Source organism: Coregonus lavaretus (genome assembly GCF_964263955.1).
Source record: "Coregonus lavaretus genome assembly, chromosome: 18".
NCBI classification, from domain to species: domain Eukaryota; kingdom Metazoa; phylum Chordata; class Actinopteri; order Salmoniformes; family Salmonidae; genus Coregonus; species Coregonus lavaretus.
This window is the reverse complement of record NC_140005.1, coordinates 15,156,964-15,277,401: the sequence shown is the minus strand read 5'-3', so window position 1 is coordinate 15,277,401 and position 120,438 is coordinate 15,156,964. Positions and strand designations below refer to the sequence as shown.

The 120,438-nt window shown below is 43.8% G+C and overlaps 3 protein-coding genes, 1 long non-coding RNA gene and 1 pseudogene across 5 annotated transcripts; 3 read left to right on the top strand and 2 right to left on the bottom strand.

Annotated features, from left to right (window-relative positions):
- Positions 1–35,727: 35,727 nt before the first annotated feature.
- Positions 35,728–57,003, bottom strand: LOC311145325 (RNA polymerase II-associated protein 1-like; annotated as a pseudogene). Its single transcript has 16 exons — positions 56,970–57,003; positions 56,584–56,698; positions 56,388–56,486; positions 56,233–56,334; positions 55,758–55,925; positions 55,492–55,644; positions 55,221–55,355; positions 54,933–55,094; positions 54,558–54,718; positions 52,851–53,940; positions 52,532–52,657; positions 49,832–49,899; positions 36,854–37,554; positions 36,453–36,662; positions 36,256–36,310; positions 35,728–35,877 (listed from the first exon to the last, which is right to left on the bottom strand). The product of its transcript is annotated as an RNA polymerase II-associated protein 1-like (transcript).
- An 8,114-nt stretch (positions 57,004–65,117) lies between these two features.
- LOC311145738 (transmembrane protein 151B-like) lies at positions 65,118–69,325 on the top strand (the record flags this gene model as incomplete). Its single annotated transcript, XM_084182025.1, has 2 exons — positions 65,118–65,222; positions 67,757–69,325. 2 exons carry the CDS (start codon positions 65,118–65,120, stop codon positions 69,323–69,325), a joined length of 1,674 nt encoding a protein of 557 aa, XP_084038151.1.
- A 2,468-nt stretch (positions 69,326–71,793) lies between these two features.
- heatr4 (HEAT repeat containing 4) lies at positions 71,794–76,259 on the top strand (the record flags this gene model as incomplete). The annotated part of the gene is given in 16 exon segments (XM_084181956.1): positions 71,794–71,932; positions 72,029–72,219; positions 72,221–72,238; positions 72,242–72,475; positions 72,661–72,802; positions 72,939–73,115; positions 73,361–73,530; positions 73,694–73,798; positions 73,934–74,052; positions 74,141–74,321; positions 74,500–74,569; positions 74,745–74,934; positions 75,182–75,260; positions 75,349–75,502; positions 75,684–75,745; positions 75,997–76,259. Coding segments are annotated over 16 exon segments (2,169 nt in total). The 3' UTR covers positions 76,135–76,259.
- Positions 76,260–78,401: 2,142 nt separating this feature from the next.
- Positions 78,402–80,774, top strand: LOC311145510 (uncharacterized protein). Its single transcript, XM_084181762.1, has 2 exons — positions 78,402–78,587; positions 79,477–80,774. The coding sequence occupies exons 1-2, from the start codon at positions 78,455–78,457 to the stop codon at positions 79,941–79,943; spliced, it is 600 nt and encodes a 199-aa protein (XP_084037888.1). The 5' UTR covers positions 78,402–78,454; the 3' UTR covers positions 79,944–80,774.
- A 12,681-nt stretch (positions 80,775–93,455) lies between these two features.
- On the bottom strand, positions 93,456–111,772 carry LOC311145381. Its single transcript, XR_014614584.1, has 4 exons — positions 111,694–111,772; positions 111,162–111,254; positions 105,912–106,089; positions 93,456–96,191 (listed from the first exon to the last, which is right to left on the bottom strand). It is a non-coding gene; the product is annotated as an uncharacterized lncRNA (long non-coding RNA).
- Positions 111,773–120,438: the final 8,666 nt, after the last annotated feature.

The following is a 120,438-nucleotide window of genomic DNA, read 5'->3' as shown; positions in this document are numbered from 1 at the left end:
GAGTGGAATTATGTTTTTCAACATTTTTACAAATTAATAAAAAATGAAAAGCTGAAATGTCTTGGGTCAATAAGTATTCAACACCAAGCATATATAAGTTCAGCAGTAATAAGTTACATGGACTCACTATGTGTGCAATAATAGTGTTTAACATGATTTTTGAATGACTACCACATCTCTGTACCACACACATACAATTATCTCTAAGGTCCCTCAGTCAAGCAGTGAATTTCAAACACAGATTCAACCACAAAGATCAGGGAGGTTTTCCAATGCCTCGCAAAGAAGGGCACCTATTGGTAGATGACAAATTGAATATCCCTTTGAGCATGGTGAAGTTATTGATTACACTTTGGATGGTGTATCATTACACCCAGTCACTACAAAGATACAGGCATCCTTCCTAACTCAGTTGCTGGAGAGGAAGGAAACCGCTCAGGGATTTCACCATGAGGCCAATGATGACTTTAAAACCGTTACAGAGTTTAATGGCTGTGATAGGAGAAAACTGAGGATGGATCAGCAACTTTGTAGCTACTCCACAATACTAACCTAATTGACAGAGTGAAAAGAAGGAAGACCATACAGAATGAAAATATTCCAAAACATGCATCCTGTTTGCAACACGGCACTACAGTAAGATTGCAAAAAGAAATTGGCAAAGCAATTAACTTTTTGTCCTGAATACAAAGTGTTTTGTTTGAGGCAAATCCAATAAAACACATTACTGAGTACCATTCTCCATATTTTCAAGCATAGTGGTGGCTGCATCATGTTATGGGTATGCTTATAATCGTTAAGGACTGGGGAGTTTTTCAAGATAAAAAAGAAACAGAATGGAGCTAAACACAGGCGAAATCCTAGAAGAAAACCTGCTTCAGTCTGCTTTCCACCAAACAGTGGGAGATGAATTCACTTTTCAGCAGGACAATAACCTAAAACATAAGTTTCTTACCAAGAAGACCGTGAATATCGTGAGTGGCCGAGTTACAGTTTTGACTTAAATCTACTTGAAAATCTATGGCAAGATCTGAAAATGGTTGTCTAGCAATGATCAACAACCAATTTGAAAGAGCTTGAAGAATTTTGAAAAGAATAACGGGCAGAAGTTGCACAATCCAGATGTGGAAAGGTCTTAGAGACTCAGAGCTGTAATCACTGTCTAAGGTGCCTCTACAAAGTATTGACTCAGGGGTGTGAATACTTTTGTAAATTAGATATTTCTGTATTTATTTTTCAATAAATGTTAAAACATGTTTTCACTTTGTCATTATGGGGTATTGTGTGTAGATGGGTGAGAATGATATATGTTTTTAATCCATTTTGAATTCAGGCTGTAACACAACAAAATGTGGAATAAGTCAAGGGGTATGAATACTGTCTGAAGGGATTTTAGCCTCATTGCTAAAATCCCAAAGTATCCCTTTAAGAGAAGAAATAGAATGAGGATCGGAACTGGAACAAATAGCTCCACCCTGTCACTTTGCATGTTTCGGGCAAGTCTATGGGCCAAATGTTGTGTTATGCCCCCTCAGAATTCCCTTACAGGACAGGAGACTAGGGGGCCAGGCTGGGGTCTCATCACAATGCTAGCATGAACTCCATATGACTGCAGCCATCTCTAAGGATGATCACATATTTAATCAATTGAATTAGCAGAACGTAATTACTTTAAATTGCTTGCAGAGATAATGCTTTGTCTTGGGGCTCATTAACAGACATTTCTCCTCTCGTAGAGATGGCCTCGTTTAAGACAGAAGGGGGAGAGCTCCCGCAAAATAAGGGGGCTTTGAATCCTCAAAACCACTAACCCACATCAGCCTATCTTAATTATTTAATTAAAGTGGCATGATATGTCTGACAGCTGTGGGCTATTTCATATTTTCCTCGTCCTCCAGCAGTTCTGCGCTCTGAGCGATTTATGGGGCACCTCTCAATATAATGCCTCACCATTTAAAGCTGTCCAATTCACTCAGTGCATTCCACACATTCCAATGCCTCTACTGAGCAGAGGCATTGGATGAAAACTGGCAAGAATTTCAAATGCACAGCATGTTTATTGTAAGACATATTGATCCCGGTAGACCAGCCATGGCCCATGTTACTGAGCAGGGTTTCCCAACCCTCTCCTCGGGCCCCCCCAGACATTTCATATTTTAGTTTTAACCCTAAACTGGCACACCTGATTAAATTAGTCAAGGGCTTGATGAGTAGTTGAGTAATTTAATCAGGTGTGCCAGTTTAGGGTTAAAACTAAAAAGTGTACTGATACGCAAAACGACACCGGATTCAAAAATTAGAATCTTTCAATTTAAATTATTATATAGAATTCTTGTTACCAATATAAAGTTATTTATATGGGGAATACAATCTTCCCAGCTCTGCAGATTTTGCTGCGAAGAGACAGAATCATTAGATCATTTGTTTTGGTACTGTCCATTTGTAGCTTGTTTTTGGACACAGGTCCAGGAATGGCTAAATGATTGCAATATTTACCTGGAGCTAACCCTGCAGATAGCACTACTGGGTGATCTGAAAAGTCATAGTCAATCGATCAATAATATAATAATACTTTTAGCAAAAATGTTTATTTTTAATTCACAATCTGTAGAAACAATGAGAATAGAAAGGTTCAGAATTTTTGTAAAACATCACAGAAATATATATGGCAAATAGAAATCCTATATGGATGGTGTTAAGAGATAGATGGGAGGTGTTGAATGGAGCTGAAGGATGGGACTAATGACAACTAACAACAAAATAATAACAAGATAACTAATAATGTAAGCATACTGTGTCCATAATAAGTATGTAGGTTGTATGTTGGGAGCTTTTGGGAAAGAGCACAGTTAGAAAGATATGGCATATAGAAGCAAACCGGATGGACATCATGAAAATGATCGGAGAGGTTGAGAGTAGAAGAAGTTCAGGAGAAAAAAACTAACAAAATATAATTACTGTAAAATTGACTGTGTCCATAAAATGTAGATAGTAAGTATAAGCTGGAAGTAGAGGCCTAAGCATTGTTGTTCACTAGTTTACCCCAAGTAGGGAAAGGGTGGCGGGGTTGGAAAGTAATAAAGGGGAATATATATATATATATATATATATATATATATATATGATGCAGACAATTACATTGATGGAAGTTACAATCTATCTGCAATATTAAGCTGATCTACGCCCCCGCCCCCCCCAAAAAAAAAAAAAAAAAAAGTGAACTGTCTGGGGGGGCCCGAGGATAGGGTTGGGAAACCCTAGTATAGATTCAAGGATAGAGGATATAACAAGTGAAGGTGTAAGACCCTTCACTTTCCCATATAGTATCTGTAAGGACCAGCTACATCGTTTAGCACCATCTGTGATTAGACAGCTCCCCTGTGTCTGAGCAGCAGCAGAGAGGTTAAGAGACTGACAGGTTGGCGGATTCAAATCACAGTGTTGACTACATCGACAACTGTCTCTTCCCCATTCATCACACAGCAGGAGGGATGCAGAGAGAGAAAGAGCCAGAGTGGCAGAACCAGTGTCCTCTCCATGATTGTACAGATGTACAAGCCAGTTTGCTACAGGAGGAAAATAATCCTGCAGCAACAGGAAATGTGAATGATTATGTGGATTATAATTCATCTATATTTTTGTAGGGGTTGATACATTTTTCATAAAGAGAAAATATCATTTTTATGTCTTTGCGTGAAGTTTGAAGGAAGTTGCTAACTAGCGCTAGCGTAATTGCTAACTAGCATTAGCACAATGACTGGAAGTCTATGGGTATCTGCTAGCATCATTGCCAAAATCCTGAAGTATCCCTTCAAAGACCTTGTTCACTACCAAAATGTAAAAATACTTACACAATCTGAAAAAAAGTGTCCATCAAGATGTGTTTTGCATGGCAGCCATGTGCAGTGATTGGCACATAGTGGATACCCCATTCTGGCACGAAACACGTTTAGCACATTGTTTAAAGATTCATATTTAATTTGGCTGGAGATAAATAAGATGATGCCTGGGGTTTCATTTAGTTTGATTTGAACCAAATTTCGCCCCATCCATCATTTCATGGGAAGTACCACTGAAGTTCCCTGATAGAGTAGTACAGTACATCTCCCTTCACAAAGATTGCTAATGCCGCTATCATACCCTGCCTACAGTTCAAATCATTTAGCTTTCTGTCAACAGTAGTAGATGACAGAGTCTGCTGTGACTAGACAGCGTATTAAGTCCACAAACCCAGCTGATTGTTTTCTTACTAAGAAATACATGCAGTTTTTCTGCATACAGTTTTTTATTTTTTATAAATTTGCAAACATTTCAAAAAATCTGTTTTTGCTTTGTCATTATGCGGTATTGTTTGTAGATTGATGAGGGGAAAAAACAATTTAATCAATTTTAGAATAAGGCTTCAACGTAACAAAATGTGAATGAAGGGGTCTGAATACTTTCCAAATGCAGTGTATTTCCCCTGTCACTAAGGTTGAACTCAACAGCCGATGTCTCAGTGTCCTCACAAGGCTTGGAAAACAACATATACCATTGAAGTTTCACATTGCCATACAACAAACCTAAATATCAACCGTAAAAATGACAGGTACGATGTAACAAACTTGCATAAACCACAAAATTGCCAGAAATAAGAGATTGGGGAGCTTGGTCAGTGCAACAATAGTGTATACAATTATTATTTGTATGTTTTATTGTCACATACACCGGATAGGTTAAGAGTGTTAGGCCAGTAACCGAAAGGTTGCTGGTTCGAATAACCGAGCCGACTAGGTGAAAAATCTGCCGATGTGCTCTTGAGCAAGGCACTTAACCCTAATTGCTCCTGTCAGTCACTCTGGACAAGAGTGTCTGCTAAATGACTAAAATGTAAATGTAAAATCAAAGAGGTTCAATATAAATAACACAATAATTATTTAATAATCAAAAACAAATTAATAGTCCTGTCAGAGCCAATTAGCAAATTATCAATGTAACTGAAAACCTTAGTCCTACCAGAACCTCTGGTTGAGTCTTTGAAAGGAAGTCCAAGTCCAAATAAATATTTGTAAACCAAGAAAATACTAAAAGTAGTCCCAATGCAACCCCAAGTATAAACTCCAACAGAAAATGTAAAGGTCCAATGGAAGTGTTGGCTCAGAACTATTCTAAGCATATTTTTCCACTAAAGTAATGTGGAATCTGGAGAAAAGGCTCTCCTAAATAAATGAGCCTGCGGTCTAATTCAAGATGCCACCTTTTGGTTGCCAATATAGTCATTTATTTTAGAGGCAAAGTTTATTTTTTTCGCTATGCTTTTATGATAAGATACATTACAACGATACAGTACTCAACATCTGTCACCGTTACAAGGCCTTATTGATATATACAGTGATTGCACAATGTATATGAAAACAACTCAGTTGATGCATAGGGAATACAAAGGACAGATGCTTTATTTGCTGGCTGGTCAATTCTCTCTCCCTGTGGGATGATGTGACTGAACAGCTTGTATTGTTGAATCTGTTCATGGGTCAGTGAATGCCAAAGAGATCAGGTTCCCCATCTTCACAGGGTGCATCTGAGCTGACTGCGTTTAGACTACAGTCGTGGTCAAAAGTTTTGCAGGATAACTTTCCACTTTGGAATTCCAGACTTGATTTTCCCTAACGAAAAATGTATAAATCCCTACAAAAATGTCCATGAATTATAATCCACATAATAATTCACATTTCCTGTTGCTGCAGGATTATTTTCCTGCTGTAGCAAACTGGCTCAAATTAAGATCCTACATCTGTAGCAGGCTTGGATAGAAGCCACAGCCACATTCAAATGATTTGTTCAAATTCAGAAGTTGGATTGTTTCAGAGAAATGGAAAAGCTGCACATTTCAATGGGTTGTTGGGATGATGATTTTGCTTCTACAATTGCTGCTGGTGCTCTTATATTTTTTACATGATTTGTTTGTAAATTGTTTGATAATATAGATACACAGAGATATATGAAAATAGTAAAAAATAGTTAAGGTCTCCGTGTGCCTTATTTCAAACAGCAAGAAATTAAGTTAAGATTAGGTTTATCAGAACAAGCTATTACCCCTCAATTATACCCCTCAAAAACCCTCAAGAAGGAAACGTTTTTGGACTTGAGATAGTGTTTTGGTTCTTGATGGGGCAAATACTCAGAAACAATCTGGCAAATGAAAATGACTGGATTTAATTTCCTTCTGGCTACACACAGTACTTGTTTTTGTTACAAGCTAACGTCTAACCTGAAGCAAATTCACAAAAATGTAGTACTAAATCCAAAAAAGCTGATCCTTATCTTATTAGATGGAAAGATTACTACAGAAAGATCTCCCCACTTATGTGGAGCCCTTGAACAAAGCACCAATGTAGGATATATTTTTCCACAAACCACGCCTCCAAACCAAAAGTAGTGTGATCATACAAGAGGGAGTAAGGAGGCCCAGCACTTAGGGCAGTTAGAGAGAAAGTTGTTTTGGAGGACAGAGAGTCTCTTGACAGTGATTGAAAGTACTGTGTCACTTATTTGGGCTTGCAGGGGTGCACAGTGCCTAAGGCAAGTCCATACAGCAGCCCCCCCACCCCGTCTCAAATTATCTTTGTTATTCAAGTCTGGTAGACTAGAGAGACAGACAGTAAGATAAAGGGTGGGTGAGTGTATATGTGCATGTGTGTTTGTGTGCAAAAACAGCCTTTGCTTGCATACAGACCAACAGAGCCAACCGATCATTCTGAATATTCCTTCTGGCCACAGCTTCCAGCAAGAGGGTAATATAACTGCTTGCTGTGAGGTGCAGATAAGATCTTGACACTGTAATGGAATATATATATATATATATATATATATATATATATATATATATATATATATATATATATATATATATATATATATATATATACATACACTACCAGTCAAAAGTTTGGACACACCTACTCATTCAAGGGTTTTTCTTTATTTTTACAATTTTTTACATTGTAGAATAACAGTGAATAAATTAATAAATAAATAAATAAATTAAACTATGAAATAACACACATGGAATCATGTAGTAAACAAAAAAGTGTTAAACAAATCAAAATATATTTTATAGATTCTTCAAGATTCTTCAAATAGCCACCCTTTGCCTTGATGACAGCTTTGCACACACTTGGCATTCTCTCAACCAGCTTCACCTGAAATGAGTAGGTGTGTCCAAACTTTTGACTGGTACTGTATATACAGTTGAAGTCGGAAGTTTACATACACTTAGGTTGGAGTCATTAAAACTCGTTTTTCAACCACTCCACAAATTTCTTGTTAACAAACTATAGTTTTGGCAAGTCGGTTAGGACATCTACTTTGTGCATGACACAAGTAATTTTTCCAACAATTGTTTACAGACAGATTATTTCACGTATAATTCACTGTAGCACAATTCCAGTGGGTCAGAAGTTTACATACGCTAAGTTGACTGTGCCTTTAAACAGCTTGGAAAATTCCAGGAAATGATGTCATAGCTTTAGAAGCTTCTGATAGGCTAATTGACATCATTTGAGTCAATTGGAGGTGTACCTGTGGATGTATTTCAAGGCCTACCTTCAAACTCAGTGCCTCTTTGCTTGACATCATGGGAAAATAAAAAGAAATCAGCCAAGACCTCAGAAAAAACATTGTAGACCTCCACAAGTCTGGTTCATCCTTGGGAGCAATTTCCAAACACCTGAAGGTGCCACGTTCATCTGTACAAACAATTGTACGCAAGTATAAACACCATGGGACCACGCAGCCGTCATACCGCTCAGGAAGGAGACGCGTTCTGTCTCCTAGAGATTAACGTACGTGCGAAAAGTGCAAATCAATCCCAGAACAACAGCAAAGGACCTTGTGAAGATGCTGGAGGAAACAGGTACAAAAGTATCTATATTCACAGTAAAACGAGTACTATATCGACATAACCTGAAAGGCCGCTCAGCAAGGAAGAAGCCACTGCTCCAAAACCGCCATAAAAAAGCCAGGCTACGGTTTGCAACTGCACATGGGGATAAGGATCGCACTTTTTGGAGAAATGTCCTCTGGTCTGATGAAACAAAAATATAACTGTTTGTCCATAATGACCATCGTTATGTTTGGAGGTAAAAGGGGGTTGCTTGCAAGCCGAAGAACACCATCCCAACTGTGAAGCACGGGGGTGGCAGCATCATGCTGTGGGGCTGCTTTGCTGCAGGAGGGACTGGTGCACTTCACAAAATAGATGGCATCATGAGGAAGGAGAATTATGTTATAAAAGGATTATATTGATGCATTGCATCCTAAATAATTCTATATCAAGAGTGATGCACTTGTATTCGCTTCTAGTACAGCAAAAATATGCAGTACTAAAGGAGCTGCCAAATGTTGATGTCACTTTATATCTCCATTTCCATAAAACACTGAGAGGGACAGCTTGGCAAAGCCATTCACAAAGACAGTAAAAAATAATCCATCAATGAGAAACAGGAGAGTGTTGGGTGAAAGGCCTGCATATTACCTGCTCTGGGCAGCGAGCCAGAAGGCTGAGAGGAGAGAGTATTTCATCCTTCTCATGCTGATGTCATCATGACAGTAGAAAGCCTACTCTGGTCAAATATCCCTGGGCCCACACACACAGGTTGGTATACACACGCGAGCACACACATATAGCACGCATATGCACACACACATAGCACACATTCACTTACACACACACACACACACACACACACACGTGGCCCACAGACAATTAATCACTTCCACTGTATGAGGAACACTCATCGAGATGTTGCTTTCCAGTGATATTATTATTGGAAAGCGCTACAGCACTTAAGGTACATCACACTGGAAAACATAGGCTCTTTGTGTCACTTTTGAAATATTGAAGAGATCTTGTTGAAGAAAAGCAGATTTCCCATACAAACACCAAGCCAACTTACCTGCAGTAGAGACATTCTGACCTTTGAGTGCTTCTATCAACTGTCAAAATCTATCAACTGTAATTCAAGTCAACAAGTAAGGTCATCAGATAGATAAGTCCATACTTAATCACCAAAGAAAATAGGTAGTCAATGTAAAAGACACTGTAAAGGCAATTGAATGGTTCTGGGTCTTACTCTATTATATGATATGGACATAATGCACGAGAGAGACTATATTAATATATTAATAAACAGTCCTGTCCTTGAGCATGAGCAGTAATAGATCATTATATAGATAATTATGAACATTGAAGGTTAATGTACGTATACATTAACTATAGCTTCCTCAGTAAGAAATCTAAAAACACTATAGAATAGGTAACATAAATGCAAACCATGAGAAACCACAACAGCCATACGGTATCAATTATATCAATAACAACAGTCCTGAAAGACATCATTGGAACAAAATGTTCTACTGTCTAAAAAAGGACAAAGATTTGCTCATGCCTCTTTTCCCTTCCCCATTAAAGTAATGTTCCCACTCCACCATAGACTTACTGTTCCCACTCCACCATAGACTTACTGCTCCCACTCCACCATAGACTTACTGCTCCCACTCCACCATATACTTGCTGCTCCCACTCCACCATATACTTGCTGCTCCCACTCCACCATAGACTTACTGCTCCCACTCCACCATAGACTTACTGCTCCCACTCCACCATAGACTTCTTGCTCCCACTCAGCCATATACTTGCTGTTCCCACTCCACCATAGACTTCTTGCTCCCACTCAGCCATATACTTGCTGTTCCCACTCCACCATAGACTTCTTGCTCCCACTCAGCCATATACTTGCTGCTCCCACTCCACCATAGACTTGCTGCTCCCACTCCACCATAGACTTGCTGCTCCCACTCAGCCATAGACTTGCTGTTCCTACTCCACCATAGACTTAGTGGACCATCATCCATAAAACATGATGGGTCCCCCTGCGCTGCTAGAGCAGTCTGAATCCTATCCAAAGGCTTGGGAAATGGACCAGAAGTGGGCGAAGATGCATGGGCATTACAAAGTGATGTTTTGGACAATTACTACCAAATGCCCACATTTCTGATTGGTACAAATAGAGAGGACTAGAGAGGGGAGTTTTTGTCATACTGTACATTGTGGTGGTAACCAACGTGGTCTCAGGGCAATTCGTATTATTCGGTATGTAAATCTGTGACACTGATATGTTAGGTTACATTATGAATGGAATAGCAGTCATACAATATCATATGAATTAGAGGACGTATAGTTTCATATGTCGTACAATAGCATGCGAATTGGATGATGTAAGAAAACTGAAAATGTCCCAGTTCTTCCATGGCCTGCATACTCAACAGACATGTCACCCATTGAGCATGTTTGGGATGCTCTGGATTGACGTGTACGACAGCATGTTCCAGTTCCCGCCAATATCCAGCAACTTCGCACAGCTATTGAAGAGGAGTGGGAGAACATTCACAGGCCACAATCAAACTTGATCAACTCTATGCGAAGGAGATGTCACGCTGCACGAGGCAAATAGTGGTCTCACCAGATACTGACTGATTTTCGGATCCACGCCGCTACTTTTATTTAAAGGTATTTGTGACTAACAGTTGCATAGCTGTATTTCCAGTAATGTAAAATCCATCGATTAGGGCCTAATGAATTTATTTCAATTGACTGATTTAACAGGTCACAAAGTGGAAAAAAAGCTTTTCTAGAGAGAGGGAGAGACAGCGAGAGAGAGAGAGAGAATATCTTACAAGGGGATATGAGACTTGTCGAAGGAGACTTCGATAGAGGAAGAATAGAGTCCAGTTAGTCAGTTGTTTTCTCATTTTTGACCATGGTATTCATGAACGGGATGGTCCTTACTTCCGGGTAAAATTTTAGTTTATAGTTAGATTTCCCAAAGAAGCATTGCAGCGGGCTGCATGGATAGTAAGGTGAGCAGCAGCAGGAGGTGGTGGCGCCAGGATGATGTGTAGCACACGGGTAAGTTGTTTATCAAGTTAATATCAGAAAACCGCTCGGCCACACAACGCCATCTACCCAGTACAACTGAAACCGGGATTCATCCGTGAAGACCACACTTCTCCAGCGTGCCAGTGGCCATCGAAGGTGAGCATTTGCCCACTGAAGTTGGTTACGACGCCGAACTGCAGTCAGGTCAAGACCCTGGTGAGGACGACGAGCATGCAGATGAGCTTCCTTGAGACAGTTTCTGACAGTTTGTGCAGAAATTCTTTGGTTGTGTAAACCCACAGTTTCATCAGTTGTCCGGGTGGCTGGTCTCAGATGTTAACATTCAATTATCTGGCGACAGCTTTGGTGGACATTCCTGCAGTCAGCATGCCAATTGCACGCTCCCTCAAAACTTGAGACATCTGTGGTATTGTGTTGTGTGACAAAACTGCACATTTTAAAGTGGCCTTTTATTGTCCCTTCTTGATATGCCACACCTGACAGGCGGATGGATTATCTTGGCAAAGGAGAAATGCTCACTAACAGGGATGTAAACAAATTTATGCACAAAATTTGAGAGAAATAAGCTTTTCTTCTACACTACACTGGTCATGTAAATCCATCAGAAAGCCACTGACAGGTCTCTAAATCATTTCATGGGGACAAACAGATGGAAATGATTTGTTTATTTCTCTTACAGCAATTACATCTGTCAGTGGAGCTCTTACATTTGATGTGGTCTGTTTATGTTATTGCAATGGAATGAATGAAATCAGAGATTTCTGTACAGCATAGACATTGTTTTGAGGAGTTCCCTTTGTTTTATGAAATTCTCAACAATCACACCATTGACAACTGGACAAATCCCAAGGATGTTGGAGCCATACAAGGTGTAGCCTTTATATGAAGTAAAATAAACAAACAAAAAAGTAGGATACTATGTTTTCCAAAAGGAAGAAGCTTGACATCACAAAATAAGGATTTTAGATGTAAAGATTAGAACTTTGATTAGAACTTTGATTGACAGTTTAGTTGTTTGGCATGGTAATTGCCTTTTCCAGTTTATCATATTCATAATAATACTTTCTTAGCTAGAGCCCTTTGCAACAATATTTACATTTCAAAGCTGCATAAAGTGTGAGATCTTCCGTCACTGCTTTACATATCATCCATCAAACATTCATGAGGTGGTTTTGTCACGGTTTCGGCCGAGGCTGCTCCTCCTCCTTGCTCGGGCAGGCTTCAGCGGTCGTCGTCCCCGGAGTACTAGCTGCCACCGTTGTATGTTTCATGTTCGTTTGGTTTTGTCTTGATATTGTACACCTGTTTCCAGTTAGTGTTCATTAGTGTCCTATTTAGTTCTCGTTGTGTGTGTCAGGTGTTGCGTGTGATTGCGCTTCTGTTTGGTGTTCTGTGCTACGTGTTTCCCTCCGTTGTTTTGGAGAGGGTTTTTCGCACATGTTAGTGCGCCTTTTGTTTGACGCCTGTGTGCGCCTTTATTTCGCCTCCGGGCTTGTTGAGCTCGTGTACTAAGTGAATATTTCACTAAAGTCTTTTGGACTTAGTTTCTGCGTCCTGCGCTTGATTCCTGCACCACACCCACCTACAGCACCCGTGACAGAATCACACACCTTATACATGGAATCAGCAGGAGCAACAGCCGCACCTGAGTCGCTGGAGGAGCATGTCCGCGGCCAGGATGACCAGATCAGACAACTGGGGACCGCTCTACAGGATGTCATCAACACCCTGCACCGATGGGAGTCCAGAGGGGTACCCACACCTCCACCTACCTTGCCACCACCATCGGTCGGTCCACCAGTCCCAGGTCCGGAACCCAGTGGGATTCGGCTCTCGCTCCCGAGGGCGTATGACGGCACAGCTGCCGGGTGTCAGGGGTTCCTCCTGCAGGTGGAGCTCTACCTGGCCACTGTACACCCGGTGCCCTCGGGACACGAGAGCGTTTCCGCCCTCATCTCCTGTCTCACGGGCAAGGCGTTGGAATGGGCCAACGCCGAGTGGAGGAGGATAGACGCCACCACCATCTCCTACGCGGAGTTCTCCCGTCGCTTCAAGGCCGTGTTCGACCATCCACCTGAGGGCAAAGCGGCGGGGGAGCGTCTATTCTACCTTAGACAGGGGAGGAGGAGCGCACAGGCATTCGCACTGGAGTTCCGGACTCTAGCGGCAGACGCAGGGTGGAATGAACGGGCCCTCATCGATCATTTTCGATATAGCCTACGGGAGGACGTTCAACGTGAGTTGGCCTGCAGGGACACCAATTTCACCTTCGACCAGTTGGTCGACATGTCCATCCGTCTGGACACCCTGCTGGCCACCCGTGGACGTCCCGAGTGGGGTCCGTCCATTCCATCCTCCAGCACCTCCGAGCCGAGCCCTAAGGAGCTCGGGGGTGCTGGCGCTAGAGAAAGGAGGAGAAGGAGCCCGAGGGGGCCTGTCCCCTGCACCAATTGCGGTCGTGGAGGGCACACTGCGGCCAGGTGCTGGGGAGGGTCTCCAGGAGGAGGAGACAACAGGCCACGCACTGGGGAGCATTCCCAGGTGAGTAGACGCCCCACTTACCCAGAGCTCTCTGTTGTGCACTTTTGTATACGTGTTCGTTTTCCACAGGTTGCACCTCATTCCCAGCATAGTAGATTCAGGCGCAGCTGGGAATTTTGTTGATCGGAAGTTTTGTTTAGATTTAGGGATTCCCCTCCTGCCTGTTGACAAGCCTTTTCCCATTCATGCTTTAGATAGCCGCCCGTTGGGGTCGGGTTGATTAGGGAAATCACAGCGCCACTTAGGATGTGTGCGCAGGGGGGTCATGAGGAGACTATACAGCTATATCTGATCGACTCTCCTGCGTACCCGGTGGTGCTGGGAATTCCCTGGTTAAGTACCCATAACCCTGCCATTTCGTGGCAACAGAGAGCTCTCAATGGGTGGTCTGCTCAGTGTGAGGGGCGATGTCTGGGTGTTTCCGTGGGGGCGACTTCGGTGGAAAGTCTAAACCAAGTGCCCGCATTGCACATTCCGCCTGAATATGGGGATTTGGCTATTGTGTTTAGTAAAGCTAGGGCGACGCAGTTGCCTCCTCACAGACAGGGGGATTGTGCGATAGACCTCCAGGCAGGAGCAGCGCTCCCACGGAGCCACGTGTATCCTTTGTCTCAAGAGGAGAGAAAAGCTATGGAGACTTACATAGCCGAATCTTTGAGACAGGGATACATACGGCCCTCCACTTCTCCTGCGTCCTCGAGCTTCTTTTTTGTGAAGAAAAAAGATGGAGGGTTGCGCCCGTGCATTGATTACCGTGGTCTCAATCAGATTACTGTGAAATACAGTTATCCACTCCCTCTGATTGCGACCATGACGGAGTCATTGCACGGAGCGCGGTTTTTCACAAAACTGGATCTCAGTAGCGCGTATAACTTGGTGCGCATTAGGGAGGGCGACGAATGGAAAACAGCGTTTAGTACCACCTCGGGTCATTACGAGTATCTCGTCATGCCATACGGGTTGATGAATGCTCCGTCAGTCTTCCAATCCTTCGTGGATGAGATTTTCTGGGATATGCAGGGGCAAGGGGTGGTCGTGTACATTGATGACATTCTAGTGTACTCGTCTACCCGAGCCGAGCATGTAGCCCTGGTGCGTCGTGTATTGAGGAGGCTGTTGGAGCACGACCTGTATGTCAAGGCAGAGAAATGTCTGTTTTTCCAGGAGTCGGTCTCCTTTTTGGGTTATCGGTTGTCCGCGTCAGGGGTGAGAATGGAGGTGGACCGTGTGTCAGCCGTGCGTAATTGGCAAACCCCAACCACTGTCAAAGAGGTGCAGCAGTTCTTGGGCTTTGCGAATTACTACCGGAGGTTTATCCGGGGTTTTGGACAGGTGGCAGCTCCCATCACGTCCCTTCTGAAAGGGGGTCCGGTGCACCTGCAGTGGTCAGCTGAGGCGGACAGGGCTTTTGGGAGACTGAAGGACCTGTTTGCGTCGGCTCCGGTGCTGGCGCATCCGGATCCCGCCTTACCCTTTCAGGTCGAGGTGGACGCGTCTGAGGCCGGTATAGGGGCCGTACTCTCTCAACGGTCCGGCACGCCACCTAAACTCCGCCCCTGTGCTTTTTACTCTAAAAAGCTCAGCCCGGCGGAGCGAAATTATGACGTCGGGGACAGGGAGCTGTTAGCTGTAGTTCAGGCCCTTAAGGTGTGGAGGCATTGGCTTGAGGGGGCTCAACACGCTTTCCTCATTTTGACTGACCATCGGAACCTGGAGTACATCCGGGCAGCGAGGAGACTGAACCCTCGCCAGGCTCGATGGAGTATGTTTCTCGCCAGGTTCGTATTTAAAATCACGTACATCCCTGGGTCCCAGAACGGTAAGGCAGATGCTCTGTCCCGGCGGTATGACACGGAGGAGAGGTCCGTTGAGCCTACTCCCATACTACCGGCGTCTTGTCTAGTGGCACCGGTTGTGTGGGAGGTCGATGCTGAAATCGAGCGGGCGTTGCGTGCCGACCCTAGCCCTCCACAGTGTCCTGTGGGTCGGAAGTACGTTCCGCTCGAGGTTCGGGATCGACTCATTTACTGGGCTCACACGTCACCCTCCTCTGGACATCCGGGTATTGGCCGGACAGTGCATTGTCTTAGCACTAAGTCCTGGTGGCCCACGTTAGCCAGGGATGTGAGGGTTTATGTCTCCTCCTGCTCGGTGTGCGCCCAGTGTAAGGCGCCCAGACACTTGCCCAGGGGTAAGTTACAACCCCTGCCCGTTCCACAACGACCCTGGTCCCACCTCTCAGTGGATTTTGTGACAGACCTTCCCCCCTCGCAGGGGAATACCACCATCCTGGTCGTTGTGGACCGGTTCTCTAAGGCCTGTCGTCTTCTCCCTATGTCGGGTCTTCCTACTGCCCTACAGACCGCAGAGGCACTATTTACCCACGTCTTCCGGCATTACGGGGTACCCGAGGATATAGTGTCTGATCGAGGCCCCCAGTTTACCTCCCGAGTCTGGAGAGCGTTCATGGAGCGTTTGGGGGTCTCGGTGAGCCTTACCTCGGGGTACCACCCGGAGAGCAATGGGCAGGTAGAACGAGTCAACCAGGATGTGGGTAGGTTTCTGAGGTCGTATTGCCAGGACCGGCCGGAGGAGTGGGCTCGGTATATTCCCTGGGCGGAGATGGCCCAAAACTCTCTCCGCCACTCCTCTACCAACCTAACCCCCTTCCAATGTGTGTTAGGTTACCAGCCGGTTCTGGCACCTTGGCAGCAGAGCCAGATCGAGGCCCCTGCGGTGGATGATTGGGTGAGGCGCTCGGAGGAGACGTGGAACGCTGCACACGTCCATCTGCAGCGGGCCATCCGTCGACACAAGGCGAGCGCCGATCTCCACCGCAGTGAGGGGCCGGTGTACGCACCTGGAGATCGAGTCTGGCTCTCGACCAGAAACCTGCCCCTCCGCCTGCCCTGCCGGAAGCTGGGTCGGCGGTTTGTGGGGCCTTTTAAAGTCCTGAGAAGACTGAACGAGGTGTGTTATAGGTTACATTTGCCTATTGAATATAAGAATATTAACCCCTCGTTCCATGTGTCTCTTCTCAGGCCGGTGGTAGCTGGTCCACTCCAGGAAGGTGAGATAGGAGAGACTCCTCCGCCCCCACTGGACATCGAGGGGGCTCCGGCGTACACCGTTCGGTCCATCTTGGACTCGAGACGTCGGATGGGGGGTCTCCAGTATCTCGTGGAGTGGGAGGGGTACGGCCCGGAGGAACGGTGCTGGGTGCCGCGGAGGGACATCCTAGACCCGTCTCTCCTGTCGGAGTTCCACCGGGGGCATCCCGCGCGCCCTGCTCCGCGTCCTCCTGGTCGTCCCCGAGGCCGGGGTCGGCGCACGGCTGGAGCCGCGCGTCAAGGGGGGGGTACTGTCACGGTTTCGGCCTCCTCCTTGCTCGGGCAGGCTTCGGCGGTCGTCGTCCCCGGAGTACTAGCTGCCACCGTTGTATGTTTCATGTTCATTTGGTTTTGTCTTGATGTTGTACACCTGTTTCCAGTTAGTGTTCATTAGTGTCCTATTTAGTTCTCGTTGTGTGTGTCAGGTGTTGTGTGTGATTGCGCTTCTGTTTGGTGTTCTGTGCTACGTGTTTCCCTCCGTTGTTTTGGAGAGGGTTTTTCGCACATGTTAGTGCGCCGTTTGTTTGACGCCTGTGTGCGCCTTTATTTCGCCTCCGGGCTTGTTGAGCTCGTGTACTAAGTGAATATTTCACTAAAGTATTTTGGACTTAGTTTCTGCGTCCTGCGCTTGATTCCTGCACCACACCCACCTACAGCACCCGTGACAGGTTTTCCCTGTTATCCTCTAACATCAGGAACATGCATGTAGGCAGAGCGTTCCATTGAAGTTTCACTTTGTTTTATAATTCCCCTTTTCTCAAAGATGCCAATGAGAGGGTTGAATCTACTTTTTCCACACAAATGTGGGGAAGAATGTACTAGTCTATCTTTGTCATTTTCCTCTAATACTGCAACAATAACTGAGGTAGCTAGGGAGGATCCGATAAGAGTTGGGACTTCCACAGAACCATCACATCTACCTTTCTCCATTACTTGTCTTCTGGATCAAGTTTCAGCTCTGAGCCACTAACTTTAGTTTTAATGGCTACTTTAAAAGTAGGGAAACATTTCCAGTGGAACCTAGTGAAATTTGACAATGAATTTATCAGCAATGGGAACCCAGGAGTTAATAACGGTGGAGGTACATTCCAAACCTCCCCATATGTGTTGTTGCAGGTTGGAATGTTTTAAACAGAACTCCAAGGCATATTAGTGCACTCCTGTGGTAACCCTCCTGGAGAAAAACAGGTGTTCGCAGTGATTTGATTGAGTGAAAAAATACATAACCTTGGCTTCCCACAGAATATGTGACAGACACCAACGTTACAGTCTGTGTAAAGTTATGGTTGTACATGTCTCTAATGTATTTATTAATGTCCAGGGAAGGTAGAAAATAAATGCATACAGAACATGACTTTCTCTGGAATAATGTAATACCCCCACTTCATTGTTCACTTTTGACAGTGCAATGTAAGAATGTGTAAGTCATGTAATGAAAAGTTTGGACCTCTCAGGAGTTGAAACCATGAAACAATGTATGCTATGTAGAATCTTTTTTTACTTTGACATTAATTGAATCTCTGGCCAAGGAGACAATATGTAAATCTTATCCTCTGACCTTGTCATTGGCTCACTGTGTGGAATCAAACTAGCTAGTTCATGAATATTATCATAGCATTCAAAATGTCCAAATCACTAACTTAAGTCCAATCTAAGCTATCATATTGGACATTTGACAAGAGTACGCAGGGGATAGCATAGAAAACGAGAGATCATACAAAATACCACATTGTATTGCATGTGCTGCACAGCCTTCCCAATTAACAATGCACTGGCACCTCAAACCCTATAATCAATAAATTATACCCACAATTTGCCCAACACATTTTATCTCTGTCCCTAAAATCCCCTACTGTACAATTAAAACAATGGACATTTCCTGGTGGAAATCAGAGTGAAATCAATAATTAATTGTGAATGTAAAGAATCACAGTTCCCATGGGATGGTGTACAGATGGAATTTCAAATGGTGCAGACATAAATAACCGGAAACAATGTGCCTTGAGCCGGCACCTAGGGAGAGGCTGCTGCTGATCTCCCAGCGTGGTTCTGCCAGGAAGCACACAGTGCTCCATTCTGTCATGTAAGTGTGCACTGCTCTCTCCCAGCTCAGCTTGCCGCTCAGAACTACAGTGGCTTGCGAAAGCATTCACACCCCTTGGCATTTTTCCTATTTTGTTGCCTTATAACCTGGAATTAAAATTGAATTTTGGGGGATTTGTATCATTTGATTTACACAACATGCCTACCACTTTGAAGATGCAAAATATTTTTCATTGTGAAACAAACAGGAAATAAGACCAAAAAAACATTAAACTTGAGCGTGCATAACTATTCACCTGTCTCATCTGACCAGAGTACCTTCTTCCATATGTTTCGGGAGTCTCCCACATGCCTTTTGGCGAACACCAGATTTGTGGAATGTACGGCTTAAAATGGTCCTATGGACAGATACTCCGATCTCCACTGTGGAGCTTTGAAGCTCCTTCAGGGTTGTCTTTGGTCTCTTTGTTGCCTCTGATTAATGCCCTCCTTGCCTGGTCCGTGAGTTTTGGTGGGCGGCCCTCTCTTGGCAGGTTTGTTGTGGTGCCATATTCTTTCCATTTTTTAATAATGGATTTAATAGTGCTCCGTGGGATGTTCAAGGTTTTGGATATTTTTTTATAACCCAACCCTGATCTGTACTTCTCCACAACTTTGTCCCTGACGTGTTTGGAGAGCGCCTTGGTCTTCATGGTGCCGCCCCTTGCTTAGTGGTGTTGCAGACTCTGGGGCCTTTCAGAACAGGTGAATATATATACTGAGATCATGTGACGCTTAGATTGCACACAGGTGGACCATATTTAACTAATTATGTGACTTCTGAAGGTAATTGGTTGCACCAGATCTTATTTAGGGGCTTCATAGCAAAGGGGGTGAATACATTTGCACGCACCACTTTTCCGTAATTAATTTTTTTGAATTTTTTGAAACAAGTTATTTTTTTCATTTCACTTCACCAATTTGGACCATTTTGTGTATGTCCATTACATAAAATCCAAATAAAAATCAATTTAAATTACAGGTTGTAATGCAACAAAATAGGAAAAACGCCAAGGGGGATGAATAATTTTGCAAGGCACTGTACATGTAACGGTACAGTGTGGGTGTCATGACCCAGCGGCGAGTCGTCCTGTTAGTTCAGATCTTGAGCAACAGGGCAATGGAGCAAATGGGACATCTCAGTGAGCGCTAGAGGAAGGTGATGGGACTGCATTAACAAACTAAGGTAGCCAACAAGACAATGACCAGTAGCAAAATGAAGATTTTCAGAAACATAAAAAGTTGAAGGCACATTTGTTTATCAGAATACACACATTACAGTATTTACTTTTCCTAGGGTAGTATGTTATATACAGTAAGTTATTCCTCTTTATGGACATTTCTATAGTCAGCTCTGTTCCAGACCAGGTCAGTGGTGATTACCACAGACACACAGAAGGCAGGTCAGTCAGTGATTACCACAGACACTCAGGGGGTCTGTGTGTGCCAGGCCAGGCGGCAGACCTAATTGGAGCCCTCAGTCCTCCATTTCCAAAAGCATGATCTCCCCACAGCAGCCCTGATAAACAAAGCACACAGAGGATCAATGTCTGTTGCCCGGGGAGCCTTCAGCTGGCACAAACGCTGCTCTTTACATCTCTCACTGCACTTTTCCCATTCATTAACCTAAATGATCCGCCTGCCTGGGGGGGAGACAGTGAATGGTGTTAAACAATTATCCAATTAGCAGTCTTTTGTCCCGAATGACCACTTATTTATTGACTGGCTTAATGGCTTGATATATTGATACTTGCAAAACGCTGCAGGCACTGATTAATTAATTAATTGGACTTTCCTGCTACATCCTCTGTCACATGCGTGATGGGGAAGTGAGATACTAATGTTGTCAGTCTAGGTTATCTAGTATCTGGGTGTTAATGTGCATTCACTTTTGAATGAGTCATTAGCCTGGGATTAGTGGTGTGATGTATCGATATTGAATCAATTCTATGGCCCATTTATAATTCTCCATGTCTCTCCTCGGTAAATTCAAGCCATGTGCATCATGAACAGGCAGAGAACTAGGAAATACATGGATGAACACTAAACTATTTAAAAGATCAGAATGTAAAAACTACCAACTGTAAAGGTCAAAGTTAAATAATCTGTAGTCCTTGAGATGGCTGACGAGCCATCTCTCAAAGTGTTCTTAAAAAGCTTAAAAAGCTTATGTAAGGATATATTAATTTCCATGGTGAGAGCTCGAACAAAACACCCCCATGAAATGTCAGGGTTTTAAATAATTTTGTGGGCGGGAAGCCACCAAAGAACTTGTCATTTCCAAACATTAGGGTATTTATGGATTGAAACAAAAGGGCTTGGTGCCGATGAATGACTGGGCTCCAATCAGGACAGACACTGCATACCTGACGGGTATATGAGGACAGCTCTATTGTATCTCGAGGTGACCTACAGTATGCCTTGTTTTGGCATTATTTCGTGCAGTAGCTTTATACAAGGGAAATGGCAATGTCATCTCAAATTCTCTGAGAATGGGAACCCACAGGCTGAATCACCGAATGCCGACAGACACAGAACAGCAGGGTAAGGTTGGCCTACCCTCTCTGTATGTGCTGCAGGTAGCTCCCACCATTCATCTGAGAGAGGAGCGAGGTGGTAAAGGCTAGAATTCCATCTCTTATTATTGACTAGATTATCCCTCAGTTGTGTGAAGTTGTAATCTGACAATCAAAACCCTTTCATGCCAAGCTCGGGCCCCTCCGCTCACTCTCTGTCTCTCTCAGCCCTACTTGGAAAGGATAGTGCCTCGTTAGCTAGCTGATAAATAATGAACAAGCCCCAAACTACAGAGAGAGAAAACTCTGCGGACTGACTATCACCATGGCATTCGGATTCTGCTCGTTCTCTGTCTGTCCGTCTGCTCTGAGTCCTGGGTCCATCAAGTATCAGAGGCTTTATACTCTAAAGACGTCAGCTAAGCTTTCATCCACAAACCAGCCCAACCTATGCTGGCAGGAAACTTGCGTCATTAATGGTTTAAACATGACCCCGTGTTGTGCAGATGACGTAGTTGCGAAATGGACGGTTATTCACCATAGCATACTCTTTAGAAATACCAGTTGGTCAAATATCACTTGCACAATGCCTCATCTCTAAAGCATAAGACAATAAAGCATGTATATACATCTTTAATGAACAGTTATAACTCATTGAACTACTTAAACACAATTTCCCTAGTCATTCTGTTTTCGTACGTTTCCGCCTCAGTATATCCACCACTGATTGAGTATAAATCAATACTCACTTTCGGATCAAATCTAATATTACAGGAACTATTAAACACCTTTTCCTGTTATTGCAGGAATCAATAGGCATACAATATGGTAAACTCAATAAGCCCACCAAATGCATGGGGCATTTTCAGAATCTAACATCCTTTACAGGTAAATGCACTTTCCATTTAGTTATGGCTTCTAAATTATTGGTTTCATAGAGTCCTATCAGCATGACAATAATTATTTAATCCAACATGTTACTGAGAAATACACATTAATTTAGCTATTCCTTGCTGCTGCATTGAGGGAGACACAATCAACCATACAGACTATGTTATAAAATTTACTGTGGTCAAAGAGACACAAACAATTATGTTTGCAGTCTTGTGTAGTGTACTATATATAGAGTTGATTGTATGAAAAACATTATCTGTATGTTTGAGACACTTGGTGGTAATGTTTAAAGTGGTTTTAGTGCCCTTTCCGTGGGCAATCAATATTCCACATATCTAACACCCTCTAAAGTCTATGAGTGGTTGGTGGCTCAGGTGGTAATTGACCTTTAAAAAAAGAAATTATTACCCCATTTTTCTCCCCAATGTCATAATATCCAATTACGATCTTGTCTCATCACTGCAACTCCCCAATGGGCTTGGCAGAGGCAAAGGTCTAGTCATGCGTCCTCCAAAACATGACCCGCCAAGCCGTGCTTCTTAACACCCGCTCGCTTAACCCGGAAGCCAGCTGTCGGAGGAAACACCGTTCAACTGATGACCGAAGTCAGTTGTCAGGCGCCCGGCTCGTCACAAGGAGATGCTAGAGCACGATGAGCCAAGTAAAGCCCCCCCGGCCAAACCCTCCCCTAACCCAGACAACGCCCTATGGGATCAAACCCCAGGCTGTAGTGACGCCGCAACACTGCGATGCAGTGCCTTAGACTGCTGCGCCACTTGGGAGGCTCGACCTTGAATATTTCTATTAGCCTTCTGGGACAAAGGACTAAATAGCCCTGAAGGGGAGGCCTTGCTTTCTTTCTCAGCTAGCAGATAATAATGATGACTTGATATGACTTGACCGTGATAATGATAATGACCGTGATAGGATTTTTTTTTTAAAATACATACAAGACAAAAGGTAAAGCAGGTGTTAGCAACCTGTAATTGATGTTGCTCTCTATGAATAACTTTATAGAGTTGTTATATTCCTCACATGCCAGAGGTAGAGAATGCGTGGTATACTGTCTCTCTCCGCCTCTCTCTCAGTTGCGTGACAAGGCAAGTTATTGCTGGCCACTAACTGAATCACAATGCTTGTCTCAGTTTAATTAATTGTAAAGGAGTAATCTACCTCAACAACAAGGAGATGGCTTACAGTCTCTGTGAGTTATTGAGTTCTCCTACCACGTCATCCTGAAAGTAAAAGAAAGAACATCAGCCACCTTCGACCTCAACCCCAGCACCAAACATGTATGCACACACAACGAACGTACACATGCACACACACATCTGCCCTTCAACTTCCCATATGTGGACAGGAATGCTCTATAGACCATGTTGGTGAATGACAATACCTGCTGTAGTAAGATGCCGTTTTGGAATACCAGACAGAAGCCTGCCTGTATGTGGCCACAAGCATAGTAAAGGGAAGTATGTATTGACCCTGTCTTAGTTTTTTTTGTCTGCAACGAGAACAACTTGGACTCAATGTGGGCAGTGTTGAGAAACCAAGCCATCACCAGAGCATCATGTCGTCAAATTAATATAATCAGTCCCACAGAATTCCTACTGTGGGTAATGACATTAGGACCCGGTGACAGCAATTTTGTCCACTTATGCTGGGGCTCACTAGTCCTCTAGTAGGACCGGGTCAATCGGCCCAGTGTGCCTGCCACCTTAGGGAGTTCTCAGATGACCAAACAGCGCCTCCTACTGGACAACATGAACTTTACAACAACGTGCCACTGGAGGTCCAAATGATATTCAGCCCTTTGAAGATAATTCACTATAACAATCAGGTTAAAGCATATTCACTCCATTGAACCAGTTTAGGCTTATGGATCGAGAGAAAAAATGGGGGAAACCAGAGAGATGGATGAGACCAACGTTATGTTCATCATGAATATCAATCATCCAGGTATCAAAGATCCATGCATAATGGCCATAAGCTGTTACAGTTGTACTATCTAGACCGACCATATTTTACCCCCTCCTTTTCTAACGCACTCTTAGACCAGAGATGATGCCTGTGGAACAGAGCCTTCTGCACATTGGCCACAGGCTGCATCATCCCACTGATAGAGTTAGCTCTATCTGTCTGAAACAGCAGACATGCCCAGCAGCTATTCCAGATGGCTCCCAGCCATGACAGGAGAGGAATACGACCCAGCCGTCACATTTGTTTCATACAGTTGAAGTCAGAAGTTTACATACACCTTAGCCAAATACATTTCAACTCTGTTTTTCACAATTCCTGACATTTAATCCTGTTTTAGGTCAGTTAGGATCACCACTTTATTTTAAGAATGCGAAATGTCAGAATAATAGTAGAGAGAATGATTTATTTCAGCTTTTATTTCTTTCATCACATTCCCAGTGGGTCAGAAGTTTACATACACTCAGTTAGTATTTGGTAGCATGGCCTTTAAATTGTTTAACTTGGGTCAAACGTTTCGGGTAGCCTTCCATAAGCTTCCCACAATAAGTTGGGTGAATTTTGGCCCATTCCTCCTGACAGAGCTGGTGTAACTGAGTCAGGTTTGTAGGCCTCCTTGCTCGCACATGCTTTTTCAGTTCTTCCCACACATTTTCTATAGGATTGAGGTCAGGACTTTGTGATGGCCACTCCAATACCTTGACTTTGTTGTCCTTAAGCCATTTTGCCACAACTTTGGTAGTATGCTTGGGGTCATTGTCCATTTGGAAGACCCATTTGCGACCAAGCTTTAACTTCCTGACTGATGTCTTGAGATGTTGCTTCAATATATCCACATAATTTTCCTTCCTCATGATGTCATCTATTTTGTGAAGTGCACCAGTCCCTCCTGCAGCAAAGCACCCCCACAGCATGATGCTGCCACCCCCGTGCTTCACGGTTGGTATGGTGTTCTTCGGCTTGCAAGCTGTCCCCTTTTTCCTCCAAACATAACGATGGTCATTATGGCCAAACAGTTCTATTTTTGTTTCATCAGACCAGAGTACATTTCTCCATAAAGTAAGATATTTGTCCCCATGTGCAGTTGCAAACTGTAGTCTGGCTTTTTTATGGCGGTTTTGGAGTAGTGGCTTCTTCCATGCTGAGCGGCCTTTCAGGTTATGTCGATATAGGACTTGTTTTACTGTGGCTATAGATACTTTTGTACCCGTTTCCTCCAGCATCTTCACAAGGTCCTTTGCAGTTGTTCTGGGATTGATTTGCACTTTTCGCACCAAAGTACGTTCATCTCTAGGAGACAGAACGCGTCTCCTTCCTGAGCGGTATGACGGCTGCGTGGTCCCATGGTGTTTATACTTGTGTACTATTGTTTGTACAGATGAACGGGGTACCTTCAGGGGTTTGGAAATTGCTCCCAAGGATGAACCAGACTTGTGGAGGTCTACAATTATTTTTCTGAGGTCTTGGCTGATTTCTTTTGATTTTCCCATGATGTCAAGCAAAGAGGCACTGAGTTTGAAGGTTGGCCTTGAAATACATCCACAGGTACACCTCCAATTGACTCAAATGATGTCAATTAGCCTATCAGAAGCTTCTAAAGCCATGACGTCATTTTCTGGAATTTTCCAAGCTGTTTAAAGGCACAGTCAACTTAGTGTATGTAAACTTCTGACCCACTGGAATTGTGATACAGTGAATTATAAGTGAAATAATCTGTCTATAAACAATTGTTGGAAAAATTACTTGTGTCATGCACAAAGTAGATTTGCCAAAACTATAGTTTGCTAACAAGAACTTTGTGGATTGGTTGAAAAACGAGTTTTAATGACTCCAACCTAAGTGTATGTAAACTTCCGACTTCAACTGTATATCAGGCTTTTGTTTCAGTAGTCCCAGGTATCATGTCTGTATTCTGAGCTAAACCCATCCGGGGGGTGCTCTCTTCATCTCTTCATCTCAGACCTTCAAAAACAAGGCAGTCTTAATCACAATGAGACATCAGACACACACAAAGAGATGCATTATTACTGTACGGTTGTTTAGACTTTAGAACCCATCTCACATCCTGGTTAATTATGTCGTCTTTCCACACTTCACTACAGGAAGTGTGGTTATTCCCTGATATAACATCTTGCTTATCAAGATGGCTGAGACCCAAACTTCTGATAGTCAATTCTACTATGGCGCAGTAGGTCATAACACAACACTCTTTGAAAAAGGTTAACTGAGTTGAATATGAGGTTGTTCAACAAAAACGACTCACAGGATTGTTCTGCAGGAGTTTTTACATGGAAGTTTATAGCTGAGTAATGGCGGATGCACGACAACTCCACGTAAATAATCATTATACTGTCTACAACTGTTAAGTCTCTTGTTATGTATTATTCATATGTTTTCAGTAGTGGAGGAATCCATGTTTTTAATTTGCACGGAGCCCTCTTTATGCCCTCTTTTTTTTTTTGGGGGGGGGGGGGGGTCATTTAGCAGACACTCTTATCCAGAGCGACTTACAGGAGCAATTACATTTACATTTACATTTACGTCATTTAGCAGACACTCTTATCCAGAGCGACTTACAGGAGCAATTACATTTACATTTACATTTACGTCATTTAGCAGACGCTCTTATCCAGAGTGACTTACAAATTGGTGCATACACCTTATAGCCAGTGGGATAACCACTTTACAATATGTTTTTTTTGGGGGGGTGGGGTAAGGAGGGGTAGAAGGATTACTTTATCCTATCCCAGGTATTCCTTAAAGAAGTGGGGTTTCAAGTGTCTCCGGAAGGTGGTGAGTGACTCCGCTGTCCTGGCGTCGTGAGGGAGCTTGTTCCACCATTGGGGTGCCAGAGCAGCGAACAGTTTTGACTGGGCTGAGCGGGAACTGTGCTTCCGCAGAGGTAGGGGGGCCAGCAGGCCAGAGGTGGATGAACGCAATGCCCTCGTTTGGGTGTAGGGACTGATCAGAGCCTGAAGGTAAAGAGGTGCCGTTCCCCTCACAGCTCCGTAGGCAAGCACCATGGTCTTGTAGCAGATGCGAGCTTCAACTGGAAGCCAGTTGGCGTTAGTGTGCTTAGGAGCGGGGTGACGTGAGAGAACTTGGGAAGGTTGAACACCAGACGGGCTGCGGCATTCTGGATGAGTTGTAGGGGTTTAATGGCACAGGCAGGGAGCCCAGCCAACAGCGAGTTGCAGTAATCCAGACGGGAGATGACAAGTGCCTGGATTAGGACCTGTGCCGCTTCCTGTGTAAGGCAGGGTCATACTCTCCGAATGTTGTAGAGCATGAACCTATAGGATCGGGTCACCGCCTTGATGTTAGCGGAGAACGACAGGGTGTTGTCCAGGGTCACGCCAAGGCTCTTTGCACTCTGGGAGGAGGACACAACGGAGTTGTCAACTGTGATGGCGAGATCATGGAACGGGCAGTCCTTCCCCGGGAGGAAGAGCAGCTCCGTCTTGTCGAGGTTCAGCTTGAGGTGCCCGTCATCCACACTGATATGTCTGCCAGACATGCAGAGATGCGATTCGCCACCTGGTTATCAGAAGGGGGAAAGGAGAAGATTAGTTGTGTGTCGTCTGCGTAGGAATGATAGGAGAGGCCATGTGAGGATATGACAGAGCCAAGTGACTTGGTGTATAGCGAGAATAGGAGAGGGCCTAGAACTGAGCCCTGGGGGACACCAGTGGTGAGAGCATGTGGTGCGGAGACAGATTCTCGCCACGCCACTTGGTAGGAGCGACCTGTCAGGTAGGACGCAATCCAAGAGTGAGCCACGCCGGAGATGCCCAACTCGGAGAGGGTGGAGAGGAGGATCTGATGGTTCACAGTATCAAAGGCAGCAGACAGGTCTAGAAGGACAAGAGCAGAGGAGAGAGAGTTAGCTTTAGCAGTGCGGAGAGCCTCCGTGACACAGAGAAGAGCAGTCTCAGTTGAATGACCAGTCTTGAAACCTGACTGGTTTGGATCAAGAAGGTAATTCTGAGAGAGATAGCAAGAGAGTTGGCTAAAGACGGCACTCTCAAGAGTTTTGGAGAGAAAATAAAGAAGGGTTAAGTGCCTTGCTCAACGGCACATCGACAGATTTTTCACCTAGTTGGCTCGGGGATTAGAACCAGCAACCTTTCGGTTACTGGCACAACACTCTTAACCACTAAGCTACCTGCCGCTTCCTACAGCAGCTTCAGCAACTCTTAAGAATTGGTTTCTGCTCTATAGCAACTGCACACAAAATCATACAAGTTGCTGAGCATTTAAGAGCATTCTAACTGAACTGAGATTGCAAGGTGTGTGGTGAGTGGGAAAAATTCTGCCTGTAGAAATAGGCCTAGCGCCATCCCACCCCAACCTAATTCTGTCAATTTCTGATTTCAGTATAAATACTTGACAGACTATGCTTCCTATAAAATAGTTTATGAGTAGCCCTCTGGGATGAGCTTTTACCAAGTGTTGCAGATGGTTTAATGGATCATATACAAGCTCCAGGAGGAAACAGAGGAGATCAATCAGGTGAGACTCCTTTCTGGAGGAGCAGTGTGCTCAAGCTCTGTGTCTACAGAGACCTGTCTGTAATCTGTCTCAGACTCTCTTGAACAAAGTTATAGCAGCAGGAAGGAGAGAAAGGAGAGTGTTTAAGAGAGAAAACATCTGTTAAGTTATTTTAACCTAATTATCGTAACATCCTTTGAGAGAGAGACTTGTGATATTCAATCTCCTTGTGATGAGGTCATGAAGGAGTCAGGCGCAGGAGGGTAAATCACAGAATAACAGGCTTTAATCCGCAAAATACAGGTTTACGCAGAAATGCGTCAAACACCCTCCAGAGCACAAAACAGGCGCACTGGAAAATACAAGGCACACGGGGAAAATACTCCTGTCGATACACAATACACGAGCTTCACTAACCTCCACAATAAACAATCACCCACACAGACAAGGAAACAGAGGGAACACTTATACCATGACTAATGAGGGAATAAGGACCAGGTGTGTGTGATTGAAGACAAGACAAATGGAGTGATGATAATTTGGCTCGGCAGTAGCTAGTAAGCCGGTGACGCCTAATGCCGAAACCTGCCCGAACAAGGAGGGGAGGCAGCCTCGGTGGAAGTTGTGACAGTACCCCCCCCCCCCTTGACGCGCGGCTCCAGCAGCGCGAAGACCCCAGCCTCGGGGACGGCCAGGAGGACGCGGAGCAGGGCAAGCCGGATGGCGACGGTGGAAATCCCGTAACATGGAGGGATCGAGGATATCCCTCACCGGGACCCAGCACTGTTTCTCCGGACCGTACCCCTCCCACTCCATGAGGTACTGAAGGGCCCCCACCCGACGCCTCGAATCCAGGATGGAACGGACAGAGTACGCCGGGGCCCCCTCGATGTCCAGAGGAGGTGGAGGGACCTCCCGCACCTCAGCCTCCTGGAGCGGACCAGCTACCACCGGCCTGAGGAGAGACACATGAAACGAGGGGTTAATACGGTAATCAGGGGGGAGTAATAACCTATAAGTGACCTTGTTGACTCTCCTCAGGACTTTGAACGGCCCCACAAACCGCGGGCTCAGCTTCCGGCAGGGCAGGCGGAGAGGCAGATTCCGGGTCGAGAGCCAGACCCGATCCCCCGGTACAAAGACGCGGGCCTCACTGCGGTGGCGGTCAGCGTTGGCCTTCTGATGACGCACAGCGTGTTGGAGGTGAAAGTGGGAAGCATCCCATGTCTCCTCTTTGTGCCGAAACCAGTCATCCACTGCAGGAGTCTCGGTCTGGCTCTTGTGCCAGAACCGGTTGGTAACCTAGAATACACTGGAAAGGCATTAGGTTAGTGGAGGAGTGGCGGAGAGAGTTCTGGGCATATTCTGCCCATGGCAAGAACACCGACCACTCCCCCGGCCGGTCCTGGCAGTAGGACCACAGGAACCTACCCACGTCCTGATTTAACCGTTCCACCTGCCCATTACTCTCGGGGTGGAACCCAGAGGTCAGGCTGACCGAGACCCCCAGACGTTCCATGAACGCCTTCCAGACCTTGGACGTGAACTGGGGACCTCGGTCAGACACTATATCCTCTGGTACCCCGTAGTGCCGGAAGACGTGTGTAAACAGGGCCGCCGCAGTTTGCAGAGCCGTGGGGAGACCGGGCAGAGGAAGGAGGCGGCAGGCTTTAGAAAAGCGGTCCACAACGACCAGGATGGTGGTGTTACCTTGGGAGAGGGGAAGATCAGTTAGAAAATCAACACTTAGGTGAGACCATGGTCGTTGTGGAACTGGTAAAGGTTGTAACTTACCAGCTGGGAGATGCCTAGGTGCCTTACTCTGGGCGCACACTGAGCAGGAGGAGACATACACCCTCACATCCTTAGCCAAGGTAGACCCACCAGTATTTTCCGGTCAGGCAGCGCACTGTACGGCCCAGTAGATCAGACGATCACGGATAAGAGCAGGCATGTACTGTAACCCATCTGGACACTGAGGTGGAGAGGGATCCGTGCGTAATGCCTGCTCTATATCCTTGTCCATCGCCCATAAACCGGCGCCACAATGCAGGAGGCCGGCAGTATGGGAGTGTTGTCGCTGGGCCTCTCCTCTGTGTCATACAGCCGGGACAGTGCGTCGGCCTTCACGTTCTTCGTACCTGGGATGTATGATAGAGTGAAATCAAACAGGGTGAAGAATAGGGCCCATCTGGCCTGGTGAGGATTCAGCATCCTCGCTGCCTGGATGTACTCCAGGTTACGGTGGTCCGTCCAGACGAGGAAAGGGTGTTTTGCCCCCTCGAGCCAATGCCTCCACACGGTCAAGGCTCGAACAACAGCCAACAGCTCCCGATCACCAACGGCGTAGTTCTGCTCCGCCGGGCTGAGCTTCTTCGAGAAGAACGTACAGGGGCGGAGCTTGGGTGGCGTACCCGAGCGTTGAGACAGGACAGCTCCTATCCCAACCTCGGACGCATCCACCTCCACTACGAACGGTAGTGATGAATCGGGGTGGGCCAGTACTGGGGCTGAGGTGAACAGACCCCGCAGTTTGCTGAAGGCCAGGTCAGCCTCAGCAGACCAGCGGAGCCGGGACGGCCCACCCTTCAACAGGGAGGTAATGGGAGCTGCGACCTCGCCAAAGCCCCGGATAAACCTCCGATAGTAGTTGGATAAGCCAAGGAATCGCTGCACCTCCTTGACCGTGGTTGGAGTCGGCCAATTACGCACGGCTGAAATGCGATCTCCCTCCATCTCCACACCTGAGGTGGAAATGTGGTATCCAAGGAAGGAGACGGACTGCTGGAAAAACATACACTTCTCTGCCTTAGCATAAAGGTCATTTTCCAACAGTCGGGCCAGCACCTTGCGAACCAGGGACACATGCTTGGCGCGCGTAGCGGAATACACCAGGATGTCATCGATGTAGACCACTACACCGCGACCAAGCATGTCCCGAAACACCTTGTTTACAAAGGACTGGAAAACTGAGGGAGCATTCATCAAACCATAGGGCATCACCAGGTATTCATAATGTCCTGTGGTTGTGCTGAATGCTGTCTTCCACTCATCTCCCTCTCGGATACGCACCAGGTTGTACGCACTCCTGAGATCTAATTTGGTGAAGAAGCGCGCCCCATGCATTGATTCAATCACTGAAGGAATGAGGGGGAGAGGATAACTAAATCTTATCGTCTCCCTGTTCAGTGGTCGATGATCAATGCACGGGCGCAGACCTCCGTCCTTCTTCTTCACAAAGAAGAAACTCGAGGAGGCGGGTGAAGTGGAGGGACGTATATACCCCTGGCGCAGGGACTCAGTGACATATGTTTCCATAGCCACCGTTTCAGCCTGTGACAGGGGGTATATATATATGACTCCTGGGAGGTACATCGTCTACCCGGAGGTTTATCGTGCAATCCCCCGCCCGATTAGGTGGTAATTTAGTCGCCTGCGTTTTAGAGAACGCTTGCGTCAGATCGAGGTATTCAGGGGGAATGCGCACGGTGGAGGTACTGTCTTGACTTTCCAATGTGGTTGCGCCAACGGAAACACCTAGACACCTACACTCTCGCAACCACCCCGTGAGAACCCTCTGCGGCCATGAGAAGGTCAGGTTGTGGAGTGCTAGCCAAGGGATACCTAATACCACAGGGAAAGCAGGAGACAATAATGGAAAAAGTAACCTGCTCACAATGAGTCTCCTGGGTAATCATGGTGACTGGTGCAGCAACTTCCTTAACCAACCCGGACCCTAATGGTCGACTATCAAGTGCTCTGATGGGGCGTGGAATGGCGGGGAATCAATGGAATGCATATACGGTGTGCGAATGCCCTATCCATAAAGTTCCCAGCTGCGCCTGAATCGACTAGCGCCTTACACTGGGGAACTATCATGTGCTCAGGAAAGGAGATGTGTATTTTACAGTGCGCAGCAGAGGGCTCTGAACGAGTGTGGGTGTTCGATACCTGGGGTGATGCGAGAGTGCCCTGCCTGCCGCCTCCCGGCCCAAAAGAACGTTGACTATGACGTGTGGTGTATTGCCCCTTCGTGCCACCAGAGTGGTACTGTCGCTGTCCTCCTCCGCTCTCTCGGCCGGCGGCTCCACCCAGCTCCATCGGCTCGGGATCCGAGTCGTCCGGGGTGGAAACGGGCAGACCCCTACCAGGACGTCCTCTGGCTGCCAGCAGGTTGTCCAAACGAATGGCCATGTCCACCAGTTTGTTGAAGGACAACATGGTGTCTCGGCAGGCTAGCTCCCGTCGGACATCCTCCCGCAGATGGCACCAGAAATGGTCGATCAGGGCCCGCTCATTCCACCCGGACCCTGCTGCCAGCGTCCGAAACTCAAATGCGAAGTCCTGCGCAGTCCTCGTCCCCTGCCTCAGGTGGACCAGCCGCTCGCCCGCCTCTCGACCCTCGGGCAGGTGATCGAAGACCGCCCGGAAGAGGCGAGCGAACTCCCCGTTGTTCTCCAACGCGGCTCCTCCTTCGTTCCACACCACGTTGGCCCACTCCAGGGCTTTCCCCGAGAGGCAGGAGACGAGGGCGGACACCTTCTCCCGCTCCGATGGAACCGGTCGGATGCTGGAGAAGTAGAGCTCCAGTTGGAGAAGGAATCCTTGGCACAGCGCCGCTGTCCCGTCGAACTCCCCTGGTCGGGATATCCGGATCCCTCCAGGTGCTGGGGTGTAGGTGGCGGGATCCGGTTGACCAGCTGGTCTCAACGGATCGGGCTCTCTCCTCTCCAGGCGTTGGATGACCTGAAGAACCCGACCCATCGCTTCACCCAAGCTGGCTAGCATAGTTGAATGCTCCTGGACCTGTTCCACGACTCCAGGCATGTGCGTCTCTCCCGCTGACTCCATAAGCGGGTGGGTGATTCTGTGATGAGGTGGTGATGAAGGAGTCAGGCACAGGAGGGTAATTCACAGAATAACAGGCTTTAATCCGCAAAATACAGGTTTACGCAGAAATGTGTCAAACACACTCCAGGGCACAAAACAGGTGCACTGGAAAATACAAGGCACACAGGAAAAAATACTCCTGTCGATACACAATACACGAGCTCCACCGAGCTTCACTAACCTCCACAATAAACAATCACCCACACAGACAAGGAAGCAGAGGGAACACTTATACCATGACTAATGAGGGAATAAGGACCAGGTGTGTGATTGAAGACAAGACAAATGGAGTGATGATAAATGTATCGGCAGTAGCTAGTAAGCCGGTGACGCCGAACGCCGAAACCTGCCCGAACAAGGAGGGGAGGCAGCCTCGGCGGAAGTCGTGACACTTCTGGACTTATTTTGAAGGTGTTTTAATAATTGTGGCAAATACATTACAACATCGATTTCCCCAGAGACAAAAAAAACACAAAAAATAACCAATCAAAATACCATCTTAAACAATTAAGAGTTATGTACGTGTTCTGTAATAATCAGCTCTCCATTGTGCAGTGGTAAATAGACGGAGACGGTCATGGAGAACACATACCGTATATCATACCAGGCATTTGACCAGGGAAACAAATCAGGTGTGAAATGTTATCTTGGAAAGTTAGATCTTAGAAGCTATGTCATCAACATGTTCGTACCACAGCATTAAACAGCCTATAATAAAATAGCCATGATGAACCTGGCGCCATTTAACATTTATGTACTGTACATGGCCTGCTTTCATATGGGAACCAGCGTGAAACCTCAGGGCACCCTGCTTGAGTAACAATGCAGACCAGATGTGAAGGGAACCGTATGACCAGTATTAGACAAGCCCACAGTAGGGTCCATTGTCTTCCCATACTGGCAAACCCCAAAGACAGCATTCCAGAGGAAGCAAACAAGAAAACCAACCAACCAACAACTGTTATTTAGGGAAGAGTTAGTTACAAATAGAGAGAGCAAAAAAGAGAGAGTGAATTGGATGTGATTCACCAAGGCGCCAGCCTGACATTCTCCATGTACATGTTGAGTGTGAAAACCTGCACTGTAAACAATCACGGCCAAATCAAACTGTATGCATAATGGGAAGAAAATAGACTGGAAAAGAAACAGAGAGATTCTCATAGACTGTTCATTGTGTGGTGTTCAAAACACAGATAAATGAAACTCTTTTGGGAACATTTGGTAGGAAGGAATTTATTATTTATTTATTATTTTTATTGAACCCTTATTTTACCAGGTAAGTTGACTGAAAACACATTCTCATTTACAGCAAAAACCCGGGGAATAGTTACAGGGGAGAAGAGGGGGGATGAAGGAGCCAATTGGAAACTGGGGATAATTAGGTGGCCATGATGGTATGAGGGCCAGATTGAGAATTTAGCCAGGCCACCGGGGTTAACACCCCTACTCTTACGATAAGTGCCATTAGTGACCACAGAGAGTCAGGACAACCGTTTAACTTATAATCCGAAAGATACCACCCTACACAGAGCAAAGTCCCCAATCACATGGTGAGGGGTGAGAGTGGCACATGGACATGTGTAGACAAATAAGAGAAAGGACAGAAGGAAAACCTTTTCATATCTTATGGAACAGGCAAGTGGTCTTTGAAACCAAACTTTAGTCTAGACTAGCACAACGGGGAAGAGACAAACATCCCTTTGTTTGACATTGCTTGTGGACACTTTGCAAATTAGATTTTACACAGGCACTAGTTAAGTAGCTTCAATGGAAAAGTCATGGGGGCCACACTGGTAAAAGTTAGTGGGATTTCACAGTAAGCAGTATTTAAATTGGAACGTAAGTGTTTCATTGTTTTTCGGGCTGATATGACATTTAAGTAGAACAGGAGCCAGCTTAATTATCTCCTCATTTGCAGTGATATAATTACATAATTTGTACCTAGTTTTGATTTGCAAAAGGCCACATTGAACATTACATGCTCTGCTGTGGCAGCGGACTGAAACCATTACTGCATATTCAGTTGTAGGTTTAAAAAAAAAACAAGTGTTAGTCAAATGCTGAATGACTACGAAGATTAAAGACAAATTAAATACTCCAACAGTGCTGAAGTTACATAAACATACAAAAGGATCTTTATTAATAATTTTGACAGACATTTCCAGGCCCTTTTACAGCATGTTTTATCCTCACTCAGTGTTTCCAGTAAACCCTCCTGGAGCTGGTACCCTTGGCATGACCACAGAGCTCAAATGAAAACAATTATTTGTCCCCCCTATCTCTGTCCTCATTCCCCCTTGCTATCGCTCACCTCCTGGGTCCCTAGAACACTCTCCAGTCTGCATTGCCAGAATCGAGGCAGATGGTCGTAGGTGACGATGCCCAGCTCAGCGTCTTTCTGGGGCAGACTGAATGGCAGCAGGTGGCTCCTCAACACCTAATCAGGACAGGACAGATGTTAGAAAATACCATCAGGGGAGAGGGGAGGAGTGGCAGGAGGATAAGAAGGCCCAGGGGAAGGTGAGAGGAGGAGTGAAGATATGGAAGGCCCAGGGGAAGGTGAGAGGAGGAGTGAAGATATGGAAGGCCCAGGGGAAGGTGAGAGGACGAGTGAAGATATGGAAGGCCCAGGGGAAGGTGAGAGGAGGAGTGAAGATATGGAAGGCCCAGGGGAAGGTGAGAGGAGGAGTGAAGATATGGAAGGCCCAGGGAAAGGTGAGAGGATGAGTGAAGCTATGGAAGGCCCAGGGGAAGGTGAAAGGAGGAGTGAAGATATGGAAGGCATAGGGGAAGGAGAGTGAGAACAAGTGTGTACCTCATCAGTCAGGTAGTAGTGTCTTCCTCAGGAGGCTGCAACGGGCTGCTTCAACCTACTGGAGAAGGGGAAACAAAGGCCTTTCAGAGGGGCGTACAAAAGAGTTCATATTTAAAGTACAGAGCGATTCTCAATTACCCTCAAATTGCCTAGCCCTGATTAGCAGTATGACATTTATAGGAACTACAATACCACACAGTCCAGTCAATTGTCATAATGTTGGTCTGTACCTGTGATCCAGCGTCCTGAGAAAAGACTAAGGTGTTGAGGTGGGACAGAGCCACCACGTAGAGCACAAGACACCAGCCTCTCCTCATTGTCCCCGTCACCAGCGCCCAGAAGTAGTGTTGCAGCAGTGGGAGGGAGTCCTCTGGGGGTGACGTGAACCTCTCCATAGGGATGGCCAGCTAGGAGGAACACAGAGAGGGGTTAATTTAGCCTATCGTTATGTTACATGTTTTAGACACATTGTCAAATGGCATGTTGCAGAAAGTGACAAGAGCCCCAGTGCTCCATCTACTGGCCGTCTACACAGAAATGTACCCTGTACTCTCAATCACAACTTTCAATCCAGCGTGTTAACCAGCCTCCCTCTCACCTGTTCCAGTGTTACCCCCAGGGAGTGCAGCAGGCCCACATGCTCCCCAAACACAGCCAGCTTCATGGTGGCATTGAAGCGCCTCTGCTGAAGCAGTCAAACAGGGGGTCCCCGACTGACACTGATTCAAACTGTCCTACCAGGGCAGAATAGAGGTCATTGATGGAGGCCAGGCCTGGAGGAGGGGAGTTGAGGTCCAGCCTCCAGCTGAGAGGGGCTGGTGAGCAGCCTGCAGAGAGCCCAGGTCAGCCTCTGGACAGGCCTCTCCAGGAAGAGATCACTGGAGCACAGGAAGATACAAGCCAGACGGGCCAGCTTGGCTACCGGCAGCACCACCCTGAGAGCCTCCTCCCTCCAGACCTGTGTGTGACCGACTGCACTGCCCCCGCGGGGAGCGACTCCACCTGCAGTCCACCTCCGTCGTACAGGCTGACGAGTGGCAGGAAGGACCAATTGGACGGGAGTTAGGGTCCGGAGAGTTCTTGGAGGAGCTGGGTGTTCGGCCCAGGTGGTGGTCCCTGGAGGAAAGAACAGAGGGCTCCATGTGGGCCAGGTGAGAGAGGTAGCAGCCCCGGACAGAGGGCAGCTGGACACAGGCTTCCCTCAGCAAAGGACCCAGGGTCTGGTGGGGAGGGGAGGAGCGCTCCTGCAGCCACAGCTCAGACAGCTTTGCAGCCTCTGGGCCTCCACTCTGACCCGCTCTGGAAGACAGGGAGAATGGAATAGTTTAGCTATACAGCATTGAGTTCCCATAAAATGGAGCCTTTATAAGAATACTTATAAGGCTGGTTGGCAGTGGCATCAGAGGAATACCAGCTATTGAGCAGTGATCTAACTGAAAGTGAAAAGGTCAGGAGTTAGATCCGGAGGATACTATTTGGTGCAACCTGGATATAATGTACGATGGCTTAGCATGACATGTTTAATATCATGTTGGAAACTATACTGAACAGAAATATAAACGCAACATGTAACAATTTCTACGATTTTACTGAGTTCAAATCAAATCAAATTATATTTGTCACATGAGCCGAATACAACAGTGAAATGCTTACTTACAAGCCCTTAACCAACAATGCAGTTTTAAGAAAAATAAAAAATAAATAGATAAGTAAAAATAAAAATAATTAAAAAATAATTAAAGAGCAGCAGTAAAATAACAGTAGCAAGGCCATATACAGGGGGTACCTGTACAGAGTCAATGGGCTGGGGCACAGGTTAGTCGAGGTAATTGAGTCGGAAGTTTACATACACCTTAGCCAAATACATTTAAACTCTGTTTTTCACAATTCCTGACATTTAATCCTAGTAAAAATTCACTGTCGTAGGTCAGTTAGGATAACCACTTTATTTTAAGAATGTGAAATGTCAGAATAATAGTAGAGAGAATGATTTATTTAAGCTTTTATTTCATTCATCACATTCCCAGTGGGTCAGAAATTTACATACACTCAATTAGTATTTGGTAGCATTGCCTTTAAATTGTTTAACTTGGGTCAAACCTTTCGAGTAGCCTTCCACAAGCTTCCCACAATAAGTTGGGTGAATTTTGGCCCATTCCTCCTGACAGAGCTGGTGTAACTGAGTCAGGTTTGTAGGCCTCCTTTGCTCGTTGCAGTTCTGCCCACAAATGTTCTATAGGCTTGAGGCTTTATGGCGGTTTTGGAGCAGTGGCTTCTTCCTTGCTGAGCGGCCTTTCAGATTATGTCGATATAGGACTTGTTTTACTGTGGATATAGATACTTTTGTACCTGTTTCCTCCAGCATCTTCACAAGGTCCTTTGCTGTTGTTCTGGGATTGATTTGCACTTTTCGCACCAAAGTACGTTCATCTCTAGGAGACAGAACGTGTCTCTTTCCTGAGCGGTATGACGGCTGCGTGGTCCCATGGTGTTTATACTTGCGTACTATTGTTTGTACAGATGAACGTGGTACCTTCAGGCGTTTGGAAATTGCTCCCAAGGATGAACCAGACTTGTGGAGGTCTACAATTATTTTTCTGAGGTCCTGGCTGATTTCATTTGATTTTCCCATGATGTCAAGCAACGAGGCACTGAGTTTGAAGGTAAGCCTTGAAATACATCCACAGGTACACCTCCAATTGACTCAAATGATGTAAATTAGCCTATCAGAAGCTTCTAAAGCCATGACATCATTTTCTTGAATTTTCCAAGCTATTTAAAGGCACAGTCAACTTAGTGTATGTAAACTTCTAACCAACTGGAATTGTGATACAGTGAAATAATCTGTCTGTCAACAGTTGTTGGAAAAATGACTTGTGTCATGCACAAAGTAGATGTCCTAACCGACTTGCCAAAACTATAGTTTGTTAACATGAAATGTGTGGAGTGGTTGAAAAACTAGTTTTAATGACTCCAACCTAAGTGTATGTAAACTTCTGACTTCAACTGTACATGTAGGTAACTATGCATAGTTAATAAACAGAGAGTAGCAGCGGGGGGAGGGGGGGAGGGGGACGGACAATGCAAATAGTCCGGGTAGCCATTTGATTAGCTGTTCAGGAGTCTTCTAGCTTGGGGGTAGAAGATGTTAAGAAGTCTTCTCGACCTAGACTTGGCGCTCCGGTACCGCTTGCCATGCGGTAGCAGAGAGAACAGTCTATGACTAGGGTGGCTGGAGTCTTTGGCAATTTTTGGGACCTTCCTCTGACACTGCCTGGTATAGAGGTCCTGGATGGCAGGAAGTTTGGCCCCAGTGATGTACTGGGCCGTACGCACTACCCTCTGTAGTGCCTTGCGGTCGGAAGCCGAGCAGTTGCCATACCAGGTGGTGATGCAACGGGTCAGGATGCTCTCGATTGTGCAGCTGTAGAACCTTTTGAGGATCTGAGGACCCATGCCAAATCTTTTCAGACTCCTGAGGGGGAACAGGCTTTCTCGTGCACTCTTCACAACTGTCTCGGTGTGTTTGGACCATGATAGTTTGTTGGTGATGTGGACACCAAGGAACTTGAAGCGCTCAACCTGCTCGACTACAGCCTTGTCAATGAGAATGGGGGCATGCTCGGTCCTCCTTTTCCTGTAGTCCACAATCATCTCCTTTGTCTTGATCACGTTGAGGGAGAGGTTGTTATCCTGGCACCACAGGACCAGGTCTCTGACCTCCTCCCTATAGGCTGTCTCATCGTTGTCGGTGATCAGGCCTACCACTGTTGTGTCGTCTGCAAACTTAATGATGGTGTTGGAGTCGTGCTTGGCCATACAGTCATGGGTGAACAGGGAGTACAGGAGGGGACTGAGCACGCACCCCTGAGGGGCCCCCGTGTTGAGGATCATCGTGGCAGATGTGTTGTTACCTACCCTTACCACCTGGGGGCGGCCTGTCAAGAAGTCCAGGATCCAGTTGCAGAGGGAGGGGTTTAGTCCCAGGGTCCTTAGTTTAGTGATGAGCTTTGAGGGCAATATGGTGTTGAACGCTGAGCTGTAGTCAATGAATAGCATTCTCACATAGGTGTTCCTTTTGTCCAGGTGGGAAAGGGCAGTGTGGAGTGGAATAGAGATTGCATCATCTGTGAATCTTTTGGGGCAGCATGCAAATTGGAGTGGTTCTATGGTTTATGGGATAATGGTGTTGATGTGAAATATGACCAGCCTTTCAAAGCACTTCATGGCTACAGACGTGAGTGCTACGGGTCGTTAGTCATTTAGGCAGGTTACCTTAGTGTTCTTGGGCACAGGGACTATGGTGGTCTGCTTGAAACATGTTGGTATTACAAACTCAGTCAAGGACAGGTTGAAAATGTCAGTGAAGACACTTGCCAGTTGGTCAGCGTATGCTCGGAGTACACGTCCTGGTAATCTGTCTGGCCCTGTGACCTTGTGAATGTTGACCTGTTTAAAGGTCTTACTCACATCGGCTACGGAGAGCGTGATCACACAGTCGTCCGGAACAGCTGATGCTCTCATACATGCTTCAGTGTTGCTTGCCTCAAAGCGAGCATAGGAGTAATTTAGCTCCTCTGGTAGGCTTGTGTCACTGGGCAGCTCGTGGCTGTGCTTCCCTTTGTAGTCCGTAATAGTTTGCAAGCCCTGCCACATCCGACGAGCATCGGAGCCGGTGTAGTACAATTAAATCTTAGTCCTGTATTGACGCTTTGCCTGTTTGATGGTTCGTCGGAGGGCATAGCGGGATTTCTTATAAGCGTCCTGGTTAGAGTCCCGCTCCTTGAAAGCGGCAGCTCTACCCTTTAGCTCAGTGTGGATGTTGCCTGTAATCCATGGATTCTGGTTGGGGTATGTACGTACAGTCACTGTGGGGACGACGTCATCGATGCACTTATTGATGAAACCTGTGACTGATGTGGTGTACTCCTCAATGCCATCGGAAGAATCCCGGAACATATTCCAGTCTGTGCTAGCAAAACAATCCTGTAGCTTAGCATCTGCGTCATCTGACCACTTCTGTATCGAGCGAGTCACTGGTACATCCTGCTTTAGTTTTTGCTTGTAAGCAGGAATCAGGAGGATGGAATTATGGTCAGATTTACAAATGGCGGGCGAGGGAGAGCTTTGTACGTTTCTCTGTGTGTGGAGCAAAGGTGGTCTAGAGTTTTTTTTCCTCTGGTTGCACATTTAACATGCTGGTAGAAATGGAAATGGATTTAAATTTCCCTGCATTAAAGTCTCCGGCCACTAGGAGCGCCGCCTCTGGATGAGCATTTTCTTGTTTGCTTATGGCCTTATACAGCTCGTTGAGTGCAGTCTTAGTGCCAGTATCAGTTTGTGGTGGTAAATAGACAGCTACGAAAAATATAGACTGGGGAGCCAGGCCCAGCCAATCAGAATTAGTTTTTCCCCACAAAAGGGCCTTATTACAGACAGAAATACTCCTCAGCACCTAGGTCTAGACGTAGTGCAGCAAAGTCCCATCCTGAGAAAAACCAATGAACTTTATTGTGTGATTTGAGACGAAAGCCCCCAGCCCTTAGCCATGACCTTTTGAAAACCTGCTTCACATTTATTTCTAATTAAGCCTAGATCCAGACAATGGCAATGCAAAAACTAAATAAAACAGGATGTGTGAATGTGTTGAAAGAATAACAATTATGGTGCTTAGCAGACCAGATGCTGTATAAATGTAAACTATGCTTGTATCTGGTGGTGCACAATGCCCACGGCAGCACACCGCTGCCACAAACTACGTAGATTTACAATGAATCAACGAGATGATATGTTCTGTGATGTGCCAACATTACACATTTTGGCTTGAGGTAATGCATCACAACCACAGCTGGAGTATATATCTTCTCAACAATTCCTCTTCTGGCCCTGCACCTCGACACATCCAATATTTCATAGCACAGGAAGTTCTGTTTTATGAAAGTTCAGTGGAGGAGAACTCCTTTAGGATAGGTCATGTTGCTGTGGGAAAGACCACCATGTACATTTAGCCAGGAACCTTCCAAATCACACACACAATGCCCGTGAGAGCATTGACTTTCAACAGAACTTGGCCAGTGGGAACCTGGAAGCAGTACAAATAACTCGGTCAAATATTGTAAAGATGATTATGGTCAACTATCTGTATCTGATATATTTAACAGGGGAAATTGTCAAGTATCCCAACAAGTGGAGACTTCACAGATGCACATACATGTACAGATTCACTACTTAACAAAGCCACTTGTATGAGGAACAAAGTGACTGAAGGACAAGATGAGCCTATAGGGAGACACAGCCTGGCCCTGAATGACTCTATATGATGATGCTATATAGCCTAAGACTAGCCTGGGTACCAGTAGGGCTGTGGTGGTCAGCTGGTTACTATCATGCATTATCATGCAAATGACTGCTGGTCCATTAATTAACATAAACATAAACCTTTAGCATCTCCAGGCCTCCACGCATACAGGCTGCTGATGGTACTACTGTCACGCCTACTCCTGCTGCCTCCCTCCCTCTGATGCTCGACTTCGCTGGTCTATTAACCACCTGCCCTGGCAACTACACTGCTCAAAAAAATAAAGGGAACACTAAAATAACACATCCTAGATCTGAATGAATGAAATAATCTTATTAAATACTTTTTTCTTTACATAGTTGAATGTGCTGACAACAGAATCACACAAAAAGTATCAATGGAAATCAAATGTATCAACCCATGGAGGTCACCCTCAAAATTAAAGTGGAAAACCACACTACAGGCTGATCCAACTTTGATGTAATGTCCTTAAAACAAGTCAAAATGAGGCTCAGTAGTGTGTGTGGCCTCCACGTGCCTGTATGACCTCCCTACAACGCCTGGGCATGCTCCTGATGAGGTGGCGGATGGTCTCCTGAGGGATCTCCTCCCAGACCTGGACTAAAGCATCCGCCAACTCCTGGACAGTCTGTGGTGCAACGTGGCGTTGGTGGATGGAGCGAGACATGATGTCCCAGATGTGCTCAATTGGATTCAGGTCTGGGGAACGGGCGGGCCAGTCCATAGCATCAATGCCTTCCTCTTGCAGGAACTGCTGACACACTCCAGCCACATGAGGTCTAGCATTGTCTTGCATTAGGAGGAACCCAGGGCCAACCGCACCAGCATATGGTCTCACAAGGGGTCTGAGGATCTCATCTCGGTACCTAATGGCAGTCAGGCTACCTCTGGCGAGCATATGGAGGGTTGAGCGGCCCCCCAAAGAAATGCCACCCCACACCATGACTGACCCACCGCCAAACCGGTCATGCTGGAGGATGTTGCAGGCAGCAGAACGTTCTCCACGGCGTCTCCAGACTCTGTCACGTCTGTCACATGTGCTCAGTGTGAACCTGCTTTCATCTGTGAAGAGCACAGGGCGCCAGTGGCGAATTTGCCAATCTTGGTGTTCTCTGGCAAATGCCAAACGTCCTGCACGGTGTTGGGCTGTAAGCACAACCCCCACCTGTGGACGTCGGGCCCTCATACCACCCTCATGGAGTCTGTTTCTGACCGTTTGAGCAGACACATGCACATTTGTGGCCTGCTGGAGGTCATTTTGCAGGACTCTGGCAGTGCTCCTCCTGCTCCTCCTTGTACAAAGGCGGAGGTAGCAGTCCTGCTGCTGGGATGTTGCCCTCCTACGGCCTCCTCCACGTCTCCTGATGTACTGGCCTGTCTCCTGGTAGCGCCTCCATGCTCTGGACACTACGCTGACAGACACAGCAAACCTTCTTGCCACAGCTCGCATTGATGTGCCATCCTGGATGAGCTGCACTACCTGAGCCACTTGTGTGGGTTGTAGACTCCGTCTCATGCTACCACTAGAGTGAAAGCACCGCCAGCATTCAAAAGTGACCAAAACATCAGCCAGGAAGCATAGGAACTGAGAAATGGTCTGTGGTCACCATCTGCAAAACCAGTCCTTTATTGGGGGTGTCTTGCTAATTGCCTATAATTTCCACCTGTTGCCTATCCCATTTGCACAACAGCATGTGTAATTTATTGTCAATCAGTGTTGCTTCCTAAGTGGACAGTTTGATTTCACAGAAGTGTGATTGACTTGGAGTTACATTGTGTTGTTTAAGTGTTCCCTTTATTTTTTTGAGCAGTGTATATTATGCACAATTGTTCCCCATCAGTAAGCACACCTGGTCATCATTTTCTCCTTGATTACTCCCCCTTTATTTAGCCCTCAGTTGACATCAGTCATTAGGTACTATTGTTTTCTCTCACGTTCTGTAAGCGTGTTTGTTCATCTGTATCTGTTCATTATTAAACTCACCTTCTGCACCTGCTTCCTGACTCCCAGCGTACACGTTACACAGAATATGAATGGCCTAGTGTATGTGCCACACCATAGGCTGTAGGCTTGTTCATTTAGCAGACAAGATATGTTTATAAGTACTGTGCCATTATGTTTCACTATATGATTGTATAGTAAGAGGAATATAATTTAACTTAGCTGAATAAAATAGAAAGGACATTTTTTTCATTACGGAGCAATATTTGCATTAAGTGGCTATGTTGAGCGTAAAAGTGATAATTTGAAACAGGTCCTTTAAGCTAGATTTAGAGTTAATTGGCAACTTTAATTGTTAATGATACAAACCTTAATGTCTTAGAAATGAAATATATATATTGGCTGCATGATGCAACTATATAGGCTATTAATGATTTGAGAAAGCCGCAAAAAAAGCTTGCGCTTTGTTCCTTTACTTAGGCTGCACACTGTTCTCTCATAAAGTGATCATATTTTTCACCCATCAGGCTATTCTCAATTTAATCTCGTCTTTACTAATATGTCACATTTGTTTCGATTTAGAATAGTTCATTATCAAATGGACAGGGGCAGGGGGGAAAATACGTAATCTGTATGCACTCGAATAGCAAATGGAAGCTCCTTTCCTTGGGCTCGATTTTCAATCATGCCAGATAGGCTACTCCGGTTTTATAGCGGAGCATGTGCTAAATACTAGCAGCTGAGAAAGAAATATAGTAGCAGCTGGGATCCATTTCTTAGTGACAAGCATCAACAACGCCTCAACCACTGTTTGAGGAACATGCTTTTGCTGCGCAACAGGTGATATTTCGTCCAAACTCTGTATGCCATGGAATCTCCAACCCTGTTCCTGCAGCTACCCAGTGCTTAATTCGGGAAACCATGTGAAATATGTTTGGGAACATCGATGGTAACATGTTTTCACAACAAAACATATTGAATTAAACGTGACAGCCCCTCTCTCTGCGCGCTCGAGAAAGGAATGAAGGAGAGAGGAGACGATGGAAACACACGGTGGTGAGATATTCTATAGCTAAAGGTAATGTCAACCTATTAATTATGAAAATATAAAAAATGCCTTATTCACTATAACTGTAGGATAACTTGGTAAGCCGCCCTGCAAAATCAATGACCCAACAGCATCGCCTAGGCCTGCCTATATGTTCTCTCCCAGGCTCATGGATAGAACGTTTGGAGCGTAGCATAAGGTAACCATCCATCCAGTATGGATAATAACACAGTCCACACTCAAAGGCTATTACTAGAATTTTTGGAGTATAGGCTAGACCAATTATGCGGTAGGCTGTTAGGCTATGTATTGTATAATGGTACAATCATTATTTTAATTCAGGTAATTGTTTTGTGCTTGGGCTCATATATAGGCCTATGCGTATGCATAAACTCTAATATGCGTATGGGTGTTTTGAATTAATCATCACCTTAGAAAGCGCTGTCCATTTCGTTGTGTTTGGCTTTAAAATTCAAAAGGCACTCGCACATCCGAGCTATCTTTGTTGCAGGTTAATGGTAACAACTGACTAACATGAGAAAAAAGGACAAACCTGCGCATTGCTCCTGCCAGTATTATTTTATTTTACCTTTATTTAACTAGGCAAGTCAGTTAAGAACACATTCTTATTTACGATGAAGGCCAAACCCGGACGACGCTGGGCCAATAGTGCGCCGCCCTATGGGACTCCCAATCACAGCCGGTTGTGATACAGCCTGGAATCGAACCAGGGGGTCTGTAGTGACGCCTCAAGCACTGAGATGCAGTGCCTTAGACCACTGACTGCTCTTTATTAAGCTTAAGCTTTACTTATCGGCCTCAAGGCCTTTTGCTCCACCCACATTCGTTCAATGCTTCTAATGGGGTAGGAGTCGAGGGAAAATAAACATGTTACCAAATATAACAATGTGCATTTCATAAGTATTCTAATAAAGTGTGTACATAAAACGTATTAAATACATCTGTAAAACCACAATGAGGACATCTACCTATCAAGTTTTAAATTCGCAGACTAAATAGCCTTGGTTTCTCAAATGACTGCCTTGCCTGGTTCACCAACTACTTCTCAGAGTTCAATGTGTCAAATCGGAGGGCCTGTTGTCTGGACCTTTGGCAGTCTAAAATGGGGGTGCCACAGGGTTCAATTCTCGGGCCGACTCTATTCTCTGTGTATATCAATGATGTCGCTCTTGCTGCTGGTGACTCTCAGATCCACCTCTACGCAGACGACACCATTTTGTATACATCTGGCCCTTCATTGGACACTGTGTTAACAAACCTCCAAACGAGCTTCAATGCCATACAACACTCCTTCCGTGGCCTCCAACTGCTCTTAAACGCTAGTAAAACTAAATGCATGCTCTTCAATGAACGCTGCTTGCACCCGCCCGCCCGACTAGAATCACTACTCTCGGCAGGTCTGACTTAGAATATGTGGACAACTACAAATACCTAGGTGTCTGGTTAGACCGTAAACTCTCCTTCTAGACTCACATTAAGCATCTCCAATCCAAAGTTACATCTAGAATCGGCTTCCTATTTCGCAACAAAGCCTCCTTCACTCATGCTGCTAAACATGCCCTCGTAAAACTGACTATCCTACCGATCCTTGACTTCGGCGATGTCATTTACAAAATACCTTCCAACACTCTACTCAGCAAATTGGATGTAGTCTATCACAGTGCCATCCATTTTGTCACCAAAGCCCCATATACTACCCACCATTGTGACCTGTACGCTCTCGTTGGCTGGCCCTCACTACATATTCGTCGCCAAACCCACTGGCTCTAGGTCATCTATAAATCACTTCTAGATAAATGCCCACCTTATCTTAGCTCATTGGTCACCATAGAAACACCTACCCGTAGTATGCGTTCCAGCAGGTATATCTCACAGGTCATCCCCAAAGCCAACACCTCCTTTGGCCGCCATTCCTTCCAGTTCTCTGCTGCAAATGACTGGAACGAACTGCAAAAATCTCTGAAGCTGGAGACACTTATCTCCCTCACTAACTTTAAGCATCAGTTGTCAGAGCAGCTTACCGATCACTGCACCTGTACACAGCCCATCTGTAATTAGCCCACCCAACTACCTCATCCCCATATTGTTATTTACATTATTTATTTAGCTCATTTGCACCCCAGTATCTCTATTTGCATATCATCTTCTGCACTTCTATCACTCCAGTGTTAATACTAAATTGTAATTATTTTGCACTATGGCCTATTTATTGCCTTACGTCCATAACTTACAACATTTGCACACACTGTATATAGATTTTCTACTCTGTTATTGACTGTACGTTTTGTTTATTCCATATGTAACTCTGTGTTGTTGTTTTTATCGCACTGCTTTGCTTTATCTTGGCCAGGTCGCAGTTGTAAATGAGAACTTGTTCTCAACTGGCTTACCTGGTTAAATAAAGGTGAAATACAATTTAAAAAAAGTATGTTTTCATAAATCATTGGGTACAGTGCAAGAAAAAAAGCTCTCCCCCTGTAATATAGTATTTCTATCAGTTTCTTTTCTGTATACAGTTGTAAACGTGGTTACATTTGATTTCTCAATCCACAGATCGAGGTAATGAACACGTTTCGTGTCACATTCAATAGTGAATTTGAGATTAGGGTCAATGTCATTGAGTAATACCATAAAGTTGGACAGCTCTTCTCCCGTTCCTCCCCATATGCAAAAAATGCCGTCAATATAACGATATCACTTCAGGATTTTATTCAATAATTAATTTTAATTGTTAACAAAACATTCTTCAAATTGACCCACATAAAGGTTAGAATAGCTTGGATCGAATGTGGAGCCCATCGATGTTCCATTCGTTTGGAGGTAGTATTCATCATCAAACCTGAAATAGTTAATACTTCAAAACATATTCAGCCAGCTCTAGAATAAAGTTTGTTGGTGGGTGTTTGTTAGTATCTCGGTCTCTCAAGTAGTGAGCTAGGGATGCCAGCCCCCCCCGTGTGGGGAATGATGGTATATAGACTCTCGACATCTAATGTGACCAAAATAGTATTCTGTTAACCCTGTTATTGGTGAAATCTTATTTACGAAATCTATAGTCTTTCTCATATGATGGCAATGCTTTGCACATGCGATTTAATAAAATAGTCTACAAAGTTCGATAATGGCTCTAGCATTGAGCCTATTTCTGCAACAACTGGTCTGCCTGGATAATTGCCTTGTTGTGTTTTAGGTTTGTGTTATTTAGGCAAAATGTACAGGCATGGACGTATGGCACATTTGCAGCAAACGTATTCATATTCAGGTTTTGAGATAAGGTTGTTTAATAGGGCTTGCTCCAGATTATTGATATCCCTTTGGAACACCTGTATGGGATCAACACTCCGTTTTCTATAGAAACGTTAATTACTGAGTTGTCTCTGAATCTCTCCTTTGTATTTTTCATAGTCTAAAACAACCACAGCTCCCCCTTGCCTGCAGGTTTGATAACCAAAGGTGAGTCTTTCATTTAGTTAATTGAGTGCCTGTTCTTCTGTCCTGGTGCGGTTCTTCTGAGTACGGTTTGCTTTTCTCGAATATACAGACATGGCTTCTTGTTCAACTAACCTACAATAGGTATTAAGCGAGGAGTTGTTAACCATAGGACAGAATTAGCTTTTGGGCTTAAATTAGTAACAGTTCATTGTTGGGTTTGGCTTTGAAAGAACATCCACAATGACCATGTTTCCACTCAGTTTCAACCTGTTGAACTTCTTTCTTCAAATTGATAGATCACAGAGAGCTGAGTACACACAAAAAAAAAATTATGCACGCATGATAAGTCGCTTTGGATAAAAGCGTCTGCTAAATGGCATTATTTATTTATTATTTTTAAAAGCATAATACTGTTTTGATGATAAGTGTTTGTGATTTTCGATTGCATTTGCATTGATTTCAGAGTGGTTAGAGGGACAATAGAGACCTGAGTACCAGACCATTAGGACCTGATGGTCGTTAGCAAGTTGGGTTCTACCAACGCATGTCCAGACTACATAACAGGAGATTACCGTGACTCAACGGTCACATGGAATTTGACTACGGTCATGACTCATGACTACCGGTGTGGCAGTAATGTGGTCACCGGAACAGCCCTAGGTACCAGTCTGTTTGGCTAACATTCCACTCCTTGTACTCCGTGTCATATGCGAAAGGTGGCATTTAGCGTGGCAAGGAGTGGAATGATAGAGAAACAGACTGGTACACAGACTAGCCTAAAACTGAGTGATGGGAGGGATGTTGGGCTCTATACACTTCCAGTCTATGGGCCAGCCTTAGCAGATATCCTAGCACAGCCTCAAAGAGGAGGGGGAAGCTGAACTGGGCAGAGAGAGGGCGAGATAGAAACCATAGGAGAGAGATTAGTCCTAGTCCCACTAACACACTGCAAAGTAACAAGCAAAGAAATGCATGTGAATTGTTTGTTGCGCATCAACGACTACACGGCGGCAGCTATTAATTCCTTTCCACTCAGCACCACACTAATGCTTGTGGTTTACACCTAACAGTTAAGTCAAAATCACATCCTAATTAGGACCCTAGTCCTGACATGTATTACTAACTTAAAACACATCCTAATAGGACCCTAGTCCAGACATGTATTACTAAATAAAAACACATCCTAATAGGACCCTAGTCCAGACATGTATTACTAACTAAAAACACATCCTAATTAGGACCCTAGTCCTGACATGTATTACTAACTTAAAACACATCCTAATAGGACCCTAGTCCAGACATGTATTACTAACTAAACACATCCTAATAGGACCCTAGTCCAGACATGCATTACCAACTAAAAACACATTTTAACAGGACCCTAGTCCAGACATGTTTTACTAGTTAAAAACACATTTTAACAGGACCCTAGTCCAGACATGTTTTACTAGTTAAAAACACATCCTAACAGGACCCTAGTCCTGACATGTATTACTAACTAAAAGCACATCCTAATAGGATCCTACTCCAGACATGTATTACTAACTTAAAACACATCCTAATAGGACCCTAGTCCAGACATGTATTACTAACTAAAAACACATCCTAACAGGACCCTAGCCCAGACATGCATTACTAAATAAAAACACATCCTAACAGGACCCTAGCCCAGACATGCATTACTAAATAAAAACACATCCTAATAGGACCCTAGTCCAGACATGCATTACTAAATAAAAACCCATCCTAACATGATCCTAGTCCAGACATGCATTACTAAATAAAAACATCCTAATAGGACCCTAGTCCAGACATGTATTACTAAATAAAAACACATCCTAATAGGACCCTAGTCCAGACATGTATTACTAACTAAAAACACATCCTAATAGGACCCTAGTCCAGACATGTATTACTAACTAAAAACACATCCTAACAGGACCCTAGTCCAGACATGTATTACTAAATAAACACACATCCTAATAGGACCCTAGTCCAGACATGTATTACTAACTAAAAACACATCCTAATAGGACCCTAGTCCAGACATGTATTATTAACTAAAAACACATCCTAATAGGACCCTAGTCCTGACATGCATTACTAACAAAAAATACATCCTAACAGGACCCTAGCCCAGACATGCATTACTAACTTAAAACACATCCTAATAGGACCCTAGTCCAGACATGTATTACTAACTAAAACGCATCATAATAGGACCCTAGTCCAGACAAGTATTACTGTAAAAACACATCCTAATAGGACCCTAGTCCAGACATGCATTACTAACTAAAAACACATCCTAACAGGACCCTAGCCCAGACATGCATTACTAAATAAAAACACATTCTAACAGGACCTTAGCCCAGACATGCATTACTAAATAAAAACACATCCTAATAGGACCCTAGTCCAGACATGCGTTACTAAATAAAAACACATCCTAATAGGACCCTAGTCCAGACATGTATTACTAAATAAAAACACATCCTAATAGGACCCTAGTCCATACATGTATTACTAAATAAAAACACATCCTAATAGGACCCTAGTCCAGACATGTATTACTAAATAAAAACACATCCTAATAGGACCCTAGTCCAGACATTTATTACTAAATAAACACATATCCTAATAGGACCCTAGTCCAGACATGTATTACTAACTAAAAACACATCCTAATAGGACCCTAGTCCAGACATGTATTATTAACTAAAAACACATCCTAATAGGACCCTAGTCCTGACATGCATTACTAACTAAAAACACATCCTAACAGGACCCTAGCCCAGACATGCATTACTAACTTAAAACACATCCTAATAGGACCCTAGTCCAGACATGTATTACTAACTAAAACGCATCATAATAGGACCCTAGTCCAGACAAGTATTACTGTAAAAACACATCCTAATAGGACCCTAGTCCATACATGTATTACTAAATAAAAACACATCCTAATAGGACCCTAGTCCAGACATGTATTACTAAATAAAAACACATCCTAATAGGACCCTAGTCCATAAATGTTTTACTAAATAAAAACAAATCCTAACAGGACCCTAGCCCAGACATGCATTACTAACTAAAAACACATCCTAACAGGACCCTAGCCCAGACATGCATTACTAAATAAAAACACATCCTAATAGGACCCTAGTCCAGACATTTTACATTTTAGCATTTAGCAGATGCTCTTATCCAGGGCGCCTTACAGTTAGTGAGTGCATACATTTATTTAATTTTTTTATCATACTGGCCCACCGTGGGAATCGAACCCACAACCCTGGCGTTGCAAGCGCCATGCTCTACCAACTGAGCTACACACAACATGCATTTCTAACTAAAAACACATCCTAGATCGGAAAAGAGAAGACTAGTAAAAGCGATATAGTGCAAGGCTCTTTCCAATCTGTACTGATGAAGGAAAACGAGGCGACAGGACATAAAGTTAAAATGATTTAGATTAAACGCTAATTCCCTTGAGTCCCGCTATGGTTTGTACATTCACCTGGATGGAGATCTGGGAGTAGAAGGACCCAATGTAAAGCAGGTGGGCCAGCACCAGTCTCAGGGTGCTCTCCCTCTGGACAGGGTCTCCCATGATCCTCACACAGCCCTTCAGCAGCACCTCATGCTGCAGACCTGTTACATGACCCCAGGTCACTGGGGACACACTAAGCCCCCTGGGAACTGTAGTGAAAGTAGAGGTTTGGCACTGTTGAATCCAGTGGATAACAACAAATCAAGGAACTACAGAAAGCTGCAGGAGAGAACATATATATATATATATTAGTTAAAAAGTAGCAGAGCGCCAGAGTGTGTGTTACCTGAACAGGCCAGCCTACAGCGTGTGTGAGGAGGGCCTGGAGCCTGTGGTGCTCCAGGGGCAGCAGGGGGTGTGAGGGGGGCCTGGAGCCTGTGGTGCTCCAGGGGCAGCAGGGGGTGTGAGGGGGGCCTGGAGCCTGTGGTGCTCCAGGGGCAGCAGGGGGTGTGAGGAGGGCCTGGAGCCTGTGGTGCTCCAGGGGCAGCAGGGGGTGTGAGGGGGGCCTGGAGCCTGTGGTGCTCCAGGGGCAGCAGGGGGTGTGAGGAGGGCCTGGAGCCTGTGGTGCTCCAGGGGCAGCAGGGGGTGTGAGGAGGGCCTGGAGCCTGTGGTGCTCCAGGGGCAGCAGGGGGTGTGAGGAGGGCCTGGAGCCTGTGGTGCTCCAGGGGCAGCAGGGGGTGTGAGGGGGGCCTGGAGCCTGTGGTGCTCCAGGGGCAGCAGGGGGTGTGAGGAGGGCCTGGAGCCTGTGGTGCTCCAGGGGCAGCAGGGGGTGTGAGGGGGGGCTGGAGCCTGTGGTGCTCCAGGGGCAGCAGGGGGTGTGAGGAGGGCCTGGAGCCTGTGGTGCTCCAGGGGCAGCAGGGGGTGTGAGGAGGGCCTGGAGCCTGTGGTGCTCCAGGGGGTGTGAGGGGGGCCTGGAGCCTGTGGTGCTCCAGGGGCAGCAGGGGGTGTGAGGAGGGCCTGGAGCCTGTGGTGCTCCAGGGGCAGCAGGGGGTGTGAGGGGGGCCTGGAGCCTGTGGTGCTCCAGGGGCAGCAGGGGGTGTGAGGAGGGGCTGGAGCCTGTGGTGCTCCAGGGGCAGCAGGGGGTGTGAGGAGGGCCTGGAGCCTGTGGTGCTCCAGGGGCAGCAGGGGGTGTGAGGAGGGCCTGGAGCCTGTGGTGCTCCAGGGGCAGCAGGGGGTGTGAGGGGGGCCTGGAGCCTGTGGTGCTCCAGGGGCAGCAGGGGGTGTGAGGAGGGCCTGGAGCCTGTGGTGCTCCAGGGGCAGCAGGGGGTGTGAGGGGGGCCTGGAGCCTGTGGTGCTCCAGGGGCAGCAGGGGGTGTGAGGGGGGCCAGAGCCGGTGGGTAGACTGCAACATTTTCACCAGGATGGGGTACAGGTCTCTGGAAATGGTAGAGAGGAGAATGTTTCTGCTGTACTACTCATTCTGAGGGACTTTTTCAGAACATCCTTTTTCTAAGCTTCTAAGAACATTTGGCATGACAGGAAAGAGCTTTTCTTGCCATGTATAATCTAACGTGATTTCACACATCTGATATTGGTTTTGTATATGGTATTAAACAATCCCTTTGAAAATGACATTGGGAGGAGAATACTTTATTATTTGAAGATGTTGTGTCCAGATGGCTTCTCTCGTCCCTACCACCAGGTGTCTTCAATGATATGACTGAGCCCATAGACAGGTTGGTTGTTTAGCAACAAAACCGACACGTGCCAAACTATGGGGCAAAACAGACAGGGTTGGCTTAGATTGTTGACATTATATTGAGTCTCCAAGTGTTAATTGAAAACAAGTACATTTGCACAATGAGCACTTGTCTCTGAAATACATTGTTACAGTTGCTGGTTAGCTAGCTAGCGAAATGTAGCCATATTAGCATGGACATGACATCAATGCACGCCTTCCGGCTACATCGATGCGCACGCGTCATTTTCGTGACATTGTCAGCCAACCCGTCTATAGATATAGGTGATAATTGGGGGTTTGACGACCAGTTACTCTCGTGTAGAGGTTGTAGGCATGTCGTAGCTGGCTGCCACGGCTCACAGCCAGTAGGACTCAGTGCTGACCCTCAGGGCCTCCCCTGGCTCCAGCTGCAGATCATTGGGCTCTGGGGCCAGCAGACGAGACAGACACTCCCACACACTTAGAGAGTTCAGCTGGGTAACACACAGTCAGGGTGACTTTATTATGGATGTACTAGTCTATCAGATCATACATCACACCCAGATCATAAAACACTTATTAGTCACTCCATTATACATTGAAGTTACTATGGATACACACAAGATCCAACAGAGGAAGGCTAAGTGTGGCATTACTACATGATGTAAGCAGGCAGTTGGGTTTGAAAATTCCTCTCTCCACACTTACCAGCCTGGCACAGGCGTGTCTGCCAGTTGTGTCCAGGACGCGTATTAGCTTCATGCCGTTGGTCACGTATACAGACTGGGGTGTCGGTGAGGTGGGCACTGCCCAGGAGCAGGGCAGGAACTCTGACATCACAGTCTCCATCAGACGAGGGCAGTCCAAGACCTGCAGTGACAGTACAGATACTATTCATACTACAAATGGTAACTCGTGAAGGTGCTTACAGCTAATAAAACCTGAGAGAGGCGGAGATATGCCAGAGGGCATTGTGGGAGGTGTAGTTGATGTTACCTGAGTGGCTGCAGAGGAGGAGTGTCTGGTGATTCGGATCAGGACTCCCAGCACGTCCTGGTCCACCCTGGGTGAAGGGTGGACCACCTCCATGATGTAGCGAATCCTAGGAAGCAGCTTCATCTTCAGTAAACCCTGAGACAGAAAACCAACACAGCTAACAGCTTTACACAACGCATTTATCACTAGTACTTCTCCACAGGCTGCAAAGACAATGCACTGCATCATTTCAGCGAGAGCAATAGTGGAGAGATAAAGGAGTGTTGGTATGATTAATGACGTCATCCCTGGACACGTCGTCATCAGTCTTTTTCTCTTCCTTCTCTTGAGCAGTCTCTCTCATGACCTCCGAGCCCCTCGTCTTCCGCAATAGAGGAAAAGAGGCCAGCCCATGGAACCATGAGAGAGTGCTGTCCAGACACTCCTGAGACAAGACAGGGACACAAAGATTGGGTTTTAACCATGAGTTTATACACACATACCAAACCATGGTATATTGGTGATGATGATACAATCACACTCTGTAAGTTCTCTTACTTCATCGTCTGAGGACACCAAGAGGGCTCTGAGCGCCTGCACAGTGGCAGACATCACTCCCTCCACATTATCGTCCAGTGAGAAGTGCAGCGGGAAGAGAAGGCCAGAATCCAGAAGAGTTGACACCACACTGCCCCTGAGAGCAGCCGCAAACTGGCCAACCTGCACCTACGGGAACAACAGGAGCACAAAGACAGATCTTACATTTTACATTTAAATTTTAGTCATTTAGCAGACGTTCTTACAACATCTGCATACATATATTGTCTGAAGGGCTCTTCATGATTGAACTGATTGACAGGCAGTACATTTACATTTAAGTCATTTAGCAGACTCTCTTATTCAGAGCGACAGTGGAGTAATAAGGTTTAAGTGCCTCGCTCAAGGGCACAGACAGATTTTTCCACCTAGTCGGTTTAGGTTCTAACTCTCGGTTACTGGCCCAAGGCTCTTAACCGCTAGGCTACCTGACTACCTTGGTGAGGATGTGGGCCAGAGCGTTGAGGGCCAGGCTCCACTGCTGGATCACCTGACTACAACAGAGGAGGAAGAGCTCCTGCAGGGAGTAACCAGCCAGCTGGGGGAGACAGAGAGGAGAGAGGTCAACAGGTATTAGTGCTCTATACTGACCTCAGGCTCCTCTCCATGGTGGTGCAGACCAAGGTGGGTGGGCAGGTCCTCTGTGGGTGGGATCAGGGTTCCGGCAAAGTCAAAGTGAGCCTGCATGGCCTGTCAGCACAGAGACACAATGATCAACTAGTCATTAGATGAGACAAACACACAACCTCTCCGCATCTCTTGACAAAGTGTAAACAGTAGTTAGTACCATCTTGGTTCCTTCCGGCTGGACGCAGGCAGGTCCCTGATCCACTCCAGCTTCTCTGGCTCCAGCTTGTCCATGTGCACCCACTACTTCTGAGGCTTGACTGGCAGGTCCTCCTCTGGAGAGATACATGGTGGTAATGCATCATTAGTACACTTATTAGCACTACTTGGAAAGTGCTTCAAAATACCAAGATGGACCCAGGTGCCCAACTGTAAACCCAAACCAAATCTGGATCTAAATCCAAAGCTATCCTGTGAGGTTTTGGGGTAACTCAAATGCCTCTAAAGTTCCTCTAATGCCTCAGTAGAACATTTCTCTCCAATCAGTGTAATGGAGAATAAAAGCTTGCAATGCTGGCATTGCTGTCTGAGAAGAATACAAAATACTGTAGGCACACACTGTGGTCCAGCAATGGACCATCAATCTTCCTCTATGTTCATATGTCTTGGGCTTTCCCCCATTATCTCCATTACACAAAGTGAATCTGACTTTGGCTGGCGTTGGCTTTCTGCTAATCAGGCAGATTGAAATCAATGTTCAGCCCTAGTATTCCAGTCACGGAGCACCAAGGCTTATTTCTCTGCAATACGAAATGAGTTGTGCAATTAATTGCAAGGAGATGGGAAACTGTTGGCAGACATCCAGGTGTGCTAGGACTGACAGTGCAGAGGCAGGCTCTTTTGCTCATTCATAATGGAGCTACAGTGCATTGCTAAAATGTCTTCTGTAGACCTTTCATTGGCAGTTGGTGGGGTTGGTTCTTCTTAATCTTCCCCTTTCTCCAATCTTTATGTCCAGAGGATTCTGCTCTGGCTTCTTGGTGTCTGTCTCTGTCATGATGGTTTCTTGAAGACTCTGTTCCCTGACTCTCTCATCCAGGAAGAGGAACCTCTCTCATCCAGGAAGTTGGAAGGCTGTGAGGTAGAGGTTGTGGCTCCCAGTGGCTTACGAAACACTTACAAAGTCAACCAGTCTGGGATCTGAGAGGTAGAGGTACACAATATGATGAAACGTTTAAAAGCAAGAAACTTCTCCTGCTCTCGTAGGTCAGCCTCAGAGTCAGTGGGCTTGGGACGCCGTATCATCCCCCTACAGATAAAGGAACATGTTAGGCAAAAGGATTTGAACGTCTGTAGACATAGTGGGTATGCACTCACTAACTGTAAGTCGCTCTGGATAAGAGTGTCTGCTAAATGACTAAAATGTAAATGTAAATATCACACAATACGGTATATGGCTCTTTATTATTATGTTTACGTACAGGTTTGTGATATCATAGCACATCAGAAAATTATATTATAACTTAGCCAATTACACTCTCCTCGCCTCTCACCTACGTTACAGCATATCAAGTCAACACCTGTCCTGCTATTTGAATGTTAACTAGATACTGTAGCTAGCTGGTCTAGAGCATTGTTATTTACAGGCACTGATCCAGCAGCCAACAAACATAGACAGCACATTGAAAACCTACTGATCATGTTCTTAATTTTAGGTGCTTCACTAGACTGCTGTGAAGCAGACAAGAATAACTAAGTACTTCTGGGTCACGGATTTTTGGAATCCTTCAGAATAAAAGTCCCGTCCTGTATACTTTGTAAATGAATAATTTGGGTGAAAATGATGAAAAATGTACACAATTATCTATATATTTTATACTAGTTATCATACATAGAATAATTAAAAGTATTTCTATGAGATGTTATTTTTTTATTTTGCCTAAATGGTCAACAATGGGGGTTTTTGTGTACTCCTATCATTTATTGCACTTTACACAATTTTCTGTACGCTGTGTCGGGGTTCATTCTACTCAGGAGCACTTCTAGTTCCCAAATTCACAAAGTTTGCATACAGAGGAGCGTAGCTGCTTATTTTGCAGCCCTTAAAGAGCGGCCAATCAGTTTAAATACAATATTTTTTTTATACGGACATACAGTTGAAGTCGGAAGTTTACATACACTTAGGTTGGAGTCATTAAAACTCGTTTTTCAACCACTCCACAAATTTCTTGTTAACGAACTATAATTTTGGCAAGTCGGTTAGGACATCTATTTGCATGACACAAGTAATTTTTCCAACAATTGTTTACAGTCAGATTATTTCACTTATAATTCACTGTATCACAATTCCAGTGGGTCAGAAGTTTAAATACACTAAGTTGACTGTGCCTTTAAACAGCTTGGAAAATTCAAGAAAATGACGTCATGGCTTTAGAAGCTTCTGATAGGCTAATTGACATAATTTGAGTCAATTGGAGGTGTACCTGTGGATGTATTTCAAGGCCTACCTTCAACCTCAGTGCCTCTTTGCTTGACATCATGGGGAAATCAAAAGAAATCAGCCAAGACCTCAGAAAAAACATTGTAGACCTCCACAAGTCTGGTTCATCCTTGGGAGCAATTTCCGAATGGCTGAAGGTACCACGTTCATCTGTACAAACAATAGTTCGCAAGTATAAACACCATGGGACCACGCAGCCATCATACCGCTTAGGAAGGAGACACGTTCTGTCTCCTAGAGAGGAACGTACTTTGGTGCGAAAAGTGCAAATCAATCCCAGAACAACAGCAAAGGACCTTGTGAAGATGCTGGAGGAAACAGGTACAAAAGTATCTATATCCACAGTAAAACGAGTCCTATATCGACATAACCTGAAAGGCCGCTCAGCAAGGAAGAAGCCACTGCTCCAAAACCGCCATAAAAAAGCCAGACTACGGCTTGCAACTGCACATGGGGACAAAGATCGTACTTTTTGGAGAAATGTCCTCTGGTCTGATGAAACAAAAATAGAACTGTTTGGCCATAATGACCATTGTTATGTATGGAGGAAAAAGGGGGTACTTGCAAGCCGAAGAACACCATCCCGACCGTGAAGAACGGGGGTGGCAGCATCATGCTGTGGGGGTGCTTTGCTGCAGGAGGGACTGGTGCACTTCACAAAATAGATGGTATCATGACGAAGGAAAATTATGTGGATATATTGAAGCAACATCTCAAGACATCAGTCAGGAAGTTAAAGCTTGGTCGCAAATGGGTCTTCCAAATGGACAATGACCCCAAGCATACTTCCAAAGTTGTGGCAAAATGGCTTAAGGACAACAAAGTCAAGGTATTGGAGTGGCCATCAGAAAGCCCTGACCTCAACCCTATAGAAAATGTGTGGGCAGAACTGAAAAAGCGTGTGCGAGCAAGGAGGCCTACAAACCTGACTCAGTTACACCATCTCTGTCAGGAGGAATGGGCCAAAATTCACCCAACTTATTGTGGGAAGCTTGTGGAAGGCTACCCGAAACGTTTGACCCAAGTTAAAGAATTTTAAAGACAATGCTACCAAATACTAATTGAGTTTATGTAAACTTCTGATGAAGTGATGAAAGAAATAAAAGCTGAAATAAATCATTCTCTCTACTATTATTCTGACATTTCACATTCTTAAAATAAAGTGGTGATCCTAACTGACCTAAGACAGGGACTTTTTACTAGGATTAAATGTCAGGAATTGTGAAAAACTGAGTTTAAATGTATTTGGCTAAGGTGTATGTAAACTTCTGACTTCAACTGTACATATTGCACCGTACACAATTTTCTGTACTTTGTGTCTCAGTAAAACGGGGATCCATTCTACTCAGTAGCACTTCTAGTTTCCAAATCCACAGTGTTCACACAAAGAGGATCGTCACTGCTCATTCTGCGGCCCTTAAAGAACCCTTAAACTTTCTACTAACTATTTATTGATTGAGTTGATCACTTTCCCCTAATCTATACACTTTTAGAAAAAAGCGTTCCAAAAGGGTTATTTGGCTGTCCCCATAGACCAAATCAGAATGTTTGATTTCTTGGTCTTGGCTCGCTTAATGTTACGTCGGTAGCTAGCTAGCACTCACTCTCGTTGCTGCTAGCACTATCATGAAAGGGGTCATGAGGGAAGCCCTACAATATTATGTTTTTCTAAGTAGTGAGAACAAAGCAGGAAATGTTGAAAAGTAATCTTTAGACATGTTGTACTTTTCTTGAATGTAATTTTGTAATTGACTAAAACAAGCAGACAAGAAAATTGCGTGTGAGTCAATGGGGTAACCTAAGTAACCACAGGTTGTTTTTCCTACAGGCGGGCAGGGCCGTGACCTTCTATCTAATACCGACTAGGATATTTTAATAAATCATTACTTATTGAAGTTCTGGTCTCTCATCATCATTGAATCTCTGCTAACTAGCTGCATGCCAATGATTTGTTTAGCATAGCATTGTTGAATGAAAATAATTATTAGAATGAACGGCTGTGTCAAAACATGAGAAAATAACTAACGGCCAGCCCGCTTGGGTAACAACTTCAGAATGCAACAGTTATGCGGGCCTATCAAGGCAAGGGAAATAACGGCAGTGAGTGGCCATCATTGTGAGCGCTCACTCAATAGTTAGTTATTGGCAGCCCCTAACATGGAGAACAGAAAGCGCTGGAGTGCCATTTTAGCTGGCAATGATGTGAGTGGGACGTCTCATTCTCCGCCAAAGAAGAGGCAAGCACGGACTGTCACCAACCAGCGCCAGGACCATGCATGGATAGTTCTTCCACTTGTGCGCCATCAACGGAAACTTCACCATTAACATTACCAACTAGCTTGGTTAGCTCAGACTCACCAACCATAGCTACCTCGACTAACCTGCACATTGACTTGGTACCGGTACCCCATATATATAGCCTCATTATTGTTATTTTATTGTGTTACTTAAAAAAAAAAATGAAATACTTTAGTTTATTTCGTAAATTTTTTCTTAACTCTATTTTCTTAAAACTGCATTGTTGGTTAAGGGCTTGTAAGTAAGCATTTCATGGTAAGGTCTACACCTGTTGTATTCGGCGCATGTGACAAATACAATTTGATTAGTTGTTGCCTATGTACTGTAGGCTTTTTGGATATTTATTAAATCATTATTTATTGAAATTATTGTCTCGCATCATCATTGAATCTCTGCTAGCTAGCTACATGCCAATGATTTGTTTAGCATAGCAACATCGAATGAATAGAATGATTAGAATTGGGTCAAAACATGAGAATAAGAACTAACGACCAGCCTGCTTGGGTAACAACTTCCGAATGCAAAAACGAATTTACACGTTAAAATAATGTTTTTAATAAAAACATTTCATTCATATTTTTATAAATATGTTGGCAACCGTTTTATAAAAGCAATGTCCCTCTAACCCAGGGATTATCTTCTGATAACTCCCTGTTAAGGTTCCTAAGGTCTGTTTCCGGCCCTCGGTAAGAACAGCAGAGTTATCACACTTTATACCACAGCATTGTTGAATATTCGTTTATGATTGGTTAGAAGTGCATTCTAGAATGGACATTAAAACCAGATAATGGGATAGCTAGAAAAGATATCGGGACACCTTGCAATATCTGCCTACACATGCAGACCATACTTACTACAAAGTAACAGAAATCAAAACCAACAACCACACAAACTGAAATTGGATACATTGTAAATGCAGGTCCAACAGAAAAAAACGTAGCAAGCTGTTTTGTTTTGTTTTTGCAGAGGCATATTTTTTTGGAGCATCTGATGACCTAACGTGGTAAGTGATTAACATGAATTTCTCTGGTCCCCATGTTGCAATCATGACGCAAGTGTCACTATGTTGTCAAATCCTCCAACGTTTCTAGTTTGACCAGCTGTTTTCAGCAACTGGTATTTTTGTGTTAGTGTTTTGATATGTAATGTGATCTCCTCGTAATGAACAGTGTGGAGTGTCCTGATGAGAAAGCAAACTTTCTAACTATGCCAGGCAAAATCGGGCACCATCAGCTCCTTGTTATTTATCCAAATGAATGTCAATAGAAAACAACTTAAACAAACGCAAATGCAGCTACCTTGCTGTTATTCTGGCTGCAGAGGTTGTGACTGTGTTAGCCATAGCTAGTTGGCTAGCTAACAAGCAAGGGACAAGAATGATGCCAGCGAGCATGGCAGTGAAACATATAGAAGAGAACGACTGGGTCGCGTCTCTAGCAACCAAAAGATGAGAAAGTATGAATTCTCTTATAAAAATGAATGTGTAATGTGTGCTTTAGTATTGTTTTCTTTGGCAACTGTGGTGTAAGAGGGAAAAACGCCTCTGTTCTGTACATTACCTTGGAAAAATGAACTCCGAATGGCTGCGTCGTCCATTAGGCATTCTAGAGCGTGGGCATTCTAGACCGTGCATTATTTCCCTATTACACGGTATATTTGAACAGTAGAATTCAATGGCTATAGTTCATTCTTACATGTTCTATGTTCTTACAGCAATACGCCATCCCATCTGGTTTTGGCTCAGTGGGACTATCATTTGTTTTTCAACAGGACAATGACCCAACACACCTCCAGGCTGTGTAAGGGCTATTTTACCAAGAAGGAGAGTGATTGAGTGCTGCATCAGATGACCTGACCTCCACAATCTCTCGACCTCAACCCAATTGAGATGGTTTGGGATGAGTCGGATGGAAGAGTGAAGGAAAAGCATCCAACAAATGCTCAACATATGTGGGAACTCCTTCAAGACCGTTGGAAAAGCATTCCAGGTGAAGCTGGTTGAGAGAATGCCAAGAGTGTGCAAAGCTGTCATAAAGGCAAAGGGTGGCTATTTAAGGAATTTCAAATATAAAATATATGTTGATTTGTTTAACACTTTTTTGGTTACTACATGATTCCATATGTGTTATTTCATAGTTTTGATGTCTTCACTATTATTCTACAATGTAGAAAATAGTAAAAATAAAGAAAAACTCTTGAATGTGTAGGTGTGTCTAAACTTTTGACTGGTACTGTATATACATATAATTGTATAATAATAATAATAAGTCATAATAATAATTAATAATAAATAATAATAAGCAACTTCCTCTCGGGCTTAACAACATCCCTGGCAATATATCCAACAAACACTGGCTTCTCTGGCATTATCACTTAAATAACATGGTATATTTGAACAGTAGAATTAAATGGCTATAGTTCATTCTTACATGTTCTACGTTTGAGCTGCTTTTGAAAGGAGAAGTCGAATTGAAAACATTATTGGCATTGTTGAATTCCATTTTCATAATAGCAAGTTAGGACTGATGGTTTGGTTAGCTAAACTAGAAAGTCTGTTTGTTTGGTTACCAAGGCAACTTCTGTCACTATCTAGTAAACTTGCTAGCTACTTCAGTGGATGTTGAACCCACTTCTAGTGGCAAATGAACACATATCTAGCAGCAAATGTGTTCAATTATAGCCATGGTATAAAAATGATAATCAAATCCTGGCTCTGTGTTCTCTGGAAAATAATGCAAGTCTGTGGAAGGTCAGTTCCACTCACATTTTAGAGCATGCATTATTTCCCTTTACAAACTGGGTGGTTTGAGCCCTGAAAGCTGATTGGCTGAAAACGGTGGTATATCAGACCACATGTATGACAAAAAAATATTTTTTACTGTTCAAATTATGTTGGTAACCAGTTTATAATAGCAATAAGGCACCTCGGGGGTTTGTGGTATATGGACAATATACCATACTAAGGGCTGTGTATAGGCACTCGTGGAACACACCTTCCCACCTCGTTAATTATTTTCCATAGAACGCATAGCCCCTCCCTTAGCTACACCTACAGAACGTACAGTTTATCCCTTACATAATCTCCGGTTTCTCATGCCTTAGGCTATTGCTTAAGTAGGCCTAATAACATTTAAAACAGTTCATTATGATAACAGCTGATGTGGATAGTTTTCTAACTATAGTAGTTTATTAGCATCCTAGGATTAGGCTACTTTCATGGATGTGATGATGACTGTAGGCATGATGAGGATGATGGAGTTCGAGGATGACTCAATTTGTTATGTTACAAAGTAGGCTATTATTAGAATACATGTATTTACTATGGGTGCATAATTTAGGAAAATCTCACTTTTGGAACAAGGCTATGTGACTGCAGACGACAAGTGGTGTCATGGAAAGCTCAGCCATGCCTATTTCATGTAATGTAATGTGGTAATTGAACAGTCTCTTCTTCTTTAATTGGGCTACAGATGCTGATGCTGCACGTATCCTACACACATCGTTGGAGGCTGTGCAGTGCGCATCAATACTTTTTTAAAATTCTGTTAGCTATGCTTTTTCCTGCTTGTAGAAAGCGAATGACATCACTTTCTCTGTGCAATGAAGCCTACAGTAGGTTGTTTTGCCATTCATTTTAGATATCGGATGAGTGATCAGACTTTCTGTCAGTGATAAGGCTATTTATTGCGCGCACATATGTGACAGCGTATCACTTTCAACCTGCGGTGTTTCACATTACGGTTTCTGTTTTTTCTCCACTCTTGACTGTATTACCAAAGCCTCTGCGGTCGAATCGTCCCCGCCCTCCGGGTTCAAGCGATGGGAGCTCCTAAAGCGGGATCCCCATTTGCCTTGGCTCCAGCCCAGATGATCTGAAGTTCTGTTGGGGACCAGAAAAGAGAGGGGGCTTGGCTACGGGAAACTTGGACTTGATGCTATCATGTCCAGACAGCAGCATGTTCTCTCCAGATTTGGAAACTGATACCACTGCGGAAGACACAGCGCCCAACACCCCCAATGATGGAGACGAGGCACCCGCCAGCATTGACGTACTGGAGGAGGTGAGAGTTAATGCAACATTTTCATTCAAATGCAATGAAGGCTAAGCGGTTAAATGCAATTTACATGATAGGAATGACAGCATCATCCTGAAAAAGCGCATAATGGTGTTGCCTTTTTTATGAATTTAAAATAACATGATAGCCTTCTACACTGTATATATTTAGTGGAAAGGCAACTAATTCATTGGTGCAAAAAGTGCAGCTCGCAGTCTCATAGTAAAAGGCACACAATCAATATATATGGGCCTATACATGTAGCCCATATCATATTATATTGATTGTTGCTATTCATGTCATGTCTATTTCAGTCCTCTGCTCAGATGGAATAAATTCTATACTGAGTGCAATTGGTATACCACAACATCCTTTATCTGTTCTCTGGAGTCTAATAATCACTATTAATTCACCAGCAAAATACTATTTCATTTAATAGTTTATCAGATTTTATGGAAGTGCAATAGCCAAGAGCAGCATGGGGCCTTTCCCTATCATCATCTCTACATGAATGTAATTCTGCATTCAAAAGTACTGTATTATGTAGAAGACAGTAAACAACTTCATTTTCCCAAGAAAACAAGTCATAGAAGACAGAGCCTAGTAATGACATATGTATGCAAGGCTCAATAGAGTAATTCAGAGAATCTGGATTTTGTACCCTTTAATGATGTGTACTCGGAATGCTAGAGTTTTACCTCCAGTCTGTCAGGCTGTAGTAACACTTATTCCATCTGGGGAATTGGTTGTGTGCAGCTTACCGTGAAATATAGCTTCTAGGAGAGACCATTTCATTACGACGAGTTGTTCTTACCTCAAACCGACAGTATGTCCGTGTCCCAGAGGTCTTGACCTATGATGCTGTGTTGCCCTGTACCAGGATGCTCCAAAAAAGTAAATGCTATTTTTGACGTTTTACTTGTGTTGTCGATGCCTGATTGCATGTCCCGTCTGAGTCACCCCTTTCTGTCTGGTCTGGTTAGTTTGGTTCATAACCTTCATGTGAAACACTTTACCAGTAATACATTGAACCTGACAATTTGTGGTGTTTCAGGGATATACGTTATTTCAGTGGTTCCCAACCTTTTTCGGTTACTGTACCACAAACTGAATTTTGCTCTGCCCGGAGTACCCCTGAAGTACCCCCTCTTGTGCATTTTACCAGTAGGCCTATGGTCTCATGAGTCTTCTCAAGTACCCCCTGTGGATAGGCCAAGTACCCCTAGGGGTCCTAGTACCCCTGGTTGGGAACCACTGTGTTATTGGAACCAAGTTGACTGATGATTGACTCATGAGTCATTGCTGACTGAGCTCGCCTTTGAGCATATATCAGTTAATGAGACGTTTCTTGCATGAAGCAACACTAATTCTAAGAGCTGAAAAGACCACAATGACACTTCCACTATGTTGTCAGTGGATCTTCATGGGTGAATGGCTATAGACACCTGAAGGACCTTAATTAGCTGAATACAACAAGACAAAGTATAACTAAATTAACCCTGCCTATTTGTAATGTTTTCTGGCCAGTTGCCTTAGGTCTGACTTATCTCAGCTCTGTGAGAATGCCTCTGCTGAGGAGGAGAAATTTCGTTGGCAGCCAGAATTGCAAATGTGAGCACTTTCGAAGATGTCAGGACAGACAGGTTGCTGCACTGAACTCTTCACTTGACACTCAGCAGATATAGGGCACACAGAATGTGTAATCCGACGACCTGTGTGTTTGATTTTGTTGTGGTCAAGTTTAGTATAGAAAATCAATGTTCATTTTAGCAGCCGTCTGAGGTCATAGATTGTTTAACAAGTCACTGGGGGATTGAGGATACACATGCCCTGTTGGACATGGTGCATGCTTACTGTAACCCATGCAAAGATGCTTGAAATGTTAGCAGAATGTTAGAGTTGTACATTGACCTAACGTGATTAGCAGTTGTTCCCATTGCAACATAGCCATTGCAGCATAGCCTTATTAAATTACATTCACGCGAGCTACATGGTATAGCTCCAACCTCATTTACTCTATTCTGAATTTGGAAAAGCTCAGCACATTACAGCCATGTCATGGTAATTTGCATTTTGCCCACAGCAATATTGGATCAGTGTCATTTCTTAGGCTCATTGGCGTGTGTACTCACTTCTCATCATGTTTTACCATTCTCTTTCATATGGTACAGTAGCTATTATTGATGTGACACTGTTGCTTTCTGCCCTGTTAAAAACCTTTCAACCTGTATAGGTAAATATCAAATAGCCTACATTGTGATCCAGCGCTCCTTAAACACAGCCATATCATCGAACTGATTCATCAGACATGGCGTCACAGGAAAGAAGAAACATAAAGAAGCTGGTGTACATTTATTAGAGATTCCCTAGTGAATCCTTTAAGTGCTTCAAACAGTGTTCTCCTTTGAAATCACTCTGCTGAAACCTATTTAAATGCTTTTGTCATACACATCTATCTTTTCAAAGTTAGAGTATTGTATGTAAGCTTTTTTCTCACACTGTCTCTCTTTTTCCTCTTCGCTCTCGCTCTCTTTCTGCAGCAGCGGCCTGCGAGGCAGTCCCTGAGTGCCTGTATGTGTCGAGAGTCCCACTGGCGCTGCCTTCTGCTCTCCCTGCTGATGTACAGCTGCCTGGGCGCTGTGGCTTGGTGCCAGCTCACCCGAGTCACCAAGCTCAGCTTCGACTCATCTGTCACATCCCTGACCTCCATTTCCTCACTCGAGGGGGTTGGCATGGGAGGACGCTCTATGATTTACCATGACAGCCCCTGCTCTGACGGCTATGTGTACATCCCTCTGGCCTTCCTGTTCATGCTCTATGTCATCTACCTGGTAGAGTGCTGGCACTGCCAGGCTCGTAGTGAGCTACAGTGTAAGGCTGATGTGGATAGCGTGTATGAGCAGGTATTGAGGATGCGACAGGCCCGTCCGTGTGTTTGGTGGAAGGCCATAAGTTATCATTTTGTTCGGAGGACCAGACAGGTGACCCGCTACCGGAACGGCGAAGCCTACACCACCACCCAGGTCTACCATGAGCGGGTCAACACACACGTGGGTGAGGGAGAGTTTGAATACAGTCGCTGTGGTATGCAGGACGTCTCACGGGATCTACGTGGACTGGAGAGCCACCCGGCAACGAGACTTCGTTTCACCAAGTGCTTCAGTTTCACTGGGGCTGGACCAGAAAATAATTACCTCAACCAACGTGCCAGGTTCTTCTCAGAGATTGAGGGTTTGGATGACTACATGGAGGCTCGAGAAGGGATGCAACTGAAAAACGTGGACTTTAAAGAGCATCTGATAGCCTACGTGGACCCTGACCGGTTGCCCTGGTATACTTCTCAGGTGGCTTTCTGGTTCGCTGCTCTGCTCATGCTGTCCTGGCCCCTGAGGGTGTTTATAGAGTACCGTACAGCTTTTCTGCACTACCATGTTGAGAAGCTCTTTGGGCTGGAGTACAGCCACAGCAGCCCCTCTCCAATAGAGGAGGTTCCCATCAGGAGTGGTCTCCCTCGGGTAGATACCGTGGACAGCACTGAGCTGGAGTGGCACATCCGCTCCAACCGCCAGTTGATCCCCAGCTACTCAGAGGCCATGCTGATGAACCTGGCGTCTTCAGACTCTGGTACAGCTGATGAAATCAGGTCCTCTAACTGCTTCCTGCTGGACAGCCACCCAGCCCAGAGCTATGGCACGCTGGTGCAGGACTGTGAGCACTGCTGCCAGCTGCAGGGTGAGGTTGGACAGAGGCGGGCCACCACCAGCTCCAGCTGTTCCTCCATCTTCTCCCGTCATGCCTTTCACTCCCGCCTATCCCTGGACACCTCACGCTTCTCACTGTGCCGCATGTACGGCTCTCTGCGCACCGTGGGCCTGTGGAGGAGCCGCAGCAGCACACTGACTGACCGCTGCTGTGTGGACGAGCAGTGCTGCAATTCCTATTCCAGCCAGCTGGCTCTCAACGAGAGCCCACCCACCTACCGGGACGCACACTTCTTCCCCGTCCTCATTGTGCACCGGCCCGAGGGCTGCGGTAGTGGTGACTCCACCACAGAGGTGCGTCGGTACTATGTCCACCGGGGGTCCTGCTGCCTGGAGACCTCACTCTGAGGGACCAAGAGACATTTGACTGATTCGGTAACAATATATTCCAAATAAGAGGTTGTGAGAGTCCAAGAGCATACAAAGACACTGTTCTTTTGACAGCACTGAAAGTGTGTTACTCACTATAGGTGAATGGTTCAACATGTTTTATAAATTCTATTGTTATTAGAAAGTATTGACTGTATTTCAAAGGTTCTTGTAAAACTGATGTCTAAGTCGCTGACAGAGTTTTTGACTTTCTTCCAATCACAAAGATAATTTTCCGTTAGGACCTCTGGATGTTGCATTGCTTTTATTGATACTTGAATTCTGACACTTCAATCACCATTAATTTAATGATGTTTTGTCTCCCTGTGCCTAGTCAATAGATTTAAAAAATGTTAGTCTGCTGTGAATATTCCAGATATTACATGTACCTTTTCAAATGTTAAAAAACAACAACACTATTGAAGTCACACACATATCTATTTATGTGAGAGTTTGAATAATATGAATTATTAATTATAATCTATTATTATTAATATTAATAATATTAATAATTTGTTACAACAAATGCAAGCTAGGTTCAAAAGCTAACATAAGCATCCATGCCTATAGTCTCAAGGGAGCATGTTGAGATACTTACTCCAATTCTCAAAGTTAGTTTAAAAGGTGAATTGTAATCTATTTGTGAGTCCAAAGCAGTTCAATTATTGATACAGATTATTTTAATAGAAATCATGATGAGATAATATTGCTTTATAAATTAGAATTATATTGCAAAATAACTTGATTGGATTAAATCTGGAGTTTGAACAAAGTGATTGACAACATTTTAAAAGCATACAGAGAGCAATAAAGAAATTGTGCCGTTTTAAATGGCAGTGACTGTTAATAAAAAGGCATCTAAGAAAATCATGTATTTTGTGTAAGCATAAAATATCTGTTGGTTGTTGTTACATTGCTGCTACATTCACAAAGACATGAACAAAGCTATCCCTGGCAAACTCTCAGCTGCTTTGTTGCCATGACAACTAATGGTCAACAGCTGTTAGCAGCATTGGAGGTGGTGATTCTTCCTGGATTATGTCTAGGTTGAAGATAACATTATAGATATAATATATATATAGATATAATATATATATATTTTAGACCTAGTATTCTGTCTACTACAACAGGTATACGGAGAGACAACAAAATATGCAGGTAAGTGTTTAGGCTTTTTATGGTTTCAAATGTTATGGTTTGAAAAATGTATCTTATACTTATAATTTAAGTGGGCTGATTAGCAGGCTCAAGATATAGTATTTTAGCGACTTACAGTATCATTCCTTTTAAAGAGATTTTATGCATCCTTTTATGGTATTTTATGCACTTCTCAGCAACATATGAACCTAGCAATGTGAGGCTCTTTGAATTGCACCCAATTTATTTATGTTAAATTTTTTAATGAATGTTTGTTCCCCAAGAGGATACATTAAGCAACATGGATTTGGTAAAACGCACCAAATCAAAGGTGGGCCGCCTACAAAATCTGAAAGGCCAGCAGCTCTACAGACAACTCCTCAACAATGCCACCTGCGGTCTCACCTTCTCCAAAGATGTTATATGGGAGATGGGGTCAGACAGTATACCTTACAGTCAAGCTGACTTCCACTGGCTTTTCAATGCCTCTGGACCTCTGGCACCAAGTCCCAAGCTGAAGAGCACAGGGATAAAATCGTTGAAAGGTATCCCCCTTCATCCTTCACCTCAGGATCCTGCCAAGAACAGAGGCTTCAGAGACCCTCCCTCTATGCTCCCTGAATTACAAATATCCCAACTTGCTCCATTAACTGCCAAAGACTCCTTTACACTGCCTAGTCACCAGGGGGGGCTCTTAGATTCCTTTAAAAGGACAGGACTACGAGGAGTTTCTAATGTTTACAACTGTCTAGAGGAAGCATCTACAGGAGGCAGGGAGGACCGTTTAAAGAGCTGCCACTGGGATGAGTTTGTGCTAAAGAAGCTGTCCAAGACCACAGCCCAGTGGATAGTGAGTCAACAGATTCCAAACCAGTGCCAGAATAAGACTCGGCTGCAGTCACTGCTGAGGAGTCAGTATGGTTCGGCCAGCGCCACAGATCTAGTCAATGAGGAGCCCATGTGTGAGGAGGATTTCTGCAGCTACCAAGATCTCCACAAGCAGACTGAGAAGCAGCGGGCTCTTCAGAGCAGCAAGGCTGAGACACCTCTTCCTGTATACTACAGGCAAGGAGACAAAACCTACTGTAATATTTCATGTTGAATTATTGAGTCCCCAGTCAGTTTTACGCCTCAAACAAATAGTGTCCAATGCACTAAAGTTGATGTTTTATGTGAGTTTCTATAATGTGTAGATCATCAGAATTTGTATTCACGGTTTCATATCACTGATCTCTATTTTCACTTGACATCCCTGCCGCAGGGTGCAGGGCTACTCTCTTCCCCCTGCATGTTCTGATGAGCCTGGGGGTATGAACCAGACTGCCAACACTGTAGCAGTCAAGCACATTGAAACACCTCAACCTCCTCGTCTTCAGGATAGCCTCAACCCCCGTGCTGGAAGCCATGTCTTGCACACAGAGAACAACTTTGAACAGGAAATATTTTCTGGTACACCCTCTCTCTCAATTCACATTCAACTGAAAAAAGTATTTTCTACATTGGTTATTGATCTACATCATATTGCCTTGACTTTGCATGTTGCAGGAATAGCCAAACAGGTACATCAGCGTGATCCACGGAACCACGATCGCATCATCATGGACAACAATTCAGAGTACCAAAAGAACCTTCAAGACTTTTTCCCCTGTGGTCCAGATAAGTGGACAAAGGCTTCAGCAGCAACCATGCACAATGAGACACAAGGTTGGGACTTTAACCAAAGAAATACAACCTCTGATAAAGGCAAGGTTTTACTAATTCAAATTCCATTGGGTAGGAATGCGACGGGTGGAGAAAGGTGCTCGGCGGTGGGTGGACCTGCCTACCACTGCTGACTATGCCACAGAGGTGGGTCTGAGACCTCCTGACTACAGCGGGCAAGACACAGAGGTGCCCAGACAGCAACCCCTCTACAACCCTATGCCTGAGCTCTCCTCCTTACGCTACGCAGTGGAGGGATGGAGGAGCGCCTGGAAGATCAGGTGGTCTCCTTGTCATTAAATATTGATGTTCTCTAAGCATTTGTCAATATCACTGTGCTGTTAAGCCTAATTTATTTCACATCGTTACACTACAGCATGCCCAGACATACTCCAAAGTTACTGTATATTGTCACAGAAGACAAGCACTTCAGTTTGCTCTTTAATCTGAGGAGGCTGTTCCTTCCTGTTCTAGAGATCACCTGGCAGAGTGTGACTATTGAAGGGCTGAAGAGGGCCCTTAAAGACCTGCACTACTACGTTCGCCTGTCAGCCATAGCCACTTGTGCATCAGGGGCAGTGAACAGACCGAGGGAAGAGCAACATCCCACAGATACAGGTGAGATGTAATAGATTGCGTCATATCTAAACTAATCTTTTTCAATTTGTTTAGGTACTTGTGTGTGAGTATGTACATATATAGTGGACATGGACAAAACATACTTTAGCACTTGTTTTTGTGAAACCCACCCCAGGTCAGTATGGCCGTGTGTGGGACATCCAGCCAGTTCCTCAGGAGCTCCAGCCACTTCTTCTCCTGGCTCTCGACGACCCTGTGAAGAGAGTTCAGATGGCAGCAGCAGTGTGCCAGTATGCCATGGGCACGCCAGACTCCCGAGCCCGAATAATCCTCCGCAATGCACTACATCAAGGTTAGGTCATACTGAATTTATTTTGGAGTACATTGTAATAACACATACCTTAAAAGATAGTTGCACCTCATGTCTTTCCTTACCACCAAGGCCCAGATTGTCTGTGTGAATACTCACATCTGAAAGGAATATAAACTGTAAATGGAACACCAATACTTTAAGTAAATAACTTAGGTATGGGTTTATTATTCAGGATGAATTGCGTTTCACTGACATCAAATGAATGGTGTAGTGTTTCGTGTCAGACTCTGCAGGTGTAGGTGCAGACAGCTGGGTGGCAGCACAGTGCCTGGCCATGGAAGGGGAGCACAGTCGGACAGTCATTCAGAGACTTCTCTCCCAGCACTTCGTCAGTGAGGTTCAAACAGATAATGAACAGTCAGCCGCTCTACTTGCCAGCATCAGTAGCAAGACAGTACGTAACTCCAATTTGTTCCCCTTAAATTGCTTAAACTAAATGATATACCCATTATATACCCAGTCATTGGGGCAAGCACTATTAGCCTATGCTCTTCTGTTTAATAACAAATCCATGATAAATGAAATGTCATTTTTCTGGTCTTAACATTTTTCTTTAGACTCTAGTTCACTCTCTGCTGGCTGAGGAGTTGAATTGTGCCAACTGGAGGACCAGACTCATGGCTTGCAACACTATCTCCCAATTGAAAGGCCCAATTAATAAGGTGTCTCCTGCAATCTCATACATTTTATAGATTTCTTGAGGCCCTAATTCTGTGATTTTATTTGGTGTCTCAAATCAAACCTAAATTATGATACTGATATGTGATTATGTACTCATTAGAAATTATTTTTTGTAGGACCTTGCAAACAAGTTGATCTACCTGATGTGGAATGACTGGAGTGGTAAAGTGAAACAGACTGCAGCCCAGGCCCTGGGGAAACTAGGAATGGGACGAGATGTGCACAACGAGCTGAGGTACCAGATTGGCATTTGGTGATCACTAATGAGCTGATCAGAGGGCATCTCACTCTTTTCCTAAAACCTCACCCATTGGCTGTTTCAGAATGAAGCTAGAGGAAGGTCCCGCCTCCTGGAAGGTGGAGGCTCTCATCCTCATAGCTCAGCTACAGATCATGACCGCCAAGCTGCTGCCACCCTTCCTGAAATGTTTCAATGACAACTTAGTGGCTGTGAGGAAACAGGCCTGTCTGACTGCTGCAGCTCTCATTATGATGGACAGCATGGTGAGAAAGGGTTGAGGAGAGGCAGCAGTTTGCAGACGTTTGTCTCGACTTCGTCTCGTGCCTAATACTCATGCCAATATATCCTATAAACCACGCCTTCTTTGGCAATATCACTTCATTATAGATAGATGATGGACTTCAGGTGAAAAAATGCCTCGTCTTTACTTTTTGGTTTTAGGTCTTGAATCAGCTGATTCAGCTAACGCAGAATGACCCAGCATGGGAGGTTAAAGTTGTTGCAATCAGTGGTAAGCAGCATGGTGATGACCACTGGCCAACAGAGTAGATTTTGTAATGACAGTGTGAAACTGCAACTGCACTACATATGCAACTTTCTGTGATAGTGTATCTAAATATACAGTATAAGTCTAGTGTCAGAAAGCAGATGTGTGAACGTGTTGAGGCACTGCAATTGTTTGTTAGCTTTAGGGAAGATAGGTTGCCTCACGCCCACCCTCCAGGACCTCCTCCTCTGGGCATTACATCATGAGGAGGAACCCCAGGTACGCATCGCTGCCTGTGAGGCCCTAAAGATCCTTAAAGTGAAGGGACCAGAGCTGCAGCATCTCCTACAGGAGCGGTTTGTACTGGAACCCCACCCCCAGGTCCATAGGTGAGTCAGAGTTCAGTTCAAAATCCATCCCACTGGGCACAGACGTCAATTCAATGTCTATTCCACTTTGGTTCCACGTCATTTCATTGAAATGATGTGGAAACAACGTTTATTTAATTAGGGTGTGCCCAGTGGGATATAATGTCATGCCATATCTGTGTTAGCTTTACCGGTATGAGTGTTTATCCATGTAGCTATGTCCATAACATTATAAACAATAAATCAATGTTTTTTCTTTGTCTACAAGGCATATACAGGGGCTCCTCAAAAAATATGGCTACAGTATTGAAGGAGACAAGGGCATGGTCCACAAGATCAAAGATCAGGTAAATTAGTTTCAAGGTTAGCCATGGAAAGGCACTCATGTTTTTGTTGCAAACTGAGGGCCATCAGTTCCGTCCACCTGGTTTGCAGGTTCAGAGGCTATGCACCAAGCGCATCATCACAGACAAAGTGCTGTTGATGGAGAAGCTGGAGGACATGTACCAGCAGCAGAGGAAGTATCTGGTAAATGAGAGCCAGCCGGACACTACGCCAATATCACGGCTGCTGCAGGAACGCTACAACAGTGAGTGACGGACTACTACGGTGTGTTCAGCTGAGTTAAAGATATAATTTAATTATTGATGTTCAGTGAATTAGAGCCATCTTATTTCCCGAAGTTACAGTATATGCAGTTTGCTGACTGCGATGAATATCGTTTTTGAAGAAGGTAACATGAAACTATTGTGGGCATTGTCTTTTTCTAGGGATGAAACATTGCCCTTCCACAGTAAGGCCGACTCACTCCTCAGATTCCTCTGTGACTCAGGTATTCCCTGTCCTCTCGGAGTTCCTAGTCTTGTTGCAGAACTAGAGAACAAACCAGTTTCAAATGTACACTTTATTTTATGCTAAATTGATTTACTATATAAAATGAATAGCTACTATTAATACAAGCAATTACTTACAAAACAAATATGTATTTTACAAATATGACATGAATACAATCATAACCAGGATAAAAACAAACACAGTTAAAGCAGATGTTGTAAATTAACAGAACTCCCCCTTTCTCTGTAGTCCTCCTCTAAATGCAAGCTTGAATCAAGCCCTGTCAACAAATCCTCTTCATCTGCTTATCAAGATCATCAAAACTCTGCATCATGTGACAGTGGAGAAACCTCAGCACTCCAAGAAAATGAAGATAAAATTTCATAGAACCATGGCCGCATAAAATAAATACAGTATTTGTTGACTAAGAAATGCATATTTGCTTTAGTGGTACTAGGGGATTTTTGTAGTTGTAAGGGATTGTGAAGGGGTTGATTTACTGTCAGGTAGTGGTGTTATTGATGGAGCTGTGCTGCTGGCTCCTCCACTGCTGAACCTGTTTGCAGTTGTTCCACCTCTGTCACCTGGGCCAGGAGCTGAGCTACACCATTGTTTCAAGCAGACCACCATAGTCCCCGTGCCCAAGAACTCTAAGATAACCTGCCTAAATGACTACCGACCCGTGGCACTGACGTCTGTAGCCATGAAGTGCTTTGAAAGACTGGTCATGGCTCACATCAACAGCATAATCCCAGAAACCCTAGACCCACTCCAATTTGCATACCGCCCCAACAGATCCACAGATGATGCAATCTCTATCGCACTCCACACTGCCCTTTCCCACCTGGACAAGAGGAACACCTACGTGAGAATGCTATTCATTGACTACAGCTCAGCATTCAACACCATAGTGCCCTCAAAGCTCATCACTAAGCTAAGGATCCTGGGACTAAACACCTCCCTCTGCAACTGGATCCTGGACTTCCTGACGGGCCGCCCCCAGGTCGTAAGGGTAGGTAACAACACATCTGCCACACTGATCCTCAACACGGGGGCCCCTCAGGGGTGCGTGCTCAGTCCCCTCCTGTACTCTCTGTTCACCCATGACTGCATGGCCAGGCACGACTCCAACACCATCATTAAGTTTGCCGACGACACAACAGTGGTAGGCCTGATCACCGACAACGATGAGACAGCCTATAGGGAGGAGGTCAGAGATCTGGCCGTGTGGTGCCAGGACAACAACCTCTCCCTCAACGTGACCAAGACAAAGGAGATGATTGTGGACTACAGGAAAAAAAAGAGGACTGAGCACGCCCCCATTCTCATCGACGGGGCTGTAGTGGAACAGGTTGAGAGCTTCAAGTTCCTTGGTGTCCACATCACCAACGAACTATCATGGTCCAAACACACCAAGACAGTTGTGAAGAGGGCACGACAAAGCCTATTCCCCCTCAGGAGACTAAAAAGATTTGGCATGGGTCCTCAGATCCTCAAAAAATTCTACAGCTGCACCATCGAGAGCATCCTGACTGGTTGCATCACCGCCTGGTATGGCAACTGCTTGGCCTCTGACCGCAAGGCACTACAGAGGGTAGTGCGTACGGCCCAGTACATCACAGGGGCAAAGCTCCCTGCCATCCAGGACCTCTATACCAGGCGGTGTCAGAGGAAGGCCCTCAAAATTGTCAAAGACTCCAGTCACCCTAGTCATAGACTGTTCTCTCTGCTACCGCACGGCAAGCGGTACCGGAGTGCCAAGTCTAGGTCCAAAAGACTTCTCAACAGCTTCTACCCCCAAGCCATAAGACTCCTGAACAGCTAATCATGGCTACCCGGACTATTTGCACTGCCCCCCCATCCCATACTTTTTACGCTGCTGCTACTCTGTTAAGTATTTATGCATAGTCACTTTAACTCTACCCACATGTACATATTACCTCAACTAGCCGGTGCCCCCGCACATTGACTATGCAACGGTACCCCCCTGTATATATAGCCTCCCTACTGTCACTTTATTCTATTGTATATATAGCCTCCCTACTGTCACTTTATTTTTACTTCTGCTCTTTTTTTCTCAACACTTTTTTGTTGTTGTTTTATTCTTACTTTTTTGTTTAAAATAAATGCACTGTTGGTTAAGGGCTGTAAGTAAGCATTTCACTGTAATGTCTGCACCTGTTGTATTCGGCGCATGTGACCAATAAAATTTGATTTGATTTGAGAGAACAACATTTCTGTGGGAAATACTGTAGGTCAGATTATGACTCTGATATGCATATTGGAACATATATATTGCGCATTACAGGGCCACAAAAATAGTTGTGATGAGCTTGGGTATGTAAACTCTGGAGGATATACAGTATAGTGCTCCTTAATAGAATGGACACCACTTTGACTGCGACACAATGTACGGGTGTACAGTGCAATATGTATGTTCTATTCGCATCTGACCGGTATTAAACCGATTAAGGGCCACAATAATAAAAGCAACGACCCTGGGTGTGTAAACTCTACATTTTAATATAGTATAAGTATATCCTATCGATTCTTTTGCATATACAGTGTGTACAGGACAGGCCTCATTCTAAAAGATTCCAAAAATCATTGACCCCGACCCGGAAGTGCTTAGTTATTCTTGCTGGCTTCACAGTGGTCTGGCTACCTGCCTCCTGGTTAGCTAGATAACTAACTAGCTAGTCTTGGGATGGCTGCAGAAAGAATCATATCAGCAGTTTCAGACTACCCAGAATTATATAACTCAACTTTGACTTCATATAGGGACCCGATAAAAAAAGCTGATGCATGGAAGGCTGTGGGTAAACAATTGGGACTGAAAGGTATGGTCTGATTAACACGCTAAGAACAGTAGCATACATTTGGGCTAGCTAAGTTAACGTCAGTAATGAGTAACATTTTTAACGTTACTAGCTAGCTAGAAAACGTGTTCTTCGCTAACGTTAGTTATTAAGTTTGACATATCTGACAATATTGTGTAGACTAGCTTGATATATTTTCTAGCGAACAACATCGTTCACACTGAGTTTGTTAACTTCCAGGTCTATGCTAGCTAGCTAGCTAGCTACTGTTTTGCCTGGTTAGTTTGTAACGTTAATTGTTTGCGACCCTTAACTGTTCCTCACTCTTTATTGTTTTGTTAATTGCATTGGAATAGTTGGCTACGTTGATTGATTGATTAGTAATGCTGATTGCCTTGGTCAATATACCTTGGAGAGTGAAGTTAGCTAACCACAGGGGCAGTGTGTCACGGTTTGTTTACTAGTTAGCTAACGTTAGCTAGCTAACGAATTAACTTGCTACCTAAGGTGAACCAGTTGAGTGGGCACTCATGATTTGCACCACCAGTGTCCCACCAAGAAAAATGTTGGTTGCTACACCAGCAGTTTATTAACGATGATTAGGTCAGTGTTAGTATAAGAATATAATCCAATGATTTAACAATATTATGTCAACACTGGAGATAAACTCTTAGTTAGAGCAGTGCAAGCCATTTTATCCACTGACAACGTAATGCTACGCTATAGAGACGGGGTCTTTACGCATCCTAACTCTGTTTATGAATTTAAGTGGTTAGTCCGACAACGTCTACATTTGTGGGAACACATTGCTCATCCAAATGACCATGCATAAAGCACTGGTATAGCCATAAGGAAAAGTTCAACAGAACAGACTACTGTCAAACTTGGATAACCTCTTTTTCTGTTCCAGAGGAAGATGCCCGAAAGAAATGGAGAAACCTGAGGGATGTGTTCACAAGGAAAGTGAAAGCAGATCGGATTCGTGGTGCCACGGGGAAAGCCCTAAAAAAATGGAGATATAGTGAGTTAATGGCATTTCTGATCCCATACATACAACGAGGTAGAGGCACTGGCAGCAACAATAGCACAGAGGAGTTTGATGATGGAAAAGATGAGACAACTAGCACCTCTGACGTCCTGATTGATCTAGATGGAAGTGTGGTTGATACCAAGATGTCACCACCTTTGGACAACAACTTGCATGAGATGACATGGAAAGATTCCTGGCAAACAGCTGGACAAGGAGACAATGAGGATGAGATGTTCTTCATGAGCCTACTCCCTCACCTCAAGCGGTTACCTTACAGGAAAAAGTGTGCAATTAAGCTGAAATTTCATCAACTTCTCCACGATGCTGAATTTGAGGACACTGACTAGCCTAACTGTACAGTACAGTGTATCTCTTTTGTATCAACGAGTTGGGACTTTCTTAGGACAAAACATTTTGTTGGAAATACATTTTATCAATTTTCATTTAGTTACCTTGAGAAAGTGTCCAAGAGTGCTTCTTTGGAACCCCTCCCTCCCAGACAAACCTTCCAAGTTTGAGCCCACTGGTGATGTCTCAGTGTGGTAGTGATAGACTGGAGAGGGGCTGTAGTTCTTAACCGAACTAAGCTAGAAACATTATTTTTTGTTTTAAATGTTTGTCGCCTAATATTTGTGGAGAGGGCTGCTGTTAACAAAGACCCTTTATACATACGAACACATGAAAATGGAGCTTGTTTGTAACTTTGAATTTTATTTGTAAAAAATATTGTAACCATGTTGGTCAATATTTTGTGTCACCTTACCCTCTGGTCACATTCATCTTTGATAATCATACAGGCATAGCCAAGGGAAGATGTTTGGGGGTGGGGGCATGCAGAAAGAAAGTAAAAAGGCAGCGCTACAGACCGCTATATCGGTCTGCTAATACAGGACTAGTAAAGGCCCAGTGCACTACTTATTTTCTGATTTTTTTCAGGGGGTGCGCTGCAGCACCCCTACAACAGGTATGCATTTTGTTTGCTCCTGTAAGACTTCAGTCTGGTTTGCAACTTTAATGTTTTTTTGGGGGGGTTTTGAGTAAATGTTCTCCATGCTAGTGTAATAGTTGCTCTTTTTACAATTGATCTTTGTCTTTACTTTTTGAAGTTGGCTATTTCATTCATGCTTTTTAGAATGTTATTGAGCTTAATAAAAGTTCACTCAGCTGCATTCATTTCACTAAGGTGTTGATTCTGTATGTCAAGCAAGTTATGTATGCATATGGAAAATGTCACTGTTACCAAGTGATACCAGTACTCCGATTTTCACTTTAAAATGTATGTCTGTCAAAGAAAAAATGATTGAGAAGTTAAACAAACCATACAACTCTGTGCACATGGACTACTTTTAACAATTTCCACTGAAAATCTTACAAAAACACATTGAATTGAACAGTGCAGATGTAAAGTTTGGTAAGAGAATGACTTTGCTGTCATTCTGTTACATGTGTTTTTGTAACATTTTCAATGGACATTTACAGTGAGGGAAAAAAGTTTTTGATCCCCTGCTGATTTTGTACATTTGCCCACTGACAAAGACATGATCAGTCTATAATTTTAATGGTAGGTTTATTTGAACAATGAGAGACAGAATAACAACAAAAACATCCAGAAAAACGCATGTCAAAAATGTTATAAATTGATTTGCATTTTAATGAGGGAAATAAGTATTTGACCCCTCTGCAAAACATGACTTAGTACTTGGTGGCAAAACCCTTGTTGGCAATCACAGAGGTCAGACGTTTCTTGTAGTTGGCCACCAGGTTTGCACACATCTTAGGAGGGATTTTGTCCCACTCCTCTTTGCAGATCTTCTCCAAGTCATTAAGGTTTCGAGGCTGACGTTTGGCAACTCGAACCTTCAGAACCCTCCCTCATTGGCAAACTTCAGACGGGCATGTATATGTGCTTTCTTGAGCAGGGGGACCTTGCGGGCGCTGCAGGATTTCAGTCCTTCACGGCGTAGTGTGTTACCAATTGTTTTCTTGGTGACTATGGTCCCAGCTGCCTTGAGATCAGTGACAAGATCCTCCCGTGTACTTCTGGGCTGATTCCTCACCGTTCTCATGATCATTGCAACTCCACGAGGTGAGATCTTGCATGGAAACCCCAGGCCGAGGGAGATTGACAGTTCTTTTGTGTTTCTTCCATTTGCGAATAATCGCACCAACTGTTGTCACCATCTCACCAAGCTGCTTGGCGATGGTCTTGTAGCCCATTCCAGCCTTGTGTAGGTCTACAATCTTGTCCCTGACATCCTTGGAGAGCTCTTTGGTCTTGGCCATGGTGGAGAGTTTGGAATCTGATTGATTGATTGCTTCTGTGGACAGGTGTCTTTTATACAGGTAACAAACTGAGATTAGGAGCACTCCCTTTAAGAGTGTGCTCCTAATCTCAGCTCGTTACCTGTATAAAAGACACCTGGGAGCCAGAAATGTACAAAATCAGCAGGGGATCAAATACTTTTTTCCCTCACTGTAAGTAGTCCTTGTGCAGAGTTGTGTGGTTTGTTTAACTTTGCAATCATTGGTGTTTGTTTCACACGCATTTTAAAGAGACAATTCTGAGTCTCAGCATCACCGTGGAATTGCCCATATGCTACAGGATACTAACAAAATAAAGGCAACACCAACAGTGTCTTGAGGGTGTTGGGCCACCACGTAACTTCAGCGCTGTTGGAGTATTTTAATCTTCGTAGTCATTAAGCATTCGACTAACTTTTTAAAAAATGATCCAAAAAAAATGAATATGCAGTAAAGGTTTTGGTCCGCTGCCACAGCAGAGCATGTAATGTTCAACGTGACCTTTTGCTAATCAAAACTAGGTACAAATGTCACTGCAAATGAATTGTTTATAGGATAATTATGCTGTCTCCAGTTCTACTTAAATGTCATATCAAACACTGTGAAATCCCACAAATTTTATGAGTGTGGCCCCCATTACTTTTCCATGGAAGCTAACTACACTGCTCAAAAAAATAAAGGGAACACTTAAACAACACAATGTAACTCCAAGTCAATCACACTTCTGTGAAATCAAACTGTCCACTTAGGAAGCAACACTGATTGACAATACATTTCACATGCTGTTGTGCAAATGGAATAGACAACAGGTGGAAATTATAGGCAATTAGCAAGACACCCCCAATAAAGGACTGGTTTTGCAGGTCGTGACCACAGACCACTTCTCAGTTCCTATGCTTCCTGGCTGACGTTTTGGTCACTTTTGAATGCTGGCGGTGCTTTCACTCTAGTGGTAGCATGAGACGGAGTCTACAACCCACACAAGTGGCTCAGGTAGTGCAGCTCATCCAGGATGGCACATCAATGCGAGCTGTGGCAAGAAGGTTTGCTGTGTCTGTCAGCGTAGTGTCCAGAGCATGGAGGCGCTACCAGGAGACAGGCCAGTACATCAGGAGACGTGGAGGAGGCCGTAGGAGGGCAACAACCCAGCAGCAGGACTGCTACCTCCACCTCTGTGCAAGGAGGAGCAGGAGGAGCACTGCCAGAGCCCTACAAAATGACCTCCAGCAGGCCACAAATGTGCATGTCTGCTCAAACGGTCAGAAACAGACTCCATGAGGGTAGTATGAGGGCCCGATGTCCACAGGTGGGAGTTGTGCTTACAGCCCAACACCGTGCAGGACGTTTGGCATTTGCCAGAGAACACCAAGATTGGCAAATTCGCCACTGGCGCCCTGTGCTCTTCACAGATGAAAGCAGGTTCACACTGAGCACATGTGACAGTCTGGAGACGCCGTGGAGAACGTTCTGCTGCCTGCAACATCCTCCAGCATGACCGGTTTGGCGGTGGGTCAGTCATGGTGTGGGGTGGCATTTCTTTGGGGGGCCGCACAGCCCTCCATGTGCTCGCCAGAGGTAGCCTGACTGCCATTAGGTACCGAGATGAGATCCTCAGACCCCTTGTGAGACCATATGCTGGTGCAGTTGGCCCTGGGTTCCTCCTAATGCAAGACAATGCTATACCTCATGTGGCTGGAGTGTGTCAGCAGTTCCTGCAAGAGGAAGGCATTGATGCTATGGACTGGCCCGCCCGTTCCCCAGACCTGAATCCAATTGAGCACATCTGGGACATCATGTCTCGCTCCATCCACCAACGCCACGTTGCACCACAGACTGTCCAGGAGTTGGCGGATGCTTTAGTCCAGATCTGGGAGGAGATCCCTCAGGAGACCATCCGCCACCTCATCAGGAGCATGCCCAGGCGTTGTAGGGAGGTCATACAGGCACGTGGAGGCCACACACACTACTGAGCCTCATTTTGACTTGTTTTAAGGACATTACATCAAAGTTGGATCAGCCTGTAGTGTGGTTTTCCACTTTAATTTTGAGGGTGACTCCAAATCCAGACCTCCATGGGTTGATACATGTGATTTCCATTGATAATTTTTGTGTGATTTTGTTGTCAGCACATTCAACTATGGAAAGAAAAAAGTATTTAATAAGATTATTTCATTCATTCAGATCTAGGATGTGTTATTTTAGTGTTCCTTTTATTTTTTTGAGCAGTGTAGTTAGTGCAATGTCAAACAAAGGGATGTTTGTCTCTTCCCTGCTGTGCTAATTTAGACTAACTTTGGTTTCAAAGACTGGCACTTGTTCCACTTGCCTGATCCATAAGATATGAGAATGTTTTCCTTCTGTCCCTTTTTCTTAATTTTTCGACATATCACCATCCCTCAGTTCTCAATATAGTTCCATTTGTGTTTTACACACCATACAATATTCAGTCTGGAAACAGGTAGCCTAGCGGTTAAGAGTGTTAGGCCAGTAACCGAAAGTTCGCTGGTTCTAATCCCCAAGCTGACTAGGTGAACAATCTGTTGATGTGCCCTTGAGCAACACACTTAACCTTAATTGCTCCTGTAAGTCCCTCTGGATAAGAGCATCTGCTAAATGACTAAAATGTTAAATGAGGATCTCGGTTTTTATTCTATTCTCTTTCAATTATTCATAGTTTGATTTGGCCGTGATTGATTGCAGTGCAGGTTTTCACACAGTGAGGCGTGGGTTGACTCATAACCCGTTATATCGGCGGGGCGGGTGGGTTTTGGATCATAAAATATTGTGTGGATGAAGGGTGGGTGGTGGTCGGGTTGACTAAAGAGAAAATAATGCCTTAAAATCCATAAATATCATTCTTGTGCAATGTATATACAGTTGAAGTCGGAAGTTTACATACACTTAGGTTGGAGTCATTAAAACTTGTTTTTCAACCACTCCACAAATTTATTGTTATACTATAGTTTTGGCAAGTCGGTTAGGACATCTACTTTGTGCATGACAAGTCATTTTTCCAACAATTGTTTACAGACAAGATTATTTCACTTATAATTTGACTGTGCCTTTAAACAGCTTGGAAAATTCCAGAAAATGTCATGCTTTAGAAGCTTCTGATAGGCTAATTGACATAATTTGAGTCAATTGGAGGTGTACCTTTGGATGTATTTCAAGGCCTACCTTCAAACTCAGTGCCTCTTTGCTTGACATCATGGGAAAATCAAAAGAAATCAGCCAAGACCTCAGAAAAAACATTGTAGACCTCCACAAGTCTGGTTCATCCTTGGGAGCAATTTCCAAACGCCTGAAGGTACCTCGTTCACCTGTACAAATAATAGTATGCAAGTATAAACACCATGGGACCACGCAGCCGTCATACCGCTTAGGAAGGAGAGGCGTTCTGTCTCCTAGAGATGAACGTACTTTGGTGCGGAAAGTGCAAATCAATCCCATAACAGCACAGGACCTTGTGAAGATGCTGGAGGAAACAGGTAAAAAAGTATCTATATCCACAGTAAAACGAGTCCTATATCGACATAACCTGAAAGGCCGCTCAGCAAGGAAGAAGCCACTGCTCCAAAACCACCATAAAAAAGGAATGGGCCAAAATTCACCCAACTTATTGTGGGAAGCTTGTGGGAGGCTACCCGAAACGTTTGACCCAAGTTTAAACAATTTAAAGGCATTGCTACCAAATACTAATTCAGTGTATGTAAAGTTCTGACCCACTGGGAATGTGATGAAATAAATAAAAGCTTAAACAAATCTTTCTCTCTACTATTATTCTGACATTACACATTCTCAAAATAAAGTGGTGATCCTAACTGACCTAAGACAGGGAATTTTTACTAGGATAAATGTCAGGAATTGTGAAAAACTGAGTTAAATGTATTTGGCTAAGGTGTATGTAAACTTCCGACTTCAACTGTATGCTACATTTAGGTTTTTCTTTCATTATTTAAGGCTCTGGCCTAACTGTACTCGCGCCAAATATCTTACACGCCAGCAAAAGTTAATGTCATCCACGGAGGCAAGAAGGACAATGTCTGAGTTTAATTCAATAAGAGAAAAGCAACAAAATGGAGAGTTAAAAATAAAGAAAAGGGAGGTCCAGAAAAGAAATGTTTGGGAAAGATTTGGTGAAGTGGTAAAAGAGGATGATGATGACAGTGCCCCGGCTATGTTATGTGTGATGATTGTGAGGCGCTATACAAATTCGACAGTCACAAGACGGGACTTCAAATAGGCCTATGGCACGTCAAGGAACTGTAGCCTACTGTTCAGATGGGTTAAATGGAAACTGAAATTTCCACAAAGCATCTCAGAAAAGGTCCTTGGAGTCATGTTAAAACCTGTTTTAAGACAAATAAAACTCCCAGCTCAGAGTAGGTTGTAGGATGATAAGACACTGCCCAGACAAACTCTGAGCCAGGAGTAAAATCAACTCACAAAATATCTCAGCTGACAGTTTGAGGTACCGCAAAGGAAAGATAGTGATGACGCTCATTGACATTTTTGCAAATAACCGATGAGGCGTCGCCAGCTAAACTATATCATTTATTGAACTTACAGTACATTGGGAAAGTATTCAGACCCCTTGACTTTTTCCACTGTTACATTACAGCCTTATTCTCAAATGGATTGAATAACAAAATGGCCCCATCAATCTACACACAATACCCCATAATGACAATGCGAAAACAGGTGTTGACATTTTTACAAATGTATTAAAAATAAAAAACATACCTTATTTACATAAGTATTCAGACCCTTTGCTATGAGACTCAATTGCGCTCAGGCGCATCCTGTTTCCGTTGATCATCCTTGAGATGTTTCTACAACTTGATTGGAGTCCACCTGTGGTAAATTCAATTGATTGGACATGATTTGGAAAGGCATACACCTGTCTATATAAGGTCCCACAGTTGACAGTGCATGTCAGAGCAAAAACCAAGCCATGAGGTCGAAGGAATTGTCCGTAGAGCTCCGAGACAGGATTGTGTCGAGGTACAGATCTGGGGAAGGGTACCAAAAAATGTCTGCAGCATTGAAGGTCCCCAGGAACACAGTGGCCTCCATCATTCTTAAATGGGAGAAGTTTGGAAACACCAAGACTCTTCCTAGAGCTGGCCGCCCGGCCAAACTGAGCAATCGGGGGAGAAGGGCCTTGGTCAGGGAGGTGACCAAGAACCCGATGGTCACTCTGACAGAGCTCCAGAGTTCCTCTGTGGAGATGGGAGAACCTTCCAGAAGGACAACCATCTCTGCAGCACTCCACCAATCAGGCCTTTATGTAGTGGCCAGACGGAAGCCACTCTTCAGTAAAAGGCACATGACAGCCCGCTTTGAGTTTGCCAAAGGCACCTAAAGACTCTCAGACGATGAGAAACAAGATTATCTGGTGTGATTAAACCAAATTGAGCTTTTTGGCCTGAATGCCAAGCATCACGTCTGGAGGAAACCTGGCACCATCCCTACGGTGAAGCATGGTGGTGGCAGCATCATGCTGTGGGGATGTTTTTCAGGGGCAGGGACTGGGAGACTAGTCAGGATCGAGGGAAAGATGAACGGAGCAAAGTACACAGAGATCCTTGATGGAAACCTGCTCTAGAGCTCTCAGGACCTCAGACTGGGGCGTAGGTTCACCTTCCAACAGGACAACAAACCTAAGCACACAGCCAAGACAACGCAGGGGTGGCTTCGGGACAATTCCCTGAATGTCCTTGAGTGGCCCAGCCAGAGCCCGGACTTGAACCCAATCGAACATCTCTGGAGAGACCTGAAAATAGCTGTGCAGCAGTGCTCCCCATCCAACCTGACAGAGCTTGAGAGGATCTGCAGAGAAGAATGGGACTCCCCAAATACAGGTGTGCCGAACTTGTAATGTCATACCCAAGAAGACTCAAGGCTGTAATCGCTGCCAAAGGTGCTTCAACGAAGTACTGAGTAAAGGGTCTGAGTACTTATGTAAATGTAATATTTCCGTTTTTTATTTTTAATAAATTAGCAAAAAAATCTAAAAACCAGTTTTTGCTTTGTCATTATGGGGTATTGTGTGTAGATTGAGGAGGGAGGAGGGAGGGGAGGGGGAGGGGGGGACAATTTAATTAATTTTAGAATAAGGCTGTAATGTAACAAAATGTGGAAAGAGTCAAGGGGTCTGAATACTTTCCGAATGCACTGTACATAGCGCTTTTCAAAGAATCTCAAAGTGTTTCAAGGCACAAAAAAAGACAAGTAATTTTGAAAAACAACCTCACAACACCATGAGATGGACAGTCATTCGAACGTCTATGGCTTGTGTGGTCATAGGAGAGAGGTGGTCAAGCTGGGAGTCCGGAGGCAGGCAGAAAGCTCGTCAAGGTGTTTCGCGGTCTCTAGCTTTTCCGTAGTAGAACTCGGTCAGATGGAGTTTGAGCTAAGCCATTGCTGTCCATGGACTTCCATAGTAGGTAGCTAGCTAGCTACTCCTTCACCAGTGGCGGTCGGTGCCGTTTAAGATGAGGGAGGACCTTTTTTTTTTTTTTGGAGCATGGCCTTATTTCTAATACAGCATATTGGATGACTGTCATTCATTATTCCATTCACCCAGCTCAATGTAACATCGATAGGTTTAGGCTACTACATGATACTCAAATTTTCCCTATACCCATCATCAGGTTGCTACAACCTAGCCTATGAATGAAAGTTTACAACGTCGGTGCACACAGGTCGTGAGTAATCAAGGTGACAGACAGTGACACATTCAATACTGCCTTGTACACTCTTGCCTGCATCTAGCTGATCTAGGATGTAATCATTAGTCCAACAGTTGCAAACTAGAGTTTCTATTGGACAAATGTGGGTATGTTTATCCCTGTTTCGTTCCGTTTGCTTCCGTTTAAGAAACGTTTTTCAACAGAATCAGCGTAATGAAAACACTCATCACACGCAAACACAGTTCACTTTCATAGCAGCATGATCACTTTGCTTGTTGTATTCCTTCGCATCTACGTGCTCTCCTCCTCTCACCTTTTCCCTTCGCTTGTGGACTTCAGTGCACAACACATCAGCTGTCTGTGACCAGGCGAAAAAACCTTTCCAAGCTAAATATTAATATCATAACCACTACATACAGCCTACATTGTTGTCACCATATTAGCTAACGTCAGTCAACATAGCTAATAGAACTAACACGTTAGTGAACCTGCTACAATCATGCAATACAGTCAGTGTACAATCAGCAAGCAGTTACATCGGCAGGCCCCGTTGGCAATAAATTAGTAAAATCAAAAGCTTAGAGTTCCAGTGTTGGATAGCCATAGCCAGCTAGCTAACATAGCATCCCTCTGTATGAGCAGGCTAAACTAGCTAGCTGCATTCGCTAGCTAAGTGGGGGGGGGGGGAGACTACGAAATATAGCTCTCTTCTCCTTCATTTCTTAAGAAATTAATTTGTTCAAAACTGTTCCACTATTGTCTCTCTCTTTTTGAGTCAACTACTCACCACATTTTATGAACTGCAGTGCTAGCTAGCTGTAGCTTATGCTTTCAGTACTAGATTCATTCTCTGATCCTTTGATTTGGTGGACAACATGTCAGTTCATGTTGCAAGAGCTCTGATAGGTTGGAGGACGTCCTCCGGAAGTTGTCAAAATTACTGTGTACAGTGGGTATAGAAAGTCACCACTCCCTTTCAAAATGTTCACCTTTTGTTGCCTTACAGCCTGAAATGAAAACACATAAAATTAGACTTTTTCCGGCTTTATTTACACACAGTAACCCACAATGTCCAAGTGAACTAAAAAAACCTCTAAAAAAAACCTCTGAAAATTAATTACAAGTAAAACAGGGTATTTTACTATTTGGATAGGTGAACACCCCCCCTTAGAATTGCAATTGCAAACTTGCTGAGGTATAACCATCTTCCAGATCACAAATCAAGCTAATTGGCTTCCATCTGTGATCAATTGTAGTGACTTTGATTAGTTCAGAATAAAAGCAGTTGTTCATAGAGGACTCCACTGCTTAGTAGTGCAATTCAAAGCAAAGAATCCACTATGGGCGGAAAGGTACTTTCAAAAGATCTATGAGATAAAGTTGTGGAAAGGCACAAGTCAGAGGATGGATATAAAAATATTTCAAAGGCTTTGTCTATCCCTCGGAGCACAGTTAAGTCCATTATTAAGAAGTGGAAGGCGTATGGCACCACCCAGACCCTGCATAGATCAGGCCGTCACGCCAAACTGGATGACCGGGCAAGGAGGAGACTGATCAGAGAGGCTACCAAGAAGCCAATGGCGACATTGAAGGAGCTTCAGGCCTTTATGGCAAAGACTGGTCAATGTGTTCATGTGACCACAATATCACAAGCGCTCCACAAATCTGGCCTCTATGGGAGGGTGGCAAGAAAAAAAACATTCCTCAAAAAAGGCCACATTAAGTCTTGTTTGAGCTTTGCCAAAAAAGCACATTGTAGATTCCGAGGCCAAGTGGCAAAAGGTGCTGTGGTCAGATGAGACCCAAATTGATATTTTTGGCCTGAACGCAAAACGATATGTCTGGTGAAAACCCAATACATCTTTCCACCCAAAGAACACCATGCCTACAGTGGCAGCATCCTGTTGTGGGGGTGTTTCTCTTCAGCAGGGCATGGAGCACTTGTCAGAATAGAAGGGAAAATGGACAGTGCAAAATAACAACAGATTCTTGGCAAACCTGCAGCCCTCTGCCAGGAAGTTGAAAATGGGAAGATGGTTCACATTTCAACCGAAAGCACACCGCCAAAGCAACCGTACAGTGGCTGAAGGACAAGAAGGTGAATGTCCTTGAGTGGCCTAGTAAGAGCCCCGACCTAAATCCCATTGAGAATCTGTGGAATGACTTGAAGAATGCAGTCCATGAGCGGTCACCATGCAATTTGACTGAGCTTGAACAATTCTGCAAGGAAGAATGGGCAAATATTGCACAGTCTACACTACCAGTCAAAAGTTTGGACACATCTACTCATTCAAGGGTTTTTCTTTCTTTTTACAATTTTTTACATTGTAGAATAATAGTGAAGACATCAACTATGAAATAACACATTTGGAATCATGTAGTAACCAAAAATGTGAATATATTTGAGATTTTTCAAATAGCCACTCTTTGCCTTGAAGAAAGCTTTGCACACTCTTGGCATTCTCTCATCCATCTTCATGAGGTACTCACCTGGACAAATTGAAATAACATTTTATTTTTACCCATAAAAGTAGTTGTAAAATGTCTGTATTCTCAGCGTTTACAACCAATGTTCTACTCTTAGACGCTTTGTGGATATGGGTCCAGATCACTTACTGTAGGTCTATAACCTCTCACATAGCTTCAATATTAACTCTTGCAGAATTAGGCACCAAATATAGGCTAAATGTTGACACGGGAATACGATAAATATGATTTATTTCAGTATCTTGAGAGAATGCCAATGCGCAGTTAGCACCACTACAGACTGTATCTATCTTTATCAGCATCATAAAAGCTGATAGTATTTCAACCACATAAAATAGGCTATGAATCCAAGCCGAACTGAAATCTTATCAGAAACATGTTGGGTCGTTGTCACAGCTTTCTATTTTCTTACAACCGGTCAAACTGATGTCATTTGGACATTTTGCACAGAAAATCTTACCCGTTTTTTTTGTTTTTGTTTTATCCCGGTCCCTAAACGTCTTTGCTCCGCGAAAGAAGCAGATGACAGTGGAAACTTTACCGATGTGAACTAGTGACGCTTCGCAGAGCAGTTGTGAAGATAGTTGTCAAGTTAGTTTGTTTGTGTTTATACAGGACCTCCCGCCCCCACCTACCGTTAACAAATCATGTCAATGCGGAGCTATACAGCGCTATATGGTGCCCTCTGCATTGTTACAAAAATGGGGAGGCGCACACACGCAGCTCGATTTAGCCTCAGCAAGCCTATGGAGGCTCCGCGTTTGCGTCACACCCTCCATACAGAGCCTCCAGACAGCATTGACAGATCAAGCATATATCAGCTATTAGGGTCGGGTGCAGGCCTCAGATTTCCTTTATCACATATAGTCGGGCGGTTGCAGATGGGTTATTAGCAATTGCGGGCGGGTAAACAACCGCGGACCCGCGCACCACTAACACACGTGTACAGGTAACTGCCAAAATAACGGAAACACCAACATAAAGTGTTTTAGTGGTAGGGCAACCACGAGCCGCCAGAACCGCTTCAATGCGCCTTGGCGTAGATTCTACAAGTGTCTGGAACTCTATATGGGGGATGCGACACCATTCTTCCACAATAAATTACATAATTTGGTGTTTTGTTGATGGTGGGGGGAAACGCTGTCTCCTGCACCGCTCCAGAATATCCCATAAGTAACTCAATTCTTTAAAAATGTCCTCAATCAGCGCTTTTATTGGTGGCTGTAGCCGAAAGTGACTTCCTCTATAGTGGCTTGTGAAGGGCCTAGGGGTACATTACATGATTAAATGCTAAAGTAGTAGTTTATTTTCCCCCACTGTCATATCCTGCTGACTTGGTGCCTGGTCCTGTCCACTCTGTTCTAACAAGTCAGGTGCGGCTTGTGGGTGTCAAAAGGGAAACGGAAGACACTTCATAGATTAGTAGTAATTATAAACTGTGTAGTATGGGTCCTGGATGCTGATTGGCTGAATGCTCTGGTATGACAGACAATTACGTTAATGTTGTTGGTAACCAGTTTATAATAGCAATAAGGCACCTCTGGGGTTTGTGGTATATGGCTAATATACCACGGCTAAGGGCGTCATGCATAAGAACAGCCCTTATTGCTGAAAGGGGGTTGTTGTTTGCAGTAACTTCTTTGTTATGTTGCAAACTGATGTTGCAGTTTCACCATTAAAGGGGCAGTGCAGTTAACGTGATTTCCCCACACTATGAGGTCGATATAACACTAAAATTGTGAAAATTATCATAATGCCCTTTTTGTACAAGAGTCCTTTGAAGAAATTGGCTGGAATTTCAGCCTGTTCAGGTAGGATGGAACTTTTGGCCCACAATGTGATCTGATTATAATAGACCAATGACTGTTCATCTGGGTAAGGGGGAGGGCTCTAGACCATCCTATCAGGGCTGTGTATATAATATCTTAAAATTCATTTCATAACACCCACAAGATCAGACTGGGCATTTCGAAGACCGAAGGAGGCTCAGGGAAATAAATGATTAAACATGAGTTTTTTCATTAAACAGATTTATTCGACATAGTGGTGATTTAAAAATTACATTACAAAGACTGCATGGGGCCTTTAAGGATTCCAGCTTGAACACCCCCATACAACAGTTAAGACTGCTGTGAAGACTTCTTAGAAATTGCACTTCATCCAACATTGGTTGAAATTAAAATGAATGTGTAATTTTCTGCACCAACTCTGCCCGCACCGTGGAATTTCTTGCAAAGGAAACAGCGCTTGTTACAATAACGTAATCAAAGCTCACTAAATTAATGTATCAACCTTCAAACGAACCATTCACACACACAATCAGCTTTTAGGAATACTGTGAAGACCAGAGGGGACAAAAGTGAAGGAAAATAAATTCAGGGTTAAAGAGTATTTAATCGTTTTGTGAATGTTTGGTACTTAAACCAAACACAGTATTCATAGTAGATTACTATTGAACTATATAGGAAACCATATGCTACATTTCTTTATATAATGACCACATGGAATGGTTGATTAAACTAACATTAATAAAAAAAACAAATCATTCATAAAAAATAATACATCTGTTAAGCCAAATCAGTTTTGCATGGCAGTAAAGATAAAAGTTTAAGCGTAACAATGTTTAGCTATAATAACTCCACATCCAACCACCAACATTGAATTGGTTCAAATGTTTTCCCCATATGCTGGTACATTCCACATTTATTCCGACAGTTTAATTAACAAAACACTTTCCATTGATTATTTAAGAGCTCCCATTTGGAGCAAAGAGAAGCTCTTGGCCCTGCTGTCCCAGCTTTGACTACTGCATGTTGCTTGTGATGTTTCCTGGTGTTTCTTTAACATTTTAGTCATTTAGCAGACCCTCTTATTCAGAGCGACTTACAGTTAAGTGAGTGCATACATTTTCATACTGGCCCCCCGTGGGAAACGAACCCACAACCCTGGCGTTGCAAGCGCCATGCTCTACCAACTGAGCTACAGGGGACCATAGTTACAAAGTTGTGCAAAGTCCTTCTTGCAGTCCGAGCAACAGTAAAGCTTTTCTCCAGAGTGAACAAGCTGGTGTTCTTTTAATACTCAAAAGTTATTTCAACATTCAAGGTATTGGTAGGACTTCTCTCCAGTGTGCACGCACCAATGTTGCACTAGTCTGCTTAAGGTGAATGCTTTACCACAGTCAGAGCAGCGCTGTGGTTTTACTCCAGTGTGTTGTATCTGATGACACTTCAAGTTAGAGGGCTGGGAAAAACACTTCCCACAGTCTTTACACATGTAAGGCTTCTCACTTGTGAACCATGTAACGTATTTTCAACTGATGTGATAATGCAAAACCCTTTCCACAACCAATACATTTGAGGCTCCTCTGCAGTATGAAAATACTTGTTACTTCTCAGGCCTAATGATGTGGTTTACTACAGTAGGAGCAATGGAACAGTTTTTGCCAATAGGCTTGGGTGTGTGTTTGGTTAAGTAACCTGCCTTTTTAAAGCGTTTTCCACACCGTCCACAGGAATAAGGCTGATCGTCAATATGGAATACCACGTGCACCTTCAAGCGAGATTTTGAAATAAATAAACACTGAGCAGCATTACGATTACTCCCTAGTGTGTATGCGCTGGTGGGTCTTGAAGTTAGCCAGTTGGGAAAACATTTTCCCACAGTCAGAGCAACTGTAAGGCTTCTCTCCACTGTGTACTCTATGGTGTGTTTTCAGAAGAAATGTTGATGTAAATCTCTTCCCACAGACGGTGCAGTGGTGGGGCTTCTCTCCTGTATGTGACATTTTGTGTATCCTTAATCCACCTTTGGAGGAAAAGGTCTTCTTACACTGACCACATGCTACTCTTTCTCCAGTATGTGTGTGCTCATGCTTTCTCAAGTCTCCCAGGCACTTGAACTTCTTCTCGCACTTAGAGCAATGGTAAGGTCTCTCTCCTGTATGCACCCTTGTATGACCAGTAATTTCATGTAAGGTTTTGAAGCTCTTGTCACAATGAATGCAGTTATAAGGTTTCTCCCCAGTGTGTATTCGCATGTGTCTCACCAAGGGACCTGAAGAGGAGAAGGTTGCATCACAGACAGTGCAGTGGTAGGGCCTCTCTCCAGTGTGTATGCGCATGTGTACCACAAGATGTGCCTTTATGGTAAAGCCCTTCCCACAATGAGAGCAAGGAAAAGGTCTTTCACCAGTATGTGACCGCTGGTGTGCTTGTAAAGTTGATGGTGCAGAAAATCTTTTTCCACAGTCAGGGCAAGAGTAAGGCTTCTCTCCAGAATGAATGCGCTGGTGTATTTTCAAATTACTGAGATTGGAGAATGTTGTCCCACAGTCACGACACTGGTAAGGTTTCTCTCCAGTGTGCGTCCTATGATGAGACTTTAAGCTTGTAGCTGACTTGAATCTCTTATTACAGGCTGCACAGTGGTAGGGCTTCTCTCCAGTATGATTCATTTGATGATACTTCAGGCCTGCTGATGAGCTGAAACTCATCTCACAATCAGGGCAAGAATAAGGTTTTTCTCCATTATGAGTAAATTGGTGAGATTTCAATGCCTCGGATCTGGCAAAGCCTTGCCCACAGTCAGAGCACCGGTATGGCTTCTCACCAGTATGGATTCTTCTGTGTCTGTTCATTAGTCCTGCCGTAGTGAAGCCTCTTCCACAGTCAGGGCAGGAGTATCGCTTCTCAGCGGTATGAGTTCGCTGATGTTTATTCAGATAACGTTGTGTTATAAAGCTCTTTCCACAGTCAGGGCAGCTGAAGGGTTTATCTCCAATGTGTCTTAGCTGATGTTCTCGTAGGCTTCCCATTTGCACAAAGTTCTTCCCACATACAGAGCACGAGTAAGGTTTCTCTCCAGTATGAATTCTCTGATGTACTCTCAAAGCACTTAAGGTAGATAGGTACTTCCCACAGTCAGAGCAGTGGTAGGGCTTCCCTTTGTGCACCTTCCAATGATTCCTTAGATCTTTATAATTACTAAAACTCATCCCACACTGTGAACAGTGGTGCATCTTAATCTTGAGAATTTTCCGTTGTTGTTTAGGCTTTCCTGATGTAGAGGAGCTCTTTCTGTTCTTCGGCTCTTTGCGGCTAGGGCTCCGTCCTGTGTGATTGAAACGGTCTTGGGTTAGATAAAAGAACAGATCAATGTCTCAGGAAGATGAATCAAAGAAAGATAGATGAATCAAGAAAATCAAGCCATGTCGATTAAACCAAAACTGTATTAGGATATATTTAAATCTGACAGTATTTAGTCCAGACTTAAAGGGCAACTGCACCACTTTTCAACCTCATTTTCATTATCCCCAGCACAATACCAGTGTTGACATATGTGAAAACTGCACATTTCTAAGTTTTGTAGAGAAAAGTATAAAGTTCTACCCGGTGACCATCAAAGGTTAAAACACTTTGTAGTGGAAATTCTAAACAGGGACACTAAGTCAATCTTAAATGAATCATTGTTTATTATCAGAACGCCGAAGAGGTCACAGTCAAACTAATATGCATAAAGTACCGGTCTGAAGTGAGCTCTCCAAGGGCATTCCTTACATAGAGCCTTATATACGGCTACATGAAAACCTACATAAACATGATTAATTGGATTGGTTCCTACATGTGACTGGCTCCGTCTCCCATCTTACCTTAAAGAACATATTCTGGGCGTTCTGCCAGATGGTCCTAAGGAGGGGGTCAAGACGTCCCCCCCCCCCTCATATCTTTACCAAGCACAGGCAGGAACCAAGGATTGTTAATGACACCAAAGACAAGATGAACATTTTCTCTTCAGAAGAACATTTCCTTCACAACTTATTGTCAAACACTATGAAATTCGCAATGATGTGGGAGCAAGAAAATACCCTCCCTTGGGCTAGAAACTTGTTGCAGGTTTTATCTTTAGTCAATACAAGACTAATATTGAATCGTACTACACCGGCCCTGACGCTCATCGGATGTGGCAGGGCTTGAAAACTATTACAGACTACAAAAGGAAGCACAGCCGCGAGCTGCCCAGTGACACAAGCCTACCAGACGAGCTAAATCACTTCTATGCTCGCTTCAAGGCAAGCAACACTGAAGCATGCATGAGAGCACCAGCTGTTCCGGATGACTATGTGATCACGCTCTCCGTAGCCGATGTGAGTAAGACTTTTAAGCAGGTCAACATTCACAAGGCCGCAGGACCAGACGGATTACCAGGATGTGTACTCCGAGCATGTGCTGACCAACTGGCAAGTGTCTTCACTGACATTTTCAACATGTCCCTGACAGAGTCTGTAATACCAACATGTTTCAAGCAGACCACCATAGTCCCTGTGCCCAAGGACACTAAGATAACCTGCCTAAATGACTACCGACCTGTGGCACTCATGTCTGTAGCCATGAAGTGCTTTGAAAGGCTGGTCATGGCTCACATCAACACCATTTCCCAGAAACCCTAGACCCACTCCAATTTGCATACCGCCCCAACAGATCCACAGATTATGCAATCTCTATTGCACTCCACACTGCCCTTTCCCACCTGGACAAAAGGAACACCTACGTGAGAATGCTATTCATTGACTACAGCTCAGCATTCAACACAATAGTGCCCTCAAAGCTCATAACTAAGCTAAGGACCCTGGGACTAAACACCTCCCTCTGCAACTGGATCCTGGACTTCCTGACGGGCCGCCCCCAGGTGGTAAGGGTAGGTAACAACACATCTGCCATGCTGATCCTCAACACGGGGACCCCTCAGGGGTGCGTAATCAGTCCCCTCCTGTACTCCCTGTTCACCCATGACTGCATGGCCAGGCACGACTCCAACACCTTCATTAAGTTTGCAGACGACACAACAGTGGTAGGCCTAATCACCAACAACGATGAGACAGCCTATAGGGAGGAGGTCAGAGACCTGGCCGTGTGGTGCCAGGATAACAACCTCTCCCTCAACGTGACCAAGACAAAGGAGATGATTGTGGACTACAGGAAAAAATAAATAGGACTGAGCACGCCCCCATTCTCATCGACTGGGCTGTAGTGGAACAGGTTGAGAGCTTCAAGTTCCTTGGTGTCCACATCACCAACGAACTATCATGGTCCAAACACACCAAGACAGTCGTGAAGAGGGCACGACAAAGCCTAATCCCCCTCAGGAGACTGAAAACATTTGGCATGGGTCCTCAGATCCTCAAAAAGTTCTACAGCTGCACCATCGAGAGCATCCTGACTGGTTGCATCACCGCCTGGTATGGCAACTGCTCGGCCTCCGACCGCAAGGCACTACAGAGGGTAGTGCGTACGGCCCAGTACATCACTGGGGCCAAGCTTCCTGCCATCCAGGACCTCTATACCAGGCGGTGTCAGAGGAAGACCCTCAAAATTGTCAAAGACTCCAGCCACCCTAGTCATAGACTGTTCTCTCTGCTACCGCACGGCAAGCAGTACCGGAGCGCCAAGTCTAGGTCCAAAAGGCTTCTCAACAGCTTCTACCCCCAAGCCATAAGACTCCTGAACAGCTAATCATGGCTACCCGGACAATTTGCACTGCCCCCCCACCCCCACCCCATACCCCTTTTTTACTCTGCTGCTACTCTGTTTATTATTTATTTATGCATAGTCACTTTAACTCTACCCATATGTACATATTACCTCGACTAGCCGGTGCCCCCGCACATTGACTCTGCACCGGTACCCCCCCTATACAGTGAGGGATAAAAGTATTTGATCCCCTACTGATTTTGTACGTTTGCCCACTGACAAAGACATGATCAGTCTATAATTGTAATGGTAGGTTTATTTGAACAGTGAGAGACAAAATAACAACAACAAAATCCAGAAAAACGCATGTCAAAAATGTTATAAATTGATTTGCATTTTAATGAGGGAAATAAGTATTTGACCCCTCTGCAAAACATGACTTAGTACTTGGTGGCAAAACCCTTGTTGGCAATCACAATCACAGAGGTCAGACGTTTCTTGTAGTTGGCCACCAGATTTGCACACATCTCAGGAGGGATTTTGTTCCACTCCTCTTTGCAGATCTTCTCCAAGTCATTAAGGTTTCGAGGCTGACGTTTGGCACCTCGAACCTTCAGCTCCCTCCACAGATTTTCTATGGGATTAAGGTCTGGAGACTGGCTAGGCCACTCCAGGACCTTAATGTGCTTCTTCTTGAGATTGACAGTTCTTTTGTGTTTCTTCCATTTGCGAATAAACGCACCAACTGTTGTCACCTTCTCACCAAGCTGCTTGGCGATGGTCTTGTAGCCCATTCCAGCCTTGTGTAGGTCTACAATCTTGTCCCTGACATCCTTGGAGAGCTCTTTCGTCTTGGCCATGGTGGAGAGTTTGGAATATGATTGATTGATTGCTTCTGTGGACAGGTGTCTTTTATACAAGTAACAAGATGAGATTAGGAGCACTCCCTTTAAGAGTGTGCTCCTAATCTCAGCTCGTTACCTGTATAAAAGACACCTGGGAGCCAGAAATCTTTCTGATTGAGAGGGGGTCAAATACTTATTTCCCTCATTGAAATGCAAATCAATTTATAACATTTTTGACATGCGTTTTTCTGGATTCTTTTGTTGTTATTCTGTCTCTCACTGTTCAAATAAACCTACCATTAAAATTATAGACGGATAATTTCTTTGTCAGTGGGCAAACGTACAAAATCAGCAGGGGATCAAATACTTTTTTCCCCTCACTGTATATAGCCTCCCTAAGGTAATTTTATTTTACTGCTTCTCTTTAGTTATTTGCTTTAATTTTTTTAGCTTAACACTTTATTTGTTTTACTTTGCATTGTTGGTTAAGGGCTTGTAAGTAAGCATTTCACTGTAATGTCTACACCTGTTGTATTCGGCGCATGTGGCAAATAAAATTTGATTTGATTTGGAATCCTACCTTGTGATGTCACAGAGAAGCATTTTTGGGGGGCTTTTCTTATCTTTTTAACCACAGAAACACACTTTTCTCATATGTAGACATTGGTTTGGTGCTGGAATTGATTAAAGCAGGTTAAGTGGCGGAATTGCCCTTTAATCTGTGTCCATGAAAGCGGCCTACAGTGACCAACAATTTGGATTAGAGCAAACCAATGACGCTTTAGGAAAAGACATCAGAATTGCTGCTTCAATGAAGATTAGGATAAATTCAGCAAATTTCAATGATGTTTCATTACCGATGCATTAAGTTCTGTGCTCCCCATTGTCCCATGATTAGGGCTATTGCGGTGACCGTATTACCGCCACACCAGCAGTCATGAGTCATTACCGCAGTAAAATTCCATGTGACCATTGAGTCACGGTAATCTCCTTTTATGCACTCTGGACATGCGTTGGTAGAACCCAACTTGCTAACGACCATCAGGTCCTAATGGCCTGGTACTCAGGTCTCTATTGTCCCTCTAACCACTTTGACATCAATGCAAATGCAATCGAAAATCACAAACACTTATCATCGAAACAGTATCATGCTTTTAAAACTCACTTCACTGTGATGATCAAATTAATTTGAAGAAAAAAGTTAAACAACAGGTTGAAACTGAGTGGAAAACATGGTCATTGTGAATGTTGTTTCAAAGCCTAACAACAAACTGGACAGCGCTTTTTAAGGTGATGATTCATTCAAAACACCCATATGCATATTAGAGCTTATGCATAGGCTTATGAGCCCAAGCCCGAAAACCCCCCCGTGTAAAAATTATGATTGTGCTGTCATACAATACATAACCTACCACACATTACATCTTAGACTGGGGGCGAAAATGTACGTTCCAGAAGGACAATGACCCCATGTATACAGCCAAAGCAACGGTGCAATGGCTTCAGAACAAGAATGTGAAAGTCCTTGAGTCGCCCAGCCAAAGCCCTGACTTGAATCCCATTGAAAATCTGTGGAAAGACTTGAAGATTGCTGTTTACCACCGCTCCCCATCTAACTTAACAGAGCTAGAGAAAATCTGCAAGGAAGATTGGAAGAAAATCCCCAAATCCAGATGTGCAAAGCCAATACAGACATACCCAAAATGACTCAAAGCTGTAATCGCTGCTTCTACAAAGTTCTGACTTACAGAAATATCTCATTTACTGAAGTATTTCATTTCACATTTGTTCACTTTGTCATTATGGGGTATTATGTGTAGATGTGCAAGGAAAAATATCCAATTTTGAATTCAGGCTGTAACAAAAAAAATTGAATAAGTCAAGGGCTTTGAATACTTTCTGAAGGCACTGTATTATGAAGGCTACAACCTTCTGTCTCTTGTAATGGATATTGCAGTTACACAAACAGGACGTAGTCCCTACACATTGCATTGAAGCAAAACAATCTGCGTTGTGTGATGTAGGCTAATCTTTATAGCTGCCATATCGAAGCCACTAGCCAGAGTTGCTGAAAAATACAAATACTTATTTGACTGCCTGTCTGCCTTATTCTATAGCCAATGTTTGCAATGATGATGAAAAACGAACATTACATCGCTAATTTGACTGTGTGTCTATCTTGCCTGTGTTTGATATGCTGCCTAGATAGCTGCATGTAACTCCCCACTTGAGCTTAACATTGGGGCAAAAAACAATGTGTTTTAACCACACACAGGCCCTATAACAGCTACTTCGCCTCTCAATGATCATGCAAGTAGCCTATTGAATGACCTAGGAAGCCAAGCATGTATCCCGACCGGTAACCAGAGACTGAAAATGCACGAGTTCATTTTGTGTCGCCCAGTGCCCCGGGTGGGTGGAGAACTCACTTTAGGTCCAATGGAATGGTCTAAAATGTGCATACTCCGCCTACACGAGGCAGGAGGCGATGCAAAATGAATTTGTCCAACGATAACAGCCCGCGATGTATGGCCGTAATCTGAGTTTGACAGCTGTCAAACTCAAACATCAAGCGTGACACATGTCAAGGGATCACTACAATATAAACCCAGCTACCTGGGGGGTGAACACTTTAACATTCTAGCAACGGAGTCTCTTGGAGTGGAGTCTGAATATGCAAATTATACACACTTACATGCTGTGATCACAACATTCCAAGATGAGAATTTGACAGTTACCGTGGCAATTCAATAAAAGTGGAATAAGCAAAATTATTACATCCTACAAGGTTTTTCAATCCAGTTGTGAAGTATTCAACAATACAGTTGGCTTGTATACACAGGGGCAAATAATTATCTTCTAAATCCAAAAGGAGTGCATCCGAATAAAAGGTAATTCAATATCTGATGACTTGCTTGTTTTTTTTGCTGTATGTGCTATCCCTGGCAGGGATGAAGACGGTAGAGGCCTATTCTCAGAACATATTCTTTAGAATCTTCTCCAAAAACATGATTTCCTGGGGTTTGGCCTGAGGTGGTGTTCACCTGCATCCAGCTTCAAATTCTAGCATCTTCTTTCAGCTATCAAGTATTTACTGCCTGATAATGGTTAGATATTTATTTTGAGTGCTTTTTAATATATTTTCTGCATGTATTTTAGATGTGTGGCTTGTATGGTTTTACACTGCTTTTACTCCCCTATTGAAGCTAGAGCTGTCTGCAAAGTAGCCAGATGGCGCTATTATTCCTTACGTTGTTTGAAACTCCTGCTTTAGACTGCCTACTACAGTGAGGGAAAAAAGTATTTGATCCCCTGCTGATTTTGTACGTTTGCCCACTGACAAAGACATGATCAGTCTATAATTTTAATGCAAATCAATTTATAACATTTTTGACATGCGTTTTTCTGGATTTTGTTGTTGTTATTCTGTCTCTCACTGTTCAAATAAACCTACCATTAAAATTATAGACTGATCATTTCTTTGTCAGTGGGCAAACGTACAAAATCAGCAGGGGATCAAATACTTTTTTCCCCTCACTGTATGTGATTATAATCTTAATAGTTATGCTGCCATATCAGAGTGAGAGTTTCTGAAAAAGAACTAGCCAATGTTTGCAATGATGAGAAAATAACATTAAGTCATTATTTTGACTGTGTCTTGCTTGTGTTTGATATGCTTGCCTAAATAGCTGCTTGTAACTCGGCAGGTGCGAAGAACATGAAATCGCTAGACTGCCTGTTTGCGTCATGCTTATGTTTGCAATACTGTTACAACAGACACCAACGTTTGTACGAACATGTTGATCACAGAGCCGTAGCCCGGGTCTGAGTTTTATTGAGGTCCAACTTTTTTAAGTTAAAGCTAATTTACTGCATTTATATACAATTTAAAAACTCTAAAATGCTTTTTCTGTATGTAGCTACGGCCCTGGTTGATCATGTATTTTGTGTATAGCTGCATCTAGCCTAACACGCAAACCACACTGGCCACGTTGCGTGCGTGAGAGTTGCTAAATAAATGTGCACATAAACTCAGCAAAAAAAGAAACGTTCTCTCACTGTCAACTGCATTTATTTTCAGCAAACTTAACATGTGTAAATATTTGTATGTACATAAGATTCAACAACAGACATAAACTGAACAAGTTCCACACACATGTGACTAACAGAAATTGAATAATGTGTCCCTGAACAAAGCGGGGGGTCAAAATTAAAAGTAACAGTCAGTATATGGTGTGGCCAACAGCTGCATTAAGTACTGCAGTGCATCTCCTCCTCATGGACTGCACCAGATTTGCCAGTTCTTGCTGTGAGATGTTACCCCACTTCCACCAAGGCACCTGCAAGTTCCCGGACATTTCTGGGGGGAATGGCCCTCACCCTCACCCTCCGATCCAACAGGTCCCAGACGTGCTCAATGGGATTGAGATCCGGGCTCTTGGCTGGCCATGGCAGAACACTGACATTCCTGTCTTGCAGGAAATCACGCACAGAATGAGCAGTATGGCTGGTGGCATTGTCATGCTGGAGGGTCATGTCAGGATGAGCCTGCAGGAAGGGTACCATATGAGGGAGGAGGATTTCTTCCCTGTAATGCACAGCGTTAAGATTGCCTGCAATGACAACAAGCTCAGTCCGATGATGCTGTGACACACCGCCCCAGACCATGACGGACCATCCACCTCCAAATCGATCCCGCTCCAGAGTACAGGCCTCGGTGTAACGCTCATTCCTTCGACGATAAACGCCAATCCGACCATCACCCCTGGTGAGACAAAACCGCGACTCGTCAGAGAAGAGCACTTTTTGCCAGTCTTGTCTGGTCCAGCGACGGTAGGTTTGTGCCCATAGGCAACGGTGAGGCCTTACAACAGGCCTACAAGCCCTCAGTCCAGCCTCTCTCAGCCTATTGCGGACAGTCTGAGCACTGATGGAGGGATTGTGCGTTCCTGGTGTAACTCGGGCAGTTGTTGTTGCCATCCTGTACCTGTTCCGTAGGTGTGATGTTCGGATGTACCGATCCTGTGCAGGTGTTGTTACACGTTGTCTGCCACTGCGAGGACGATCAGCTGTCTTAGGCCTCTCACAGTATGGACATTGCAATTTATTGTCCTGGCCACATCTGCAAGTCCTCATGCCTCCTTGCAGCATGCCTAAGGCACGTTCACGCAGATGAGTAGGGACCCTGGGCATCTTTTTTTTTGTGTTTTTCAGTGTCAGTAGAAAGGCCTCTTTAGTGTCCTAAGTTTTCATAACTGTGACCTTAATTGCCTACCGTCTGTAAGCTGTTAGTGTCTTAACGACCATTCCACAGATGCATGTTCATTAATTGTTTATGGTTCATTGAACAAGCATGGGAAACAGTGTTTAAACCCTTTACAATGAAGATCTGTGAAGTTATTTGGATTTTTACGAATTATTTTTAAGACAGGGTCCTGAAAAAGGGATGTTTCTTTTTTTGCTGAGTTGACATGTTATTCAATCATTTCACCCACACTGCTCACACGTGTGAACGAGCGTCTTCATAACCAAGCACTAAAATAGAACTTGGTTCTATTTGAGATGCTCCACAAGTCCCTTCCTTATTGGATATCAGGAAGATACAAACCCACGTGGATGCTTGAAAGACAAACAAGGAGAAATTAAAGATAACTAACTAAAAACGAGGTTTCCATTTATATCTGTGGATTACACACTATTTTGTATGACTCCAGGTAAAAATTCAACAAAGAACCAGCTAAAAAGTGGACCATATGCATGCCAGGTAAAATAACAACCCAATGTTCATCTTCCAGGACAAACTAGCTAGAAACAGCTAGCTAGCTAGCTAGCTAAATGTCCATGAATGTTTCATGTGTTTCGATCTGCACCTAAATTAATATATTTGATTCACAGTTGATTTTGGTATTTTAACCTGCATGTCATGATCGCGTCTGGTGGGTACAGACAAAATCACGCGCACGGCCGGTGTAGTCAGCATGTAACTCCCCTCCTAAAAAAAGAACATGAAATTGAGCTTATGCTTAATAGCCTACATGGAATGTAATAGCTGGAACATGTCGACATGTCTTTTGTGTACAACATTCATCGTCGATCAAGGAGGAGGAGAAAGCAGCAGCGGAGCACGAGCAGTCCCCGATCAAAGAGGGGGGGGCGGCAGCTACGTAAAAAAATTAAATCCTGCACATGCACACAAATCTCAGTATCTTTAACCAATGAACTTTTGGGTTCCAGAAAATCTGTAAACGTAGTCACTCCATATAAAAGAATGGTAATGAGCCAATGGCTTCAATTCAAAACAATGGAACAATTCAATGACATTTGTTAACTCTTATTATATCTGCTCAAATTAAGGCACATACATACTTTCCAAGCACTTTCCTCTAATAATTATCATTATAAAATAACATAATTTAAACAGAATGCCTCTTTTAAAAAATTTTTTTTAATTACTTTTAACCCAGTTTGGCACATTGAATAGGCTGCTTTTTACACCACTTCATAACAAATACACTTACCAAGAGGAATTGGAGCCTCAAATCCATTCTCCTTTATTTCACATTGTCTGAAACTGAAACGGTCTCCCAGTATTTTCCTGCAGTCCTCCAGTATCACTGAAACCTCTCTAAGAGTCGGCAGGGGCGGTTTGTCTTTAGGATGATGGGGAGGAATTATGCTGAAGTTGTCCTTACAATCCTGGAGTGAAGAGCGGGAAAAAGTATTTACAGTAAGTAATCTACAATGCTCTCCAGAATAATTTGGGCTGTATACTCCTGTAGAGAACAGAGAGACCAAAAGCACAGCAAGTATATTTCACACTGTACATCAACTTACAGTGAAAGTATCATTCAAAGATGATCATTTTCATTCAGATGAGACGTTAGGGCTAACCATACAGATGGAAAGACGCCTCATTGTATCTGTACCATTATGGCATCTGTGACAGCGCCATTGAGGCCATCTCCATTTTGAAGTACTACATTTTCTTCTTCACGATTGGCTGACCCCTCCTGATGACCCTAACTTAGCAGACATAAAAGAAATGCCTCAAACTAGATCGCCCACATTCTGGTCTTGACAATAATAAAATAACTGTCATGGGGAGGTTCTCTTCTGCACTATTCAACCAATCCAGAAAAATGTGGAGGAGTTGTTAAGATTGTCGCCTTGTTAATGTCCAAAAACAGAAGTCGCGTCACAGGCTCTCTTCCATTTCCCTGAAAACCGGAACACCTGGTTGTTGATGACCAACGGGGTAGGTCAGACATAACTCCAACAGGGTCACCAGGAGGGATCAGCCAATGAAGTTGGAAGTCCCACCCAGTTGACTACATTAAAATGGTGGAAGCCCTCAATAGAGAGCAATAGTAATGGAGTCTTTTTGTAGGCACCATCTCCGCTATGGTTCTTTGGAGAAAGCCTATGGGGAAATTAATGGAGTTTTTGGAGGGTTTTGGGATAAACAAATATTTTACAGACCCTATTGATCTAGCGCTAGTCTACACTGAGTATACAAAACATTAAGAACACCTGCTCTTTCCATGACATAGACCAGGGGTATTCAACTCTTACCCTACGTGGTTCGGAGCCTGCTGGTTCTGTTCTACCTGATAATGAACTGCAAACACCTGGTGTCCCAGGTCTAAATCAGTCCCTGATTTGAGAGGAACAATTAAATGCAGTGGAACTGGCTTCAAGGCACAGAGTTGAGTAAAGAAATTAAAAAGTACAATTGTTTTTGCATTATTTGTTTAATCAGGTTCACTATCTATTATTAGGACTTAGATGAAGATATGATCACATTTTAGGTCAAATTCATGCAGATATACAGAAAATGCTAAAGGATTCACAAACTTTCTCTCAGCACTGTAAGTGCCTTTGAACAGGGTATGGTAGTAGGTGCCAGGTGCACCATTTTGTGTCAAGAACTGCAATGCTGCTGGGTTTTTCTTTACTAAACAGTTTCACGTGTGTATCAAGAATGGTCCACCACCCAGAGGACATCCAGCCAACTTGACAACTGTGGGAGCATTGGAGTCTACGTTGGCCAGCATCCCTGTGGAACGCTTGACACCTTGTAGAGTCAATGCCCCAACGAATTGGGGTTGTTATGAGGGCAAAATGGGGGAGGGTGCAACTCAATATTAGAAAAGGTGTTCTTGAGGTGTGGTGCAGCGGTCTAAGGCGTCACTACAGACCCGGGTTTGATCCCAGGCTGTGTCAGAACCGGCCGTGACCGGGAGACCCATAGGGCGGCGCACAATTGGCTCAGCGTCATCCGGGTTAGGGGAGGGTTTGGCCGGGGGGGGGGCTTTACTTGGCTCATCGCGCTCTAGAGACTCCTTGTGGCGTGACGGGCGCCCGCATAGAGTCTTCTTGGGTATGACGCCACAAGCTTGGCACACCTGTATTTCGGGAGTTTCTCTCATTCTTCTCTGCAGATCCTCTCAAGCTCTGTCAGGTTGGATGGGGAGTGTTGCTGCACAGTTATTTTCAGGTCTCTCCAGAGATGTTCGATCGGATTCAAGTCCGGGCTCTGGCTGGGCCACTCAAGGACATTCAGAAACTTGTCCCGAAGCCACTCCTGCGTTGTCTTGGCTGTGTGCTTAGGGTCGTTGTCCTGTTGGAAGGTGAACCTTCGCCCCAGTCTGAGGACCTGAGCGCTCTGCAGCAGGTTTTCATCAAGGATCTCTCTGTACTTTGCTCCGTTCATCTTTGCCTCGATCCTGACTAGTCTTCCAGTCCCAGGTGCTGAAAAACATCCCCACAGCATGATGCTGCCACCACCATGCTTCACTGTAGGGTTGGTGCCAAGTTTCTTCCAGATGTGGCGCTTGCCATTCAGGCCAAAGAGTTCGATCTTGGTTTCATCAGGCCAGATAATCTTGTTTGCATGGTCAGAGTCCTTTAGGTGCCTTTTGGCAAACTCCAAGTGGGCTGTCATGTGCCTTTTACTGAGGCGTGGCTTCTGTCTGGCCACTCTACCATAAAGGCCTTATTGGTGGAGTGCTTCAGAGACTGTTGTCCTTCTTGAAGGTTCTCCCATCTCCACAGAGGAACTCTTGAGCTCTGTCAGAGTGACCATTGGGTTCTTGGGCCCTGACCAAGGCCCTTCTCCCCCGATTGATCAGTTTGGCCGGGCGGCCAGCTCTAGGAAGAGTCTTCTTGGTGGTTCCAAACTTATTCCATTTAAGAATGATGGAGGCCACTGTGTTCTTGGGGATGTTCAATGCTGCTGACATTTTTTGGTACCCTTCCCCAGATCTGTGCCTCGACACAATCCTGTCTCGGAGCTCTACGGACAATTCCTTCGACCTCATGGCTTGTTTTTGCTCTGACATGCATTGTCAGCTGTGGGACATTATATAGACAGGTGTGTGCCTTTCCAAATCATGTCCAATCAATTGAATTTACCACAGGTGGACTCCAATCAAGTTGTAGAAACGTCTCAAGGATGATCAATAGAAACAGGATGCACCTGAGCTCAATTTCAATTCTCATAGCAAAGGGTCTGAATACTTATGTTAATAAGGTATCTGTTTTTTATTTTGTATACATTTGCAAAAAAATCTAAAAACCTGTTTTTGCTTTGTCATTATGGGTTATTTTGTGTAGATTGATTGATCAAGGGGTCTGAATACTTTCTGAATGCACTGTATATAGATTCTACAGACCCGACTGAGTACTACCCACCCCACTTCTATTTCGGCACAAATAATCGTTTTTCCTGTACAGTGCTATATTTGTACCATAGTGCCCATTTTAAGCCATTTGACCACAGTGAAAGGTCAGCAACACTCCGTTTTATTCAGAGCCCTGTGAAATGACCATATATACACTGAGCAAAAATATAAACTTAACATGTAAAATGTTGGTCCCTTGTTTCATGAGCTGAAATAAAAGATCTCAGACATGTTCCATACACACAAAAAGCTTAGTTCTCTCAAATTGTGAACAAATCTGTTTACATCCCTGTTAGTAAGCATTTCTCCTTTGCCAAGATAATCCATCCACCTGACAGGTGTGGCATATCAAGATGATTAACCAGCATGATCATTACACAGGTGCACCTTGTGCTGGGGACAATAAAAGGCCACTCTAAAATGTGCAGTTTTGTCACACAACGCCACAGATGTTTTGAAGGAGCGTGAAATTGGCATGCAGACTGCAGGAATGTCCACCAGAGCTGTTGTCAGAGAATTGACTGTTCATTTCTCTACCATAAGCCACCTCCAACGTCATTTTAGAAAATTTGGCAGTACGTCCAACCGGCCTCAAAACCACAGACCAAGTGCAACCAATCCAGTCCAGGACCTCCACATCCGGCTTCTTCACCTGCGGGATAGTCTGAGACCAGCCACCCTGACATCTGATGAAACTGTGGGTTTGCACAACCAAAGAATTTCTGCACAAACTGTCAGAAACCGTCTCAGGGAAGCGCATCTGCGTGCTCATCGTCCTCACCAGGGTCTTGACCTGACTGCAGTTTGGCGTCGTAACCAGCTTCAGTGGGCAAATGCTCACCTTCGATGGCCACTGGAACGCTGGAGAAGTGTGCTCTTCCCAGATTAATCCCGGTTTCAACTGTACCGGGCAGATGGCAGACAGCGTGTATGGCGTCATGTGGGCTAGCGGTATGCTGATGTCAACTTTGTGAACAGAGTGCCCCATTGTGGCAGTGGGTTTATGGTACGGGCAGGCATAAGCTATGGACAACAAACACAATTGCATTTTATCAATGGTTTTTTATCAAAGATCCTGAGGCCCATTGTCGTGCCATTCATCTCATGTTTCAGCATGATAATGCACGGCCCCATGTCACAAGGATCTGTACTCAATTTCTGGAAGCTGAAAATATCCCAGTTGTTTCATTCCCTGCATACTAACCAGACATGTCACCCATTGAGCATGTTTGGGATGCTCTGGATCAACGTGTACAAGAGCGTGTTCCAGTTCCCGTCAATATGCAGCAACTTCACATAGCCATTGAAGAGGAGTGGGACAACATTCACAGGCTACAATCAACAGCCTGATCAACTCCACGCAAAGGAGATGTGTCGCGCTGCATTAGGCAAATTGTGGTCACACCAGATACTGATTTGTTTTCTGATCCACACCCCTACATTTTTTAAGGTATCTATGACCAACAGATACATATCTGTATTCCCAGTCATGTGAAATCCATAGATTAGAGCATGGCGCTTGCAACGCCAGGGTTGTGGGTTTGTTTCCCACGGGGGGCCAGTATGAAAATGTATGCACTCACTAACTGTAAGTCGCTCTGGATAAGAGCGTCTGCTAAATGACTCAAATGTAAAATGTAAATTAGGGCATAATGAATTTATTTCAATTGACTGATTTCCTTATATTAACTGTAACTCAGTCAAATCTTTGAAATTGTTGCATTTATATTTTTGTTCAGACTGAGTATTCCCTACAATCATTTTCCAGCGGCACCCAGAATAGTTTTTGCTTTATAAGCCAATATGTATTCCATATACAGTGATTCGCATTGGGGGCATTTATTTGACCTTGGAAGATGTTTTAAACCCCAAATTTTAAGCAAATGTCACTTAAATATGAACAAATATTAATAATTGTTCATGTTTAGACAATTATTTTACAGTTATCATGAATAAACACAGGTTAATTATACTTTTCTACTATTACGTGGGGGCCTTACATTTGGACAATTTCCGAAATTCGGTAACCCGGAAGTACTTTTTTTGAGTTACCGACGAAACGCTGATGTGATTAGCACTGCTTACATTATTAGCCTTGGTGAGAACGTTATCTTTGGAGTCTCTGTCCTGAAACGCTCCATTCATCAGCCTATACAGGAATCCTAGTGCAGTGTTCTCCTGTTGCAGAAAACATTTATTAGTTAAAAGCAGCATGACGACAACAAACAAGACAGAGGAAAACATTAAAAGTGCAACAGAGTAGCATGATCAAACCCTCACTGATGATGGGACATTGTCTTCATTTAGAACTATACAAATATACAAATTAGTTTTTTTGTTGAAAAATGATGTTATGACATAAGTCGATACAATTATGCACTTCTGAAATACGCAACCAATTGCACATCTAACAGATCATCCAAGTAGCCAACAGCCACAATAAATAACAGCCGCGTGGCTAGCTCCATTCCACAACAAACACAATTAGTTAGTGATCATGCAACAGCGTTCATACACCACGCAGTATCTTACTGTGATGAGGCACATAAAACGATGTTATGTTAAAAAAAAATTATAACTGGTTTGATTGTTAAAAGTTTGCTGAGTGAAAACGTACCTCAAAGACAGTTTTTACTTCTGACGCCATCATAGCATGAACAGAAAGAAGCTTCTCCTCTCTCTTTGCTAGTGTGTGTAGTGAGTTACTGGTTTAACGCAATATCGCCCTCTGTCCGTACGGGAGTATAATGGCATCTGGGAGTCACAGAATACATTTTCTAAGAGATTCTATTATCCTCATGAAGTGGTCATGCTACAAAATATTAGGCCAAACTCATCACGAAAATCATGTTATCCAACAAAATCAAGGTAGGATACGACAAAAGATTTTAAACATTCAGATAGCAACATGATAATCATGGATTTTAAACATACAGTGCCATCGGAAAGTATTAAGACCCCTTGACTTTTTCCACACTTTGTTGTTACCACCTTATTCTAAAATAGATTAAATGTTTTTTTTCCCCCTCATCAATCTACACACAATATTCCATAATGACAAAGCAAAAACCTTTTTTATTTTTTTTGCTAATTTATTTACAATATATCACATTTACGTAAGTATTCAGACCCTTTACTCAGTACTTTGTTGAAGCACCTTTGGCAGCGATTACAGCCTCAAGTCTTCTTGGGTATGACGCCACAAGCTTGGCACACATGTATTTGGGGAGTTTCTCCCATTCTTCTCTGCAGATCCTCTCAAGCTCTGTCAGGTTGGATGGGGAAAGCAACAAAATGTGGAAAAAGTCAAGGGGTCTGAATACTTTCGAAGTATGTTCCATCTCTATGTGCATCAAGAAGATATCGGATTGGAATGTGTCGTGTGTGAATCTTCAAAGCAGGGCGCCTATCAAGGGTGGTATATCTGGGGTGGCGCTAGAAGTAAATGCAAAGGATATACGTGAAGAATTGGATCAAGTGGTTGGTGCACACCAACTGACCCGCATGGTGGATGGAGTGAGGAAGCCCACTCCATCCATTCTGTTGTTTTTTGATTAAGAGTCTCCCTTCTCCGGTGTATTTGGGTTTTATGAGATACCCTGTGAGAGAGCCTTTGTTGTTTATAAAGAATAATGCTAATCTTTGCTGTGAGACCAAGGAGTCCGCTTACACTGTACTTTGATTATAAAGGTTTATTTATATCACAAGATTTCAGCATAAGTTTACAGACGTCTGCAGGCATCTGGAGAACAGCGACCCAAAAATAATATGTTGTTCTCTCCTCCTTTGTCTCAACCAAGTATTTATAATCTTTACCATGATATGGGTGTTTTCCCATACAGACCAATCCCATGACTCCACACAACAGACTTCCTCTGTTTTATGGGGTGCCCCTATAAAACTGCTCCCCAGATGCTTCCCTAAGCTGAATCAACATCCTCCAAGATACCATTTGAAAACGTTAGCAAAGTCATAAATTCCTCAGATACCACATATTCCTCGAAAGTCTCGAAAACAGTCTCGAAAACAAAAAGAATAGGATTATGACAAATAACAATTTATCTTATTGAGTATCTTTAACAATAAACCAAAAACACATTTTTCTATGGAGTGTAAATAAATTTATATGAAATATGAACAAATCTTTATGGAGTGTGAGAGCGAAAAACCTGTCTGGCAGCCTTCTTTCCAAATATCCATCAATCAATCAAGACAGTAAAATTCTCTCATGGCCCCTCTGCCCCAGGCAACCACCTAAGTACTCCAGATCAATTCAAAATCTTTATCAATGCATTTGAAACTATGATGCAATTTGAATACACATGAAAGCCTCAGCAAACAAAATACAATAAAAAATGTCCACATTCAGGCTGGTCAACCCATCGGACCCTCCTGTGGATTCTCTCTATCCCTGCCTAGACCCAATATCCCTAAGCATCCACGAAATAAACAAAAACATCTGAGATCCCCACATGTACCCAATAACAGCAAATATCATTCTACAAAAATTAATACAGAAAGAATATGACACAAATTATGTATTACACATGCAAATATGTCTATATATCATTGCAGACACTGGAATGTAGTCCACTACACTTCATCTCCTCAGCAGTGTCGACTTTCAATGCATTGTTGATGATGGAATCGGAACATTTCCGCACCTTCCTTGTTCCACTTCCTCCAGTCCATTCATATTGTCCTTTCATATTGTCCATGTTTGAGTATTTGAATCCCCTCTACACATTCCCCCATATGCTTCTGGAAGAAAAGAAAAGACCAAACAGTATCTTTTGCAAAACAACACATTCAAATTAAAACATCAATATCAACTAAAAATATAATATATACAATGAATCACATACCATTTCCCCCCTTGATTCATCACAAAATACTAAAATCACACTAATATTTAAAAACATTTAAAAAATGATCGGATATTCAAAATGGATATCTATCCATCAATACTCCATCCAGTCCCACTTGTTCATCTTCATCTAGATCAGTAACAGATAACAACGGCATCTGAGTGTTATCTCCAGGCATCACAACTCCAACCCATCTCAAAATCATAGCCTTCGCAAAAGTCAATAACAAAGTACAAAAGCAAAACATCACACACAGCGCTATCAGAGCTGCTACTAAAATCTGAACCATCACTGCTCCCACTGGGCCTAACTGATCTTGCAACCCAGCCTTCGCTGACCATCCAGCTCCTTCAGATCTACCAAACGCATCCCTTATATTCTTCAATGCATCTATAACACTAGTGATATTATCGGAACTATCTGGGATCAAAGTATAACAATCATCCCCCGTCAAATTCATAGCCAAACATAAGCCACCTTGTTTTGCTAAAATATAGTCAAGAGCCATGTCATGTTTCAACAGCGTCAGTCTGTGACTTCTTTGAGTATTCGACAGAAGGTTAAACCCTCTTATCGTTTCATTTGCAAAACCCTGCAAAGTATAGGTAATATTATCAATGTGATCTGCCAAAAATGTTACACCATACCATGGAAAAAGTCCCAGTCCCCACTTCTCTCCTAGACTTATCCTCCAATGGTAGGCTTCCAGACTATGAAATTCCGCCATGTCCCTTTTCACCCTATTTCCAAACCTAGACTCAGATTTATCTGTGTCCGGTGCTTCCCCTCTTTTAATGGTAAAAACCTCATATGGAAGCTTCAATGTCGACATGTAACAACATCCTGTCCATCCATAGGGTAAGAATATATACGCTTTATCACCACAAACCCACCAAATATCTCTAAAAATTCCCAATAGTCACATTACCAGGCAAAAGCTGATCTTTCACCATCAAAGTCCTGCTCTTCTTACTAACTGGAACATAAAAAGTTACATTATATTTCTCATTACTAACCTTATGTTCATGCTTACCCAAAGTCATCATATAATCATCACAATCTGATATTCCCATAAACATACCCTTTCCATCATATGTTTTATTAGAACAAAAACAGCTTTTAGCCCTCCCTGGTTTTACCTCCAATGCTTCAGGAATCAATGTTAACTGATTTTCCTTCCCATCTAACAAATTCACATAGGGTAATTCATTTAACCAAGAACAATTAAACCTAGGCCTAAACAAATGTTTCGACAACGACATTATTGTATATGTTAATGATTGTTGCTGATACAACAGTCATGATAAAGCATAAGATTGACACGTACTTGATAGAGGTTTAGCTATCGTCTCTAAGATAGACCCCCATGTGCCTGGTGCTGGAATTCTCAACAGACATGGACCATCAAGATTCCTCACTGATCTTACAGAATGAGTTAACTGCTGGAACCAAAGATTCCTACCTGCCCATCCATCTTTAATTTGCAAAACAGAAGAATAAAATCCATATGCCTTCCATTTAGTTTCTCTCTTCCCTAACGAGCAGTATTGATCAGATATATCTTCTTGTCTTCCATTAAAATCAAAGAACTCATCCAGTACCTCCATGATAGTATTCTGCACTATTTCAGATTAATCTGCATCATTCTCTACTACCATCTGCTCTCCTATCTCAACACTACCCTTACTACCATTGACAGCACTCTCCATCCGTATCATAAACTCCTGAGTCACTCTTGCTACATCCTTTAGTTTCAGAAAAGTTGTCATATTTCCTAAATTTGTTATTGCTGTCGTACCATTAATCTCTTTCAAAGTTGCTATTAAAATAGTTGCTTTAGTTGATGTATTAACACTCTTAACTATTTCCAGTGGGAAAGTTACAGATATCCTCTGTGTATTATTTACTGTTGGAGTGGCTACTGTAATATACTTCTCCTGAACTCCTTTGGTGACTGTGGAAGCTTCAACAGACTTCAAATCTTCCATCATAAGCGTCACCTTACGAGTTACATAGCCTTTTAACCAATAATTCTTAGCCGGAACAAACTTTAATGCTTGCACTAAATAAGTACACATATATTCTCCCTGATCTTTCCATGTAACATTACGCAAAATAAGTGAGCAATCACTCATAACCCTCTTCCACTTCATATCGTTGTACAAAATATACTTCCTTTGACTAGGGGGCACAGCTTCTACTTCTGGTCCTGATAACAACACTTCTTCTCCATAATTATCTCTCCATGTGGGAGGAACGTCACCACCCCCACTCCATCTCTCACATCTACAAGGAAGATGAGCTGTACCACCAATCCTAACCCTAATGACAGTCTTTTCCTCTAAAATTGGTGCTGGAGCGATTGGCTCCCATGTAATCAAATGTGATACATTTATAGCTTTAATAACTGTCAATATTGAAAGAGTTTATTTGCTTCTCACTGTTGTTATAATAGGCTGAAGTGTTGATGTCATTGTTGTTGATTCAAGTCGCCCTAAAGCTTTGAACTCTTTACTTGTATTTCCATCTATCACCACTAGTGTCACTACATCAACTCTCAGTCCCAACTCTAATCCCTCACTTTCAAACTGTTGATTATAAAAAATACATTTATAATCACCTTGATCTTCCTGCTGGGAATTGTAAATATAGATACTGCAATCACCCTCAATCTTCATTCTTCTCTTATCATTCAGCAACGCATACTTTCTCAATGCAACTGCTCCTAACAGATCTAAACTCCTGCCATATCTATCTTCCCACTGAACTCTAAATTTCCCTTCACCACTGTTCTCTCTCTCTTACTACTAACATTGAAGCTTAGCTGACTGTCCTAGAGTTCCTTCAACCCTAGTTTTCCATAACTTTTTAATTTGACTTTTCTCTTAATTTTTTCAAAAGCCATTTCACTGATTTATCCACAAATTCCTTTCCCACTAATTTTAGGATATGTGATCGGGTAGTCCCCACCTGCTTATGACTTCTTTACACACAGACTTGGCAAACGACTGAGCATCTTTTAGCTTAGTTTGACATCTTATTCACCTCTTGGTGTAGGAATGTAACCAAGAATAACAGTCACACCCCTTCAAACATTATTTTTCAGACAGATTGTGCACCTTCCTATGATATAATCAATCTTTTCAAGCCAATATGGTTCCCAAAAACCCCACTCCTTTGTAATCTTTCTCCTAACCTTAGCCTTCTTTAAAGAATCTTCACTGAGATTTCCAATCCAATATACTACAGACAAATCCATTTCTGTCATCATCAACAATTGGTAAACCTTTTCCTTTGGCACTTCTACCAGACAGCCGTCTGGTGTACATCTTATTGTACAGTTCAACTTACACAATGCATCTCTTCCCAACAATGCAATAGGTGTATGTTCTGATACCAGTATGGGTATTGTAATTTTTTTTTTTTTTATAGCAGAGCTCAATTGGTTCCGTAAGAGGAAGCAGCTGTTTTACTCCCTCGAATCCGATTGTCCTAATTAGTTGATTTGACATAGTGAGATGTGTAACCTCTTCAGGCTGAACACAGATAAAAGCCGTTCCGCTATCCGCCATTACTTCCCATGGTCGGTTGTTTATTTTTACCTCAATTGTTGGATCTTTTTCCGGTCCTGATGCTACCAGCTGACACCCCCCTTTCGGATCTTCTGGGCACCCCTAGAATCCTTGCTCCGGGCCCCTATAGGGGTTCACCTGTCCTCCAGATGATCTTGACTGACCCCTGTATCTTCCTCTGAAATTCCCTCTGATGTTTCCTCCTGGCCCATTGCACTCACGGCAAAGTGACCAACCTGTCCACAACTATAACACACTTCTGGAGATTGCTGGAAGTATGGCTTAAATCTTCCTCCTCTTCCTCTTTCTAAGCCTTCTCGTCCTCTTCCTCTCCAATTCTGTGTCTGTCCAGAAACTGGCTGTGGGTATGAAACAACTGGTACCGCTATTGGTGGCTGGTACAATTGCGGTTGGAACTGGTCCGGTTGAAGCTGTGGCAGTGATTGTTGATTTGGTGCACACTGATTCTGCATAACCAAAGCTTGTTTCTTCTCCTTCTTATTCTCCACCAGTTGTATTTGATTGAGTTTTCTGAGAGTTTCTTGGTCCTGTTCTTTCTGGTTGTGTTCCTTTTTCCTGTACAGATCCACTTGATGGGCTATATGATCTCTATAGACACCTTTTGTCATGCTTCCAAGTCCAACCACCTCTGCCAGCTTGCTCCTTACTGGTGAGGGCAGTCCCATCTGCAGTTTAGCTCTCAAAATTGACTGCTCAATTTGACTCACATCTGGATCATTTCCGGTAATATTTCTCCACACTTGATGGACTCTTGACACATAGGCTCTCGGATTTTCTTGTTGTCCTAGTGGATCAATCAGAATGTTGTCAGGATGCACATTTGTTGGAAACGTATCTTTCAGTGCTCTCCACAGCCGATTCCTACTTGCAGCCAACAATTCAGGATCATTCACTGCAGTCCCCACATATCTATTGAGTCCAGCTCTCTGAAATATTTCTTCCATATCTGGAATCCCAAGGAGATTAGCCAAAAGTCTCTTAATGTCTCCTATGGCTGACTGTGTTCCCACCGTAATTTCTTCCAATTTTGAAATCCAAGGATAGGCTCCATCTTGAAGAGTAGGCAGCTTCTCAAGTATATCTGACATATCGGTATTTTGCAAAGGCTTATATTCTGGGTTTTGTCCTCGAATGATCACTGGCATCATCTTCTTACTGGTGCCCTCTTTCCTTGGCCTCAATGTATACTTTTTCTCCAATTATTGGGGTCCTTTTCTCAGCAGTTTTTTCTTCTGTATCTTCAGCTTCTTGAGTTGTTGTTCCAGTTCTCTTACTTCTTCTAAATTATTCGCTTTATCCAGGCATGATACGCATCGGTCTATATCTCTTTCTATTTCTTCTGTGCTAGTCATTGTAGGATAAAATCCTCTTGAATATGAAGCACCTTTAATCTCCAAATCTTTATCGCTGTCTTCATCTTCGCTTTCATCAGAACTGGAATATCTTGTGTTCTTCTTCTTCAAACATCCATCACCCCTTCTTTCCGCTCTGGCCAACCTCCGTCTGATCACAGGGTCATATCCACCCATGATCTCTTCTGAATCACTCTGATCATCATCATCATCATCATCATCTTCAAGTTCCATCCTCCTGAACCTCACTCCACCCTTAGTTTCCAGACATCTTGTTTTCTTCTTACTTTTGGAGTTTGGATTCATTTTTATGGTCGTTTCTGCTTGTCCTCTCTCTATTATTCGTTCATCTTCATCTCTGATGCAATAATCACCCTCCTGAATGATCACTGGAAGCTGAGGATAGACGTCCTTAAACTCTACTTCTTTCTCATAAGGTGGGGGTCTTTTTGCTGAATCCGTATGTGAGAAAGGTGTACTGACTTCTGTCATTAGTTTTTCTGTCACCTTCACTGCTTTTACAATTTTCTGTATATCTTTGTTTCTTTTATCGTTGGTATCTTTCATCAGTTTTTGTCCTTCATTTTCAAACAGCTTAAGAACACCCAGCTCTCTTTGTCTCTTTTCTTTACGTTGTTCCCTTTTTTTCCCTTTCTTTTGATCTGCCTTATGAATTGACAGAAGCACTTTCATTATGTTGATGACGTCAGGGTTAAGAGTCCCTTCCACTGGCCATGGTTGTTCAATGTCAGGCCAACGTTTATTCAATTTTCCAGATAACCTTGCAATACCATTAACTAGAGGATTACTATTTTGTACTACATCAACAGGAGTAATTACTTTCATAGTTTTGATGTCCTTTTTCCCCATTGTAACAACTCTTTTATATTCCTTTATTGTGAATTATTTTATTATTTTAGACTATATAGCTTATGGGTCCCTCCCTTTTTAATTTTGAATAAAAAAATATAAATATTTTTGTTATATTTTTTAAATGTTTAAAAAAATTTAATAATTTTTTTTTTTTTTTTTTTAATTAAACAATTAATTAAATAATTAATTAATTAATTAATCAATCAATATATCTATAAAAAAAAGAAAGACCTATTATTAATTTTTTTTAAACTTTAGTTTATTTAGTAAATATTTTCTTAACTATATTTTCTTAAAACTGCATTGTTGGTTAAGGGCTTGTCAGTAAGAATTTCACGGTAAGGTTCTACACCTGTTGTATTCGGTGCATGTGACAAATACAATTTGATTTGATTTGATTTTAAATTGTGTTTTCTTTGAAAAGATGGGCCTGGCTGAGAATAGAACATTCCGTTTTCTGCCTGAGTGTGGCGCTTTTTACCGCAATTCTCTGGATTATCTTCTGACCAGAACAATATTAACGTTTCTTATTTTACTCAACCAGAGATTGAAATGGTGTTTTAGCTAAACAAGTGGGGCTCAAAACAGGTGGGGCTCTGCCCAAGCCACTCCTGGTTCTCCTCCTCCAGATCCGCCTCCTCAGAGTTTCCTGGATCACAGGGAGATAGAGTAATAC

What these genes read in the sequence shown, in the direction of transcription:
- LOC311145510 (XM_084181762.1), top strand. Translation starts at nt 78,455, where the DNA reads ATGGCTGCAGAAAGAATCATATCAGCAGTTTCAGACTACCCAGAATTA. An exon ending in TAAACAATTGGGACTGAAAG is followed by an intron (nt 78,588 to 79,476) that starts GTATGGTCTGAT and finishes TTTCTGTTCCAG; the next exon opens with AGGAAGATGCCCGAAAGAAA.